General features: G+C 36.3%; 2 protein-coding genes and 1 pseudogene across 2 annotated transcripts; all 3 read right to left on the bottom strand.

The window, feature by feature from the left end:
• Positions 1 to 1538: 1538 nt before the first annotated feature.
• On the bottom strand, positions 1539 to 5899 carry LOC149788440 (uncharacterized; annotated as a pseudogene).
• A 6745-nt stretch (positions 5900 to 12644) lies between these two features.
• Positions 12645 to 30459, bottom strand: LOC149788439 (uncharacterized). The gene is made up of 3 exons (XM_089975715.1): positions 30321 to 30459; positions 13884 to 14010; positions 12645 to 13150 (listed from the first exon to the last, which is right to left on the bottom strand). The coding sequence occupies exons 2-3, from the start codon at positions 13997 to 13999 to the stop codon at positions 12946 to 12948; spliced, it is 321 nt and encodes a 106-aa protein (XP_089831841.1). The 5' UTR covers positions 14000 to 14010; positions 30321 to 30459; the 3' UTR covers positions 12645 to 12945.
• A 10974-nt stretch (positions 30460 to 41433) lies between these two features.
• Positions 41434 to 93512, bottom strand: LOC149788438 (low-density lipoprotein receptor-related protein 2-like). Its single transcript, XM_089973514.1, has 11 exons — positions 93149 to 93512; positions 89038 to 89205; positions 64034 to 64144; positions 62010 to 62160; positions 61437 to 61574; positions 58796 to 58919; positions 58250 to 58406; positions 43734 to 43853; positions 42899 to 43123; positions 42018 to 42222; positions 41434 to 41620 (listed from the first exon to the last, which is right to left on the bottom strand). The coding sequence occupies exons 1-11, from the start codon at positions 93510 to 93512 to the stop codon at positions 41434 to 41436; spliced, it is 1950 nt and encodes a 649-aa protein (XP_089829640.1).
• Between the last annotated feature and the right edge of the window lie 32953 nt (positions 93513 to 126465).

The raw sequence follows: 126465 nt of genomic DNA, 5'->3' as shown, positions 1-126465 counted from the left end.
TTGTTAGCTCTTCACCTGAGAAAGCATGAATAGTCCATACATTGATGTTGCTAAGAACAGTTAAGTGTCACAGCCAATTGGTTGAAAGTGGCTGAAAGCATTTTGTTATTTAAGTAAATTGTTTATTATGGTTACATATACATGGTAACAAAATATCACTATTTCCACCATAGGACTTTGGGGACTTTTAATATGTAAACAAATAGTCTTCCAACTTCAATGCAACTGGTTTCATTTCATTCGCAATTTGTCCTGGGTCAGAGCACAATTCTGACTTTAGTGAAATAAATGGTTTTCATTTTGATAAAGTTATGTATTCATACATTATCACATATCTGAATAATGAAATAGCATTTGTGATTGAGATTATGAATTTACTGTTTGGGTAAAAGTGATAATGTTTACATTACCTGCACTCCAAGTAAAAAAATATTTGCATTACTTGCAAGAATAATAAAATATGTTGGTGTTCATAGAATAGTGCTTTAATTCTTTATATGCCTCTTTGCCACTTTATTCTTGAAAACAAAATATTTGAGATTTATTCCATCTTAATAATAACTTTTTTTAAATACTTTTACTGTAATGAGCAATGACCATTTTTGTTGAAGTAATACAGCATTTGCATAACAGAGAAAAGGAATATATGAGTATTCCAAACTAAAGATTTAATTACAATTGCATAAATGCTTGCAAATTTATGCTAATACATATTTAAATAATGTGTTGCACATATGTAATATAAAATTAAAGTACGCCTTAATGTGTTCAACAACTCTTCTTGATACTAGTGAATGAGGAACTGTAACATTTTAACTGATGACATTTGTGTGAATTTCTGAATACAAAGAGAAATAACTCCTACAAATTAACTCCATGTACCAGGAAGGTGGCCATTTCTCTCAGATGGAAGAAGTTTCAACTTGAACTTGCAGCAGTGAACAGTGCCTCCAAAGAATTTCATATTTATTTTTAACATCGATCAATAATTTTTTAGCTGTCAAAATCAATTTTTTTTATATATCTGATGCATCCTATTACTTAACAATATTTCCATTTTTTTCAGTGAATTTATTTATATTAATGCAGTATTATATACATCATGCAGTATTATATACATCATGCAGTATTATATACATTATGATTGTCCATGTGATATCAAGTGGATAACATTCAAGTGTATTATGCTTTGATTTAAATTTGGTTGTTTCTCATCCAGGTTGTCTCTGCAACGTGAGTTCACCAATTTGGAAAATTTTTGTATTGTATGCTGCAAGAAGTGCAGACTCTTTAGAGTTGTGGAGAACCACGAGACATCCTAACCTGCACAAAAATGTTCTTCTTACACTAAATGTACAGCACAATGCATAGATACAATTGGGGGAAAAAAGCAAACAAATTATGCATAACTTGAAACCTGAGCAGGCAAAGCATTTTAAGAGACAGTGATTATTTGTTCATGGAGGGCTGAATCCGGAGGTAGCAGAAGTATAATTTATAAATGTTAATGTGATCAGGAAAGTATTTTTGGAGATATATTATTTGCTGAAGAATTTACTTTCACTTATGTATCAACCAGTCTCTATTCGCAGTTGTAAAATGCCAATTTGAAATAAGTGAGAAGTGACTTTACAATTTTCTGAAGGTTCATATTTGCATAATAGTCATCCTGTTTAATTAGCAAACAAGTTCTAAGCTTTGAAATATTTAAGTCATGAGACCAAATGTCTGAGCAATAACCCTGAATCCTTTCTTTGGCATTTAGAAGGTATATAGCGGCTTTACTTTTATATTGCTGCAATATATTCAGTCTGTTATTTCTTTAAGTTTATTGCTGCAATTATTTACACACTTGCCGAATATGAAGACCTATTTGAATGGCCTACTGTCATCTAGTTTAATCATCTTGTTCAGTACTGTAATATCGAACTCCATTATATGTATATACTCAGCATCCACTTATTGTTCATGCGAATCTGTGGACTCGAAGGAAATATCTCGGAGCATGGTTTTGATATACTACACAGTTTATATTCTTAGACTGATGAACAGGTGTCAAGAATGAGTATGATACAGGAGTTGTAATATTTCTAATTTTTGAAAAGGAAACTGAATATTTCCGGTGGTTATTTAATGTATCAAACTTTTCAAGTGTCTTACCAGGGGCATTAGTTAATGCTTTCAAGTTTGCACTGAAGTTATTATGTTTGTGGAATTTAACAGCCAGGTACATCCATTGTTCAACAGGTTTGAAAATATCTACAAGTTGATTTTTCCCCACATTTGTGGGTTCGAGTTCTTCTGAAGATACAAGTGCAAACACATTGATTTGTTTGTGATAATGAGCAGTATCCAATGTTTGCACCAATCGAGCAAAGTGTTTAACATCAGTTGAAGGTTGTCTTATAAATTGGAAACCAATATTATCAGATTATGTAAGCAGTGATATCTTAAGATCGCCCTTTTTATGACAATGTCAAGGCCATTGATCTATGGCACTAGGTTATTAAAAAAACGGAAAAGGTTGTCGTAGATAGATTACAGACTTGCTTTACACTGGTTTTTACAGTCAAACCAGTATGTAGTTTTATCATTTAGCCAAATTCATAAAAATATAACATGATTGAGATGTATATTTTACCTGCAGTATAGTTCAATAATAGTATCATGTCATGGTCTTGATAGTTAAAGACATTCTTAATCAATAAATGGCAAATACAGAATTATTGTAACATATTATGCAATTTATAGTAAAACTATGGTCTCCACAAAATCAGTTTGTTCTAGACCCATTACTTTCATTGGCAAAGAATAGTTATTTTCTTGAAACACTGACAAACGTTTGTTGGTGAAAACTGTATAATTTACTGATGCATGACAACAAGCTTTATAATTCTATAATTCAAAGGTATACATGAGGCTGAGTTAATATCCTTCAGTATTGGGCATATAATTTATTTTTCTCCAGGTAGCATCATTTGTGCTGGTATCGAGCACGTTCAGAATGTCATACAATATATTTACTGCAGCTACACGTGGAACCAGAGCTTGCACACATTACCTCAGAATCATCATTATCTTCACCATACTAAAACTTTTGAAAGTCATATTTCCACTTATCAGACACCAAAATTGTGTGCAACATGTATTGGTATGTATTATTTCTTCATATGCCACAGGCACTGTATCATCCTCATATAACAAATACACGTCTTAGCACTGTCTTGCGGTATCTTGATACAATTTTGAATTTACGTAAATAATAAGCAAATATGATCTTTTCTGTAATGAATGTGATCCCAGTGTAGTTTGCACAATTTTACAGCCTTATAAACTGTTTCGTTGTGTATCTCCATAATTAAGCTAAATTTTCATTATTTACTATATAGTTTAACCTAATTGTTTTGTTTAACTTTCTTTTCGTCTATTTTAATTTAATGTTCCGGGATTTGTTTTCTAATGTCCACTAAAACTAGGGACAGTTTAAGTCGCTTCCATTATAGTGTCGTTATGAGTTGGTTCCCTTGATTCTGGTTGTGTTTAACAACAGTACAGTATATGCAAATTTACTGACATGCTTTTTAAATATAAAGCTCGGAACACCTGGATATGGTCATTAGGCAGCAGGTCTCAGTAAAAGAGAATTGACCGTATAATGTCGGGTGTTGGATAGTAGATGACTGGGTTTGTGGATAGTATTGGTGTGGGTATTTCAGTCACTACACACAGCGTTCCAATGACATTATGGAATATTTGTTACTACACGCGGCGTGCGGATGGTACAGTGTTGGGTGATATATAGTAGATGACTTAAGTATTTATCATTTTACACAGCGTGTTGGATAGTATATGTGATGTCTTTGTCACTAAAGACCTTAGGTATCCGCCACATATAAAATTCTTGTAAAGTCCACATGTTAAATTCCTGTTTGAGGCCATAGTGCCAAACCACCCAATGTAACAATGTAGCCCCATTTCAGATCAACTACTTCAAAATACTTCAACAATTATCCATTATGTTAAACCGCTGGACAATTTTAGCATAGGATTTACCAAAGGTATCCAAAGTATTTCCAACATTTTAGCCTATGGTGCAGTGTTAAGTGCTTCATATAACAACTAGTGTGTGGAAGTCAATTCAATTGGTACACACATTGTCTGGTTCATTCCATCCAGTGCCTATTAGAGCTAATGACGAGGAGATAACACAATGGGCTTTAAGGTCTGGCAGATCCATGTAGAAGTGGAAACAATTATTGTTGAATTTTATATACATCTTTTAAAACAATTATTTTTGCTACGAATTTACATGGTGGACATTTTATGTAGTATTACATCTGGATCCTTTGATCATAATGTAATGTATACTAGTTTTCTTCTAAAAATGGTTTTTTGTTACGGTCTAAATTTTACACTTTGCATAATACAGTTATATCAGGTAGGATAAAATAATTGATCCGGAGCCCACATTTGTGTCTATATTACTGTAGAGTTTCCATTTTGACACCCGAAACAAAGGCGATATATATATATATATATATATATATATATATATATATATATATATATATATATATATATATATATATATATATATATATATATATTTGTGTTAGGTTGAAAAGAGAAGACGAGATACGGTAATTTCAACGATATTGTAGATAATTTATTAAAAAGAATTTGTCGAATCTGACGGACAAATTTTGTTTTGTATACCTGGTATTAATAGATTTTGATATTGTTAGAAAGCAAGGATAAACAAAATTCACGATTAGTAATACTGTGAGGCGACCTAACTTCAGAATGGGCTTCTCTGGTCTCTAACGGATATTAAAATTAGGAATCTGTCTGGTCTCTAAAAGGTATTGTAATGTTAAAAATGTCCATACATTTATCATTATGGATATGTCTGGTCTAAAGGGAAAAGATTTGTTAAACCTACATTTACTAATGGATTATTAGCCGTTTTGATTGACAAATACTCAGTTAGCTACTATCTAATACCCCTCACATACTCTCACAGAAGAAGAAGAGAAAGTAGATATAATGTTAATATAGCAAGAACAACATTTCCATTGCTAGTAGCATATATGGTATCGTGTTCACCGTACTGACATCCTAGTAAACGAAAACAAACTGTCAACCAATGCAAGTGGGGAAGTTTAACAAGGCCAATTAGTTGCTATAATCTAGTTAAAGTACCTCATACACCTTACCTAATGAGGGAAGGGACAGACTTTATAAAAAAAAAAAAAACTTATAATAATGGATGAGTACATGAAAAAGACCAGACTTATACTCCGTCGACTGTGATTGTATATAAGTTATATTTAAAGGTTTAGTGTGTAAACACTTGTACCATTGTGTTTGATACTATCCTTGTATGTTTGTATGCATAGTATATGTGTTAGCATTTCTATTCTTTTGTGGGTGATAGTGTGTTAGTTCATTTATATCCGTGTACATCCTACTGTTTCCGTTGATTGGTTTGTATAAGTGATTGAGAACTCCAACGGCATATTGGTTATTATACATGGGGTATTGGTCAGTACAGAGTTTTGGAAATGAAGTGTGTGATGTTTTATAACATATGACTCAGTGTTCATAAATCCAAAGGACGTATTGGTTAGTAGATATAGCTTTAACATTACCTATTCTCTCCATGCTCAGATAGATATATAATGTTAAACCTATGGACATTTTGAAAATTATATTTCCCATTATAGGGCAGACAGAAACATAATGGTAATCCTAGGGACATTTTTAACAATAAATTTCCCGTTAGAGACCCGAAAGATGAATAAGGTTATCCCTGCGGACATTTTTAACATTTCATTTACACTTCCATGCCCTGCAGACTCATACTGTTAAATTCCTGTGAGAGATCAAAGAGTCCCATTTTGGAACTATATCGCCCCACATATATTGCTATTTTTATCCATTCAGAAACGAAAATGCATTAATTATGTCTTTATGCTTTATTTCTTTTTGAAAGGTATGTTCAATTTGGAAAGACAATTGTATTAATGCCAATGACGCTCTTCAAACCCGCTTGCTTGATGACATTTTGCTTACCTATGATTCCATTATCCAAATGATCAACATATTCAATTGAACGTCACTCAGATGTTACAAATCGTTGATTATTTTCTAACTTTCGAATGAGAATCGTTTTTCCTCGAATACCTCATCAAGTTTGTTTCTCGACGAGTGAAAGTTACGTAACTATCGTTATGTCATTGTGTATTAATACAATATGCGGTAACAGTAACAATAGTAATAAACTAAGATACTGACCTTTGGCATTTCTAGTACTATTACAATATGTCCATAACACTAGTTTGTAACTTAAGACAAAGTACGGATACCTGAGTGATAAAACTAATGATACATTTACATTGGAAGGTTAAATACCTACGAATGTTAATTATACCGCTGGAGATCATATTATATAGTATGTTAAAGTAAAAAACATGAAGTGATTGTTATTTAATTCAGTACCTCCACAGTAAGATTAGAAGTCCTTTATGAACTTTATTCACTACAGAAGTGCATTATCTTTCGCGATGTTTACAGAATACTATAGGTGTAAATAATACAACCGTATCTTGCCGGTTATTGGTCCTACTTTTATTGTAATCCCTTTCTGCTTAATTCAAAGTATAGTTCTTACACTTAATATGTATGTTTGACTCAAATATACATACTACTAAACTATGAAGTATGCGGATAGGTAGAAAATACATATGTGAGGAAAGAATTCCGGTTCTGATTCCAACATCTGACCCAATAACATTAATTTACTTTAAGTTCTAAACTTTTGTCAGGAAATCTAGTAGAAGAAAAACAAATCGACAATAATAACAGCAACGTCAATATTAAACCGCGAATAATCGTTTGCCTGATACAGTGGACTAGACCTTCCAGTCGTATCAGCAGAATGAATATTTTGTTTCATTTTATATGATAATATCTGGACCTGTAATTAATACCGGCTAAATTGGTCTTATAACTTCACTTTAATACTTGGTGGACGTGTCGTCGATAAAACTACTAGTACGCTTAGCCTTCAGACAATACGGATTAAGCAGTTTGGGGAAATCAGATCATCATAACGCTGACTATTCTGTTCGACAACGGTCAATTTGTTTGAATCATACATTTATAAATTTATTAGGACCCCCAAAAATACACGAGTTGAAAGGTACATAATTTTTGGCCCTCGAAATACTCGTGTAATCTTTGCATAACACATTTTAACAACAAAAGCAACATTGATCAGTATAATGAATGTGCGATCTGCTTTACTGCATTGGTAGCGATTCCCTTGATATTTTACTTCGCGGTAAAAAGGATGTGTTCTTGCATACAAAATTAATTATTTTCTCCTCTTACCTTAATTTTTAGTGCAATGTGTGACTAATAGAATTAGAGCGAAACGTTTGACGAGCTTTTCAGTACCTTCCATTTTTCACTTTCTAAGGAACTTGTGAAAGTCTACATACCTATCACTTAATATAAATACAAAGTTCCATGAATTTAGAAATAAAATATAATTGTACGTGTTTAGGCTCGAAAAAAACATTAACACAAGAAAGATTGAAAACAACAAGCTTAGAAAAATATAATAATTTATTTCCCCGGAAAAATTATGTAGAATTGGAGAAATATGAACATACGGTTTTAAGAATCAAATCCGCAAATAATCCACGAATAAAATTGTTAAGTCCTAATAATAAAATGTTCTAATGATTTCAAGTTCGAGTCCCGACGAAGAAACCAAGATGGAAGACGATGACGTATGCTGTTACATGTAGAGTATTCAAGTCTACAGTTCCTTGTAGAAGCAAGAAATATCACTCCTGTTTTGGAAATCCGAATAATTTTTTTTTAAGAGCTGTCTTTGTTCAAGAATTTCGTATGAGCACAAGTAGATCTCCAGGAAAACGAATTAATTTATTTGAATCCAAAAAAATAATTTGAAATAATTCCAAACGATACAAGTAATAATTAAAGTTCTTGCATTAGGAACTCGAGCGATACTACGATGATGGTAAAACAATTTCAATCATCAAAAGAAAGAAATTTACATTACGAGGATCATTCTTGTCCACGCAAATATTTGTGATGGAAAACATAAATTATTATATCAGAGAATGTTACTTTTCCAGCCATTCCATTTATGAGTTTAAAGGATGTCATGTGATTATTCTAATGTCAAAAACACATCTCACCAACATCTTGGAGAATCCAATATAGGATCGTCGTATCATAAAACACTTTGTAGCATATATTTATTATCGGTAAGAACAAGTTACACACCTTGAATTTCATCGAATTCAATCATTGTTATTCTAGTGCATTTTACATCCTCATTTGCCACTTACAACTATTTCGGCCGCAATCTATTTTTGCCCTTAGTAAGTGCCATCAACAGGGAGATGCAAATTTAAGATCAAAGGTAGGCCGCTCCTTCAACAAATTTATAACCATTTAATAGCTGCTATGTTATTTAAAATTCAACGTCACTCCAGACAGACCTGTATTATGTTTTAAAAAAAGATCATTTGAATAACTATCCATGTACTGAAAATATCGGTGAGTATAGTATACTTGAACATAAAGAATGGAAATTATGATTGGCAGGCCAAACTGTTGTTTGTATTATGTCTTACTTATCACGTCAAGCTTGAAACATGCCTTTACTTGATAGGCATGTGCTAATAAGTAATATAATGAATTGTACGAAAACACTAGCTTCAGATCTTTCCCTAAATCTGGATTGTATATGTTCTTGTATTGGTTCTTGACCAGCGACTGTACATAAACTATTATTTCAAGTGCTAGAGTTATGTTGAAACTCAAAACTGAAATGCAATTTCAGCTCAAGAATCAGAACCGAATTATTAATGATAAGATTTTCAGATTCATTGACATAAAACGGTTTAGCGCTTGTGTGCCTTTTAAGCTATATGTCGTAGGATATGTTTTATACAAGTTTGCCATTGAATGTTTGTTGAGAGTGTACAAATTGTTTTGCGAAACATTGCTAATTAGCTGTCTAGTCTTGTGTGTACGTTAGAACCCGAATTAGATTCATTATCGTCTAACTTGATCAACAAAGCAGTTGAATCGAACTTTAGTGTACAGTTAAATTTAGGTTGTCGCAAAGGGCACGGTCAATATCTTATGAAAACTGTAGAGAACATATATTAAAATTAATTGTATTCTATGTCCATCGTATGAAAACTGGAATGCATTCAGAGTCATGACCTATAGTTTGCTCTGTTCTTAATAGGCATTAATGAAAGTACTTTTCTCATCAAGTTTCAGTCTTTTCCACGGCGATACGTTCTCTGTTTTCAATCTGCGAATGTTTCCATTGAATGTTTACTTGGTAGTGAAAAGTCGATGACTAAGTCTAGGATACATGTTTAAAATTAAAAGCTTTGCAGCTGCTTAAAACTTATTGATTTTTATCACATACGAATAATAAACCTAGAATCATTTTAGTATCTGAACAAGATCCTCGAATGATTCCCTTTGTGCATTTACATTAAATTTATTTAAAAACATCGTAAGATTTGGTAATTGGAATAGGTAGGGATTGATAAAGGCTTTGATAGTTCAGCGATTGCAAAAGCCATATGACAGACAGGAAATAAAATGATTCACCATTTTGACATATATGTTTGAATATTGCATCACTCTTTGTGTACCAACCAAGATTTAGGACCAGCACTATAAGTTGATTGTGATGTGGTTTTCTATACTTATTGAGATTTTGCTTTAGAAAAGCTTACATTTGAATGTTGGCTAAATTCGACACTACGAATTTGTTAAAAAGGTAAGAAATCAGTGTATTGAATCCCTAGATCATATCGGCAGCCATGCAGTTGGCTACCAAATTATGCCAGTGTTTCATCATATCTCTCACAAAAAGATTTTTGGTAAACTTGTCAAAACCTATTCTATAATTATGATTTGAAATATAACAAATAGTAAGTAGAACAGGATATAGACGAATAATTTGCCAAGATGAATATGCAAAGATAACTTTTGTAATGATAGAAAAATGTCACAAAATTATATACTGGTCTATGTATTTATTTAAACTGCATGCAGTTTCCACTTTTGTACGCATGTTTGGAGAAGGAAACGATTAAGTCTTCGCAGGCAATGTTGAGTAAAGTTTATGTTTGAGCTTTTACCTTACCTACACTACGTTATTTTTGTCTTTCTGAGCAAGTCCAAAGCATGAATAAAACAAGTATAAATTAAATTTAGGACACTGAATTTGGGATATGAGAGAGAGAGAGAGAGAGAGAGAGATGACAAGGTAAACTTTCAATCACTTTGAGATGACCCATCCCATTCTAAATTACTTTCTTTATTGCTTTAAAGCTGCCTATAAAACTGCTTTACTTCAAGGATAGTACATGATTATGTATTAAAACTATTTCCTCCCATCGACGACTGCATTATATATCTTTTTAATATCAAATGTAATAATCCGAAGCATCAACATATACTCTTACATCTGTTACGCATTATGTAAATATTTTAACTAATCACTAGATCATATTAGCATAATCAATCTATATTTTAAGACGAGAAAAGCCCTACGTACTCGAAGTTTGGCTGTCTTTAAATGTGAATTTCAGCCTTCTTAGCTTCAACAAACGCTGAATTTGTTTTCGACATATCTATCAAACAGGGGAAAATGAAAGCAAAGTATAATTATAAAGTAAAGCCATTTTAATTCCCGTTTGACCCCTAGTCATTGCATATTATGAGAAATACTACTCTTTTGAAGTGATCTTTTTATCTTCATCAGGATTAAACGAACGGCCGTCATAATATTACAAGGGTTACGCCAGCAGAAACCTTTGTTATTTCTCATTAGGATATTACTGTCCAACCTATTTTACAAGTGTATCAGACCTCTCCGGTAGCTTTATGGTTAGAGTGATACCAAAGATTTCTAAAAATGGTAATAACAGCTGCCTCGCTAGGCGCTCCGCATTAAGGGGTTAGTGTTAGAACTGGTCGGCCTGGTGTCAGGATAATGTGACCGGGTGGGACATTATGCTACATGCCTGCGGCATGATGCCCCGTGCTAGACATCACTATGAACTGCCACACTGTAGACATCGTAGCGAGATGACTGAATATTTTAAAAAGCTACGTTAAAAATCCAAAACACACACACACACACACACACACACACACACACGCATCATATTCAGTAGCAAGTTAGTAAATTATATGCCCTTTTGTGCCAGGGGGATTTCATCTCAGTTGAAAAGTTCCTACAAGTTTATTGATATTTATAGTTGTGACTGTTATCATATCTTAGTTTGGAACATCTTTTAATGTGTACAATGGGTTTTGTCTTCTGGAGTAACTTTACGGTTTATCTGTTCTTTTTTTATCGAGATAGTATAAAAACAAATACTGTAAAATTACGTAGAGAATGTCAGACTGTAGCAGGAAGCGACGTGGGCAGTAAACTTATATTTCCTGTCGTCTTTCAGAGATCACTCCGTCTGACATTTTCATCTGTTCACTAGCTGCAAAATATGATCCTGGTATAACTTAATGTACTGTTTGAAGAGAAGACAGGAGAGGCTAATGAGGGAAAGAGGACGAAGTACCAGGAGTTGGTAGAGTCTTGCAGGGAGAAATGATGGAAAACATGACTATTCCCTGTGGAAGTTGGTTGTAGAGGTTTGGTTGAGGTTGTGTGCACTGAGAATACAAAGAATGGCACCCAAGACAGCACTGGACAGGGCCGCAGAGAATGCGTCTAGTTGCTCTGTCTCAGACGTGAAGACAAAATATGGCAGCCATCACAGTCGATCAGTACTTATTGCCGCCTCGCCATCTGGATGGTGTTCAGAGATAACGTGCGAAACATCCGTCGAGCGATGGTTACCAGGCTAATGACGTCTGTGGAAAGCACTTTCACCAACGGTATATCTATACTAACTACATATTTGTATGATTGCATGTATTGAGATGGTTTTTTTTTTGTCAGTACCTTAGCTGACACAGTACTGTACTTTTATGTTTGTCACTTTGATTCTCTGTTGTGTTTCATGATCTTGTATAACCCTGATTTTCATTAATCTGATGTTATCTCTGTTAAATAGGAAATAAAGTCGTACATACATACATACATATTAGTTTTATACAGTGATGTAGAATTTAAATTAAGCACAAAATTTCAAATCACGAAAAGAGAAATAAAAAATCTAAACGTATTACTGACAATAGAACAAAGTAAACAACAATTCATATGTGGTTGTCAACATGTTCAATTCTATTTACTTTCAAGATTATACAGTTAAAAACTGTGTTTGGAGATTCAGTATTAATTAATTAAATCTGAATGATGAGGGTATACGAATTTTATTCATGTAGCTTTATTTGATCGGAAAATAAGTGACTATTGAAGCCTGCTAATAGATACTAAATTCTGTCATATATATATATATATATATATATATATATATATATATATATATATATATATATATATATATATATATATATATATATATATATAAACTGTTAAAGAAATCGACCGAAGGCATAATTTAAAGTTTGATATATTTGTTTCTATTGTGCTTTTTCTGTAGTTAAAACAAGCTCATTAAAACGATGCCAGATATGTAAACTCAAGACAACATACTTCTTTTGAAATAATCAACCTTGAAATACAAGCATTAAGCTAAACTTCAACATGTTTCCGTTAATCTGGAAGCCTTTAGTCGAGACACATAACAGACTGATATCAATCTTATACATTCCTATATGAGATATATTTCTCAAATTAACTACTGAATAATAAATGTTTTAGGGTATATTGTTTTATAGTCTCCTGGAAACTTGGTCTAGAAATATCCAAGGCTTCATCATATTTGAGTGAATGATCTCATTTTAATGTGTATTTTCACGTGGCAGCGATGATTTGACTGTTTCTTCTATTTTGCTGTGACTGTCAATATGAACAGCGCCATTTTCATATGTAACCTGAGAGTCCGCTTTGTTTACTTCGGGACCAAAGTTAGTATTTACTACCATATCCGGTCTTGACGTCACTTCCTCCACCAGTCTCTTAGGGGCAAAGTTCAAGATGCGGATTCTATTGTAGGGCAAGAAACATGATTTAGTCTCATTAGCGTGTATGATTTATATGAAAAGTAGTTCTTGAAGAAAAAATGTTGTGTCTAGTTTTCTATGGCAATCAATGATTAAGTCGAAATTAAAAAAGCCCAGATCGGATACATTTTAAACTATAACATCCTACTTCAGTAAAGATTATCTGTATTAAAACAAGCCACACTAGAATGATTGTTTCTATAACACTAGGGAAATACAAATCGCATGAAATATAAGATGCTAATAACTCGATTAGAAAAAGTAAAATCAATAAACAAAATCAATAGACAATAATAAACTTAAATCACAGATGCCAGTTTGCCGAAGCTAATATTCATACTCTATATCTACTGTATTTTTCTTTAATATATTCTTTATTTACCAGTTTATCTTAAAGACAGAGTAAAGTAAGATTCTTAAAGCTTTTAAAATAATTAATTGAAAACATGAATTGATTTCGTTTACACTATAATGATCAACCGGTTAAATGCATCTTTGATCACGTTGTACTATGTTCAATAACTGTGTAATGTAAGTACGAAAAAGTTACAAAAGTGTTTTATGACATACATTATGACATACATTTTCAGTCAATGCAGTTTCATTCAACAAATACCACTGCATGTGAATATAATTTTGGTATGATATTTTGTTTCCATAATAGAAATAACAATCGAAATGGTTAAATATTATAATGATCAGGTGACCGCTCTTACCTTCTACGAATAAAGAATATGATTATTAAAATGATGACAATGAAGACTATAACAGTGACAATGATTGCAGCAGCTATGGCGACTGGGCTAGCTTCACTTTTTGGTACAGTGGACATTACCGTTTGTACTGAAAGAAAAATACTTGGGTTGAAATATATTGTTGTCGTTTTATAAAATGCAGCAGTTTTATTTGCACCAGTATCAACATAAAAATTAATCGCGTCTGATGATGGCATGCCTTCGTCATACAATAATACTTTGTTGTGGGTTTTCAAACATTTATAAATATGTAAATAGTATTATCCATCATACATAAGTTCATAGTTTGATAAGAAACCGAATTAACCATGGGTACCTAGTTTCAAAATGGATGAGTCTTAGTGAATAATTACTTATGAAGGATACAGTTTGGTTTCATGACGACACAGTTTAAGATGCCAGAATATGGTTGGGATGTGGGTAACACTGAGGAATATTCACTGTAAACCACATATAGATTCGAACACCAGAAATAAAGCTACTGTAAAATGCTATCTGTGCACATAGCATGAAGATCCCCAGTCCCCCCTTCAAGTAGACAGTGTCTATCAGCAGCCCTTCACATCGCGCGCCACCCTTAAACCGTAATAGGTAGTCCTTTTGAAAATATGCATTGTAACTAATACTTATTCCATGTTTCTGCATTACTTTCTGATGATGTTGTATGTATCTACTACAATATGTAACTTATTTAACAATTTTAGTATAGCCATGTAATATGAATGTTATGAGTGTCATGTAACAATAATGCAGAACTTTCATATAGAATAATTAAACTGTTCTAGTTCATGCGTCCTGCGTTCTCAAGGAGCCCCCAACCAATAAAGGTTGGACGCCCTTGCTTAAGACTGTACTATGTGTGTTCATTGATAAACCCACTGTTACATTCAAAGTTAGATCAAATCCTGCCTGCCATGGAAAATATATCCATTAGACACGTTAGGTAAAGCTCCTTTGCATAATGTATCTATACTAATCTACGTCATTTTATTCACGGAATTATACAGTGCATGTACTACAGGAAGAGGGTCTCATGTTGATATATATTCCGTCAGTTACACACACACACACACACACACACACATATATATATATATATATATATATATATATATATATATATATATATATATATATATATATATATATATATATATATGAGTTCGTTACCCCCATATTCAGGAAGAAAGCATAACAACCACGTCATTATGAGTCCATGGTATATATTTTGTAATCTTAGAACTAATGAGAAAGAAAGAGGCATACCTGAAATGCCAAACTGAAAATGGTACGTGGAGCATAACGTGAAATATAAGCAATTTACATAAATACATAACAAGACACATTATATTCATTATATGCTGCTGCTTGTGACACTAGGCAAACCATTTGATGGCAACATTTAATAAACCCGTGACGACGGCAGTGAAAAAAAAAGGCAAATCAATTAGAAAGGTGATTCTGACAATACTATGGTAATGACATCCACAAAGTACCTTTATCACTGGGATAAACTTTCCTAAGCCGTTTTCAAGTCTATGAAGTAAAGACCATAGCTGAGATGTACAAACACATCAGGACGTTTGGTATTGTTGGTTACAAATGTTCAAAGTCTGGTCGTGTTCTAGCTGAGGCAATATTCAGTGATGAATCATTTAAGCTCATTTGCACCAAGACTGACTTAATGGAAAAGTCTATCCAGGCTTGAAAGGAACATAACAGAAATTCACAAAGCATAACTTGTTTATTTGCAAAAGCCTGGTCTTTTTTTTACCATAACGCAAAAATATGGACTTGAAATTCTAGTTAGATGTTGACCTCAAGATTCTGATACCACAATATGCACATAAGATAAAATAAAGTCGACATGAAAATAAATCAACCAGCTGAATAACGTATGTTTATATCAAGTACAAAGGCAGTGAGGCGTAATCAATGCATTTCAAAACAGAGCTATTAGGTCGAACATGCCATTAAAAATATTGTAAATCACACTTGTTCTTGTTACGGATTCGGCCAATGTGGGTATGTGAGAAAGCTTGCCAGTAGCTTCTCGAGGGTCGGTGGTTCTTTCCGGGGATTTCCTGGGTTCTTCCTCCACCATTAATACTGGCCGCCATGTATAGCCTATCTTGTGCTGAAAAATGGCGTTAAAACATACAACAACAACAACAACTTGTTCTTGTTACGTCTTGGCTCAAGTACTTGACTGACTGTGGTATTTAGAGTTAAGTTACGTAAAACATGCGGATCTGCAGTTGAACATTGTCATGCACGGCGGCGAGGAGCTAAATTTAGCAGCGAGGAAAAACCTAACGATGCAGTTGAGGAGAAACACATTGAAGTCGATATCCAGGTAATAAAAAAATAGTACAAAAGCAGCTAGACTATATGTTTTCCATTATATCACTCAACTTAGGCAATGAGCATGAGAACGCTGAGTGAGAATTCGAAGTTGTATGCAAAAAACGCATACATACTTATATTATAAGGACTCACGGATGAACCAAGACAGGTTGTGAGACAGCTTGCCCCCATATAAACCATTGTTGGTTGCAGCAGTAACTGTAAACCAACTGCAACAATCAGCACGAGAACGTGGAATTAATATACCGTGAAGGGCATGAAAAGCAAAATCATACCGTGTGACAGACTTCTGCGTTAGCAGCACAGTGACATATTTAGATTCCTCCACGGGCAAAGTGAGTTGATATTGCACCCATGGTCGCTGACCAACATGACAGTCATATTGAAGGCACTGTTGCAAAATAAGCTATTGAGGATGGTCCTCATATAATCAGAGTCCCAGAAGTTAAGTTACACAAGCGATCTCGTCAACCTTAAGATTACAGGGCAATTGTTCCATGCGTGTACAAACCGGGCAACAACACTGTGAAGCTGGTATCAGATACGAGTCCGACAATCGTATCAACATCGGAACACGTAGGGGAAATGACACAACAGTTCACATTCAAGGTTGACATAATTCTAAAGGTAGAATTTATCTTTGAGTTAAATTTTGTTTTGCCATATATGTAACATAACTGCCATGTTTTCATTGAATGTGATACCTTGAATCACAAAGATGATAAAGGTTATGCAAAGGCCCTAAGAAGTTTGAACCATACACCAGATAAGGTTCAGGATGGATGCTTTCTAGATGCTTAGAAGTTTATCTTCATATATCACCATACAAGCTTTCTTTTTGGTCAAGTTATATTGCAATGTCAGCATGTGTCCCGACGTGTGCAGTTGTAAACATAGAAAACAATGATAAAAACGGTTTCGAAGGAGCATTCAGATTCGTTCTTTTCCATGTATGCGATAACCTAAATCAGCCTAAAAATACCAACAGTACATTGGTGATCTCAAGTCTGACAATACAGACTTCATTTTGAAATGTTACTTGACATCGGCAAGTTTGCAAGACTCATTCCTGATAAAGCCGTTAATGAGTTTACTTGGAAGATAGGCCTTCAACCAATTTGATTACCCACACATTCATGCAAATGGTTTAATACTGACGTTTTATTGTTGCATTGTTTAGAGACATGGTACCTGTACATGTGAATAAAATATTTTTTTGCTTGGTATACCGGAACAGCAAGTACGCGCAAGGAAACTTTCACGCAGACGTTGGATGCATGCACTTAGCACCCAACAATTGATTGATGTCCATGACTTCTACTAAGGGTCAGAGAGAAGCCGCAGAGTACTATCATGCCATAGCATGGTAAGAATGTATGAAAATTTACAGTGATTCAAAGGCATATGACTATAAATGTCTCTACTTTTCCGTGAGAACAGAAGGTTCCCACGACATAGAAGTAACATCAGATACAATCCATGTTGCCGAAGAAGTCTTATGTGAAATTCGTTGTTCTGTTTTCCTATGTAATGGAGCGACTGAGCCACCGATGTTGGCAGGCTTCATTGGATATGTTTATCATATCGTTCGAAGTTAAAGCAACATGGATTCGCCAAACTCTCGTCTCCCATATAAACGAGTATGCATAATGAAGATATTAATAGGTTTACTACTCCAAGTTGATGCTAGATATGGGAAGGAGTTTTTTGCTTCACTGCAACTGGAAGTTCCAAACGCTCTTAATCATTGTCACAACGCTAGTGATTAAAAGGGAGCCGCACATTGCGCATGGAATAAACAGATACGAATTTACCGAACAAAAACACGAATTCCTGCAGTGTTTCATAACCTTAATATGTATGATTACCATGTCATAATGCATGGAGTCGCAAAGGTATGGAATGCAAAATAAAGTGTCATTCCTAGCAACATGTTAAAATACATGACAATACAATACCTACCTAGACAAACGCGTTAGTAACCTTACGGCGTAAGGTCACTAGCACTTTACGCTTGTTGATACGTCCGCGCCAAAGATTGGATGTTTTATTTGCTTACTCGCTAATGAGTTTACCCTTATGAGTAGATGAGTGTCCGGTATAAGTTTGCTTAATTTTAATTGCGACCGACGGATGCCTTCCAATCGGCTATGTCTCAGGAAGGTATTTCCGCCAACGAATACACGAACTCGTAAACAATGTATGGTCTTTATTCGGTTGTTACAATCTTGCCGACTATCATGATCCGTATCTGCATACTGATTTATTGCTCGATATCACACTGCTTCTCATCACCAGGACCGGTCCAGGACGTATTGTTGTAGATAACCGAGGTTGAGTTGTAACGGTTCACTGATACTGATGAGCATCTGTTTATTGGTATTTGTGGCTTTATATTGGTATCAAGTCACGTACAGGTTCACAAAAACAACACTTATAAATGGGTACGACCACATATTATACTTGGAAGTTACCGATAACCTGTATGAAACGGCAATGATGCAACACTTTTCCATGGGTGAGTTTAGACGTATCTTTCTAGCGGATGCATATATACATGAATACGTTCATGAGTCAGTGTATCCCCCAGGGGTGTAAAATTGAGGGTACAAAAAACCCCTTGGTGTCAAAACTGGGGTCAAATAAAAAATGTGGGGGTCAAAAAAATACTGACAATTTTTCATACGACTCGTACTTTTTCAGCTTGAAATAGGATATTGCAACTTGTACAACATACTCTCTCTCTCTCTCTCTAAACATACAAATATACCAACATGCACAAATAACAAACAAATGCATTGTCCATTTAAAGAATAATTGTATTAGTTCATTTTTCTTTTAAAGTCGTACTTTTAACAGTCTCCTCAAGCAATATTGTAGCCCAACACATTACATATAAGCTAATACAAAAAGCCAAATAAATCTTTTTAATGAAATGGGAGTTAATTTACTGCCTTTCATAGATGATAAAAACGTTTTTTCGTTTTTTATTTTACATCGAAAAACGCGTTTTTTTACGTTTTTTATTTTTTTGCGTTTTTTATATGACTTCATTCACACGAAAAAGCGAAACCGTATGCAGTGCAAGAGAGTGCGAGATGTAGTGTTTGTGCATGCAAATCTTCGCCTAAAGGAAAAGCTGGACAATATAAATTATATGGAGGAAACCATAGAGTGGTCAGATCAGTCAGATGGTGATAACGACATTGAGTGAAAAAAAAATTCAATGTTATCTGGACTACGGTTTAAAACTTTTGACATTTTCTCATATTTGTATCATTGAAACTTTAAAACTGGTATGTAGCGTGTAAATAAGTAAAATATGAATTTTTGTGTTGCCTAAAAACTATTGGAACGTTTTTTTTTCGTTTTTTATTTATTACGTTTTTTATTTTAATTTTAACGTTTGTAACATCTATGCTGCCTTTCATAAAATGTATACTATCATAGGTTTCATTGTACTTCGTCCTACAACACATTTATTCAAATATCCAGGAGGATAATGATTCATCTTCTTTCTAATAAGTTACACTTGAACTTTAAGATCTTTCTTTTATTGCAGCAAAAGTTAAAAACAAACAAAATCTGCAATGACCCACTGACTTTGTAATCCAAAAAACGCATTTGTCTCTGCAAGTTTACTGATTTCATTGTTGTGAAATAATGTCTTAGGTTATAATGTGTTCTCCAGATATCTTATGGCGAACGAGGGCAGATTTTTGAAAATTCTAAAATCCTGTCACGAAAAGATTATTCACTTTTGCAGTCTTTGCAATCACTCAATCAGAAGTCGCACCGGTAATCATAATGAATGTGCCGTATTCCAGTCAAGGGAATTATTTTCTCCAGTTTTCATTAAAGTTAGTTCCACGGTTACTCTTTTATGCTCTTCTTCTTTCACTTTCTTCGCTAATGCATTTTAGTGCATGACGTTTTAATCTGGTGATCACTTTCTAGTGCAACAAGCCTTGAGATTAAACATCTAGATGACAGCTTGCTGAGCTCGATGGAAATCGCGAGAAGCTTGCGAGATTAGGGGAAGCTACTCCGTCATAACATTGCCTATGCTAGTCTGGTTCATTGTTTTGTATGTTCCCTGCGTTGCACTTTGTTATACGAATAGAGGAACGCAGGGCAGGGAGCAAACAAAGCGGGGAACCAGTCAATGCCTATACTCGAAGTATATACGATGCCATACATCCTCCAATGCATTGGGTATTAAATAAATCCTGATAATATTATGAAAATCCTTTGCGTCAAAAAAAAAAAAAAAACGCAAGGCAACAAAATGTGTGCGTCAATTTTCTCCAGCGTACGTCCCTGACGCACAACTGTGCGTAAAGGGAAGCACTGTGAGTACAGTCATGATAGCTCTTATGGATACTTCGTTTAAGTTGACAAGGAGAATCCAGACTAGATGCACAACATCAAAAATGATTGTTCACTGACCCCGAAAGTGCTGACGGTGCCCCGATACTGTCCGTCTCCATATCAGTAACAAATCGTGGATGATTCAGGGCGCATTTTCACACAAGCCTTAAGGTTGTATCCAACTTGCGGATGAAGCTTACTTATGTAGTCCACATGTGCAATTAGCAGTTATATCTGCAGTTGGGGAATGCGTGTGCCGAGAATCTACTGGGTACCAGGGTTTCGGCAGCGTGGGTAGATAGCTGAATGCATGCAAATGAACATGGATTTGCGCAAGGTCGCAAACGATGCGTTTCAGAAAGACGTTTTTGAGCTCATGAACATGGCTCTTTTGGGTAAAACAATGGAAAACATGCAGAAGAGAATCCACCTGGATCATGTTTGCGATACCTAACAAGCCTAACTCAGCAGGCTGAATGCGAACCCAGGTGATCTACGATGGTGGACTCATTACTTTTCACAGCAAAAACTCTAAACTGAAGCTGACGACACCTATCTATTTTGATGCGTTTGTACTGGAGGTGTTCTTAGTACTAATGTGTAAATTGTATCATAACAAGGTTCAGTCATGCAACTGTAACAACGTCAAGATGCCTACAGGATACGTACTTATTGCTGATACATATTATTTTACCGATGACGTCTATATGATCATGATCGAGAGACACCCCTGGTTAACAAGTTTGACACCAGCGAGTATCCGAACTAACACCCATTTTGTTTTGAACACCAAAAAGAAATCAGTATGTTAATTCAAAAAACAAGTTTATGGGTAAGTCTTTCAAAGAATACGTGGGACTGTGACCAAAATGTTTGGTTGTGGTTGCCCATGGTCACCCAGCTAGAGCAAAAGGCTCTGGCGAAAACATCAAGAAAGTTAAAGAAGTCTCTCACATAGTTGTGCAACAGGATTTCTGGTTCAAATTTATACACCTGGCAAATCGTATTCTGTCAAGGAGACACAGAATACGTGTGTATTGTTCAACCAAGGTAAGTTGGTCCCTGTTAGGTAGCAAGTGATGTATTTTCTCTGATAAAAGCTCTACATCTGCATACAGGAATTGTGCGATCGTTTTAAATAAAGTTTGGTGGTATTAATTTCAAAAACAGTCGTACAAATGCTCTATTCAGCGGACGCGCCATAGTTTCTTGGCGATGGTTATAAGGCCCAATGTCAGCATGTTGGTTTCCCCAGAATATTCGTTCGGCATGAGATCGTAAATACAGTAACAAACCACATCAAGTCAGTAGTACAACGCTTAACGTTGTGCGCCTTCTAATTCACCTGGGGCACACCATTACTGGAGTCAGAGTTTCTCGCAACGATAATCTGATGGATCAAGTCAGCGGGTCTCAACCTTATCGTACCAGTGGTTTCATTTTTTGATGGTGGTATGACCTAGAGAGGACGTGTCACTAACTTGCGAGACCGCTTAAGATTAATAATCAATTCTGGAACGTATTAATGCAATTGCGGTGTTGAATTGTTCTACAATGGCCTGATCACGATGTATGCTGCCATGTCAACGGCGAATCAGCAGATGGTGTTTTGTTAACAACGAAACAACAACTTATAACTAGAAAGCGTTTGTCTAGGTCCATCAGCACGTCCATGTTAGCGGTGAACGTGCATAAATGCGCTTGAATGAGTCTGCAGAACCTGTTGAATCGCTGGATGTCAGTGGCTTGGCTTTCTGGTATCTCCTGGCAACATAAACAACAGCTAACATGTATTGCAAGTGCATACAAGTACGCAAACATGTGGAAGAAACAAATATTTGACTGGTAACTTCGTTGGGCGTTTCCACATAAAACCATCCACGGAAAGGTTTAATTGGAGAGGGTAGGTAAATTTGCGATAACGCTTGTCTGGCCAACCACACTTGAACGATCTTGTGGGTGACATTTGCACCGCTCTCTAACTTTTCAGAGTGTTTCATCCTCCTGATATCCTCGGAGACTGTAGTAAATCGTAGTCAGTTTCTCGTCCATGTTTGTTATATAGTGTGGTTGGTCTCCAACGTTTGGAGTGCCAGCAATCATAAAGCTGAACTTGACAACTGAGTACAATCTTAGCTTGTATATTTCCTTTGATAATCCATCTGCCGAAACTTTCTCTGAGTGTAGGATGGATCTCGTTTACGTCATGGATAAGATCAACATCTACTCGTTGACGCGCACGGATATACGTTTTATGTTGTATAAGCAAGATTTTCTCGGCAATACGCAATAGCGATGCGAATTACCAGTTATTTTTATGCAGCTTGACTGTTATCACGAAGTCGTATATCGATCAGGCATGCAGGGATTATTTTCATGGAAATGTTTTTCACCTTGATATTTACTCTACGTTGTCTCGATATTACCTCAGCCGTTTTTAAACCCCGTGTGCATCCATGAATAGAACCGGCGGCAAAGATGAATATAAACTTCTTAGCAAAACAACTGACGCAACTGACAGCGTTTCCGTTTTCATCATTGTGTTACAACCTTTGTGGGATTTGTGGTAGGATTTTCATGCAGCATGGCTCACGAAAGCAGGGCGTGATTGAGTTAAACAGCAAATGACATTTCAGATCGACGCAAAAAAGAAAAAGTGTCAACGTCATTAATGTCTCTGCGTAGGCAAAGACGCAACGACCCATGTTTCGGTACATGGTTCTAATCTGAGCTCTCTGTGGAAAAACACAGTAATTATTAAATTGGATCAATAAATGGTTGATGTAAAATCGATTGTATGTGATTACATCTTGCGCGAACAGTCAACCATGTTATAATGTACTCAAGTATTTCAAAGAAGCCCTTGCGTTGTCATAGTCAAATTCGTACACTATTGAGTACTTTTCCATGATCGACGAAGACCCAGTCATTGACTATCTCCTCAATCTGGGCGCAGAAGATCTTTTGTTGGGTATGACCATGTGATGCTTGTCCGGCGAGGCAACCTCGTGAATCTATTTTTTCGTGACCGGCATAAAACAATTTAACCTATTGACAACGACACGCACACGTACATAAAATTATAAACAACTACTGCAACATGTTAATGATAATGCATGGGACTCGCACACACAGCCTTGCACACATTCACTGGGCCTGGTGTGCCATCGACATTTCGTGGGATAAATTTCAGAATATGTTCGCATGGGTCAACCATGCTCCATATGGTTTTCACACCATCGACCTAACTGTGGGAAAAGTATTGCACCGGTAAAGGCAAATCAATTGATCAACCGCGTGATGTATATAATGGGGAAAGATGAGAAAAAATGCAGCATTTCGTAGCAACATATAGCGCCCAGTATTACTTGAAACGCCATCGCAGTCACATAGGTGTCAATGAACGTATCAAAGATATATTCGCAGCACAACAGCCCGCACTTAAAATCATTGCAGCTTTTGAAAAAACGTTATTCATCGCAGATCAAACCAACAAAAATATTGCAACCATGACTATACAAACCATGGATCTGGTGACAGCAATGATGCGAATAAACAATGAACAGTATCATATCGTCAAACGGCTCAAGGACATAAAGAAAACCATAACAGAAACCGCCGAGACTATAGACAGCTTGACGCAGGCAATTGCGGGTGTCCAACAAGTTTGAGATGCAAACAGACATTGAGTTGCTAGAACAAGACGTCAGAGGAGGAGACCCAGCTTCAATATTTTACCGAACAAGTACACCAGCGGAAAGAATAAAGCAGCCGGAAAAAGAGGAACGCCGTTGTTTCGGTCATTAATTATGCAATGCAGCGTGTCGTTGCAAATACAATCCAGCATTATCTCAATGATCACGATCTCATCAAAACCGGAATTCTACCCAGTGTTCCCTATGTAAATCGCTATGGATTAATCCTGCACACTTGATATCGCACTGGTGTCTTAATATTTGGTCATAGCTGTTTGCGATATTTGATGTAAATACTTAGCGTTTGTTCTTGGCAAAGGGTGATCGAGAAGTACATGAATTTTATTGGACTTCCCATGAACAAGTACGAGATTGAATCTATCAATGATATTACTGGTGACTTGAAAAGACTAAGCGTTTTATCTGCCTGCACGAAATCACACTCACCTCTGTCTTAGGGATTGAATTCACACAGTACGAGATTGATATCAGATTGATATATGCATGGGATACAATATTAAGCCAGATATTTTCAGGATTTCCTTGATGATGTATCCCGGACATCATCAACATCAGTTAAAAGTCTTAGTATCGACAGCACAAGCATCGCATGGTTACATATCGTTGGCTCCCCTCTTGCATGTGGCTTCAGTGGATATCGAATACTGCCCTGGTGCCCTTGTATCGTCCATGCCCTAATCTCAGGTTGATGCACCTTCGTTTCATCTGCGAGGAACAGAACAGGCATGAACTGGTCCTTCACAGGAAAACTCTGATAAGACTATTGTACATTAGAATCAATCTAATCATACATAATGTCAAACACATTTAGACGCATTACTCCCGTGTGTGTTTTCACAGTGAGTAAGTCAACCATATTAGATCACTGGCAATTCAAAATAGACCATGACGATTAGTGACTCGACTTCCAACGACCACATCAATGCCAGATTTGATTATTAAGAATATACATGAAGCGACTTAATCACATCTGTTTGATTATCGCAAGCCTGGCATTGTGATGTGATGTGATGTGAATTTAATTTTTAACGTAGCTTTAACAATTTTGCAGTCATATCGCTACGATGCCTGCAGTGTGGCAGTTTATAGTGATGTATAGCACTGGGGCATCATGCCACATACATATAGCATGATGTCCTACTCAGTCACATTATCATGACACCAGGCCGACAAGTCCTAACACTAATCTCTTAATGCAGAACTCCCAGCAAGGCAGCTCTTAGTACCATTTTTGTAAGTCTTTGCTATGACTCGGCCGGGGATGGAACTCGCGACATCCGCATTCCGGGGGCGGCGCGCAAGTTGAAAGTTTCTCCTAGAGCACACAATACCTGGCACCGGCTCAGCCCACGTGGGACATAAACACTAATATTATGCAAAGCAGAAGCGTTGAAGATGACCAATATTACGGATCGAGGCTAAGGTGCCAGACTCAGAATGGCCAGTTGAATTTAAGGTTCATAACACATTTCGATAGTGTCTTTCATGTGGGGGTTGTTGTAAGTACAATGAAAGCTTGTGCGTGCTAAAATCATTGCATACATCGCGAACGAGGTTTAATTTGTCAACAAAGGCATCACGGCTTCATTCAGCAGCGCATGCTATTTCATAGATAGAAAGGAAATCAAAACAATTCTCAACAATACTGACGTTAGCACGACTATTCTCAGACTCGTGTGATACAGCAACATTTATGAAAAAATCCACTAGCCATATATGTTGTTCGTTAAGGACACAAGGTAACATGCAGATCATGCCAAATATATCATAGGTCAACTTGGCTCGGATGCTCTCCCTATACGCAACCTGCTGGCGTACCTGCATCACCTGGTAGTGACGACAGTCCTATGGTGTTTGGAACCAATCCAAATTTCAACGGTTGATTTAAGAAAAAGATCTGCGATAATCACATCTGCATTATATGCCATCTTGAAGTATCAGTCCCTAACCCTCCACCTTTCTCTGCTACTAAGAGAAACCTCTGTGTGATAAATAGAACCAAACTAATGCACGACATCCAAGCTAACCTAACAACTTGCTTACCTCCTACCGCAGAACAACTCGATAACTGTCTGCGTTCATTACTTGACAAACATGCCCCAGCTACCAAGTGCAGAGTATCAATTCAAAAGTGTTCTCCATGGTATAGCAGTGTTAGGGACCAGCTTCGCGCTGCTAAAAGAGACCGCCGTAAAGCTGAGAGGCTCTAGCTTTCCACCAGACTCACTATTCATAAGCAAATCTATGAAGTCGCTAAGAAGAATATCACAAATTTAGTCCATACAGCGAAATCAGCCCACTACACTACTAAGATCATGGAAAGTCCCAGCTGCAAAGAGCTCTTCGAGATTACTAACAAGCTAATGTCAAGGAACGAATCAACACCACTTCCAACTACCTTCTCTCCAGTCGACCTTCCGGACATGTTTGCAAATTTCTTCCTTGACAAAGTACAAACCATTAGAGATAAGCTTGACACCACAATTTTAATTGACTCGTCGTCGCCATACAGTTGGGATACAGAATTTGAGCGGCAACAAGTAGCAGCATTTGAACCTGTCTCTATGGATTTTGTACGTACAATCGTGATGAAGAGTGCAACAAAGTCATTTCAAAAATCTTAGAAAAGGTTGTTCTATCCCAGCTTGTATCTCATCTAAATTCAAAAAGTCTTTTTTAGCAATGTACAATCTGCATATCGCCCTTGCCACAGTACTGAAACTACTCTTCTAAAAGTAGTTAATGACATTCTCTCTGCGTTGGATAGCGGAAAGATTACAGTCCTCACTCCCTTGATCTGTCTGCAGCATTTGACACAATAGACCGTGATATATTACTTCACCGTCTCCAGCATGTATTTGGCATTCATGATACAGCCTTACTGTGGTTCAAGTCCTACTCGGTCAACAGGACACAAATTGTATCTGCAAATGGAATACACTCCAGCCCAGTTGATCTATGTTGTGGTGTCCACAGGGTCCTGTTCTTGGACCTGCTCTCTTCATTCTGTACACTCAGTCGCTCTCAAGTGTCATAGATCATCATCCAGTGTCTCACCAATTGTACGCTGATGACATCCAAATATACAAATCTAGCCACCCAACTGAAGTTGATGCTACCATCCAAGGTGTAGAGAGGTGCATTTCTGATGTGAAATCATGGATGACTTGTAACAAGCTGCAGATGAATGATGACAAAACTGAGGCCATTCTGATCACAACACAAATACTTTCTCATTCACATCCTTTACCTCAAACAATAAATATCAGCAACGCCAACATTAAATTCACACAATCAGTAAGAAACCTCGGTGTTACACTGGACAGTACTCTCACATTGCACCAACATGTCATGAACATATGCAAGGTTGTGTATCTTGAGCTGAGACGCATCAGCTCAATTCGCAAATATCTTTCAGTTGATGCCACTAAAACACTTGTGTGTTCATTAGTACTTTCAAGACTGGACTATTGTAACCCAATTTTGTTTGATTCATCTCAATATCTACTAACTTCAAAAAGTTCAAAATACAGCTGCTCAGATCATATTTAGAGTACCACGATCAGAGCACACCTCCCCGCTGCTCTGTACCCTACACTGGCTATCCATTCGATGCAGAATCAAACACAAAATTTGTTCTCTGTGCTACATTTCACTGTCGGACTCTAGTCCAACATACCTATCTGACCTCACCCATGTGTACACACCAGCAAGATACTTATGCTCCTCTTCTGACAATCGTATACTCATTATTCCTACTATGAAAACAAAGTCATATGGACAGCGTTCTTTTGCATACCAAGGCCCAGCAACGTGGAATGAATTGCCCACTGAACTTAGACACAAAGACACAGTGATCACATTCAAGAGGGCTCTCAAAACTCACTTATTTCGACTGCAAGAACAAACTTAAAGACATAATAATGTTTCCTACCTGAAATATTCTCAGCATGTTTTTTATTTTTTAATGTTTTTCTAATTTCATGTTGTTTGTTTTTGAAATAGTATTATTATGTTTCTTATCTTATTAGCGTTGTCTAATGTTGTAAAGCGCTTAGAGCTTCTAAATATTAGGTGCTATACAAAGTCCTCATTATTATTATTATTATTATTATTATTGTCACAAAGGGCTGTTTCAATCTGAGTGGGGTTCCCCGTGAGAAACTGCACTTCATGGCTCTCTCAGTTACAAACACATTCACAAGCGTATGCAATACTCCTGAGTCAGAAAAAGTCATGGAGAATATGAAAGGGGTTCATGGATCGGCCTGCAAATCTCAAATTGCTATAATGATACAACTTGAGAAAACAGGCCCTTGAGAATGTTTCACACTCCTTAAGTACACACTGATATATATTGTGTTGATGTGTTCTTCGCGTTTTGGGTGGATTCATCTTGTTATTGTTGTTATTATAATTGTTGTTTGGTTTAGCGCCATTTTCAGTGCAAGATGGGCTATAGAGCATAGGAAGAATTCAGGGAAAGCCCAGTAAGAACCATCGACCCACGGGAAGCTATTGACAAGCTTTCTCACATTACCATTTTGACAGAACCTGAAATTTGAACCCTCACAGACAGAGGCGATTTGGCAGTGATCAGTAAACGTGAGCATTTTAGATCACTCGACCACCTAGGATTTCCATCGTGTCTTTTTCGGTAAAATAAAATTAATATTGGTTGTTCACATTATTTGCTTTATCTGCTGGTATAGGTGTGCAACCTGCCAAGGACTTTTAATATTTCTTCGATTTTACAATTCCCAAAGGATGCAGACGATTTGACACTCAAGGGAAAGTTTTGATCTTCGCGTGACAAATGGTACATTATTATATAGACTAAAATATCATTTGATTGGTATGCAACATAAACCAGTAATATAACTGAATATTAAACGGTTAGGTAATTCTATGGATGGGTGTGTTTCCAAACGCTTCTGACATGACTGTTCAACATTTATTGCTATAAGAATTTAAAGCTATGCATACTTATTGTCATAATACACTTGTTCCGATTCTGTGACAAATTGGGAGATGTGGGGGGTGATCCACATAACATCATAATGTATTTCTAGTCATTCGGATTGCAGTGATACGGAATCGATGAACGGTAGGTAGAGTTGTAGGTAATCATGTCTGATTATCAAAATATTACTGATATAAACTATGTATCATTTACTGGTAGCTACTATAAATGGGGCCTCGAGTGGCCGAGTGGTCTAAAGCACTCACCGTTACGGATCACTGCCATCTTACCTCTGTCTGCGTGGGTTCGAGTCTCGGGTTCGGCCTATGTGGGTTTGTGAAAAAGCTTGCCAGTAGCTTCTCGTGGGTCGGTGGTTCTTTCTGGGGTTTTCCCCGAGTTCTTCCTCCACCATTAATACTGGCCGCCGCGTATAGCCTATCTTGTGCTGAAAAATGGCGTTAAACCCCACAACAACAACAACAACAAAAACAAGCTACTATAAATACAATCTTTCGGTCTGCTAAAAATGTACAATAGATTAAGATGGGATAATTAAAGTTTAAAATTCAGACCTTCAGTTCTGAGATATATTTAAAGATATATGTTCGTTCGAATCATGATGGCAATCTTCATCAAATAAAATTTAATGGGCATAATGAGAAAAAGAAAATTAAAATAAAAATGATGAGAGACAAAAACACAAAATGTTACTAAGTATTCATTGATAGTTGTTTGGTTAAGTGTTTCGACTTTAGAACCTCTCTTATATATTAATGAACGGCACAGAATTTCCTTAGTTATAGAAGAATATTGAATGAATCTACAAGCAAATTTAAGCAATGGAAAGTAAATGTTCCACAATAAATAATGTTAAATATCGTATGCAAACAAATATATATGCTTCATATTATCGGATGGAAAGATCTGTTTTGAAAATAAAGTTCTTAGTAATTCAGCTAAAAATAAGTAATGTAAACATACACTGACAAAGAATGCCGGTATCTATGTTCCACGTGCCTGACTCCGTGCACTCTATTGTTGAGATATTTTCATTTTTCTTGTACCCATATCCCGTACACTGGTAGTCACATGTCTGGCCGACTCTGTTGTTGCATGCTCTTGAAATCATGCCTTGACTGAATTTCTTGGGACAGGTAACAACTGTAACGAACAGGATGAAACAAAAAAAAAAACGATAAAGTCTTTTATTAATTTGAGGTATTGTTGTTTCAGTAGCTTAAATTTTACATCTTGAACTATTTAAATATGTACACTTTCCTGTAAACATTGCAGAATTATGGTTTAATGAAAATCAGAAGTTATAGTTCATTATGAATGGTATGTGCGTCTGTACCTGAGTCAGATCAGCGTCTTTAACTGCAGCTAAATGTATCTAATTCGTCTTGCTCACGAGCTATTTCAACATCATTCGAATCGACATACAGCGTACCACATCTGATTCAAAACGATATATTTTGAATGTTACCCATAATACATTTGCAGTTGCAATAAGTAGCAAGAAATATTAACCATGTTTTAGCGAAATTATTGAAAATATTATGGGGAAAACATTGTAATTCATGCAGATGCTGACAATTAATTGTCTTAACAAGCTCGATTCATCAAAATGTTTTGATATATTTAAAGTTTTCTAACATGATTCTATAGTTTACTTCGTACACTAAATGAAAAAGTTTAATCTCCATTTACTCTGCATTGTCCATGCTACGTTAGTACAAGATGGCTGACAGGTCTTGACATTTGCAGTACGTAGTATATAATTCAAAAATGCTAGGCTTTACTTCTACTGAGGGACTGCGTTGGTAATATAGGTGGTTATAGTGTCCGCCTCGAATACGGGAGGTTGCGGGTTCGAACCCCAGCTGAATCCAGGGCTGTAGAGAGCGATATGAACCCTGGAGTAAGAAACATCCCGGCCTCTCAAAGTTCTTGTTCAAATAAAAGAATTCTTGTACTAGCAGCTGCCTCGCTTGGTGCTAAGCATTGAAAGGCTAGTGCTAGGACTGGTTCTTGATGGTATCAGGATAATATGACTGGGTGAGACATGATGCCATATGTGTGCGGCATGGTGTCCCAATGCTAGATGTCACTACAGACATCGTATTAATATGACTAAAATTGTTAAAGCTAAGTTAAAAAAATTTAAATCACAAATTTTAATGAGGTCATTCTGGCTAGTATTTTACTTTGCAAAAAAAGGAATGAGACTGAACTGGCGAACCCGCGATAACTTAGATTAACTTTTACATATCAATACTTTTGTATAGAACTATCACATTTTTGCCTTAGTCAGTTTGGACTTTCAGGATGCTGGAAATCTTGAAACAGTAACTAAAATTCATTGGTAGTCAATATTGCCATAGGCTTTATATGGATACACCGTAATAATTGTTTATTGTCCAAAGATCGGTCTATATGTGACTGCGTATAGAAGGCAACATTTAAATCTTCGAATAAGCGCATTTGGTGAATACTGTGATGCAAGGTAAAATTTCTTAATGATGAAACAAGGAATATAAATACAAAGAATGAAGTTAGTTGTTTAATTAGGTTATTATTATTATTATTATTTTGTATTGTGAAACAAAATTTGTCAATCCCTCACAACATGCAGAAATGGGGAAATTACCATCCTGCAGACTAATAATGTAACAGTACATGGCATGGTATTGAAAGAATAGGTCAATAATTATTGCTGTCAGTTTATAGGGTGAGTCAAGGTTTGTTATATCAAAGTTTATATACAATATGTGTAAAATTAGTATATTGAAATTGTGATCCGTGGTCCAATAATGGCGTGGTCCATGGGAAAGGATTTAGTCACACTCACACACAATATATATATATATATATATATATATATATATATATATATATATATATATATATATATATATATATATATATATATATATATATATAAACCCTTCCTATAGGATGGAATTTTGTCCGTGCCAGAACCAAATTCATAATCTGCATAGTCAGACTTAGAAAAGTATGCTAACTTTAAACTGGAAACAATGTAGTACACTAGTGAGTGAAATTGTTATCAAAAACTTGGTGGTTGGGGGAGGTATATTTTTCTTCTCCATTTACTAATAAGTCTTTTCATGATTGAAACAGAGGCACACTTTTTATATTTCATTTTTAAAAAAAAATAAACCTTTACGTCCCTTAAAAAGAATGAATTTATTATAAGATTATACCAATGTCTATAAAGGAACCAACTGATAACGATAGACCTTTGTAATAACAAATGGTGACTGTATGACAGCTGTAATGTTGTTGGGCACTTAAATGTATGTGTTGAAAATAAATTTATGATCAAGTAAATAACTTAATAAATATAAATTGGTTTATATACATGATTTACCATTAAAAAGTTAAACATACTTCAATGAAGTCAATATATTCATCAGTAATTTAAAATATTAAGATTTTATTTGGAACAAGTGCAGTGGCGTCGCTAGGGGGGTGCGGGGGGTGCGGACCGCACCGGGTGACACCATCTCAGAGGGGTGACACCAAAAATGAAAAATTGCTAATTTTACAAAGCACACACTGCTCGGTCTAGTCGGATTTCATAAGCGGATAACCGATTATAGTTAAATACATGACTAGCAGGCACAGCAGTGGCGTCTCTAGGGGGATGCGGGGGTTGCGGACTGCACCGGGTGACACCATCAGAGGGGGTGACACCAAAATGACATTACTAAGGATTCTGTATGGTCTGTTACGGAAGGAGGACCATGGGGGTGACACCATGAGCTACCGCACTGGGTGACACCAACCCGAGTGACGCCACTGAACAAGTGAAATCGATCATTAGGAAAATCTCCTTTTAATTACTATTATCCGAAACAACTTTATTGTCCGTTTCGATATATTCCAAGGTTGCTTACATTAAGTTTTAGGCATTTGTTTTTCATTAGTTGTTTTTTGTTGTTGTTTACATTGACATTTTAAGTTCTGTCTGCGTGGGATCGAGTCTCAGGGTCGGCTAACGTGGTTATGTGAGAAAGCTTTCCAGTGGCTTCTCGTGGGTCGGTGGTTCTTCCTGGGGCTTTCCAGAGTTCTTCCTCCACCAGTTATACTGGCCGCCATGTATAGCCTATCTTGTGCTGAAAAATGGCGTTAAACCCTACAACAACAACATCATCAACAATAACAACAACAACAACATTTTAAGTGAAAGTAGAATACTAAGAAACTATAGCCGATACATATAATAGCTATGCTCAAGCTTCCTTAAAATATGCGCTTTTAAAGAGAACTATAACACTTTGGGATATATTGGGGTCTCACTAGTGCATATTTATATTTACTTTCCCCATAAACCCAATATATCATGCCAGGAGCTAATTAAAATTGTGAACCATTACGATAGTGTGCATTCAAAGTTCCCATAATTTGGAGATAAGCAGTTTATGAGTCAACAAAAGGGAATTTGCAACCATGTCAAATTCAGAAACATTTAAAAAAAATACCTTAAACTAAATACGTGTGTCATATCCCTATAATGGCTTCAAGTGAATTAAAAATACTGCAAAAATATGTATTCCCATGGTATTCATATCTAGAATAATTTGTCAGTAAATTGTCCCAGATTGTACATTAGAATTCACCTTGCATTAATTTGCTCTCAAATGGAAACATAATCCATGTGAATCATATAAGATAAATTCATATTACTATTTATTACTCTGACTGCATCCTTCTTGCACAAGACAGATGGGTAGTAAATTAAAAGTCAAGACAATACCTAATAAAAATCTTGAATAATATGAATGGGTTAATAAGTATTTATAAGTAAATAGGTTGGCGCTAACAATCACCACACGGACAGTTCAGACTTTGATATCTCTTAACCTGGTGGTCAGATCTATTAAATTACAGTATCGTCTTTGAAAAATTATTAAGTTTGTTATATGGTGTCCCGATTTTGGTAAAAAGGTTGACGTAAATTTACAGTTGAACATATTTTCAAGTCTTTAGAATGACACACTAACTATAAACAGGGCTGACAGGGTGTGCATGTGGCAGCCTGGGATATATCCCCGGGGCCCAGGCACGTAATGGTGCCCGGGCCGAACAACACTTTACAATTGTATAAAAAAAAACTTTTGATTGAACAAGAACTGGGGGAGGCCATACTATTTCTTACCCCAGGGCCCGTGATTGCTCTCTACGGTCCAGCATATATGTACTACTTTCGTTATGCTAGCGATACATCTTCCAGTTTAGATTACATCCTTGACCCACTTAATTTAAAAGTCAACTGCAGGCAATGCACATGAGCTAAAATTTTCAAAATATATCTGAAAAACTATTAAAATTGTAGCTTTTTCTAATAACGTACATGCTAGCACACATTTGGCCGAATAAGAACATACAATACAATTTTAAACATTTTGTCGTACCTTTGCTAACCTAGAAGTTCGCGATAAAATTAAATTAAGGTAAGATACGCAAGATGTGTATTTGTTTTAACTTTAACGTAAAAACCATTAATTTCGTGGAAAACGTTATCACGTATGGTGCAAAAAGTACATGGTTTCATATCCAGGTCTAACGTTAATTTCCAAACGCTGCTTAGAGTTATCCCCCTTGCTGGAGCATATCTATATATAATGTCTGTTTACCTATGTGACGTAATAATTTATGTACGGTTCAGTGCTGCATCAAGAATGGACTCTTCCATTACTTTAGGACGAACTTGGCGGATTATATTTACACAGACCATTCTTCTTAGTGAATGGCATTGGGGTGTGTGTCAATGTGATTATGCCTGAATCAATTTAGAACGACACCTATTCTTTTTTTTAGGTACATGTTAAGACTCTGATCAAAAAGCTCATTGAGAAGCAAATACGTACATCCACAGAGTCTGACGTTTTATTAATAAAGTACGATGAAACCTCTGACATCATCAATTCATCTTATCAGTACTATACATTAACACAAGGAGTGCAAGCGTGACCCAAGCCTCTGCTCAATTCGACTTTTGTTACACGTCTTTTATGGATTCATAATAGCCAAGAGACTGCAAAGCTCCAAATATCCATTCAAAGTAACGTACCAACGCATAACTCTCGGACGATCATCGCGGGAATCTAATCCGGCAAATTAACCTATATTTTCACCATCACAGTCACAAAGTCTTTGTAATGATACTATCAGGCAGAAGTAGCCTATTGTAGAAGATTTTACCCTGTAGTAAATACACAAAAGGGTCTAATACTCATGTTAATCATGGAGCAGTGTATGCGGTATCTTTTAATACAACCGAAGCCAGCATCCGTCTTGGCTTTAATAATGGAAGTGTGACGATGTCATCAACCGCCATTTCTACTATCCTAACTTTAACATGATATTTCTGTTCAGGAAATTTATATAAAATTATCATACAGATACAATCTGAAACAAAAGACCAGTTAAACATTTTATTTTGTGAAATTAGTTTCAAAGTGGCATTAATTCCGTGGCAGAATTGGCTACTTCCACCTGATGGAGTCCCGTAGAAAGACTTTGTGAACGTTATGGTGAAAATAAAGCTTAATTTGCCCAGATTAGAATCATGCGATGGCCGTCTAAGTGTTCGTATGTTGCTGTATTTTGCATTCCTTGTGTTAATTTTAGGACCGGTAAGGAGATTTCGTGTTGTTAGAGATTTCATCGTGCTTTATAGATAAAACGTCAGATTCCTGTGGTACATCATTCGCAATGTAGTGCGGAACAAATTATTGTGCCTAGTACTCCCGAAACAGTGTACGTTTAATCAAAGACATAGGCCTAAATAAGTTGTCAAACGTACTGAAACTTGGACGATTTCTTTTTATTCTGGCTTTACCTTATTTATTTGCCGCTATAGAACTCATTATTGAAAAATTTGTACCCAGTTTATAACAGTCATGTACAACTATTTATGATTCTAATTATTTTCTGTGGTAAATAATTTTTAATTTCCGTTCGTTTCAGGTACTGCATCGTTTAACCGTAGTTTCGTGTCTTCTTAAGGGTAACATTAGAATGTGCTCATGTTTCATTCGCAAATACAGCAAGATGTTTAATCTCTTTACAAGTAAAGTATGTGTGTTTTCAAATTTAGTTCAGTTTCAAAAGATGTTTCCTACAAAATTAATGTTTTTCAAAGCAAGGCCTAACACTTGTGTAGAACATAACTGTAACGAATGATATTAAAGAAAAAGTCAACGTACAATAGGAAATGTAAAAATACTTTACTTGTAAATAGACTGATAAGGACTAAATGATTTTTGAATTAGTACTTGAATTAATATTTTTCCAAAGTCAATGTGTAAAGTCCTCAATGGACCAAGAAAGGTTTCGATGTAGCAAGTCTGTTAAAAGACGAATACACGTGCCAGAAAGACAGATAGACGGATATACCTACCTTCACAAGCATCTGCTGGTATGTATATCTCACCGTTACAGAGCACTCTGTCTACACTTTGTTGTTTCACATAGCCTTGCTTGCACGTAAAAGTACATTTGCTTCCAGTCACACGCTGACAATCGGTAGACACGATAATTTGATTGAATATCTTCGGACATTGAGGAACTAAAATGACGCATATAAAATCTCGATGCAAAGTAATATTTGAAGAATTGCAGATCTTTGTTATGTCACGATGTATTATCATCACCATTTATGTCTTTGATGTACAAATGAGCCATAATTAAATATGTGAAATGAGACACTGATTCTCCTTTTAGCAACACATATCAAGTTTTAATCTATACATTTTACTTTTTTTGTTGAAAAATGATCACAGTAAAATATTACGTAAAATTATACTATTTCATGAATAATAATAAGCACAATCTAAAGAAAATGTAGTACAAATCGTACGTTGAGAACTCACAAACTTCAGAACATGAAGGTTTAGTAGCTACTGGGATATTTTTTAAAATTTCTGTCAATTGCTACATTGTTCGCAAACACAATCATATTATTAATCTACATTTATTGATGTTTCTTTCCATAAAAAATAAGTTTTTATAAATCATTTAGCTCGCATATAAGTCAATTTTATATTGCGTTAGAAATTCTAAGCTTGTTCAAGCAACACATTTGCTTACTGTTTGAGCAAAGTTTGTCACTCCCTTCCATCAGGTCTACGTCATCTTCACAATCGCATATACCACCACCCGGTATTGGAAAGCAAAATGTGGAACAACCTCCATTACCCACAGAACAGAATGTATTTTCTGGAAAACATATCACATTTAGTTTGACATGATCAGTCGTCACAGATGAAACTTATTCAATTGGAGGAAAATAGTTCTAATTTTATGCTGGCAATATCTTTCCTCGACGTGTGCATTTTATTACACTGAAATGTTAATTTGTGTAAACTGGCCACGTAATTATTATGCATGATAATTTATTTCTACAGGAAAGTCCTTAATAATTACTGTGTTTTGTTTATTTGTATGTTTCTTTGTTGTTATTGTGACATTTAATCTTTATTTCTAATGCAACGTGGTGTTTGTTACTTACAATAAGTAAAACAAAACAATTAATACTTAAACAAAACTTAATTTGTGACAGGGAAACAAAAACAAATATTATCAAATATGCAAATACAAAACAGCTACTCCTTAAGTTCATTTTGCAAATGGCTAATTAATTGCATAAGTACTATCTAAACAAGTGCTGCAAAACACCATAGATCATATGCTTTATATATTTAAGGCATATATAGATCACATGCTTTATATATTTAAGGCATATATAGATCACATGCTTTATATATTTTAGGTATAGGTAGATCACATGCTTTATATATTTTAGGCATAGATAGATCACATGCTTTATATATTTTAGGCATAGGTAGATAATATGCTTTATATATTTTAGGCATAGATAGATCACATGCTTTATATATTTAAGGCATATATAGATCACATGCTTTATATATTTTAGGTATAGGTAGATCACATGCTTTATATATTTTAGGCATAGATAGATCACATGCTTTATATATTTTAGGTATAGGTAGATCACATGCTTTATATATTTTAGGCATATATAGATCACATGCTTTATATATTTTAGGTATAGGTAGATCACATGCTTTATATATTTTAGGCATAGATAGATCACATGCTTTATATATTTTAGGCATATATAGATCACATGCTTTATATATTTTAGGCATAGGTAGATCACCTTGCTTTATATATTTTAGGCATAGATAGATCACATGCTTTATATATTTTAGGCATATATAGATCACATGCTTTATATATTTTAGGCATAGGTGGTTCCACGTTTCATTAGTGTTTCTGTCTTATGCTCACTATTTTGGTACATGGATGAAAAAATGTTGATGGAATGAATTCTTCCGAGTTCTCCATGAGTGGCAAACTCCATCGTGTCATTAGGGTTGAATCTATTCACTTTCCTCATACTTCTGAAAATCAAAATATAATGTATAATTCATCGCAGATAAAACATTCTGATCATATTATCAATTTTGGTTCATCTTCTGACATCAAAGATACTGCATGGAGTATGGCAGTTATTTCAAAACAAACAATTTGAGAGGGATACAAAACAAAATAGACCAATACTTTGTTTAATAATTTTAAGATTTTTTGCGGTCCTTATCATTAATTTATTTAGGATACACTGGGCTAATTTATTATAACATCAAAATGAAACAGATGAACACTCTAATATTAGCGCATGAAATTCATAGGACATGCTCCACTAGCTATTCCAGAAGGTGTGCTATTTCTAGTATAAAGAAATTCATACCATCTTATTTGCTTATATGGTGAACTAACCGTCAAACATCTAACATCATTAATACACTACCAAAGGTAACAAAATGCATCGATGAACATGAAACGTAGGGATGGATTGGAAGAAAGACTTTATTACATTTACATAATACATACGAATGTTCTTTAGCGGAGATGTATAAATAGTCCTGGTAGAGAGCGAGCCCTTGCAGACCTGCCCCAGGATACACGATCAGTTTGTTTTGGCTTGTCCCGTCTAACTTGCAATACCTTATGCTGTCGTCGAAATGGTCAATCCAGTACAAATACTCACCTGAAACATATTCCATCAACCATCATAAAATGACTCGACATCAAAGATTTGCTTCGAGATACAACAAAAAAAGGAGGCTTGGAGTATTGCCGAAAGGATCTGCTATAGTGTAGAATATCATAAGAAGCTCACTAGTTAAAATTGACACGCTTGAGAAAAGTCTTGTTATAGTTCTATTGATTCTATTATTGGTAAGTTCTGTCATGTTTTAGCAAAATCCATTTCTTTTAGGAAATCTTTAAAAAATGCTCATACTGATTGCTGTAGGCAGTGTAACATACTGAAATCTGATAGGATTAGATTACTGTATGAATTTAGCACATATTTGATCAATATATCATTCTACTGAAGTAGGATGTTGGATAGATTGTCAGACATATAACTGCACGGAATTTTATGTGCAGAAATGATACCGTTGATCAACATATATCTTTCTGTAATCTCAAGGCATCATGGCCAGAACTCGAAATACCCCCAATACACCCCACACGACGAAGTGTTGAGGAATGATCTTGTGTCGTCCGTTCTTCTCGAGTTGCTGAAGGATCTCATGGGAACCACCCTATCATGATGATCCGTTGGTCCATAACCATTGGACCCTAACTCTTGTATCAAACCATCCGCCAAACCAGCGTCAACAAATTCACCATTAGCTGCAGTAGCAGAACTAAACAACCCCACAGTGTTCAATGCCTCCCCGAAACAGCTCTACAGGTGAAGATTAATATTTGCAAAATTTACAGCTGCCTAACTAGGCTCATACATTGTGACGAAATATAGCAAAACAGCACTAAAAGTACTCTGAACGTGATCACATCCATGGTCAGAGTACAACGGATAAATGTCCATCCTCTCCACCACCGTCGACGTTTTGTGCGTGAATCATTAAGCGAACAGATATAAATATTTTGAAATCGCCCAGGCTATACCCATAAAACAATGCATAGGACGTTTTGTGCAGATAACTGTGTGCCAGGCATAAGCAAACATCAAGATGCATTGGATTTTTCTATTATTTGCTTAAAATATTGTTTGCCTTGTTAGATCAATTATGCTGAGTGAATTCTACCTTAAGAATAGGTAGGTCTACTTCTTTCAACAGCTCGTTATGATCTGATATAAGCAAGTACATGGTTATTTGAGTAGGTGAATACATACTACATCTGTTCTGATACAGTGAAAGAAACACCCTTTTATGTTTTAGATGTAATGCGGTGTATGCAAATCAATATATATATATATATATATATATATATATATATATATATATATATATATATAATAAGATTATGACATTGGTTGTTGTGTCATGTCCTCTTTGCAGGTCAGCACCAGATGAAGATTATTAACTAATTGTGTGTGTGTGTACATCTGTATAGGTAATTATCCTGCATATCAAATGAGTTTATTAAATGAAAATAGTGCCTGAAAATATTTAAAATTTGGTGTGTATTTACGTAAAAGCGTTCGAGCATCTTTTGTGTATTTACACTTTCCTCAGGTTATTGAAATTTTAGTAACAGTGAACATCAAATAAGAAAACAGAAAAAGACAATAAAAAAAATAATAAAAAAACTCGAGTATATTGTCGGAATCAAACAAACCACACACTGGCGTGTCTTTAATGAAATTGTTTTATTGATTTATACACGTGATGCTTTATTTTGGGAGGATGGTCCTTTCACGACTAGAGTGATTAAGATTGATGCATAAGAGACTGGAATATCAGACTTGCAGTTTGGGCATAATTTTGGTTTGACTTTTGCTATCACATGACCGAACAATGGTCCCTTTGACGAGTTGTTTTCCTGTCCTAGAATGTGGTTAGTGTTTGAAATTATTCTATTATCTGAGTGTCTCACATCATCGCTGTGATATCTGTTGATCTATTATATAACTAGCATACATCCGGGAAAAATGTGATACATATGCTTGGCTAACAAAGTCTATCCTTAAATGAAGTCTTTAGGAATTTATTCAGGGCATGTATCATTGTGACATAATGGGAATGTATTGCTTTACAACATGACAAATGAAAAATGATTTACTCTTGTAGTCGATGACGAGTTCTGTAGGCCACTCCATATGAATATCCAAGAGAACTGCTGGTTCACTGCCATCCATATTAGACTTGCCAATATGCGCTCTGAAGCCACCATCTGTGTAAAACAACAATCTGAAATACAAGCGGGCTCAGATTGTACATGTTGGTAAATATCAGAAGATGCACATATGTTGCAAAACATGATCATAACATATTGGCCCGCTATCTCCTAAGAACTGCATGTAACATCTATCTTGTAATTCTTTACAATGAAACAATTGACAACTTCATCTCTTTCAGCAATCATATGGGGATCAAAATGGACTTATACACGGTTTTCAATATAAAAGAGCTAACATCTGTTCGACATGTATAGCAAAAAAGAACATTCTGACTAACGCTGGATGCCAACCGACGGCTTCAAATGGTTCGTCACCTACATTTAGCTATCGTTGTGGTTGGAACCAATGTTTTCTCTGATGTATCAGGAAACACACATAATTTAAATAACTAAAAACCATTTACCTACCCTTTTGATGGATAGACGACAAGCCCATGGGGATAACTCAGCCCCGTAACAAGAACTCTGTGTTTTCCATTCGTCGATAAAACTCCGATGTAGTTCTGGCGTCTAACCAAATTCTTCACTTTGTTGACTCCCGTGTAGTAAATGTTCCCTGTTGAATAGTCCACAGCAAACCGATAGGGATAATAACGGCTGTTGTGTGTTCTGGCTGAAAAAAATACGCAGAACGATATCAAAAGGTGCTTAATTTGCTAATAGATTTCGTATCATGTGTACAGGCAGGGTGAAGTGCATTCGTAAAAATGGCAGTGCAGCCTAGTACTGTCCTGTGTGGCAGTATCTAATAAGAAAAACAGACACATGCCACGCAGACGCGATAAGTCAAAGAAGCGTCCATTCATCAAAAGATTCTTTGGGGTGTTGTTTAACATAAGACCTAAACAAATACTATGAAGTTAAAATATTCCGGAAGAAAACACACCAAGGCTTTGATAATCGCTTTAATCGTGATTGATTAAAATAATTCCTGTAAACTTAAATGCAGTCAAACATTTATTCCAGTTTCATGAGAAACATATTTTAGCAATTTGGTAAAATAACAACATTTTCTGCGAGAAGACTTATGCAAACTATCCATCAGTAATGAATATTTGATGTGCGTTTGCTACCAGTCATAATAGAATAGGTGCATGCAAACAATTGTGAATAGTCTGAAATAATTCAACTTGCATCCTATTCAAATGACGCTTAATGGCCAAGTTTGGTAATGTAGGACATAACGGTGGAATTGTTGGTGGTATCAGCTATTTATTGTATTAGTTATTTAGCATGGTGTTGAGTATAATTTTTAACATTAGTATTCTAAATTCTATGGTGATACATACATATTGAGAACATTTTCTCCCTTGTGCTGTTAAGGTGGATAATGGACAGTTTAGGCTCCTCTGTGCCCCATATGATCAGTTTGTGAACTGGACTGTATGAAACGCCTGTCAGAGAGTGCGTTCCTATGGCATTGATTCCCTGAACACTCTGGTCTGTCAGATTAATTTGGTAGATTTTGTTATGTGTCCGGTCTCCTACCAGCATGAAGGTGTCATCGATAGGGTCTTTGAAAAAGATAGAATTCAGATGAAATAATGCATTATACTAAGCAAACGAGATACACAATACATTTCTTTCTACGCTATGCTTGGGTTTTGACAGATTAACCCAATCTAAACTAAAGCTAAAGTATACAATCCAGTGATTGACATAAATTTGATTCTGACTGAAATGAATAAGGAATTTTCTAATGCCATGGTGGAGTATACATGAAATACAGCTCTGATATTGCTGGCATATATAATACTTGTATTTGCATGTGAACATTTCGGTAAACATTATTGCACTGGCATCATAGAGAAGCTCCATCCAAATGGAGTGGCTTGGTTATTTGAAGCATATAGCAGATCTGGTTCATATTCCTTCCCATCGATACTTAAAAACTCTATCTGAATGTAATATTAAAGGTATTCTGCTTGGTTTGATTAGTGGTAACTACTCGAGACAAATATATCTAGCAATGACAGTTTTAATTGTTCTTTCATTAGTGCTATGATGATTTGCCTTTTCATCAAAATGCTTTTCAAATTTTGCATTGTTTCTCATGAAGATGGATAATGATCATGCAGACTGTATGTTTCTCGTCTGCTCATTATTTCCTTTTATTTCACCTACCAGCGGTACAATTCTTTCCATTTTGTCCCAGCTTAAAGCCAAATGCACATTCGCATATTCTCGTCTTTCCGCTGGATATACAAATCTGCTCACACTCTCCACGCAAATTGAAACAAGGTCCTGAAATACAAGTTAAAATAAAAATAACAGGAACAAGAGGGGATTAATGTTGTAAAACGTATTTAACAAATGTGGTACCCTGAATCTGGTGCTTCACCTTTTTCGTGTACTGATGTATCCCTTTATCCACGACATGTAACTTCAAAACCCTATAACACATACCTTTAATGTTAGCGATGCCGTAGCCGCTAATGCCTATAGCCTGACATGCTTACTCAGGTGGTATGTAACTGATTTTGTCTACTACTGTAATAAGGTCTGATGCAAACTGATTAAGTGACCTTCCTGCAGTCATATTAATAGAAATGAAAATAACATTAAAGCATCTGTTAATAGCAGCTATTGTACTGGATTCTTGTTGCGCATGTAAATTAAATTAAAAAAGAAATAACTTTCAGTGGATCACGTGTGTGTGTGATGTGGATTTTAACGGAGCTTTAAATTGTTTTGTTATATTGCTTCGACGTCTGCAGTGTGGCAGTTTAAAGTGATGTCTAGCACCTGTGCATCACGCTGCAGACATGTAGCATGTTGTCCCACCCCGTCACGTTATCCTTACACCAGGAAGGCCATCCATAATACTAATTTTTTAATAATTACTCCAAGCGACGCAGCTGCTAGTATCATTTTTATAAGTCTTTGGTATGATTCGATTGGGGTTCGAACCCACGACTTCCTGCATCTGAAGCGGAAGCTCTAACCACTTAGACCTTAGGCGCAGTCAGTGGATCGTAAAATACATTCCTAAATAATTATATTATAAAAGTTTTTCTTTAAGCAGTGGATACATTGAGAGACTTAATCTACGCTGGCATGAATAAATAAATAAATAAATAAATAAAATGAAATACGCTCATTTTTTGCTCAAGCACTGCAAGTCAGTAATCCATTACCAAGATAACACACCAAATGTCTGACGCTATTCGAGTATATACAAAAACATGAAGTCAACACGGAAACAAATAGTTAAACTATAAATACACAGATACATATCTGTACACAATTCAATTTTGAAACGCTCAGGAGCACTAAAAAAAAGACAAGTAATGTTGTTGCTCGTCCTTCGAGTGGAAAGATAATTATGAGATCACTAACTGGTTAGGTTTCTGTGAGCACATGAGTGGCTGATTAGGCCAAATGTCTGAACTGTCTGTGCCACGCTCGAGATGGCTGCTGCTTGGGTTTGTTTGCTCAGTACAAGTATGAAATTCACGCACTTGGGTTACAGTACGGCTTCTGCAGTTCTCCTTAGTTCAAAGTCAATAGCTCCAGATATAAAAGATTTAGTTCTCTTTTCTTTTCTTTGCATCTAAATACGATACATAAACAATTAATATACAAATCAGCTACAAATGTGCACTGCCCCGGCCCAAGAGTTTTAGAGTCATTACGTGGCTTTTCAACGAGAATCTTATTTAGGCTTTCTCGTGAAATGATTTTGCCAGACAAACAGCATGGGACAGCTTAATTTTGACATATTAGTTATTGAAAATCATTCGAAATGTATTTGTAGCGCCGCAATGCTGACTGAGGTAGCGCGTATGCACTCGGCCACTCGTGATTGAAACACGAAATAACACGTGTCAATCTGACTACAGTAGCACTTCACTACTATTTACCTTAAATGTTGTATCAACAGTAAACAGTTTTATTGATATAAATTCGATATCTTTGCGTGTCCTATTCATTCTCTCAACATTTAATTAGATATGTTTAGAATGTTACACAGGACATTTCATGGTCAATACGAATAAAGGAGAGAAAAGTAATTTACCCATTTGCAAATATTTAAATAAGTAAAGAAAATAACGATTAACATATAGACAAACCAAATATTTCCAAGTCCTAATTTTGTATCAGCTGTAAGTATTTTCCAGTATTGTAAATATATAACGTCTCTGTGCCACCTTTGCGCATTTAGTTTTTCTAGTACTTACCATTTATATATATATATATATATATATATATATATATATATATATATACATACATACATACACTCACAAGGAACTTTCTGCAGATGCTTTAAATGACATAATTTTTTAAAAATACAAATAATGATGATATTCCATTGTTTTGACAAATTACTTTACTAAATATTTAACATATTCATTACAATGTTCGGTGCAGATAGGTATTTAAAGAAAACAACGAAGACACTGTTGTCAATTTAACTTTCTGAGCCGGCTTTATCTGTATACGAGTGTTATTCTTGACCTAATTTGCATATTACTAGAGGCCGACCGAAATTCGGTTTCGGTTTTTGGTTTAGGCGCCGAAAGTTGGCAAATGGCCTCTTTCGGCATAGTTTCTGTTTCGGCCGAAGCCAAAAAGTTAGCTTTTGGTTTGCTTTCGGTTTCGGCCGAAACTAATATTGGCTTTCAGTCATCAGCCGAAGATCTATTTTAACTTTCAGAATGCAACGCTAGTGCTGCGTCTATTACTCTGCTTGTCAGCCGGTCAGTCGGCGCTAGACAATTCTAGGCACTGTTGCATTTAAGTCTACTCGCGTGTTGAATACAGAGATTTCGAAGTCTGTCAACATTGATAATTTCAGTTAGTTAAACTGTATTGAATTAATCTGTGTGAAGTAGAAAATTGAAGTTAATAATAAACGGATTAGTTAATCACCGAATGTAGAAAAATGCAGTGTGAGATTACTTCACAAGCAAGGCGCAGTGCAAAGAATGCAACAAACTGTTATCACTTGGCAGCGATAAACCAAGACTTCAGACAGTTTCTGTCTTGAAAGGTCATCTGGCCAGCTGTCACAAGGAGCTCGTTGGTACGTATCTCAAGAGGTCCATGAACGACGGAGCAGAGCGTGCCTCGAAAAAGATGATGATGGAAGAGAAAGCGACTCAACACGCATTACCGAACTTTGTGCAGACGTCCTTGACATCAATGGTCGAGAGCAGAATGGTCTGGCCTGATGACCACGTTGCAGTTCAGCGAATTGATAAGTGCATCATGGACTTGATATCTGTTGACATGTTACCCTACTCAGTTGTTGAAGTGTAGCATTGCATCACGACCCAGACCTATTTAATAAATCTTGTGTTTGGCAACTTCTGTTTATCTTTCGGTTTCGGTTTCGGCCGATGGTGTAGTTAAACATTCAGTTTCGGCTTCGGTTTCGGCCAAAAGTTAATTTATAACTTTCGGTCTGGTTTCGTTTTCGGCCGAAACCAGAAATTTAGTTTCGGTCGGCCTCTACATATTACAAGGCCTCAACAATCCCAAAATCTGCTTTGATTCCAGTATTTATTGACTATTTTAATGCCGTTTTCTTTTCGCTCTAGGCGGCTCCATCAAAGAACATAGAGAAATTAAAGGAGGCGTTTCAGCCAGAGATAATATTGAAAGTAAAATTACAAATTCCAGAAGAGCCAACGTCTTATTTGCCAGATGTTGATCCATTCGCGGCTGAGGTGATGAATAATTACGTCGACAACATAACTGGAAACCCCCTGACGACAAGCGGTGGTGGGGATTGCCTCTTCATTGCCGTCTCTATCCTGATTTGTTGTAACAAGTTAAGGAATATCCAGGAATCAGGTTAATGTAAAATGACGAACTATTTAAAACGCGTTTTAGTGAAGATACGCCAGCAGAAAGTGTTCATTTGAGACACATAATCAATGTTCACATTGTAGTGAGGCATTGACAGAGAAAAGGGGGAAAACGCAACGGCTCTCCCGACAACTGTGTGTCACGGGACTCAAACTCAGGCACCACTGTAAACCAGGTATTCGTCGTAACCAAGAACGACAAAGTAAAAAACATTTTGAAGAAAAATGGTCACTTTTGCCTAAAAAGATTGTGGAAAAAAAGTAACATATGTTTCAATTGATCCCCAACCCATATATTAGGGGCCATGAATCATATATATATGATTCATGGCCAATAAATCAGGTCGCCAACTCCAAGATAAAATCCAAAGTGAAAACAAAAACAAAATACATCAGAGGGTGCATGGAAACAATGCTGCGGGCGATATATTGACAATAATCAGAGAGCTACATGATAACCATTTAGTCCAGTTATAATGACGAAAGGAAAACAACCAATTATAATTTCGTATAATGACGATCAAATATTAGGCTTGAAGAAAAACTGTTTAGGGGAGGCGGGCAGTGTGATCGGCATCGACATAACGTTTAATCTTGGTAAAGTGTCTGTAGAAACAATGGGTTATTAGAACAGAAGTGTGGTTAGCAGAAAATCCAAGCAGTATCCTATTTTTCTAGGACCTCTTTGTCTTCACTGAGATGGTTAGCAGCGTACTTATCATCATTTCTTTTCACATGTAAGACAAAAACTAGACTCACAAAATCTGATATTGGGAACCGATGATGAGAAAGCGAAAATAAATTCTTTAAGAAACAATTTCCCCAAAGCAAATTATCTGCTTTGTACAAAACATCTGAAAGATAACATTAGGCATTTTTTTTAAAAAAAACAACCTGGTTCTGATGATATAGGGAGAAATATAGTCTTCAGTGAAGACAAAGAGGTTTAGTGTTTAGTAAAGACAAGCTCGTGTTTTCAAAGAGAAAAGACAAACTCTCTGTATATTTCGATAAATATCCGAGATTTAAAACGTATTATGAAACACAGTTCAGAGGTAAAATGTTAAAACATATTTACCAACCATTAAAAGCAAATATAATGTCTAAGTTATGGACCAATGACAATGTAAAGTCCATGAACAATCGCTTAAAACAAGCCACTGAGTGGAAACACCTAAAGCTCCCGAAAGTTGTAGACAGAATGTCTTACATTACAAAAACACAGATCATAGACCTACGTCGAGCTTTGTATGGTGCTGGCAACTACAGTTTTTTTGTGTCAGTCTCTTTCATTTCTTTTGGACAAACAAAACTGGCACTCAAAGAGTGTAACAGAGAAGGAAACAAAAATCATAGAAATTTCTTGATGCTCTGATAGCCACAGTCCAGCTATGTCCATTCATCAGATGAAACATACAAGTGTAAGCGACCGAAACAAACTGCCGGACGAAAACCAGGCCAACGGAAAAGACAAAGAGCTGCACGGACAACCGATATAAAGCACCGATAGTTAATAAACATTTTCTAACATGTACATGTACCCAAACAATTAATGTATTGTGAAATAAATTATATAAGGTTGTATCTGCTTTTGTTGTTTGTTGTATGGCAGATACATCTGTATGCGGGAGATAATTGCTATTTTAATGAATTTCGCAAGTTTAATAAAAGATAAAACATAACCACATTTTAATTCTAATTTGACTTTACATTTACACATGTATATGAATATAATCAGCGTCCAAAATTACCAAAAAAAGCGCAGTATTGTGCCTTTCATAATACAATTGTTTATCCATTACGAGAGATAACTCGAAAGAAGCAAGGATGATGTCAGTAATTCAGCCCATGCCTGTCAATTATCAGATAATGACGTTACATGACGATTTGAAAGATTTGAGAATTCCACCATTGATCAATCACGCTAACGAGTTTGTTTTATGTACTAGAAATGGCAAACATTAAAATTTAACACGCAATAACTAGGACGAATTAAAGTTATTTAAATTGTCGGAAATTGCATAAAATAGAACGAAACAAACTGCCGACAAACTCAGCAGCGGAAAATACAACTTGAATATACGCAAATAAAGAAATAAAATACGGAAGCTATGCTATAGAATAGAAAGATCTGAGGGTATTTCGGTATATTTAAATATATTTTAGAGTACTTGGATAGTATCGGCATGTTTTAATAGCGATTAAATATACTTTGTGGGAGGTCTTCGGAAGTAGGTGGGTATATTTGGCTGTATTTTTATATACAAGGATTAAAGGCAATGGTAACGATATATATATATATATATATATATATATATATATATATATATATATATATATATATATAAAGAATACAAACTATCTACAAATCATTGGAATCGCAATGGGTACAAAAATGTCCCCTTCGTATTCAAATATTTTTATGGGAAAACTGGAGGGTCAGCTCTTAGCATCGGTGGAACTTGCACCATACCAGTGGGTACGCTTCATCGATGATACGGAAATGAAGTGGCAACATGGAAGAGAAAATCTGAATGATTTCATATCAAAGTAAAAAAAACTCCATACTTCAATAAAAATTCACGGCAGAAATCTTCAACTCAAGCCACGTTTTCCTGGACACAACAACCAGACTGGTAGAAAAGAAACTCCATATAGGCATATACTCTATACCAGCCGACAAACACCAGTATCTCCTTCCAACCAGCTGCCGTCCGAGAAGACTATAACAAGACAGCCATTCATAAATAAAATTACCTTTTTGCAGCCAGCATGTTATCTTTTCAATAATTCCCTAAATTTGCCTATTAGTCACCCAATAACCTATAATTATTAACAACTATAACCATGCGATATCCGGGATATACTGTGCACATATATAACTTTACATAAACTAACAGATGACGCTATGGCTCGTCGATTTCTAGGTCAATATACAATATCTTTCAGCATCTGCAACAATTCATAGTCATGTAAAGTTTTACAAAGACAACGGTTTGTCTGTTGCTTTGGTTGTTTTGTCAATGTTTTTTATTTGCCTTGGAAAAAGACGCATTAAGAATCGTCAGCGCTTAGGTTAGCTAGATACTGGTTTTGCACTGTACGTAGTCAGTGTATTATATATATATATATATATATATATATATATATATATATATATATATATATATATATATATATATATATATATATATATATATATATATATATATATATGTGTATGTATATACACACTCATCATCACCATCATCATCATCAGAGTCTATCTCTTTTCTAGGAGAAATAAACACCAAATTACCAAAAGAAACAAAATTGACCACACAATGGCCAGTCCAGACACAGAAACTATATAGCAGACAAAACATTATAGCATATATATATATATATATATATATATATATATATATATATATATATATATATATATAGCAAACATGGAAGATCGTTAACCACGATCACTGGAAATAGGTATCATCTTATGTGATAATTCACAGACATATATATCAATGGGTGATAATACAACACATATAACAAATTATTAATTTTACAGAATAAAGCTATCAACTTTTGGGAGAAGAAGAAATAAGGGGCATGCATGTACAGGAACCTCAGAGAACGACTCATCCACGAAAGTAGCAAATTAAGAGAAACCATCGAAATAAAAACGATTATATAATATACATTTTCTTTTCAAACTTTTTTTTGATTTTTGCGGGGAAAAACGACACAGATATCAGAGGGTGGGAACACGAACACATAAAAGCCTTAGAATATTTTGAACAAAGAGCCATGGAGGGGTGGACACACTCGTGGCCAATGGCTAATTATATCAAATGTCGAAGATAATCCCACAAATAAAAATCAACATAATTCTATAACATAGATATATGTAATTCAGTATGCGGTTTAGGGACACGTATGTCGTCCCAGATTCTGTCGATAATTTCTGAACAAATGATAATTGGAGATGTTCTTTACGTTTCGTACAAAGAATGTTTAATTGTTTCAGTAATTTAACGTATCTCGTTTTAACCCAGAATTTAACTTTGCAATGAATTTAAAAATCTCTTTAGCAGTAAATGTATCACATGCTTGTTTCTGGACAGTATTTGGGAGTATTTGGGCAGTAGTTGGGTACCTTTGGGCAATATTTGGGTGTATTTGGGTAAATCGTGCCGCCGGGTCAAGGAATGTCGTAAACCGGTTGGAAGGGTAAAAACATTATTTGATCATGGCTATTACAACTGAAACATTAAATGGGCAACTAATAAATATATAAATTAAAAGAGTTAAAAAATATGGACAAGAATCAAAGCAACACTATATAGAAAATCTTTATCAATGCTAGAGGTCCTAATCTTTCCACAACTTTATTTGATGTTAAGATGTATCACATCATTATTTAGCATTATTATTTTACAGTGGACTACATAGTTTACACAAAAAAGCCGGAGAAGTTCTTACATTGCTTCAAACAAACCTAGATATTTGCATCGACTTTTTATATATAGCACTTATTATTAGTTTAATAACTTTCATACACATCAACTTCAATGAGCCCAATGAAAGTAGAGCGAAATGGTAAACATTGGAAAATACATCATTAATGCATACTGGATTTTTAATTTGTTTTTGTGTTTGTACCTTTAGCTAAAATTGATAAAACAGTTGGTATTACAAGATTGTAGTTATCCTCGATAACAAAGGGGATATGTAATAGTTTTCAAGATTTGAATATTACTGAATTTAACGAGTAAGCCAAAGCTATAACGCAGAATGACACGGCGGACTCAGTGTAAAGCACAACGTCTATGGAGTCAGTGAAAACAGTTACCAATCCGATGTTAATGCAGTACATTTCGTACATCTGCAAAAAGTATTTCATTCGTATCTTTTCAAATTGGAGAACTTTCTGTCAAAAATGTTATTCATTATGACTTTGTATCTGATTTCATTCCTACACAAGATAGCCAAGATAAAATGCTGCATTGTGTTGATCATTAGCTAAGTAATGTGCAATAAGCTAAATGTTATTTATAGATTAATGTGCAAATAAACGTGAATGTACAAAATCTATATTTATCTCACATACTAAGGTCAAAATGAAAAACAACCATTTCGGAATGCTTCTGATATTCCTAAATAAGGCGACGTGTGCATGAGAACAGCCTTTACTTATATGTGTCTTGAAAATTATAATTTTGGGGAGAGACAGATTGTGAATAGACCATGTTTACATTAATTCTGATATAGACTGAATTCAGAAACGGTATTGACTACATCGCTAGCATCTGTTCACCTCTTCTATGCAACAAGATTTGTAATCGAAAATGGTTACTCAAAGATGACAAGATGACCGTGATAGACACTGAGCATTAGTTAGATAAGTGGTCGTAGTTACTGGCTAACACGTACCAAAAAACCAATAATTATATATACTAATGGATTTGCCTAGTTTGATAACATATACAATTATTAAATGTTTATATCATAATAGTTTAGAGCTACAACTGTTTTATACAGCCTTTTAAAGGCAATGTCTACTTTTAGGATTGTTTTGTACAGAAATGATAAAAAAAGAAGGAAAGTTAAAATGAGAGCAAGGATGTTATTACCGGCGTAATGGAAGCCAAAACTGTACATAATGTCAAAGAAAAGATTCCGATAAAAATTTAATCACCTTTAGAATTTATATTGAATATTTAAGTGTTCGTAATCCAAGGTATTTATGTTATCAACCAAATTAAAAAAGAAAATACAAACACTTGTCATCATGTACACACGAAGCCACTTTATTTTGATTTTATGCATCTCATAATTCAATCATCCAATTAATTTACTCATACATATTTTAATTCATTTACCAACTTTATTTTCATCTTCTGAGACATCCTCTAACCATAAGAACTGTTTTATTTACGTTCATTTCTTATCTTATCATCTTTATTTAGTATTCATGGTTAGCTTAGGTGTGCCTAAAAGGTAACGGGCTATTTCCACCTCTTACGCCGCCATCAGCTATCATGAGCATATTGATATCTGTCAAAAGATTTAATTATACACGTCATACATTTAATTACATTCTAGCCACCCCCCACCCCCCGACTGTACTATTGATCTGGGCCTAGTTTATAATTTTTCTTAAGGAAGTTCCTAAATTAGTAATAATAATGAAATCCCATATATATCATCGTGTAGATATCCAAAAGTACTTAAAGGTTACATAATCCAGAACGTAAATAATGCATTTATGCCAGGCACTGAATATAGCTGCATTGTGTAGACTTGAATAACAATTATCCGCTGGTAGTATGGCTGTTTATACAATCTTTCAAAATAATCTATGAATTCGTACATATAAATGTGTTTTATCCAATATTTGTAAACTACTGCATGACCTTGTAAACTTTAACAAAATTTTTGTGAACCTTAATTATTGAAATCTGTATCACACTGTCTATATATTGTTCCATCTATATCATTCTGTTTGATAAGTTATCCCATCTTTAGCACACTGTTTTATATATTGTCCTATCTTTAGCAGACTGTTCATATATTGTCCCATCTTTGGCATACTGGTTGATTTATTGTCTAATAAATCTGAAACTATCTGTAGATAAATCATTATTGTTCCACGTGATCGTTGCACATGCATCTGATACGTTTTTAAGCCATGTCCTGAAAAACAGACGTCATGTCACAATCGCAAAAGGCATAAATGAAAGATGGGATTTATTTTGGGTATTTGCAATAAAATTTGCATTCGTTATGTTCTGGAACCCCATAATTGCCAGTGAAGTTATTGTGACCGTGAATATCGTTACTTCACATATTTTCTTTTTTGAAATTTTGTGTTCAGAAAACAAAAAAACATGCCATATAGAAAGTGATTTGTAACATCTTACAATATTCTTCCTAAATTACTTGATGTTTATCATGTTCTTTATTACAAGTATAGTAACATATTTATGTGTTGAAAACTTATAATTGTCTAGAAATGAACTTTGGATCTACATCCTGGCTCTACGTTTGTGTCTTTTTTAATATGATCTTGTTTACTTGAAAATTATTCATCTTTGCGATAACATCAGAAGCAGAATCATTTGTATTGTTGCGTTCAGTTTTTGATTTTGGTGGAATTATTTATTCAAATTATTATTCTCTTGAAATTACAAAGTACACCATAATATTCTTGGACATAAACATTAATTTGTAATTATAGTGAATTCAGACAGGGACATCGTGGATTGTGTTATTCTGATTAATTGGAAGACTGTTAGCACATCATCGCACTTCAGTGCACTGCTACATTATTACATTCAAAACTACAGGCACATAAAAACCTTCAACGCTGGATCTAATATCGAATAAGACTGGAATTAATTATATTATTACTTTATTCATTAGGACTGGTGCAAGAAAAGTTGGGATTATTTGGGACTTAATTCTCAATATTGTAATTTCTTTTACAAATTTCACGTTGTATTCAATTATAATTTGTTGAAGTTTACAAAATGTTTTGGCTTTCACTCTTTTCTGTTTCTTAGTTTAAGACCACAGAGTAGTAATATAAAATTGGTGGCTCTTCCTTAGCATAAGAATGTCTCTAAATTGGTTTAGAAAGTTTTGTATTTGTATATTTAAAATTCTCTTTGTTTTTATAACTTTTTTCTTAGTCCCTGGTCTTTTGATTTGTGAAACCAGCAAACTTTTACAATGTCGTCAAAGGTGGACAAATTTATTTGAAATCTAACCCCAGACAGGATCTTTTCTGTTACTTAGTTTAAGACCACTGAGTCGTAATACATACATACATACATACATACATACATACATACATACATACATAGAGATAATTTTCTGAGCACTTCATTGTTTAAGTACCTATGTAGCTTTATAAGCTTCTTAAGATGCTGTATTATTATATGCTCATTTTTTCCCCGTTAACTTTACATTATCAGAATCGTTCAGTATTACTCGATACTGAACTCGCGCGATAATACACATATAGCATTCACGTGCATAAAGTAACTACTTTCTATTGTAAACAAACAATGGACGCAGACGCCAGCACTTTTGATTTGTACACAAATCATGTATACTCACGTAAGAGGCTCTTTACGTTGTGGTTGTTTAAATTTGTTTCTGAATGAACTAAAACTGATGTTTCGTGTACTGCCACATACCAGCTGCTTTGGCACATTCCGTGTTGATACAATGTTACGGATTTAGGCTAGCTACATTATATGAGACGCGAGATAAGGTCCTTACAAATGACATACAAGTGACAAGTCATATACTGTCTTCTTTAGCTGGTGATAAGAATGGCAAAATAAAATATACTTACAGTTTTACATCCTGAATTTCCTCAAAATGTATTTTCTTAATTCTGCAAATCCGAATTACGTGAGCCATGTCATAGATTTTCAATCTGGATTACACACTTCGAAATTGTGCTGTAAAATTTCGATGATAAGTGCAATTGCATCCTCCTTATTGCACTCAAAATGAAATAAGCATTAAATTCCATAGCGTCATTTTGATAATTGGAATTGAAAGAATTCATATTTTCCCCACATTATGATTTCAAACATTCAATGACAGAAACAGAAACACATTTGCAGACGTAAATACGCTTCTCCCGCGCCGCTTCAATCCGATGTATTTCATGTATAATTTGCACAGATGAATCCAGTCCAAAATCACAAACTTTCGTCGAATCGAAACAAAATACCAAAATATATTCATTCCAGATCAAATGGAAAAGTTGTTGCAATGCACATTCATTCACAATATGACTGCAAATTTCAATTTTAACTAGACACGCCATTTTCTTTCGAAAGTTATGTCGAGCCGCGACTAAGTTCAAAGTTATCTGGGCGGAGTTATGTGCGCATTAATAATGATGTTATTGTGTAATGACAAATCTGCTCTTGTGTATTTAGTTTGGAATACGGCATTCATTCATTTACGTTGTTTCTTGTAGTGTATTTTGTTTATATAATTAAACCTTAGGTAGAATAAAAAAATGAGCATATAATAAAAAGGTTACTGCATTTGTATGGGAAAATATGAACTCGTTTTTTCAGAAGGATATACTGTACTCCCAAGGTCGTGCAGTAATCCATCCCAAAACTCGTTCATATTTTTCCATACAAATGCATTAACCTATAAATACTGCATCTGTCCTAGGTGGTTTGTAGTTTCCGGAAGAAAGGTTGAATGCTGCCAATGTTAAAGATTTTGAGTTGAATACTTGAACGTAAAAATGTGGACCCGTATTGTGGAAAATTCTGGTTTAAAAGCTTAACACGATACAGATCAGGTGAAAAATCTCTTCAGCTTTGTCGAATGTTTATGAGTATAATTTTTGGGTCTATTTTATTATTTAAAATCATAGCTTTGCAAAAACTGAAATAGATGGCTGTACTATTCTGCATATAGAATATTCCACTGTGCATGTGTCCACTAGAAAAAAAGATTTTTCATCATCTTTCGTTTGATATATTATACAAGTAGGTAGGTACATGCATGACACATTAGTCTGGGACATCGGTTTTTAAAGGGGATCCATTTTTTTTCAAGAATTCAGGTGCACGAGAGGAAATATGACCACCAAACACACACTGCTTGCATATTTTAACACTGGTTACATATCAAATATTTTTATATTTAGAAGAGTTTACTGTTTCAAAGCGTATTTTTACTTTCGTATAAAAGGGAGTTTTGCATAAACTTCTTTTGATAATATGATAGGATCTATATTGAGCTGATCACTAGCAACCAGAACACATGTCCAGACCAAGATAATAATGTGAATCGACAAAAGATTAAAGACCTTCCCTGTAGCCGCCGTAAAATATATAATTAATCATCGTGGTCTTCATGTACGTGTGATGGTAGGTATTAAATCTTTGACCTTTAAGATAAATTTTAGCAAAAATCTATTGACTTTCTCTGCTCTGTTAATCCCTGGATGCAGGTATGTTCGAGAATTGCATGTGCACATCACCGCTCCCAGAGACATCATTCATCGCTTTTCCTATGGAGAACTGGGAGTGGGAAACGCAGGTTTACATCAAGTTGTATATTGCACTATATTGTTGAATCACTGCAATAACGTGGCATGTGAAACTGTTATGAAGAGGTTTTGAGTGCACCGCAGTTTCACAAGTCATGTTACTTGTCCAAGAACTATAAATCCTCCCCCCCCCCATGATGCCATGATAGAAGACCATATCTGGTCTACATACTTGTGTATTAATATTGCAGTGTTGTCAACTTCAGACATGTGCCCCGTGGTTTGCTTTTGATTTCTTATGTCATTGTGCCTAGTAATTAATTTTAACAATTTTGTTCAGTGCTTGTTATCAATCCAAGTGCAGTCGTGAGTATATAGATTGTTCTATCTCACTGTGATCATATATATATATATATATATATATATATATATATATATATATATATATATATATATATATATATATATATATTCTTTATGAGGTTATCAGGTAGCAAACCAAGTCAATTTTCTAATTTCATGGTGTTTGTTTTTGTAATCATGTCATTATATATGTTTTTTTTAATATTTTATAGGTGTTGTCTAATGTTGTAAAGCGCTTTGAGCTTCTAAAGATTAGGCGCTATACAAAGTCCTCATTATTATTATTATTATTATTATATAGATGTGCATGATGGTTTCATACCTAGAATAAGTTGGAACCTCTCCAATGGTAAGGTAAATAATTTAGTTGCTCAGGAAAGTGATAAAAGTGATCCAAAAGTTGGTCAAATGTAGGATAATACAAATATTTGAATACTTACCTGTTTCATTTTGGCGAGCATTTTCATCAAAAACCTTAATAGCTGAAATATCTCCCGTGTCAAGAAATACACCAGAGGTTGTACTTTCCTCCATTTCTATAGAATATGATATTATCAATGTCCCATCTGCGTCTTCGGCAGTCACTAACAAGTGTCCCTGAAACAAATATCAGATTAGCTCAAGCTTAGAACACCGCTTTCTGAACGTAAAACTCAGAACTACGAAGCCCAACTCGACTAATGTTTAAAATAATTCAAGATGGGATACACACTAAGTTTTCTAAGATATATAATCCCAATTATTAGCAACAAACAAACTGATATAGGAAAGAATAAATTTCTCTATTTCGCTTTTAGGTGAGACAGCTTGTTTAGGGCAACAACAAAATGGCTTACGTATTATACACTGCTTGAAAGGTAAATACAAACTGTTGCATACTAAAATATTCGTAAATCAATTAAAGTCAATTCGATTAGAAATACTACTACTACTACTACTACTACTACCACTCAATTCTATTCTTTACATATTCTTTAGACACTTACCCCATATATTTCCATTTTTTCCAGGATTCTCTCTGTGGAAAGGAAAGTATTGAGGTCGGAGCCGTCAAGTTTGCAGGAGTATATATAGTTGATGCCTTCAGGTGTGATGACTAGGAAATAGATCCTGTAATCAAAAGCGAAATGCTGACATAAAAAGGAGTAGTTACTTAAATTTTGCGAAAGGTATCTTTGCGTGGCAGTGTTCAGGTCGTACATGTTAATGATTGACAGTCACACATCGAGAGCTTTCGTTGGATATTTAAAATAAATTTGGCTTAATTAGACCATGTGGTAAATTAAAACAGTCGTGGTTAAACCTTCAATGGACTACATATATGCAGCACGATGAAAAGGAGCAAGTAATTCAATTAAATATATTAAAGTAAAGAGTATGTAAGAATTCTTATTACTCTCTCTCTCTCTCTCTCTCTCTCTCTCTCTCTCTCTATATATATATATATATATATATTCTTCTGTTGTCCGTCGTGTCTGATAATGACGCTAGTTGTGTAGCCCACGGTGAATGCGAATGTGGCTACTGAGTCCAAAGCTGGATGGACACAGAATGTTACAAGTTGGGCATGGGAAGTCTGTAGACGTGATGGTCTGGGATGTTGCGATGTGCCGTTTTTCTCTCGTGGCTATGAGGGATTGGCGGCAGTCATCCTCCACTAGGTCAACAGTCCTTGTAATGAACATGTGCCTGTTAGACCGGCCCTTGGTCAAGCTTCAAGACTGCTGGGTTGGACCTCGTGCCATTTCAAGTTCCTCTATCCGAATGACTGCAGACATCGCAGCGATATGACTGAATACTTCTGCCGTAGCCAGACCATCTGTGCTGGGGTTTCAGCAGCATTGCCTCAGTGCTTAGAACACCGGCCCTGTTGAGGAGGTCTAAGCTGGATACACTGTCTTGCCATGTGTATGATTGACCGTAGCCAGCGCACTTGGAATTGCTCGAGCTGCTTCACAGTTTCACATGCCGGCGGTATACAGGTATACAGTCCAGGTTTCACAGCCGTACAGCAAGTAGTGAGGAGTGTGTGTGTGTGTGTGTGTGTGTGTGTGTGTGATTAGGATTTTTAACGTAGCTTTAACAATTGTTCAGTCATATCGCTACGATGTCTGCAGTGTGGCAGTTTATAGTGATGTCTAGCACCAGGGCATTATGCCACAGACACGTAGCATGATGTCCCACCCAGACACATTATCCTAACACCAGGCCGACCAGTTCTAACACTAACGTCTTAATGCTGAGCGCCAAGCGAGGTAGCTGTCAGTACCATTTTTGTAAGTCTTTGGTATGATTCGGCCGGGGATGGAACCCACGACCTCCCTCTTCCGAGGCGGACGCTCTAACCACTAGGCCACCGGAGCGGTCTCAAGTAGTGAGGACGAAAGCGTGATATATATATATATATATATATATATATATATATATATATATATATATATATATATATATATATATATATATATATATATATATATATATATTGTTCAGTGTTTGAAACAATAGACAGAAAGAAGAGAATGCATTGTTAAAGCTCAGAAAAGTTCATAATTATTTAGAAGCCTGCTCGTGCAACCCTTAATAAAAAAAAATAACGCTAAAACTTGTATTAGTTAATTCGAAATAAAATGACAGCTATGCTTTGCTACACGAAAACTTTTATATATGTGAAACATAGTACACGGAGTACCCATGAGCAATCAGATTTGGGCACTATATAGGCAAAGATATTTAAAACTTCCAATACGTTACACGAAAGGGGGTCAGGATGGAAAATATCAAAAATGATGGACTTATTGGAATTGTTTATAATGATAAAATTAAAATGGGTATTTGAAAAATGGTAGTTAGAACATCTATATCAGTCACTGTTGACAACGTCTCAAGTGCTTCTAAACAGTTTGCTTCTTTTCTCCAGTCTACTTAAATAAGTACAGATTCTAGTCACGAAAACTAAGACTTCGGAAGGGCTTATTAGTAAAATATTCATATCAGTTTTCAATTTACGCAAAAATGAGTTGAACCGGAGTTTACGTTTTTATTGCTTCAATTTTCCTGTCTAATCATCCATATCGCACTAATTGGCTTAATAGTTATTGAGAAAAATGGAAGTTGTCCAAATGTGTTTGCTTTCGAGGAAAAGAAAGACGACTGCGTTAAATATTACGCAAAGCACAATGTTCTCAGAGATGGCATACAATCTTACTTCTAAAGGGATTTATCAAGCTGGTCAATTCATCCTTGGGTGCAAACAACACGAAAGTTTCTGAATAATACTATTCAAAAGTCGATTTGTGGCAAACCCTAATAGAAGTAATAGCCAAGTCATGTGTCTGACGTGCATTTTGGGTAAATATATCAACCAAGCATTTTATATGACAATCGAATTTTTTAGAGGAAGACGTGCAAAATAAGGTATTTTAAATGGCGCTAGAAGTTTATTTCATGAGCTTTCAAGAAAGCGTTTGTGCAAACTTCTTTTTCAAAATATCACAAACAAATCTTTCTTATATATTCACGATAATGACTGGAACCTTGTCTACTGCAAACTAATAAATTAGTACATCAGAAAAGGAGCTTTCTGGAAAATGATGGGGATCGAGGACAAAGTAATATCTGCTTACTCACCTTTTGTTATGCCGATCATATGTGAGCGATTTAGGATCCATTAGGTCTTCAGAGTTGAGGACGACCTTATGGTTACTGCCGTCAAAATTAGAAGATTCGATTGTACTCCCGTTCCTGTCGGATATCCAATACAGCCGTCTGCAGAGTTCAATAAATAAATGCATAATGACATTTTTTTTTCATTTAAAGATATAATTATAGATTATTATTAAAATACTGATGAATTCTTGAACACGTTATGTTTGGAATAATCATAAATAATTATTAACTCATGAAAATACAATGAAAAATAATATGAACGCCGGCATTTGCCAATAAGTGTGGGTTTATCGCAAATTATAAATGATATAGATATTTTTAATGTCCTGTCATGATGCTAGGCAAATTATTAATTGCGGATAAATGACGACGATCACTGGCCTCTTGCGCAAAGCTTTCCACATCGAAACGTTTACTTATAAACAAGGTACACAGTGATTAGGGTTCCCATGGTCTAATAGTTTCAGATATATAAATGACCAGTATATATGCATCTCCAAATTACGATTATAGGAATGTCTAAATAAATACTACCTTTCATGCTGCAGGATCAGGATATCACGTGGTGATTTAAGATTTTCTAGGAAAACATCCGCGGTGTAAGTCTTTAAGCTCAGTCTCCAAATTTTTCCTGTGTTCATCTCACTCCAGTAAACTTTACGGTCGAAACCATCCCAGGCCAGGCCTGACAAAATACAAATGGAAATATGACCATTCTTACTGTTACCTTTTTGGGGAATGCCGTTTTTCCGCAAACATATCAGTCAGTGTTTCATAATCAATTTGAAATTAAGGATATTGGAATAATTTCATCTATTTAGAATTATTTCTTCCATACTTTGAACCTAAACGATAATAACACAAACAACAAAATCATGCGCCCACCGTCTGTCGTAGTGAGAGTTGTAGTTGTCATAATACTACCTTTGATTACTGAATTCATCAGACTACAGGAACGAGCTTGTTGTGAGGTTTGTTGAAGGTATATCTGGTAGAATAGAACTATGTTGCAAAACGCGTATTTCCCTTTTTAGATGATACTGATCTTCAGACTTGACCTTAGATGTAACAGCGATATAGAGGCATTCTTAGCATTACGAGGTGCAACGCATTGTCTCTGAGTGTTAATGAAGTTACATTATATATATATATATATATATATATATATATATATATATATATATATATATATATATATATATATATATATATATATATATATATCCTCACTGCAATAGTCTTGTTTATATATCATACTGCAAGCCATCTGCAAGGCTTGGTATAAGTGTTTAACTTATTGCAATTATTGCTTGAAAATGAGTTTGCTGTGGTCTATCACTGTGAATTTATGTTTAGATCCTAAATCAAAAACAGTTTTTTTTTCGCTCCCTGCTTCGAAACCCACCAGCATCATTTTGATGACGCTATATAAAGAATTGTATCCGTTTTCGCTTTGAAACAAGCTTTCTTTGATTGGCCACAATGAGCTTGATCATGCCCGTAATAAGCTTTGTCTTCGAATCGTCCGTTGTCGTGACACATCTCGTTATAATTGCAAAATAAGAAATATAATATTCAATAGAAGTTAATGCATTTTTCACCAACAGTGTTAATATATTATATCAAAGTTATCATTACCACTTATCATTCCAGATTGTTCAGTCAACCGCTGCAGTTCAAGGTTATTGATCCTTGCACTGTAAATAGCCGTGTCGTTGGCGAATATAACCTGTCTCTGATCAGCATCCAGAATCATGTATTTAGTACCACTGGTTTTCAGTAAACACTTTGGATCGTAGGAAAAATGCGTTAGAACCCGAATGTCCACGATACATATGTTGCTCTTATTACTAAACACCAGTCCACGATGAAAGTACTGGTTATTCACTGAAAATTAATTGAAGCAAAGGATAATGTTCCGTGTAACAAATCCACGATAAAAGTATTCGTTATTCACTAAATATGAAATAATATACAGGATTGAATTATCAATGTAATACGAGTCTACGATGAAATACTACTTATTCACAGGAAATTAACTGATCCACAGCTTTCAGGATCCATACAATATGAGTACTGTGAACATGAAATCCATTGTCATTCAAAATGTGTGGTTCCTTATGTAGTTCTTACAAGACGCATCGAAACGGCAATAGCAAGACTGACAATCCTATTATATCAAACAAAAAGAAAAGATACATATCATTATCACTACACATCACACGAAATTTAATTACGCTAAATCATGTAAAATCAGCAAGAGAGAATTTTCATATAGATACACACATATAGTGGTACATCATTAATTAATGGCATAAAAACATCACGTAGTACAACCTTGTCCCGTTTAATGCTTCCTGTATTCTTTATCTTGAGGAAAGTAGTTTTGTTTCCTTATGGAAATAAATAACTATAATTGAATTAGATGATATCATGAGTACATAAATATATACTTTGTTCTTCGTGCCAAATGTGACAGAAAAGATGAAAATTATATGTTAAGAAAAGAAAATTCATAAAATATGACACAATGCGTCAACACTGCTGAGTCTATTTACCTGAACATGTTTTCATGTCTTTATTTAGGGTGTATCCTTCTTTACAAAGGCATGTGGCGCCATCTTTCTCAGTCACACAGATATGTCCACATCCGTAGTTTTCACAGTGGTCTACATTTATACATAAAAAAGAAATGATACAAGGTTATATCTTGTAACACATATTAACAATTCTCTTTCGCTAAACTATTGAAAAAGTATGGATAGAGAGTGATAGAGGCAGAGAGACAGATATGTCTAGAGCTAGGAAACTAGAGGCAGAGAGACATAGACGGATATATCAAGAAAACTAAAACTATTAAAAGAACAATTAGATAAAACCTAACAAAAACTGAACAGTGTAACCGAATGACATAAAATAGAAACAAACCCGTGGCAGATGTGGGCTGTGCTTCAGGATGAAAGACGGTTATTCCATAGTAGGTTTCGCCTTTTCTGGACAAACTCTCATGTAACTCCTCCCCATTCGTTTTATTGAAGAAATGAAGCTTACCATTATATATGTCGGTTACATACAAATAATCCTGAAAATAAAACGAAGCGTTATTTGCATCCACTGAAATTCACGCAATATCAGTATTGGGTTGAAAAGGAAAAATGAGTGGTATGCCGTGGAAAGATCAAATATTAAGAACATATTTCCTTGTTTAAAGAGTAAACATTCAAATCCGAAAATCCGTGTTCAACGTTACTTGCACAACAAAATGAGACAATACTGAAAAATGTCAAAGTATTTGTGAAGTGAGTGATTTCCATTTCAGTAGACTCCACTAAGTTTGACGTAAGGAATAATAGTGTAGCAGGGTGCATTTCGTTTCTGTTTCATTTTAAAACATGCACATCCAGTTATAAAAATAAATTGTATTGATACTGCAAAATTGTATAGGCTCTCTGATGTGTTTTGGAAGAGACGGTCTCTAGTTTTCTCCGTCTTAATTCATACCAACGCTTTATTGTTGTTGTTTTTGTTGTTGTGGGGTTTAACGCCATTTTCAGCACATGATAGGCTATGCATGGCGGTCAGTGCCAGTATTAATGGTAGAGGAAGAACCCGGGAAAACCCCGGGAAGTACCACCGACCCACGAGAAGCTACTGGCAAGTTTTCTCACATACCCACATTGGCCGAATCCGAGACTCGAACCCACGCAGAGGTGAGATGGCAGTTATCCGTAACCGAGAGCGCTTTAGACCACTCGGCCCCCCTCCAACGTTTTATTACATTACTGGAAGCTATGTTTTATATGAACGATAATAGGCAACGTATCATATTCAAAATTCAAACAAATCATCAAACTAATGAAGGCTTTAAAAACCAGAAACAACATGATTTTATCTAAGTCAGAAACATGAAAAACATATTTCTCGCAAACGTCAATTTTTCAAAGGAGTTTCCGCATTTTCTTATCTGAAACCTATATAATAAAACTGTAAGCTTCAGATTTTATGCAGATGAAACTTTTAATGCAAGTCTGGTAGGTTCGTAAATTATATTATTGATACGGAATTAAAAGGTCTAGTTTTAATCCTGCAGTAGGCAACCAGTAGGTTTCAATACAAGGAGACAATGGATACAGTAAAAAAGAACCGCTAGCTTAAAATGTTTCATACTGAGCTGCTTGCAATTCTTAAGACGTTAAACATGAAGATTCTTTTCTCACATACTTTGAAATGCACGCAGCCATGTAAATTAGCGATGAACGGAAACATTAACAGTTCGCTTACCTTGTAAATAGCAATATCAAAGAAGCTCTTGCTGTTTTTTCTGAGCAAGATTTGTCTGTACCTGCCCTCATAGGTAGCGGATTCCACGGTATCTCGACCAACGTCAAGCCAATAGAGCCGCCGTGATACATGATCTGCAGCCAGGCTGTATGGATACAACAGGTGTGAATATATCAGGGACTTCCGGTTTCTTCCAGATAAACTGGATACCTCGATCTTGGTGAAAATTCCAATATCACTCCAAAAGAGCAGCCTGTTACATAAATAGATTAGTGTCACTTAGACTTAGACTTTGTTAATTTGTGCATGCTTCCTATGAAAGCACAATTTCAGCTCTTTTTTCAAAATTCTTTTCTTGAAAGAAACCGTAAATACTCGAATAGTCAATTAGCAGTAACGGGATTGTGTGTTGTAGTATATAATGATGTTGGTGTTTGCCTTGTGTGCATGTTGCTATTCATCTCTATAATTACACTTTAACGCTATGGTTATAGAGATTATTAGGGCAGTAGAGGGTATTAGTTTTGTTTATAAGGGAAAAGTACAGAGCTTATTGGAGCATAGTGGTAGTATTAGCATTTATATTTCATCTCCCTTATTTTATATCCTGCCATTCTTGTGTAATAGTATTTAAGTGTGTTTCTGTAAATATTCCTACTGTTTTCATTGGTTAGTAGATGAGAGTACTCGTCAGTACATGCCTGGGTATTGGTCAGTACAAGCAGTGTTTTGGTTCGTAAAAGTAGTTTTAACATTAAGTTTCTCTTTAGAAGTCATGCTCTTTTTCTTGAAGCCACACAATTCCACAAAGTGGAATTGTTTAATAGGTGACTAGATGCTGGTCAGACCATACTGCATATTGCTTAGGAGATATAGTTTTAACAACACATATCCCATTAGAGGCCAAAGTTCCTTCCTTGAGGACAAACATTTCCAAAATGTTAAACGTGCCGACCATTTTTAACAGTGTAGTTTGCATTAATAGCTTAGAACCATATTGATTGCGCCATTGATTGGTGTCTGAATAGATCGTTCTCATTTTCGCTCAAGAACTGTTACACGGACAAGTGCTTTCTTGTCGTATATCGGTCAACTAGGTCTTTCTTTTCTTAGTCTGTTCAATGTTAGTAGAGCATACTTAGCGAGGAATGCAATCGGAGTGGATTTATCGGTAAACTCCACAGCTTCATTGTAGAAACAATCTCAGATTTTTTCACACCTGGTGGTGTAGTCAGCGACTGAGCATTTGTTTCACGTTCTAATGCTACAATGGCAAGCTGGCCCCGAGTTGCTATTGATACAGTAGTGCGGTCCCAGCTGTTGATTTCTGTTTGGCCCTTAACAAGATTATATGTCAGTGTATGAGAGGATCTTGAAATGCTATAATTTTCAAGCCCTGGCATCCGCAATAGAAATGTTGACAATTCAAATTTATGAACAGTGGCAGCATTAAAAACGCCAGATGTCGTTGTTTTTACGGAATAAAGTTACTGTACGTTTGGCTGTAAAAATAATTTTGTTGACATCTTTGTAAAACCCAAATATAGGTCGATTGGAATCGTATACCAAAACCTTAATTAGCCTCCACGTAGTTGTATTTGATCCTGCGCGCATCCATCATTGAAAAGTTTGTTAGTACCGATGCTTACATACGGCTTCTTTATCTGCAATGTTAAGAGGGTTGGCGTGTTCTCGTGGTCGTCAAATTGTGTATGGTTAGTTACTAGCTTGATCAGATGTATCCTTGATAAACCTCGTACTTGACCCAGTGGATCGCGCATAATCAACGCTATATTCCACGACTTCGAGAATGTTTGTGGCAATATCAAAATTGTGGAGAAATGATTCGATTTCCTTTCTGTCAATGGAATAACGTTCCTTACTAAAACGACGCCACGTTACTGTTGCTGACATATACAACTTGCCCACTTATGTGCTAATTGTTACCAACGATATCGTTTTTGTAGGCTTTCCTGTAATTTCTAAGAAAGCCTTACATGAAAGTAGAAACTTCAAGGTCTTTGGGTACAAATAATAATGAAAATCGTTTTTGTTTCAATCTACCAACACAGACGCAAGTGTGTCAGACGCAGGATCGGGTATCTCTTTGAAGTGGGTCATTATTTGCACATTATTGTTGTTTTCGTCTAATACCTTTGCGGTTGCTCGCTTCTAGGGCGAGTCCACAATCCTAATTCAGTTTCAATTGCCAGATTTGCAAACAGCGAACCGGACAAATTGGATAGGCGTTATTGACCAGCTTCATTGATGATTTACTGACTGGGGTTGATGTTTTGATGCCGATGGCATAGCAAACGCCTTTGGTTGTCGTACCAAATGTCGTCGTAGTCGATTGAAACACTGGTAAATCCTCATATTTCAATCGATCCGCAGGAACGCTTTTTAATGCTATCTACGACTGCTAGGTAACGTGTTTAGCAATTGGTTTATCGTGTAAAGACAAGGACGCTAGCATCGTTTTGGACCTGTACACTTTACTAGGACAAAATCACCAGGGCCAGTTCCATTAATTTAAATAAACGGGTTTCTAGCGTCAACAACATGAACGGGTATCACACATCCTCGCTTTTCCGAGTCCCTTGCATATTCTGCAATGATAACGTTTATATATTTTGACGTGTTATATGTTTATCATGGTTGTTAAATTGCTTTATCAGACGTGTATGCCTAGACCGTTGGGATACCTTTACGGGAGGTGATTAGCTATAAGAAATACAGCCACGTATACAACGTTCAATAATCAGATGCTGCTCAATATCAGTGATCAGTTCCAACTCCACCTTGGTGTTTGACAGCAGAGCATCCCAGGTCACTCCCCGGTGACTACCAATTATGTGCAGGATCGACATTGCATTCACGTATGGCTATATCACGAAAAGTTTTAAAGAAGACATCCGCGAACAGTCAACGAGGTTTTGATAATGAAAACGCTGATCATATCTCTAGCGCCTTGATTTTCACTAAAGTGTTGAATAAAAAGGCTCTGAAAGTGGCAAGCTAACTTTGTTAAATTTGTTGAAGAATCCTTTTACTCATACGGATAAATTCCGTTACATAACAGCAAGGCGAACCTTTTATCATTACGATTTGGTTCTAAATGGTGACTTAATTCGTTCTTAAAAGCTTCATTAAAGGCGTCACCATATTAATGAGTAATCTTAAAACGATCACTACTAATCGCTGCAAGATATGCTCACGAGTTTTCCTAGGGAGGAGGTTTGAAACTGAAGTGACTCCATGAATGGCACTTGCCTCAGCCGAGACGCCACGTATATTTTTCGCTCGTGATGGGGATGACACTTATGGATGCATTTGATGATGTTGATACTGTCTGCATTATTAAGTGTTCATTATACATGCGAAAGTTATGAAGCACAACAGGAATTCTTGTTTTCGTTGAATAAATTCGTAACTGTAGATTCCATGCATTGTGTGCAGCTATTCTATAAGCGGCAGTTATATCACAGTGATTGTGAACTTTGATATGAGTGGAGTTAAACGCGTCAATACAGAGCCAGGAAAGAATGACTTGAGAACTTATGAATATCATCATTTGTCATAATAATGTTGGCTTAGGAGAGCTGTTGTCGGATCCATTTCGCGATAACCTCGATCGATTTAATAAACACGTCAGTCGAGTCCTGACCATGATACAATACTGTGGATCTCTTGCTCCATGAAATCTGTCTCCAGTGTAGCAAAACCGGTATGGACCTTGTTTAGCAATTGCGTTGTCTTCGACTGAACTTTTGGTGACGACATCTGACCGTTTGTTCTTCTGTTGTGGAAGCAGAGTTTTCGACGGGAATGTTAAAACATTCAAAGTCATAGTAAATAGTATACGAAACTCTTATTTTCCGTTTAATTGCAGGGATTTCAAAATGTTCATGCCGGGTTCTGACATAACTCATGTTTTTCGATTATTCCACCCCTGCATCAAAAGTCATCATTTTCAGCAGCTGTTGCGTGATAACAGATGCATGCAACCTAAACAGGGAAACATTTTCACTTTACACTTGCTATATCGGTTAGGCAACTCGGCAAATTTGACATCCATACGCAAAGAGGCCTCGTTACGGAAGCCTTATTATCACTTAGCAGCAGCAGATCAATCTGTTTTATACATGTGAGGATAGTGCAAGCTGACAAAGACATTTGTTTCAAACGATCACATTGAAAGCCATATCGAAGCTTAGTTTTGCAAATGTTTGAAGTATGACCTTAGTAACCTACACTAGAAATTCTATATTACTAAATTTTACTTCATTCCCAAATTGATGTTATTACCGCTCGCGAGCACCCATTCAAAACATTACTTGTGAATGCCATCGAGCGGGATGTTGTGAAAGATATTCGGGCCTAAGCCAACTTTAGGAAAAATTTCGGTTTACCAAAAAGAGGAGAAAAATGGATTTTAATTAGTTCTTTGTCCGCGTACGTGTTAAGTGCATATAGTTCTTTCTAAGACCGAATATAATCCTCCGATCTTCAGGAGTGAAACTGTTTTATCTTTTGTATTTTACGTAATTTCTGTAGTCCACCAAATATTTTCATGCTTGTGGAGTCATCTGTTACTGCCGCTCTTACCTTTTTCATTATATCGATAGTGTATCTGGTAAATTATAGGATTTTTGGTATGTCTTATTTTGATCAACAAGCCGTTTAATGTCAATAACTTTTACATGGTGTCAGCTAAAGTGTAAACTTAATAATCCCATCTTAGTTACATCTTTCAGATGTCAACTTATTCAACAATTAAGATACATATGGCACATTTGTCTACTGTATTGACTATCTAATACTCGAGGGTGTTGGTGTTGGGAGTGTGTGAGATTTTCTTTCGAGCCGAAATATTTCTTTTCTCTCAAGATAATTAATTTATGCTTCATCAACTAATGTAATGGATATAACATGGTGTTACTTTTCGCTACTTATCCGAGCACGACATGCGTAGTATAGTCACAGTCAGTAACATAGCCATACTACACGCATATATTACTATGCAAAAATCATTTGTCTGAGCAAATAGTATACAGTATGCTTTCGAAGAGTATCATTTGAGAAACTTGTATGGTAACAATACTGACACATTATGCACAATGGCAAAATTGTCTGCCTTGCCAATGACTGCGCTTTGGCAGAGTCGCAGTTGTTTTAATAATTATATTTCTGATATTTAATAATATGATTTTTGAAAATTAATTACATCTTACCCAAGTTGACTTGGCTACGCAAAATAATTCACGCCATTTTTTTAAACTTTTTTGTTGCCCAATAGCGCATGCACTCGCAAGTGAAAAACCGAGTAAAGTAGTAATGTCAAAATGTATAGTGGTAGTTGATGTGTCTCAGCTTTGATAATCGACAACATTTTTGTCAATATAGTAACCAGTTCGATTCTGTCCTGTATTGAAAGTGCAAACACATATATCTTTGGCAAAATCCAGTCGTTGACTTTTCACTCTTTCATGTTCACATGTTTCTATTGTTTTTCATCGAAAATTATGTGTATCATTGCAATCTACTTGCCAATATTCACCTACACAGGCCGTCATAACATCCATGTACATAAAAAAAACTTTTATCTTTAACATTGCTAATTGAAGTGATTCCTTTCTACTTCCCTAATTGAGCATATGCATTATAGTTGCTACGCAATTTAACTATGTTAATGTGTGCCGTGTGGATCACAACAACTTGTGATGAAGGAACAACCCACTATTATATTGTGACATTTGGCTTCACAGTGTTACTTACAAATCGTTTTCATGCTAGTAAGTTAGTCAATAATTGTTATTGGTTGCAATTCAGCTGTGAAACATTTTAATTTCATGATCTTGTAGCCATGTGAATACGTGCATAAACCTGACGAACAAAACTAAATTGGTGAGAAAGTTGCAATCTCTCTCTCTCATATATATATATATATATATATATATATATATATATATATATATATATATATATATATATATATATATATATATATGGGGCCGCCTACAGGACAGGACAAAATTCACAAAATTCAGAAAGCCCACTACTGTCAAGGGGCACAAGTATGAATGTATATATCTATTCTTACCTTTGACCTTGTTCCATTATTTGTGGGTATATATTTATAGGACGTTCTTTCTATGACTACATCTATTCACTTCTAAATTATTTTTAGAATATGAGAAAATGACAATTCTTATCAAGTGGGCAAGAAAAATTTAGAATTAAAATATATTCAAGAATTTAAGGCAACGGTTTGGTAAACGACATCAGTAAAATCCTTACTATTTCGAAAGAAAATGAAAGTTATAACTTGAGAAGATTTTTTTTTTTTACTTACGCTTCCAATGGGTCCACCGCTAAGCCATGAGGCCCCTCCAAATTGTCATGAATGAGAATACGGTACATTGATGTGTCATTGCTTAAAAGCGATTGAACTGCGATCCACTTATATTGTGGGTCGGTCCAGTATATATTATGACCGATCCAATCAACTGCCAATTTGACATGATCTTTTGAAAGTCCTCTATGTAGACTTGTCCATTTATTGTTTTCCGAGATACCAATAGAAAAGTTGGAATTCCTGTATATGGTTTTCCTGTAGTGGTCATACACATAAGCGTGTCCTAAAGCATAATCACCGTCTACGCTGTGAATCTGAACGTTTGTGGGAAAGCGATGTGACAGCATGGAATCCAGGCTGGGCGCGCCGTCATGAATAGTGGGCAATGTATACATATGATTATTCACGACCCCGAATTTCGGACTCAATGTAACAATCAAACCCCGGTTGTGCTCTAGATCAAAATATATTCAAATGTCGATAAAATAAGCGCATTGCTGGTAGGAAATGACAAGAAATCAGTTGGAAATTGACGATACATGCATGATGTCATAAAGGGAAACATTGATTTATGATACAACAGAAAATGAAATGACACAGGCCCTAAATTCCATCAGGAATATATGATTATATAAACTTCAGATTAAGATAGTGCAGAAAACAAAATTGTAGAAATTAGCAAAATGGAGAGAAAGAGAGAAATAACACAAGATTAATACATAGCGACAACATGTTAACTTATTTGAAATCAAAGTAACTTATTAAAGAGAAGCACCAATTAGATAACTGAAAACTTTATAAGAAGTGGCGATGTGACAAGGTATGTGTCAAAGAGATCGGATTGTATAATGTTACTAAGCATTGTTTCTGAACAATAAATCGAACGAGAATTTGCTTTATCTACTCAAAACTATATAGATTGAACGAGGAACAAAGATTATTAAATTAAACATTCTGATCTAAGCAATATCTTTCTTGTGTGAAAGACAATAATCATACAATAACATAAATATCGGTAAGAAGTTAGGTTTCTCAACAGTCTATCTTACCTCGGCAAAGAAAACTCGGGTCTATGTCCCATTCCGCGGATGATGTACATGTAATATTTCTTGTGAAGTTTGGGAGTTTGGAAAAGCCACTCTCACATTCGAATGCACATGTCTCGTTTTGACGAAACTGACAATTTTCTGCCCATCTGCCGTGCTCAAAAAAATTAATGCATAGTCCTTTCCTCTCTGAAATGACGAAAATAAATCCCTTCTTAGTATAGTGACCGTAACAGTCAAGTGTCGTTGTCTGCTTACTGAATTTCTTGTTCGTCTCTGTTTTCCTTTTAAAAACATTTGAGCAAAGTTTCATAATAAGGAGATGAATCTTTTTCAAATGGTTAAGTTCATATTTTTGGTGATTCTAAAATGACTTAAGACATAATACGGACGTCGTTGTTCAATTGATGGTGAAGGAACGTAAATCTGCAGGGTTTGCTAACTCTACTTTCACAGTGATTCCTTTACCGTAACTGATGGATTATTTACACAGATGGATTTACAGCTTATTCGTGGGGAAGAGTGGGTATTCGATTGAACCCCTTTTTACAGAAAATTTATCGACATGAATAGATTAAACAATTTTATATTACTTAAACAGAAGGGATCTGCAGTTTCAATCCAATTTCCATCTATGCCACATGAGACCCTATTGTGTGTAGGATTCGGGTCGAATCCTTGGTTACACGTGAATGGGCACTGAGAGTAAATGCGTCTGTTACAAGCAGTCACACTGACCGTCCCGTTTGGAACTGTGGTCGGACAGAGTACCTCTGAAATAGAAAAAAAGCTAGAAGATATTCTTGAAGTAATTTCTAAAGCAGCATTTATTTTTCTAGAGCAGATTGAGTGCCAAAAGGTTGAAAGAAACGTGCATGATTATGTTGATTTTGCTACAAAATCAAGTAAGATAGTTCACTAACAATGGAAACCCCTTTATCATGACAAGGTAAGCAACTGCTAGGAACAAGGAAATAAATATATGGTTTGATACTTAGAAACATTGCATCTTTACCCCACGGTAATACGTTCAATGCAGGTTTGTATATTATAAGCTAAGCTATCAACATCTGTTCTGCAGCAAGGCTGCACAATTATCTGGTTGGGTATCTTAACGTGGTAAATGGGCATACACCAGGCAATTTCCATTATACCAATCCATGCTGGAAGGTAACGTTTTCTTTGAAACAGATATCTACACACAATAACTGTATAACAGTTTTATTAAAAATGGAAAAACATATTAAACAATATAGTTGTTATAGTAGAATATGATCTGCGTTTGCAGGGCCAGTATGACCTCCGTGAAAGTAGCCTTTTCATTTTTCAATAACCACTGCCCTACCCCCAATGAAACAAAACTAAATTAGTAATAAGGACAAGCACATGATGAATGCCAATCTTGTTGCTAACATCCAGCATTCTGCACGTATTCGCTGAGCGACAATGATGAACCTCAAAGCAGAAATTTCATTTTCAAAGCGAATAACTGATTTCAAGACCAAATCCAAATAACATTATTTCAATTTTTCAAAACACATAACTACACCCGCCTATGCTCAAGAAACAAAAATAAATTAATAACGACTATGTGATGAACGCAATTCTGGTGTTATAATCCCTAATACACAAATCGTTAACCATAGCGACATCTCGTAAGCGAAGCGAGCACCTAGAAAAGTTCATTTGACGGTCATTTACTTTTAAACCCATTCAGCATAACATCTAGATTCCTACAATCAGCAGTCAACACTAATCTATCAGGCGTCAACAACCAACAATAACCTATCAGTCGTCGGCAATCCAACACTAACATATCAGGTGTCAGCAATCAAAGTACTTTAAATACGTGGATCTAATAACCGAAAATCAGCTGTTAATCAGTAATGTAAACAAAACCATACCGCAGACGTGTCGTTGTTACTTCTATAATTGTGTATTGTGCATCTGCTGTCATCGCTGGAACAGTAACGGTCATCGGCGCATTTTCAGCGTCATACTTGATAGCAGCAGCATTAAGGGTATTCTTAATATCATTGCAAAAACAATATCAACGTGCGCGGTTGATAAATTACACGCGTATACAATAAAGTTACAGACAGCGACGCTAGCGTACTCCAAATTATCTTCTTTGATATCATAAAGTCTCAACGATAGAGTAGTATCAGATGAAGAGTTCACAGAAATAATTAAAATGTATCATGAAGCAAAGACAGTGTTATAATCTACGTAAAAAGGATATTAGACCTCCGATTTCGGAAATAATAATAATTTTGTCAAACGATCAAAGATCGTCACAATTACTAAAGCAGATCATCGCTAATACAACTCTGTCAAAAACCGCGATGATATCAGCAAACTCAACCAATACTAAATTTAGCGTTAGCTTTCTAACTGCGATTCCAGCGAAAGAAATAGCACTAGCACAATTACGAGTGTATCATAGTCAGCCAAATATTAGGTCAAATTCATTCGGTGGGTTGCAATAGAATAACTCATTCGTATTTGCGTTAAAAATAAACGCCAGGGAACCTAAGCCTGGCAGGTTGTTGGTATTCCTACAGGTAATTATCAGATCGAACAGATTAACGATGAATTCCAACGCAGAAACAAATCTTTGACAGGAAGAGAATACAAAATTGTTATTGCTGTTCATGAGCCGACGTTATCAGCCGCGATAGAAATAAATTCACCCGACGCCGCCGTAGATATATATCAATCATCGATCATGATCATATTAGGATGCTCTGAAGTTCCGCCGGAATATCGTGGACCACAGCAGTCTCAACGTACCAATTTCTCTGCTGTCAATCGGATACTTTTAAGACTTTCAGAATACCAAAAACTTATCCAAGGATATCTCACGGCGAGGAAAATTATTTTACTGCGTCGGATGGTACAAAACTCCTCAAGTTAAAGAAACAGATATATGATGGAAATAAAGTTAATGAAGAAAATATGAAATCATATTCCGATCCAGTTAATTCTGAACACTTTCGGGTACACAGTGATCTACGAATTTGCTTTCTTCTATATTACAACATTACAATGATGATATAAAACAGCAGATTAATGAAACAATAAAACATCTAAACTAGGTTGCATCAGATCTCGAATTTGTTCATAAAAGTATCGTGACTTCAATACTATAAATGTTAATGTCGGAATTTTTTAAATGAGTAAACAAGTATTTATAACATTTTATAACATAAGAGAAGAACAATTACCATACTTTGTAATACCAGGATTTAAATATGATGAACTAAAAGAAATCAGTCAACGACGTCATCGATGAATATTTACCACAAATTATAGCGTCATGGAGAAAAATAAACCTACCGACAGGCATCCTCAAGCATAACATTAATCCATACGGCGGCGGCAGGCATGCCTCGCCAGGAATTGTTAATATCACGTCAACAATCGCAGTCAATCTTGTATGTGATGCAATTGATGGCAGCTATCAAGTGAATCTTGAAAAATCCAGTCAGGCCCAAGAAGAATATATTTTATATACATTAACGCCTCAAGCACCCACTGGATTTTTTATTGTATTTCAACACGTTAATCCGGTTTCTCTGCGATGTCATAATCCGTTATCATCAGTGATACATTTCAAACTTATTGACCAAACCAGATACTTGCTTGATCCAAGAAAATAAGTTTTAAATATTAATCTGTATATAAGATCACATATATTCACACTAGTGACAGAGTCAAGGAAAGTAAAAAAAATCTGTTTCTGAGTCGAAGTTGGCGTTTTCTATACAATTATTTCTTGATTCAATCAAGGGGCATTATATATGTACGAACACGCCGGAGCTGTTGTATACAACAAAGAGGTACTTAGAAGTGCCGTCAGAACAATCTTGACACTTCGATACACAGAAACATATAGTGCTAATATAAATATTGATGAATACGGCGATGAAAATGTTTGGCTAACGCAATAACAGTTAAATGAACTGCAACGAAAACATATTACGATTGAGTGCGATATAGATCCAATTCTGAATTATGCACATTTTTTGCATTGAATTTGATCAGCTTAAAACATACTCTAATCTGATTCTGAATAAATATTATTATCAGAAAAAATTAATATTATAATCTAATTCGGAATAAATATTATTATCAGAAAAAATTAATATTATAATCTAATTCGGAATAAATATTATTATCAGAATAGAAATAAATAGTATAATTTGGTTCAGAATAAAAAAATAAAGGTTAATTTCTTGAGATTAATGGGTATATTATCCATAATTTTTCAGACTATCAAGCCATTTTATAAAATTTATGGGTATATTGCCCAAATTAAATCAGATTTTAAGCCATATTCATGAATGATTTTTATTTCGGATTTTAGATAGATTTTATCGATATTGATATTATTTCAGATTAATAGTTAATTTCACAGATTTGAAGGGTATATTGCCCATATTTCTTAAGATGATCCAACAATTTCATCAAATCGATGTATATATTACCCAAATTAAATCAGATTATCCAATAATTTCATCAAATCGATGGGTATATTACCCAAATTAAATCAGATTATCCAACACTTTCATCAAGTTGATGGGTATATTATTCGAATTTATTATTTCAGATTCAATTATTTTATCACTTATTAATATTTCTGATTATTGACCCAATGATTGGATGATTGTTATCAGCTCTGATTGGTATATTACCCGTAATTATTAAGCTTATTGGTCAAATTCTTCAGTTTGATGGGTATGTTAATCAAATTTATTATGATTATTAGTCAAATTATTCAGTTTGATGGGTATCTTAATCAAATTTATTATGATTATTGGTCAAATTCTTCAGTTTGATGGGTATGTTAATCAAATTTATTATGATTATTAGTCAAATTATTCAGTTTGATGGGTATGTTAATCAAATTTATTATGATTATTAGTCAAATTCTTCAGTTTGATGGGTATCTTAATCAAATTTATTATGATTATTGGTCAAATTCTTCAGTTTGATGGGTATGTTAATCAAATTTATTATGATTATTAGTCAAATTCTTCAGTTTGATGGGTATGTTAATCAAATTTATTATGATTATTAGTCAAATTCTTCAGTTTGATGGGTATGTTAATCAAATTTATTATGATTATTGGTCAAATTCTTCAGTTTGATAGGTATGTTAATCAAATTTATTATGATTATTAGTCAAATCCTTCAGTTTGATGGGTATGTTAATCAAATTTATTATGATTATTAGTCAAATTATTCAGTTTGATGGGTATGTTAATCAAATTTATTATGATTATTAGTCAAATCCTTCAGTTTGATGGGTATGTTAATCAAATTTATTATGATTATTAGTCAAATTCTTCAGTTTGATGGGTATGTTAATCAAATTTATTATGATTATTAGTCAAATTCTTCAGTTTGATGGGTATGTTAATCAAATTTATTATGATTATTAGTCAAATCCTTCAGTTTGATGGGTATGTTAATCAAATTTATTATGATTATTAGTCAAATCCTTCAGTTTGATGGGTATGTTAATCAAATTTATTATGATTATTAGTCAAATTATTCAGTTTGATGGGTATCTTAATCAAATTTATTATGATTATTGGTCAAATTCTTCAGTTTGATGGGTATGTTAATCAAATTTATTATGATTATTAGTCAAATTATTCAGTTTGATGGGTATGTTAATCAAATTTATTATGATTATTAGTCAAATTCTTCAGTTTGATGGGTATCTTAATCAAATTTATTATGATTATTGGTCAAATTCTTCAGTTTGATGGGTATGTTAATCAAATTTATTATGATTATTAGTCAAATTCTTCAGTTTGATGGGTATGTTAATCAAATTTATTATGATTATTAGTCAAATTCTTCAGTTTGATGGGTATGTTAATCAAATTTATTATGATTATTGGTCAAATTCTTCAGTTTGATAGGTATGTTAATCAAATTTATTATGATTATTAGTCAAATCCTTCAGTTTGATGGGTATGTTAATCAAATTTATTATGATTATTAGTCAAATTATTCAGTTTGATGGGTATGTTAATCAAATTTATTATGATTATTAGTCAAATCCTTCAGTTTGATGGGTATGTTAATCAAATTTATTATGATTATTAGTCAAATTCTTCAGTTTGATGGGTATGTTAATCAAATTTATTATGATTATTAGTCAAATTCTTCAGTTTGATGGGTATGTTAATCAAATTTATTATGATTATTAGTCAAATCCTTCAGTTTGATGGGTATGTTAATCAAATTTATTATGATTATTAGTCAAATCCTTCAGTTTGATGGGTATGTTAATCAAATTTATTATGATTATTAGTCAAATTCTTCAGTTTGATGGGTATGTTAATCAAATTTATTATGATTATTGGTCAAATTCTTCAGTTTGATGGGTATGTTAATCAAATTTATTATGATTATTGGTCAAATTCTTCAGTTTGATGGGTATGTTAATCAAATTTATTATGATTATTAGTCAAATTCTTCAGATTATCGCCCAAAAATACAAATGTAACAATGATAAAATCATTGAATCTGATTCTGAATAAAAATTATTCTCAAAAGTAAAAACTACATATTTCTTTTAACAACAGTCAGAAATGAATTATTCCCCAAAGACTTCCTCATCGACTCTGTCAAGGAGTTCATCCTTTCACTTTGTTTAGATGTTAACGACGTTTTCACTACTTTCACTTTCACAATCACTGGTGACAGCGGTTTCGTTTTCATTTTTACAATGAATCGTTTCACCATCGGACATAATCTTTCTCAACTGCATTAAGCGCGTATTTACAATCTGCTTTGTTTCGTATTCGTGAGACAATTCTGATCTAATTTTCTCACTCGCGCTTGCGAGTGGAACGAATTGTTAAACTTGTGTATCTTAGACTGTCGCCAAGGATCGTAACATGGACTACTGAATCAACTCTGCCGGTAATGCATATATATTTTCTTATCTTCGTTGTTGTAATAATTCAAAATCACAAATAATTTTTTCAGGATCAATTTAATCAGAAACTTTTATACCGTCATGTTGTAATTTCTGAATTGCAGAATTTAATATTATAAAAATATTTTCGAAATTCATTATATGGTAAATATTTAATTAAAATAAATTTTTTTTACAAACCACATATTTACAGTATAAACATCTTAGCTCTAAGGACAGCACAACCCAACGTGAACTTCCAGATTTCCAAACGACATTCTAGCAGGTCCAGAGTGTAATTTGAAATATTTACACACATCACATTATATATATATATATATATATATATATATATATATATATATATATATATATATATAGACACAAACATATGGACAACAAAACATACAATCTTAACTTTAGTAGTATAATTACATTCTTATATCTTATCAAGCTATTTACTGCATTTTATAAAATATTAGCTCTAAGGATGGTAAAATAGATAATCTTAACAATAGTAGCATATTTACAGTATATATAATCTTGATTCTATGGACGGCACAACATACGCAAACGGGGTTCTCCTCTATGTTCAGCATATTTTTGCACACCCTCTCCCATAATTAATCACGGGGTAGTGCAAAAGTGTATCCACCACGTGGTGACATGGTGAGAGGGTGTATTTTTTTCTGTTGAGCTTCGAGCAAATGGGGCGAGCCTCAACGTTTAATTAACAATTACGAAATTTTCTCCACCGTCGCCAATTTGTCAGTCACGAGATTGGAAAGCCAGACCTCGAGTATGAGAATCCACCACCGTAACACTGCCCCACGTACCATCCTTGTGGATATATTTCAGAAATTATTATGAAGTTACCTATACTGGATTCAAACAAGTGATCATTATACTGAATAAATCATATTTGTTGTAAACTGCAGCGTGGATTTATTTCTATTTCCAAGCACACAATATAAAATATATGCATTTAATAATCGCACATATACTACTGCCAGATATCATTGAGAGTTAAAGTACATGCAGGTCTGTATACAGCTATCTTACCTGGAGATCTAAAAATAACTTGCCTGTATTGCAATCGGTTGAGACATGCATCTAACTGATGATCATAGAACGCTTGATCCAGAATTAAGAGATCTTGAGAAATTAATCAGACTACAGCCATATAAGGTTCAGTGTGAAATACTGCGTGGATCATTTCAGAAACTCCTATGAATGATTTTAGGAATATATGTAGACCAGATGATTTGATAGTTGCAAGTAGAAAGATAGGTCGTGATACACTTCAACAATTATTTCTGTTACATAAAGTAAAGTTTTGAAATCTACCTGTATCATTGTGTTATCGGCCAGCCGATACTCGACGTTGAAATACCAGGTAGCGGTAGTAAACAAAATATTGTGTTAATGATATTGTTTTAGTTCCTGTGAGTGTTTTTGAGAGCGCGTTAACGATGGACAAAACTCCTTGGACATTAGAATATGCTTTTACGATTCATTCGTCACAATGATTAACTATTTCGGATACTAATATTTGGATTGTTGATCATCATATTGAATGTCAAATTTAGTTTATCTCGCAGTGTTTCGAGTCAGAAGAATGTCTCAGCTGCGGAGGATTTATCATAGACTTCACAGAAAGTAATAATCAATCTGCTAGCAATGGCGATAATGTAGTAAAAAAAAACATTAGCTAATTATAAGCAGTGTGACAAAAGAAAACTAAGCGCGACTTTATTTTCGATGCTGAATTTAACATGATATTGAAACAACTACATAATAATCATTGTGCGAGCTGTAACACAGTAATGTTGTGGCAATATTCAAATAATATTCCAAGACAGTTTACCGTAGATAGAATTAATAGTAGTCTTGGTCACACACGTGAAAATGTGATGCTAGTCTGGCTTGAAAGTAATTGACGTCGAGACACCAGTTCACAAAAGTGAAGGCGGTGGTAATTGTATGTCTTCATGAATTACTTGTATGTTCACGTACAAATGAACGTTGAGGAGCAGTTGAATCTAGACTGTTAGTCGCAGGTCTACCCATGAGATGTTACCACGCTGGAAAATGTATGTGTCGTCACACTCCTAATTGGATCAGCGGCTCTTTTTTACCACCTTCAAATTCACCAGGTTCCTATAACTATCTCAGAGTCACATTACCTAGTACTGGTTGTTTTGAGGAGTCACGTCGTTGCATTGTTTTTTGTTTTTTTGTGTGATCGCATTAATGGGTTTCATAGAAATTGCATAAGTAATTTCATTATTTAACGCACCTATCACACTTGGTAGTCTTGCAACCCATTCAAGAGATCTCAAGTCTTTTTGAACATGTTCAGGGATATTTCCTGCGCATACTGATAACTAAATAACCGATCAGCAAGTGTTCGATTAAATCGCTCAATTTCGCCTGATCACGATAAATTGTGGTGTGCCCTTGTCTGATTTTGACGTTATGTTCTTTCATTAGAGATGAGATTACACCAAGAAATTCCTTGCCAGGATCAACGTGTAGCAACTTTGGCCATCGAAAACCACCACGTTGATAAAGTTTTTCAAAAGAAGGTGCAACTTCAGTTGCTGTTTTAGTTGATAGTCGTTCTGCTTTTTTATACCTACTTGCAAAGTCAACGACAGTTAACGCGTATTTGTATGTGCGTGATTTACGTCTACGTGTTTTAATTGTATTGTGTGGTAAAACAAAATATCTGCCTGATGAACTTCATTGGGAGCGCTGACATCAAAATGTGCATGCTGAATTTGTTTAGTTGGTACTAGGTAACTTTTTCCATATTGCCTGTCGTACTAGCCATTTTCAGCAACCGAACGTGTGACATTTGCTGCATCATCGAGTTTACTAATCGCTGCTCTACCCCTCCAATATCCTCTTGGGCTATAATAAATCGAGCCCATTATTATCAAAATAATCAGCCGACTAATTACCAGCCCCTAGCACTAGTTTACCTTTCATCGCAGATGTTACCTACCAAATAGCTTATGATTTCTGAGAGATTTATTTTTATGGAATTTAACGAGTGAATCAACTTCACATGTGCAATCGCATTTATTGAATACTCTCCAGGTCTTGATTGATCTCACTCGTCAAGTCGGATATCAAGTCGGGTTCTTGGATCACAATAATTATATACAGAAAGATGTTTTTCTCCTGGATACTTAGCCCATGGAGCTCCTGGTAATTTTCCTAATGAATCAGCCATATCACCACCTGTCTTCGTACGAGACGAAATAAACTGGTATTTTTTGTACCACATTTCACACACTTGCCTGTAAGTGCACACTTTTTTATTATTGTTATTAATCCACTGGAGGGGGCCCCTAGTGGTCGAGTGGTCTAAAGCGCTCTTCGTTACGGATCACTTCTATCTCACCCCTGTTTGCGTATGTTCGAGTCTCGGATTCGGCCAATGTGAGTATGTGAGAAAGCTTGCCAGTAGCTTCTCGTGGGTCGGTGGTTCTTTCCGGGGTTTTCCCGGGTTCTTCCTCCACCATTATTACTGGCCGCCATGTATAGCCTATCGTGTGCTGAAAAATTGCGTTAAACCGTACAGCAACAGCATTAATCCACTGGAGGGAGTGGGTGCTCTGCATCGAACATAATATAAATCCATATTATTTATTATATTTGCACAACATGGAAATCATTGGTTTTTCAGTGACATGAAAGCAAGAACCAGTCAAACATCATCATACACTACCAAATTCTATCAGAACAATTATCACAGGTCCATCTGGGTCTGGTAAGACGCAATTATTACTTAATCTGATAACACTGGACAACAAATTTTTACAAAAGTCATGTTACTGAAATAAAATTAGTCAATTCTTATCAATTTTTATGTGCTGAACACGAATATGACAGTCAAATTGCAAAATTGGCTCTAGTTTTTTTGTAATCTGCAAGAAATTAATGTTTACATAACGAAATGCATTCCAATAGTAAAAGGTCAACTGTAATAGCCTACCTATAAAAAATCAAGTCATTGACTACATCTTAGATTTCTTCGCCTGTCTCTTGTACAGCTGTTCGGGAGCATCTCTGAGGAGTGTCCAGCAGTAGTCAGCCAGCATTGTAGTGGACCATTTTCCCTGGTATCTTTGTTCCATTGTTGCGATATTTTGATGAAAACGTTCGCCGTGTTTATCACTAACAATACCACAGTTGCTAGGAAAGAAATCCAAATGGGAATGAAGGAAGTGAATCTTTAGAGACATATTGCAGCCAAGTTTCTTATACTTCATCAACATGTCTTCTACTAGTTCCTTATAGTTTTCTGCCCTAACATTTCCGAGGAAGTTTGTAGAAACTAGGCGAAAAGCATTCCATGCTTGTTTCGCGTCACCTTCCAGCAAGTTGTTGAACCGGTCATCTTTGAAAAGCTCTCGAATCTGAGGACCCACAAAAACTCCCTCTTTAATCTTTGCTTCGCTGAGTCGAGGGAATTTTTCATGCAGGTATCGGAATGCTGGCAAAGTCCGGTCAATGGCTTTCACGAAGTTCTTCATCAAACCTAGTTTGATGTGAAGGGGTGGTAGCAAGATTTTCTGAGCCTCAACCAGAGCTGGGTGTTGGATATTCTTCTCTCCAATGGCTACATTCTGCCTGTGAGTCCATTCCTTCCTCATGTAGTGCATTTCCCTTGCTCGGCTATCCCACTCGCATAAGAAACACATGTATTTTGTATATCCTTGCTGCAGTCCCATTAAAAGGGCAACTACCTTCAAATCACCACAGAGGTGCCAGCTGTACTTGTTATACTCAATGGAATTCAGTAGCTGCCTTAAGTTATCGTATGTCTCTTTCATGTGGACAGCATACGCTACTGGAATAGATGGAAGAATGTTTCCATTGTGCAAAAGCACAGCCTTGAGACTCAGTTTCGAAGAGTCCACAAATAGTCTCCATTCTTGTGGGTCATGAGTGATTTTTAAAGCATTCATGAGGCCCTCAATATCGGAACAGAATATCAGATTACTTTCCTTTCTGAAGAAAGGCTCCAATCGCTGGTGGCGCTTTCGATATGCAGTAATTGTGACATCTTCTTCTAGAAGATTCCATTGTTGGAGTCTTGATCCTAGCAATTCTGCCTTGTTCTTTGATAAGTCCAAATCACGAATCAGGTCATTTAGTTCTTCCTGTGTTATTCTGTGTGGGGTTGATGATGCACCACAGTGAAAATCTGGATCACTGCATGCTGATGGACCAGGAGAAGAACAGGTCGACTCACCTTTGTCTTCGTCAGATGAATCAAGAGAATATTCTGCTGGAGGTTCTGGAATAGGAAGTCCCTCACCATGTGGAACTGGTCTCAATGCAGACGGAATGTTTGGGTAGACTATTCTCGACTTCTTTCGCTTCGTTATTCCGCTGGAAAGAGGAGGAACCAAGCAGAAGTAACAGTCATTTAGGTGGTTGCTTGGCTCTCTCCACACCATTGGGACTGCAAACGGCATTGATGACCTTTTGCAATTCAACCACTGTGAAAGCTGTGTTGTACATGTAGCACAGCATATATGCGGAGCCCAAGGCTTGTCTTGGTCACCAACCTTGCATCCGAAGTAAAGATGATATGCCTTCTTCACTTGAGAATTGATACTTTTCTTCTGGTTGGCAAATGTCACTTCCCCACAAATATAGCAAAAATTGTCCGCGGTATTAACACACTTTCGAGGCATTACTGTTCTTTATTGTACGTAAATGGATAAAATAATAAGTTTTATGTAACAGTAGCTTGAACTGTCTCGCACAACGTCTAAAATATTTTAAATGCTGAACCTATCTGATTGGGCTTTATATAGTACACTGCTTACGTCAGCTTCAGCAGCCGCCTGGCATTAGTATAATAGGCCTACACATGTATAGTACACTGCTGACGTCAACTTACTTCAGCAGCCGCATGGCATTAGTATTGCATTGCATCAGAAAATGATGCAATCAACTGTGGATGATGTGAGCATGATGGTATTATGCAATGTTACATCATTATTCCGGATGTTGCTGCAGTCCTACTGGAGAAATTTACACAGTGAAACATAGAAAATGAGGTATATGAATATCTTCAAAACGAGAGCCAATACAAATTTTTCACGGTTATATTCGTGTTCGGCACACCAAAATACTACAGATTAGGGCCTTTTCAAGTCAGTAATGATTTCACTGTTGACCAGTGTAATGAGATGACTCAGATATAATAAGTTACATTTGGTGGCAGCATCCGTAGATGATAAGCAATGCTACGATGTGCTTAAAGATTTTAATGAAAATGCAAAATTGTTGGACGAGGATGGTAATTATATTGCTGATTTTATTACCAATATTGATTAAGCCCCTAATGTAGATGACCTCGATGAATTTATTAACACTCTCGTAGTGAAAAAAATGAACTAACCCATATAGGGAAGTCTCGGCCGGTGAGAGGCTTCGATTTGGAGTTATTGACCTTGTATTTTCATTTTCGTAGGAAGCTTTATTTTCGCGAATGGACCCTCCTAACTTTTGTAGGGCTCACATTCCCTGCTGCTGTTTTAATATAGATAACCAAAAATATGGATTTTTTTTTTACCTCACTTGTGTATTTAATTGTTTATGATTTTTTTTTATATACTAGGCCGGTGATTGCGGCATTAAATTTGTGCATGAAAGCTTGCCCCCTTGAAAAATTGAGTAAATCGCGTTTACTTGTTTGACATGCTGATATGATGTGGTAAATGTACTTGACTTTATGAAAAATATCTTTCCAGAAAAGAACCAAAATCATTAAAGCACTGATTTCTGGGTCAACGATGGAAACTTGTCAGAGCATGAGTAGATTGTTGATAAATTATGCGACCTCACCTTTCCGTACAGTGATTTTACCATGTTACATTTTAGTTCTTAGGTTAAGATTTAAACATTTTTTTTGTGTATTAAAAAAGTAAACATTTTTTTGTGTGTTAAAAAAGTTAGACTGTACCACTTTAAAATTTGCTTTATAAATTCACATACGTATGCATAGAAGTTTTCATGTTTTTACACAACTGTGAATTAAATCTCTTTATATTGTGTATATGTATAGTATTGTATGTCTCATGTTGGTATATATTGGTGTGTGGATGCACACTGGCCCAAGTAGGGGCGCATAAATTCAGATGTAACCTGAGGCGTTGTGTATTTGAATGATTGCGTGATGTAGACATCATCTTAGTGCAAAAGACAGAACTGTATTGCTGTAGCAGATGTTCCGTGCGCTAGTTCTGACCAATAAATGGCAAATAGACATATCTGATACAAAATTATTTCTATGTGTAATGACTGTTTATCTTTAGGTGATTTTATTACACCAGAAATATAATATATTGTAACACATATATTTCAAATATTGCATCGCCTTTTCTACTCACGAAGATAAACAGGATATCTAGGATATATAGGTTAATTTACTGTTACTATCAATGTATATAATACGAAGGTATCGAATATTGAATTTCAGTTGACAATTGTGATGGTCTGTTGTTGTTGTTCAGCCTTTAAAAGGAGACGTTGGAAAAGTTAAAACGTATTAAAGCTGTATTTTCAAGAGAAAGAATCTGAAAATATCATCCTCAGGTTTGAGGGCTCGATACTTGCCCAGGCCACCCCGGGTCGGCTGTCTAAGTGTAATTTTGAGAAAGGTACGTAACCGCCATTTTCGCAGCATGATGTTCACAGTTCACAGTAGTGTGTTAAAAGTGCCGATAAAACCAACAAAAACTGCCCACCATTGTATATATAGACATATATATATATATATATATATATATATATATATATATATATATATATATATATATATATATATATATATATATATATATATATATATATATCCGAGTTTGATGAAGGATTTGCGAATTTTTTGCTAAGTATCTTAAAGTTTTTAAAATCTATATTCTTGTTTGTATGATTAAGCAGATACTGGTGTTTTACATTCAAACAACGATTAATCATCACATAATGGTGTGTTGCATTCAGACATCACTTAATCATCAGATAATGGTGTTTTGTATTCAGACATCACTTAATCATCAGATAATGGTGTGTTGCATTCAGACATCACTTAATCATCAGATAATGGTGTGTTGCATTCATACATCACTTAATCATCAGATAATGGTGTTTTGCATTCAGACATCACTTAATCATCAGATAATGGTGCGTTGCATTCAGACACCACTTAAGCATCAGATAATGGTGTTTTGCATTCAGACATCACTTAATCATCAGATAATGGTGTTTTGCATTCAGACATCACTTAATCATCAGATAATGGTGGGTTGCATTCAGACATCACTTAATCATCAGATAATGGAGTGTTGCATTCAGACAACATTATTCGTATCATAAAGTAGTTATGAAACCTGCATATTGATTTTACCAATTCTGGTATGACATCATCTGGTCGATGTTTCATAGCTGCTATTGATTTATTTTAGTTTCATTGAGGGTAGGGTATTGTTTTTTTGTTGAAAATTTGTCTGTTTTTCTGGCGCAGCAAATACATTGTAGGAAGTTGCATTTTAGTAGAGATTAAAGATTTGTCGGTAAACTTCAGTTTATGGTTCTATTCCTTAATGTTTTCAGTAGAACTAAGGCATTCGGTGTTTGAAAACAAAATAATAATACGGCAGTTTCAGTTTTTTTCTGTTATATACCAAAGACTACGATTTATTAAGACAATTATTTCACATCAACTGGAGTAGAATAGGGTCAGATCTCAGTATAGTTAATTAAACTAAAAGAAGTTCGTTTAAAACAGGTGAAAAGTATAAAACAGCCGACTGCATCGTGGATGATATAAACTTTTCCTACAATATTATATAAGGATTAGTCTGGCACTGTAGATTCTGCGTATTCTCATAGCCTGACAACTTGTCTTACCTTTACATATCTGCGCTGGCGCCCATTCGCCATTCTTTTGACATTTGACTTTGTTGACATTAGAAGTCGCCTTAAATCCAAATGCACACTCAAAGTTGCACTCCTCACCGATTTCCAGAGAACATGATGAATTCAAAATCGCTTTTGGGATCCCGATGTCACATTTACCTGTAAAAATAGAGTTTATGATGTTTACAACATAAATCAGAAGATAATATTCATTTATTGTGTTGACATATAATAAAGTAGGTTTATTTTTTTAAATCAAATAACGAGATAAAGAAGATTTTTATACATTCATACGAGCAGTTTGTTTAATGTTATTACAGGCTTCCAATATATATATATATATATATATATATATATATATATATATATATATATATATATATATATATTAAAATGAGTTTTAGTCTAATGACCTCCGCTCTAATCACGATGGCTAATGAGTTATGTAGTCGGGATTGAAACTTGCAGCCTGCAATAAAAAATAAACAAAATCTCGTAAAATTAAACCACCAAAATCCGATTTGGGTCATCTTGTCTCTCTCCTAAGAACATTTAACATTTGAAATCCATGCTGACGCGAATGGACACTACTAAAAATGCTTTTCAATTTCAAACATTTAACAAGAAACCAGGTATTCGAAGGCTGTTAAACAGTTTCTACGTATTTAATATCAAGGACCAATTAAAAAATAATGAGGTGTAATGATCTATTTGCCACCATTTTGTCATTCTCAGTTTGCCGATCTTAGGAGCTGTGCCTCCGTAATTACATTTTCAAAGACTTCCCATATCATTATACATTAATTATCATGATTTCACTTACGTCTACAGAGCTTCTCTGTGTTTCTGTTCCATGCACCATCTGACCCACACGTTGCGTTCTGTATGTGAGAGTCACGGTGAAATCCCGATAAACAATTGAAAGAGCACGTATCGTTCTCTCTGTATTGACATGCTATCCAACTGCCACCTGAGAAACTTATCGGACAGGTCACTGTGGTTTCTGGAACAACAGTAATGTACCGAACAGTAGCCATGTACCATCACACGGTGTGTGTGTGTGTGTGTGTGTGTGTGTGTGTGTGTGACTGTGTGTGTCTTGTAGAAATCGACAAAGTCTAGACTGAAATGATAGCTTTATAACACTTGCAAGCATCTGATAGTACCATCTTTGCAATGAATAATTCGCACACAAATGCTGACACCATCGAGTCAGGGCTGAAGATGCTTAATGCACTGTTCGGCAGATGTGGACCAGTGTTGTGCAAAGTGGGTTGCAACTAATATAGTAGTATGTGCAAAAATTATGCATAAGAGACTAATCAAGTCTTCTACATATGTACCGCTTAAATCTACCACCACAGGGCCTGAAAATTGACCTAAATACAAAACCTAACGGCCTGACGGCCTGACGGATGGACAGATAAGGGCATGTGCTTCAGCAACGTTCTGGTGGGGCATAAAGCTAGTAATAATAAACATCACACAAATCTTCATATATGATTATTTCTTTGCGAGAAAAGGAAGATTAAAGGGGGCGTCAATCGAAATTTTGAAAAAACAATATGAGGCCACGTTTCCCTATTCAACCTATGGTTTGTAATGTGCCGCAGCACTCGGATAAAAATTGTGTTGGACATCTGCTATCGCCCTTCTTTACCCGACGAAGGCCAAAAGAGAGATATAATTCAAGATGCATAAAGCTACTTCACAATGATGGATCAGATCCAAACCCGATTTTCCAGATTTCATCAATCCCGCTTTCAAGTAAAGACCAATATCTGTATTTAATTGAACACATTACATAAGTAAGTTGACCAGGGCAAATTAAATGAGAGAATGGGTAAGAAGAAGGGTCAATACAAAAGTTTCCATCAGCAAGGCCAATAATAGTTATGGGGCAATAGCATAATTATTTTCGGGGTGGGGTGGGGGCAAACGTGTCGTGGTCAGCTATTAAGTTTTCTATACGGCACAATGATCTGAATAATTACTGACAAATATGATGAGTGATAGAGATTATATGTCTCAGATTTCGAAGATTAGGGATTTGAACATACCAACACACACATCCTTTCTGATCCACTGCCCGTCGCTACCACAAAGGATGCTGGTAATGCCTCTGGCTGGTGCGAATCCCGCATCACACGTGAAGTTACATATTTGACCTGGAAGACGAGTGCATGACGTCACCACGCCTCTATCAACTGACACTGGGCACTGCACTGTTTCAGTTAAAATGCAAGAGGAAAAAAATGATAAATTGAGTTAATTCTGTATTGATTTTGTTTTATAGTATTGCATTTTCTTCACACGTCCCGTTGAAGAGGAATGTATTAACTGCTTTTGAGACACACACACACACACACACACACACACACACACACACACACACACACACATATATATATATATATATATATATATATATATATATATATATATATATATATATATGCAACTACGTAACCATGTTAATTTGTATGTAGTAAGAATGATAGGCAATCGTGTATTAATACATACATACATACATACATGCATACATACATACATACATACATACATACATACATACATACTCGTATATGCAATCACGTAGATTCGTTAATTTGTAAGTAGTCAAAATGTTAGGAAATAATGTACATACATAGATATCAACAATTCAGAGTAACTAATTTGCAAATACATTTCAAGGAGAATTTAAAGCTGAAACTTACTGACACATGCATTTTCTGGAGTCCAGCTCCCATCACTTCTACACTTAACGCTGTTCACTCCGCTCGCCAGTGTGTAACCAGCCGAACACGTAAAATTGCATACATCGCCTACATTTCCGGTACACGAAGTCAATTGACCATTATTTATTGATGTTGGACACTGTACTGTTGCTGCTGAAATTTGTATTGAAAATTGCATGTATAGAATATTAAATATATAACAGATATAAGTCTTTGAAAAAGAAAAATATTGTTATGATGTATCTAAGCATGTCATCTTGAAAGAGTTTTTATCTGGACAATGATCTTCAGAAAACAATATCAGTTATGGAAAAATAAATTCATAGCTTGTGTATTATGCCAGAACTTTTATGTACAAATAATTTTTCGTGGAAACACGCGCTTGTGCCAAAGACAGCTGTCAAACTAATTTTAATTAGGGTGGTCAAATATTGTTTTTATGGTGGAGATTATGGACGTAGGATGATATTGACTGAAAGCGTTTACCGTTCAAAGGAGTTGTATCTTCAGTGTATTAAAACGAAAAATATATGTAACGGAACTTGACATTGTGCGGAATGTCAATAAAAAGATTGTTCTTTAAATGCTTTTATTATTATGAACTTATATTTAACGATTGGCTTTTTAACTTGAACGATTGCACAATGATTGATTTCAGCCCATGAAAACTAAAATCATTACATGTTTATACTTGTTTGTAAATCATTTGTCATTGCATCTGTTTATTGATGGATCTATTTGTTTATGGAACAATAACCAAATCTCAATGTTTTACTTTGAAGAGAAAAGATGAAAAGTCATGCATTCGGTCTCGTGCGATTAACATGCACAGCAGAATGGGAAATATTATTACCTTACGCCTAAATGGAGACACGAATTCATAATCCTATGGGAAGAACAATAGTGTTAGGTGCTGGTTTGCGTGGCTAAAAATCAAAATGAAGGATATGGAAGTACACCCGTTTTGTGACCTCACGTGAAAACAACGGATTCAATACTTAAGTACTTATTTTGACCTTTGATTTGATAAACATGATGACATAATTTGGGGATTTTCCTATTTGTTGAGATCCCATAGACCCATTTGAACCACAGGCCAAGGGCCCCTGAGGACATACATAAACAACACGTTCTATGTATGACGAGTAATTAAGTACCTGTACTAAAATGGCAATGAAAAACATAATCACGCAAGAAGGAGGATTATTCTACTGCCTTTAACCTAGCTACATTACCTGAGGGCACCTGGAGTCACAGATAAAGGTGAAATAAACGACGGCGTTCTAATTTTGTACCTTTTGACCCCAACCACATGGCTCCAACATTAACTGTGGGGAATTACACTCTATTCAATACTAAAGTACTCACATAGATCTTTAATGTGATAAACATGATGGCATAATTCACATAGACCTTTAATGTGATAAACATAATGACATAACTCACATAGACCTTTAATGTGATAAACATGATGACATAACTCCCATAGACCTTTAATGTGATAAACATGATGACATAACTCACATAGACCTTTAATGTGATAAACATGATGACATAACTCACATAGACCATTAATGTGATAAACATGATGGCATAACTCACATAGACCATTAATGTGATAAACATGATGACATAACTCACATAGATCTTTAATGTGATAAACATGATGGCATAACTCACAGAGACCATTAATGTGATAAACATGATGGCATAACTCACATAGACCATTAATGTGATAAACATGATGACATAACTCACATAGACCTTTAGCAGCAGGGGGGGGGGCGAATCGGACATGTTGTCCAATCGTTATTTTGCTTAATTATTACTTCTGCACTCAGCGGATCCGGTGTAGTCAGCGCTGGTAAAAAAAAAAACGACGTCGGTCCATCCTACACGATGGTGACGTCATTTGGTTTAATTAATACTTTCTGCGCGCCGATCCCAGCGTCGTCAGCGTCCGGTAAGCACAGCGACGACCGCGTCGATGTCATTGCCCCCCCCTGCTGCTTACAATGATCTTACAAACAGAGTGATTACTAACTCCTCCTCTTGTAGATCAATTAGGTTATTTGACTGATCGGTAAGTCTAAAATTAATTCTTGTTAAAAACCGATTATGGCATCGCATATAGACCTGATTAATCGGGCTCTCAACGATTAAAAATCCGGGAGGGGCTGTTGGCGAAAATGAATAAAGGATATACCCCTGTTGAGCTTGATTTGATTGCTTGGTATCTACCTGGTAACTCCCTTCGATAACATCACACACTAGATTGATTGCTATCACCGATGCGATATTTACGTTGTATGGAGCAATATGCCTACCACCATCTCCGTTATCGTGTTTGAGGATAGTTGATGGACCAAGAAAATCATTAAGAGACTTTCTTAGTTTTGGCGCGTTGTATCCTGGAAACTTGAAATCGGGTAAATCGGCTTCTGTGATATTATACTCGGTTAGGAATTTTTGTTTATTACCATCGCTGCTATCGGATATTATTTTAACGATTCGTTCATTGATATATTCCATGTCTGATATAAGTTGATTTAACACCTCAACGTGTTTTCGTGCTTTTGTTTGCCGTAGCTGTTCTACTTGCAATTGGTAATTATGATTAATCTCGGCAAACACACTAGCGATATCATCTAAACGAACTGTGACCACTGCGGACGATTCAGGAGTTTTCTTATACGGAAAAAACCATTGCATGGTATTCCTGTCTTGAAATATAAACTCGCTGGGTAATAACGTGTTTCTTATAATAGACAAATCATCCAGATAACTGGGATTAATCTCATGATACGATTGCGCATTCGTGTGCAAATACGCGGTGATTTCATTAGGTGGATTCTCGGGCCAACCTAGTATGGTTCTTATTGAACTGTTATAAATATCAACCATATACCCCGGTGTGCTTATTTCAATCGTCGACGATAACGTCGGTTCATGAACCGTAATAGCGATTTTTGATTCTTTTCCTGTGATCGATTTTATCCTGCGTTGAAATTCTTTATTGATTTGTTCTACTTGGTATGACCCAGTTGGTATTGTAACCTCATTCCAGTCTGGGGTCCCATCGGGTTTATTTGTCCATGCAAAAACCAGCGAGTTATTAGGTTGTTGTCCGTTAAATGCTTCCGCTCGGATATTAGGCCAACTGTGATATACTCGCAATTTTGCCAGCGCTATTTCCTTTACTGGAATCGGAGAAGGGAAGTTTACATTGAATTCTGGCTTCGTTGACGTTATCGATATCATACTTGTTTGTACCGGAGTGGTGTTCTCCGCGATCCGTTGAAGCAATTGAAACCCTTCGGGGTTCAGCGACATTATTATTATTTGTCGTTTCTAGTGTTTAATATTAACAACCTGCTTGTTTTAAGCCCATTGAAGTTGTTTCAGCCACGTGGTTTCCAGCTTCCAGTTGAAAAATCCTCGATTTTTGACATCGCGGAGTCATACAACTGGACCATCGTGGAGAATTCAGCATCGGATATAAACGAATTATCTATCGCCAACGAGATCAACCCGGATAATTTCGAGTACGCGTCGGATACTATTTGATGTTTTACTGTATACTCGTTGAGTTTTTTCTGAGCACACGATGATATCTTTCTAGTGATTGCGTTGGCGACTCCAGCAATTGTTGTCGCCGCGGAGATAGCGATTGGAACAGCGATCGGGGCTATCATGGTCACCGTGGATAAAATAACACCGGTACCGGCTACTATACCCGACACCGAGTACACGACCGCGTCGATGGTGGTTATTTTTCGACGGTATTTTTTTATTTTTATACGGTATTGTTCGGAAAGCGTTTTCAAATTCGCGGAGAATTCTTTTACGGTATTGAATCGATATTGATGTGACGTCGGTGATACCTCTGATTCAATTACCTTGGTGGTCATTTTTATTTTAAAAGAGCTAGTGTTTTTAATTACTCACTTAGATCCGCTACAAATTCCACATACCATGTAATGTTTGCCCCGGTTAAATGTCTATCGACGGCATAAATTGTAAACTGTTCGGTTGCATTCTTGTCTATAATTGTTGATATTGTATTGTTAAACTCAGATGAACTCGACGATGATATATTAAACTGCATCGCTGAAATCAATGTCAATCGATAAATACCCCTAACAGTTGCGGTGATACTTATTATATTATTCGTAGGAGTCCAATCGAATGATTCATGATGAATCGTGTATACTACGTTGATGATGTTCCAATGAGGGATTTTTATTTTTGTCATTTTCGGTAGTCTGTCTTTAATCATTTCAACATCAAATTTGATTATTCCTATTTCCCCTGTATGCGTTTCTGTAATCTTTCTGATCGTTATAACATTAGAGTCGATTGTTTCTATTGTCCATTTATGCGTGTCTATATTATTCTTGATCGCTGCAACATCAGTATTGATTGTTTCTATTTTCTGTTCATACGCAGTGATATCATTTATAGTTATTGTAATTTCTTCCGGTTTGGTATTTTTTTTACCAAAGAATTTATTAATGGCGTTATCAGCCCTGTTAAAATTTTTTCGTAACGTGTAAATTTGGCCCGACAGCGTTGTAAACTCCGAAATAGTATTTTTTAACGAATCCGACACGGATATATAATTGTTGCCAAGTGTACTTATTTTTCCATTTATCGTCAAGATGGATTCACCTGATTTAAGTCGTCCATCGCCGGTATACAGCGCGATAGTGTCCTCGGAGGCATCATTATTTCGTGTTAAAACGTCATTCAGCGACACATTACTGGATTTCAGTTTACCCTGGCGGTCTTGAAATACAACTATTTCGCCCGGGTCAACACTGGTTAAATTTAACGTATCAGCGATTTCATCCTCAATTAGTTTTTTTATGTCATCGGTGGCGAGCGTTTCCGTGGGTTTTTTCAGCGCCGAAACCGGTCGTCCCCAGATATCAATCATTATTATTGTAAAAAAAAACAGCGTTTCTAATTAACCCGCCGGGCCTCTTCGACCCCACTAGTGTATTCGTTTACAACCACATGAGGTGGTTTCCGCGATGATGAAATCGCCGCGAGTACGTTCAATACCTCACGGCCGCATATCGGTGGGTCACTTAATTGTTGTGTTGGCAGCGTGGAATAAAAAACCCGGGCTGAACACGCCCGGGCTGTACACGCCCGGATATACCGCATGAACTCGTTTGGCGGGGCTAACCCGTATGAATCAAAATAGACGATCGCACGCGGATCAATTGCGTATGCAACCCAATGAGTTCCCGCTCCGGAGGATCCATCGAGGTTAATTATACCGGTCTCAATATTCCTTGGTTTTGTCGGTAATTGATCCCTCATGAAAACACCTCTGAAGTTTTTTATCGCTAACGCGTTTGCGGCATCTATTAAATCAAAATTAGACATTGGAGTCATTAAACGGTTCCCGGTAGTCTTAGACCCTTCCCCGAGTACCATGAATACGGGGTTCCCGGTAGTCTTAGACCCTTTCCGGCTACGGGTCGTTTTTTTTTATAGCCTTTCCCGGTTGCCTTCTTCAATGCCATTCCCGCCGCGGTACCAACGGCTCCTAACGCCGCCGCCTTCGCCACTGCTGGGGCCGCCGCGGCAATCAACGCTGGAATCGCAGCTAACAGCGGAAATATCCCACCGGTCTTTTCCATGTTTTTAATCGCTGCGGCCGAAAAATCTATTTGAACACCCTTTTTATTCTTCATCGCATTTTTGAAATGTTTTATTTGACGCGCCGTCAACGATATCTTATGATTACCACCTGCCATCTGTGACGGCTTCAGCGTTATTGTGGTTCCACATTGTTTAGCCGACTTTGATCGTAATTTCTTGACTTGACCATCGGTCAACTCTACACTGACGACACTATACGACATTTTATTGTAAACGCGTTTATGTTTTCAATTACATGTTTTCCACTGGTGCATCAACGATTCTCATTCGTCCACCAACGCCTTCCAACAGCATTGATTTATCGCTGAGAATGACAGCAACCGCTCTATAATCAACACCACCCGGGGCTATACGAGCTCTGAAGTGTATATCAACAACGGATTGTCTCGTTAAATCAAGATGTTCCAACGAAAAATAATAAATCGGATACAGGTTTTTAAAATCAAGTTGTGATATTTGCAGACCAGTGTTGACGTTTTGATCACGACCCATATATGACAGCAATCGATGATACACACGTGCGACATGGTTGTCACCGTAATTAAGCTGTATAGCCTCGGATGGTTCCTGTTGTCCGTTTATTCTCAGCGAAACCTCCCTGACTCCTAATCGATCAAATATCATATGGCTGCGTTCTTGATTACCCAATCGTTCCCTATTCTGTAGCGCTATGAATATATGACGCGGGGCTGAAACACCCTGTTTTGATGCCAGGTGCCATGTAAACGTATCGGCGACGTTATCCTCTTTAGCATCAGTTGTTACCGCTAGCCAACTCAACAACGATTTTCCTCCCTGTTCCATAAATGCTAACAATCGTGCTTCCGTGGTAACTGATGGAGTCAACACCGGCATCCACAATGCCATTTTAGTTAAAACGACTTTACCGGCAGCGACGCCAGCAGCATGCCATATTGCATTGTTATCATCGCCCCTTCGCGTCAGCGCGATTGTATGCTTGGCCCCATAGATAACTTTTCTAACATTTCTGCAAAATCCAAATATGTGATGGAGTGGAATCGCGCATGAAAACTGCCGGCGTGGTCTTTGCAACATCCCTACTCGTGTTGCGAATCCTAGATTGTAATCATTGTTGATACTCTTTATAATATTGAAATTAGCGCCTGGTCTTACTCTGCGGTCTGGGTTATTTGCTTCAGCCTGTGGGTCAACTGCGGTATCTCTTTCCACTAGCACGTTAACATACTGAAGATGATCAGCGTTATTAGTGGTGTCCTTTGCGAACATCATAGATGGGCCCGCCGATCTTGTATAATCATCTGAATACCTCGCTAACCCAATTATCGTCGTTGCAACATCAACCTCGCGTTCTATTGATTCAATTTCTCGCCCATCAATAAGATATCTGGCGCTCTCAAATAACGCCATGATACCGTTGTTAACGAAGCCAACTCGAACACGATCGTCATCTGCGTACGGTGTATTATCGGCAGCATTTGTCACGAGTTCTCCCTCGATTTCGATAAACGCTTCCCACGGCAAAAAATATTTACTGGTATCTTGGACTTGAAGTTCAATTCGCGATCGTAGGTCAGGTTGCGCTGCATAATAAGAATAATATTGATAATCACGGACAGAATCATCCCTGCGCACTGGGGCATCCATATCAAACGCGGGATCAGCGGTTCGCGCAAACATTTCTATTATTATTCATGTCGGTGTTTTCAATTGAAATCCATCAACGTCGTTTTCGTCGTAGACCACTCCCCGCTATTGCGTTAATGATCGCGTTGGTTGACGCATCGGCGGATGGCGAAGTCGCCGCCAACGACTCTAATTTTTCTTCCACGGCGTTATTTATTACTTTACTGACATTCGCAGGCATCACTGTCGTTGATGGCATCTGTTTTCTTTTTCGTGAAAATCCTTTGGATTTTACCAACGACATTAATTTGTTCCGCGCGGCTGAAAGCGCCTTTCCGGCAACATCTCCAATAGCGCTGATTCCCTTATCACGAATAACATCAATAGCCTTCATTCCTAATTGTTTGGCTAACGGCGCTACTTTTGGAGCCATTCTTGTAAATAACCCCGCAATGGTGCTACCGAGACCATCTCCATAGTACGCGCGGTAAACAGGCAATCGCGAGTTTACCACGTAGACGAGTACTGGTTTATCGTGGTTGTAGTGTATGATCATCCTTATTAAAAACACCAGTTTTCCAATTAGTGATTGTGATCACCAGTGATTGACCCCCTTCCCACCGCCGTGTGGAAAACCGGAATAAATTTTATCAAAATTTCCTTGGGTTTTTGCCCTCGATAAAAATCTGGTTTTTTTCTGGTTTTTTCTTGATTTTTAGTCATTTTTGGTTGCCTATAGTCGTTTTTTTCTCGATTTTTCAGAAAAACATCGATTTTCTCTAAATGATTTCCTGGGGTTTTTACCCTCAAAAAATGGCAAAAAACAGTCAAAAATTAACAAAAACGATAATTTTAATCATCCACAAGTTCGTCTATGAGCGTTCGATATGCATTAATGTCCATGATACCGCCTGCAAATAACCGCTTGCAAATATCAGCGGCCTCATTGATTATTTCCGTAGAGTTATTTCCAGCTCGTTTTCCTCCGATTAGTACTTCCAGCCGTGATATATCACTGAGAACACTACCAGGACAGGTAACGCCGTAGGATTCTTTACCAACAGAGTATCCTTTTCCTTTTTTTGGTGTTCTACTCTTAACTTCCTTGTGGAATGTGTCGTAATCGGGATCACCACGTGGTAATGCATCTTTATATCTACTTGCTAAATACACTATTCTTGTCCAATCCTTTAACGTCTTTATATTTTTCTCGTAACCGCTATTGATATGCTCATTTCGTATGCTCTTAGCAAAATTAGAGACAATAAAATTAACTAATTCGTCATTGCTGTCGAAGGCTCTAATTTTATCTATTGTGCTCTTCTTGAGTATATTACGGGGTATATTCTCCTTTTTCTCTATTTCTTCCGGTATTTCTTCCGGTATTTCTTCCGGTATTTCTTCTTCTGGTTCTCTTGCGGTGGCGCCTGGTTTTTCCTCGTCGGCCATTGTAACATAAGGTTCTTGTGGGTCCGTTATAGCGAGTGGTGGCGGCCTCCGTGTTGTAGCAGCCGCTATTTTCGCAGGGAGTGTTTCCAGAGACTTTTTTGTTTGTTTTGTCTCTGCCGCTATCTTTTCAAGCGCATCGAGAACGGGTACAGTTGCCGCTGTAACATCCTTAGTCGCTTTAGTTACCGGGGCAAATAACTGTTCACTTCCAACAGCAAAATCAGTTTGCATTTGTTGTCGCGTTTGAAGTTTCTCTCTCACTCTGTCTCGTAACGGTATAAACTTTCTAAGCGCTGCTAGCCGCTCTCTGGCTAGCCGAGTAGTAAGTGATTCACCTACCATTATTGTAAATTGATCCGCAATTTCAAATAAAATTTTCCGCCGGGTCTTTCCATGGTGGCATTGTACATCACATGTATATAATGTTACATTGGTATGCTGACTTCGTCACGCGACGTGGGCACAGGTAACTTCAAGCTGGGGTTTCGTCTATAATCCTCCTAATGTTTTTAATCTTACTAGAGATCTCGCGGCGTTTTTCATAAAGCTGCCCGAGTTTTTTTCGTATTGTTTCAACGGCAGTGAATAACCCAATGAATACGCTTACGTCATTACCATACAGGTTCTCATTAATTGTATGTTGTAATCGTTTTATAAAAGAATACTCGCGGGCTAGCGTAAAACGCCCTCGCTTCGATTGTTCGTTTATAGCCTCATAATCGGATAATATTTCCTCGCTGTTGAGCCTATCAGATAATACAATTCCTTGATTTTTTAATTTTGAAATCTCAGTTAATATATTATTGATGTCTTGGGAATCCATATTCTTATAAACATCTTATTTCTAATAACAAAAATTTTAATAAAATTATTGGGGTCATTTTTGACCCCGTTTTTTGTATGGACAGTACAATGCCGTAAATCTCCACTCGAGTGTTGTGGCAGATTACAGGCATACAGGGACAGTACAATGCCGTAAATCTCCACTCGAGTGTTGTGGCAGATTACAGGCATATACATATACTTAATTAAGGACAAACCCCTTGGGTGCCTTCGCATCCATCTGAGCCCAAGGGAACCCCAAAACATACATCTCCGGGAGGGAGGCCTAGGGTGACAAACGTCATCGTAGACCGCCCAGAAGATATGCTTGGGGGACATCACTACATGTACTTAATTAAGGATAGATATATTTACAATGAAATGATTGATGGATGATGGGACGGCACAAGACAGCACAAACATAAAACGGCGGGGCGGAACTCTACGGCCAATTCAACCAATCAAAAGCAACCCAATTAAATTAACCCGGTTGCATGATTGTGAACAAAAGACAACCACACGCCCGGGTCAAGAGCGTGGGTTAGTTTTGATTAGTTGAATTGGCTTTTGAAAGCCCCAGGCTTATAACGAGTCATCTTATATATAAGGTGACTAGTACAACCGCGTCAGTCACAAGGTGTGTGTTAATTTGAATTCCCTTGAATCGTTGAATCCTTAAATACTTATTAATGGTGTTTCACAGCGTTTAAATGAAACCAAATACTCAAATAAAACACTAAAAAAAAGAATACAGCTGTTAGATAACAGCATGTATTTCATTAGTTTTCATCGTAAAATGATTAATTAATCGTAACATTAATTGGACTTCAAGGGACGTAACTCTTGTCATGCGACGCTATCACAAAACGAGTTATCTCCCTTTGATGTTATATATGAAAATCGAATTCTGTGACCCGTCTTTTTTGAGATCGCTGTTTGATATACTCGTTCTGCAACAAATTGTATTGAGGCTCTACAAATATCAAAATATCTACTGGCTTCATTCATCGACTGAAATATTTTTTCCTCGTGAGTTGTTGTATCAAATGACTTTACGCTTTTTGCTTTTTTTGAGCATTTACCAGTTTGGCCTTTTTTACTATTTTCACTCTGAGAGATGGCTTGCAGGTTTATAAGAGAATTATTTTGAGGACATCCATCAATATGATCAATAACGAGACCGTCCTCGATTAATCCGTTGAACGCTTCAAATACCACCCTATGAACATAATACTTCTTCTTTCCGGCACCAAACATCAAGTATCCGTGATTATTTTTCCATCCAACCGGCTTCTTCAGTCTACAATTTCTAACAACGCCGTCGCGAGATGCCTCGTAATTAACGAGCACAGGATGCGGCAGAAATTCTTGGTTCATTTGTATAATAATACTACTTGTTTAATTCATTATTTGGTTTAATTATAAACCTTGCAACATAGTCTTGGGGGGTTTTGATGACGAAGTCTGCGGTGGGGTCAATGACGGCATTTTTTATTCGTTTATCATAATAACGTTTTAGTTCCCTGTATCGCTTTCCGCCACAATTGATACACAACTGCGATTTTCCTCTTACACCAACGTGGCAAACCAAGCACGGGAGGGGACCAAGAGAACCATTACGAACGCTTTGTAAATGATACCCGCAGAATTCACCTCTACATGATTTATTGCACGGGGTTATCGACCCAATCATCAACCATTTGCATTTATTCATTATACTATATTCTTTCATTTAAATACTTGTTTTAATTATATGGAGGAGTTCGAGAGATTAGCAGCAATTAAGCCCTGGAAAAATATTAGGTTTAATCTCGATAGAGTCCTCAAGGACGCACCAAAAGCGTTAATAAACGATAGAACCCTGTTGAATAAAATACGCGATTGTATTAATGAATTCAAGCGTGATGGTGCATCTCATAGTTGGTCAACATTTCGAATTGATGGTGTTGTTGATGCTACCATGAACGACAACCGCGCAGCAATGATAATATCACAACTTGACGGTAAAAGGTATTTCTTCAGAGTAAAATTCATTGTCCGGGTGGAATCAGGTAATTGGATCATACGTGATAAATTTGAACCGGTTCTCAGCGGTAAGAAAACAGTCATTGTTAGCCGCGACTCCAAGCCAGGGCTGTTAACCGGAGTTGACAGACCATACTATGAACGAGCGTATCCTGAAACAGCAGTTGTCTATGGAATATACCCGTTAAATAAGAAACCTGATATCGGAAAACTAGCGCCGATGAAACAGTCAACGGGGATAAATTGTGTAGCAGAACGAATAATAGAGCATTTTACAAATGCGTGTCGAGGAAACAAATTGACTGATTTACGACGTAGTAAAATAAACCAATGGGAGAAGACAGTGCGCGAGCGAGGAGCAACCATCAGCGACATAGCGAAATTAGAAACGTCGCTGAGATTTCCAATAACCGTTACAACGATAACCGGTGAAGTATTATATGAATCAAAGTATAAATCAAAGGGAGCCCCAATCAAAATTATTGATCATAACGAACACGCGTGGACGCCCGCGGTCACAATATTTCCACGGGATAGAACAGTAAAGTATATCCCGGGGAAATTTATACAGGATGGTTTTCTCGCGGAGAGGAAACTATTTGATGCTATTGCCTGCTTGTGTAAAAACGACCCTGTATCAGTGTGGTTACTTCGCAGCGCTGAAAACGACATGGATACCTTTGATCAGTTTGTAAGACCAAACGGTGAATTATATCGCACTGAAGCGTTTCACAACAAGATGAAAAAAACCGCCATGGAATTTGAAGAGCATGATGAACAACTGCTAACAAATTGTTTTACGATTCCATCGGTTGCGGCTCATGTTGCAGCAAGGAAAAATGCGTGGAGACCAACGCGCAAGGAATTTCTACCGGATGTACAATCCAGTTGTTTGGAATATTATCACGGTGGACTATGGAACACTGAATACAACCGCGACGCTATGATTTCCGTTGATATGGTTGCCTGTTATCCAGCGAGTTTTCTCGGGTATGGATCCGCCGCTGAGTATTTCAAACGATTTGGACACCCCAGACATGAAATGACTCGTGTTGCTATTAATGGACCACTGCCTGATTTTGATTTAACCGGATTCGCTCGCATAGTATCATTTGAATTCGCGGCAGGACTTCATCGCTGTTGTTATATTTGGATCGGTAGACACATGGCTGAAAAGAGATGGCTTCCAATAGCGCTGCTACGGTTTATGATTGATTGTAGCATGCTAGTTTCGTTGATTGTTAGTGACGCGATTATATCATACCGGGCGCAGACTGAAGTCTGGTTACCAGAACCAGAGCGTCTAGATAGCATAATTGATGAATCCAGAAAACACATTGATGCCGACGAGGAATATATCATCGAATGGTCCAAAAAGATATTCAACCAACGAAAACGCGAGGCAAAAGATCTCGGTAGAAGAATAATCGGTAAGTTCACACAAGGTGGAAAAAACCACGACTACAAACGATATTGCTCACGGCTGATTATAGATGACGCAGAATATGATTTCGTAATCAAGGACGCAGTGGCAAAAAATAGATACGTGAACTGCAAAACAGCTTTCTTGTCCAATGGAACAAAGTTGGGTACAGTTGTTACCTACTTTGATGGAGACAGCCCCGCGTATCCACATTTGAGGGCGTCTATGTTGGGTTACGCCGCTATCAATTTATTCTCGATGATAAATAGATTTCCCGACACCGCGGTTAGAGTAGCCGTTGATTCATTTTATATAGACGTAAAGTACAAGGAAAACATAGCCAAGTTTACTAGTCCGGACGAGAGTTGGGGTATATGGAGAATTAAAAATGAAATACGACGCGATTATTCCCCGTCAGCAGATGTCACCGTTGAAAATAATTACTTACGCGGTGATAATTTATCAGAATGGTCTAATGCACCACCGTGTTCTGATCCAATTTGTAGATATAAAACAGTTTATTTAAGCGGCTGTGGCGGGTCAGGAAAGACGACTCGGGCAATTGAATTATTTCGAACGCGGGCAAGTATAATCGTGCTTACACCGACCCATAGACTAGCACGAGAGATAAAACAACGAAATGTTGACGCCGTTACTTATCACAGCTTTTTTCGATACAGCGGCGGTGAGTGGACTCCTGATCGAATGGGTGAAAAATTTATTCCTGAGGTTATCATCTGGGATGAGATATGTACTGTTTCGTTAGATACTTTACAAATGTTTCTTGAGTGGTTGCTGCGCGCGAATACAGCGGTAATCATGTGTGGCGACCATGGCCAACCACCACCATTTGTCGGCGAGGGTCCACATGATTGGTTAAAGGGTTTTGTGGACTATTATGAAGAAACCGATACTGATTACCGAGCACTTGATGAACAACTGCGCGAGGTTAAAAAATTAATCAGATTACAGCCGGATAGAGTTCAATGTGAAATAATCCGCGAGGTGATTCCGGAAACGCCGTTAAATGAATTCTGGGAAACATGGAGACCAAACGATTTGATTGTAGCGAGTAGAAAGATAGTCAGAGACACACTTCAGCGGAAGTTGTTTGCGTTGCATAAGGAAAAGTTTCCAACGCGTCCAGTGCCGTTGTGTTATAGACCCGCTGACACACGGCGGCAGAACATTGAAGTTGACATCCCGGGCCTGACAGAAAAACAAATTCTCGTGCTGAATGATATCGTGCTCGTTGATATCAGCGTCGTCGAGGACGCGCTACGTGCTGATAAATCCCCGTGGACGCTAGGATACGCAACAACAATACATTCCTCGCAAGGATTGACTATCACGGATACAATTGTTTGGATGGTTGATAATCGCATCGAATGGTCGAATCTAGTCTATCTCGCAGTGTCCCGAGTACGGAGGATAAATCAGCTTCGAAGAATTGTTATTGACGAAGCCACCGACGAAGCCGGCGACAACGATGACATTATCGATGCAAGCGTCATTGATAGAAAACTCTCGGGTTACCGCCAACAGGATAAAAAAAACAGCGGCGTTTTGATATTGATGCCGAATTAATAATTGCGTTACGACAACAACAGAATAATCACTGCGCGAGTTGCAATTGTGTAATGCGCTGGCGTTATTCGGATAAAGACGCTCGCCAATTTACCGTGGATAGGATCGATAACAGTCTCGGTCATGTCAAAAACAATGTGAGGTTAACTTGTCTTGAGTGTAATAGACGCAACGGCGCTAGTTAAGACCACGCGGGGGCAATTGAGTATCGTCAGGTATCACTTGTAGTTGCTCGCGAGTAAATCCGCGCTGAGGAGCAGTTGAATCCAGTCTATAGATCGGTGGTCTACCAGTTGATCGTGTTATCGTTGATATGTTATGTGTGGTAACACTCCAAATAGGATCAGTAGCTCTTTTTTTACCGCCTTCAAGCTCTCCTGGTTCATACAGATATCTGACAGTGACATCGCCGAGAATCGGCTTGGAAACGCTATCTATTTTTGATCTTCCGGGTATGTACTCGTATTTAATCGCGTCGCTGGGCTTCATGTTGATTGCTCGGGTAATCTCGTTATTTAACGCTCCAATTACGCCTGGTAACCTTTTAACCCATTCACGAGATCGTTTTTCTTGGATGAATTCCTTCGCGTATTGATACCCAAATAACCGTTCAGCAAGAGTCCGATTGAATCGTTCAACAATTGCCTGATCACGATGTAGCGCAGTATGACCTCGTCGTATCGCGACGCTATGATGTTTCAGCGTTGATAAAACAGCGCCGCGAAATTCACTACCAGGATCAACTTGTAATAGATTTGGCCAGCGCAGAGGACCCCTTCGGTAAATCCGCTCAAACGCATCGGCTACTTCAGTTGCTGACTTTGTTTTCAAGGGCTCCGCTTGTTTGTATCGACTCGCAACATCAACTACAGTTAGCGCGTATTTGTAACCGTTGTCATGCGGCAGAAATAATATATCAGCCTGATGAACTTCATTAGGTACGCTGACATCAAAGTGCGAGAAGTTTATTTGTTTAGGCGGTGGTAGATAAATTTGCCATATAGCCTGTTTGGATAACCAATTAGCCGCAACGGCCTTTGTTACCTTTGCAGCGCTTGCGAGTTTACCAATTGCGGCCTTTCCTTTCCAGTATCCTCTCGGAGAATAATAGATGGATTCCATGTTGTTATTATAAACGCTAGCGTATTCAATTACCAGCGCGAGAAGCTCCGCTTCCAATCATTAATTTACCTTTCATAGCCGATTTTACCAACCATGAGGCCAATTTTTCTTTGACGGATTTATCAGGAATAGCATTTAACGCGTGAATTAATTTTACATCTGCGATATGACGCTGTTGCAGATCACCGCTAGGATAAGCTATATCATGTATCCGACATGCTTCGTCGATAGCGTTTATTGGATACTCACCGGGTCGCGGCTGATTTTGATCATCGAGTCTGATATCTAATCGTGTTCCGGGGCCACAGTAGCTATATCCTGGGAGGTGCTTTTCTCCTGGATACTTTGCCCACGGTGTTCCGGGGAGTTTTGATAACTTGGCTGCAATATCACCTCCTCGCTTTTTTTTAAAGCATCCCCGGGTCTAGCAGAAATAAATCTAAATTTCTTTGTACCGCATTGTACACACTTACCAGTAAGCGCCGATCTATTATTTCTTGTTGTAACGGTTGTCATATCATTTGTGCCAGTACGCACTCTACACTTCACACAATATAGATCCATAATTTATGTATAGATATATGGATATAATTGATTTTTCGGCAACTAAAACGAGAGAACCAGTTAAGCATGTTGCAGCGTTACCAAACTCGATCCGGATGATTATCATCGGACCATCTGGATCCGGCAAGACGCAATTATTACTTAATTTAATAATGAGATGGATGAAGTGGGATAAGTTGTATTTAATCGCCCCTAGCGTGGATGATCAACGATGCTACGAGGTGTTGAAAGATTTTAACGAGAATGCATCAGCGATCGCTGAAAAAAATGTTATTGAGTTTATTACAGATATCAATGATGCACCAGGTATTGATGATATTGATGGCGACGTTAACAATCTAGTCGTGTACGATGATGTTATGTTAGACAATCAAAAAAACCCAGCTAGGATATTTTCCAGAGGCAGGCATAAAAACACCGACGTGATATATGTCACTCAACGATACACTCAGATTCCAAAAGTAATCAGAGACAACTGTAATATTCTTGCTGTATTCAACGGCGTTGATACACACACGCTACGAAATATTTGGCAGACATGGTGTGGCGGTGACATGGACTTTAATGGTTTTCGAAACTTTTTTAGTCATGCTCAGTCGACCCCACATGGATTTGTAACGATAAATTTACATGATCCTCGGACACGATATCGTATCGGACTTGACCAAATATTCGGTTAGTTGTAAATAACCACTTAGCAGCAGGGGGGCAATGACATCGACGCGGTCGTCGCTGTGCTTACCGGACGCTGACGACGCTGGGATCGGCGCGCAGAAAGTATTAATTAAACCAAATGACGTCACCATCGTGTAGGATGGACCGACGTCGTTTTTTTTTTACCAGCGCTGACTACACCGGATCCGCTGAGTGCAGAAGTAATAATTAAGCAAAATAACGATTGGACAAAATGTCCGATTCGCCCCCCCTGCTGCTCCTTTAATGTGATAAACATGATGACATAACTCCCATAGACCTTTAATGTGATAAACATGATGGCATAACTCACATAGACCTTTAATGTGATAAACATGATGACATAACTCACATAGACCATTAATGTGATAAACATGATGGCATAACTCACATAGACCTTTAATGTGATAAACATGATGACATAACTCACATAGACCATTAATGTGATAAACATGATGCCATAACTCACGTCACCCTTTACTGTGATCGTGATGACATAACTTGGGGATTTCCTATTTGTTGAGAACACGAGAAATTAGAATAAGAAAACTGCCAAGTCCGTGCTATTTATATACAATAGGAAGAGCTAAAACACTCATATAATCACTACTACCACTACCATCCATATGGAATTAACTTAATTCTACTAACATACCACATGACCGACTTATCCAATAGGAACAAGGCTGAATCTTGTCAACATATTTACTAATAATGTTATTATTAGTAACTGTTAACATATACATGAACATATATGTATAGATCCTATACGTTCTTTAAAACCTTAAAATAGGAGCTATACACGTACCGAATTTCAATATTAAAGATAACCACTACAATTTACAGCTACGATTAAAACTTACAAACAAACCAAAATAAAATAATCTACCAGGAGTTACACAAATGTATATATACATATTTCTAAATATACCATTTATTCTTTTCGAAAATATATTTTCTGTGTCTGTTTGCAGTATATCTATAAAGCCCGCGAACAGAACAAATATCAATGAAGATGCAACCAAAAGGCAAGGCGCTCCTAAAGTAGGTCAAGCTTCAGTGATACGAAACTATCCCTTTGTGAATTCGGTGAAACTAACGTTCCACATCAACTGCAATCTGAACCAGTTTCCATTCAAGTCTCTTGACATTAGTTTGACCTCATATCGTCAACAAACAGAGGAAGGCGGACAGTTGTTGCCAATTAATAACAAATATTTGCGCGTTCCTGAAGCGATTCAAACTTCAACAGAGAAAATGTTTGAGTTCTAAAGACGATGCTTCTTCCACTAAACTACAGAAAAAAGAAGCTGTTAAACTAAACTATTTTATTTAGTTTCGTATATCTGATGCATACTGTTATCATGACATTATGTAATTGTTTTTTATTTTTAATTTCCAGATGTTAATATATCAGACGAGAAAGTGCTTTAATTGGTTAATCTGTAATGTATTCAGCTATACACCATTCAGATAAGCCAATACTAATAACTAATTTCTATAAAGAAATTTTAAATCTGTTTACCTATAGATTAACATACTTAACTATGTGCTTTATAGTAACAACCATAACATAATCTGAAACGAACAATTTGAAAAACAAATACTCAATAATATTCATCTCCCATTTTCGTAAGCCCTAACCATAACACTGCTGAAATATACTAGCAAACAAACAATATATATTAAATAACAAATTAAAATAAATATTACAGTTTTATGACACTATCTTTAGTGTGCATAACATACGTGTAACTAATACACGTATAATAGTCTGCGACACTATACAACGTACATACATAAACACACGTTCAACACATTTTCTTGACTTTCACGTGTCCTTTAAATCACAGACTACAATGCCATTGCTCTCTTGTTTTTTTCCTCCACTGACTGTTTACGTAATTCTTCACTAGCCTATTTATCTCTACGTTGAATATTTTCAGTCTTGTTGTGTTTAAATTTTCGCTTTTTATGGTATCTCGGTTTTCATCTACATATTTTTGGCATATATTTGCTTTCAGATGTTAGCTAATGTTAAAAACTTAAATTTTCTGGCATTTGTATTAAAACATAGTATTGTCAATGAATTTTGCTATTTTGTAGGATGCAACAGAGAAAATGCGATCAGCTCTTAGTTTATTTGCACAGTCCGGACTGTGTTTTTTCCTTAGTTATTGCTTTTGATGAATCTGTTGTTTTATGTTCCTTTCTTGCAGCTATCACGCATATCCATTTCTTTGACAGCAAATTAAAGTAAGGTTCTTGGAACTAATGTATCCTTGATACTGTTAAAACAGAGTAGTAGAAAAGATGTTGAATCACGATCATTTTCTTTGCTGATTTGCAAAGTACTGTGGGTCCTCCACCTTCTTTCCTTACTATTATTTTAAAGGTAGGGTTGGTTTGGCATGGCAAGAAAATTGCGTCGGCTTTTCCATCCTTTGACCTTACAAGATAAACATTTTACTTGACGGACCGAATGCAGTTTTGTTTAAGCAAGATTGAATATTACATCATTTTAGTCTAAGCACTATGAGTCACATTTGACGATAATGGTGCAAGGTTTGCAGGAAAATGAGAAAAATATAACATGCGAGAAGAAAAGTACTGAATTTAAGCATGGAAGATGATAGAAAAGATGTACTATAGTTTGGCAGGGGTTGTCGAAAGATAATCAGCCAAATACAGTTAATCTCTTGATCTTCATTTCAGTCTATCGACAGAGGCGATATGGGGTCCAGTCACCACCAAATGTACAACAATGATTGGATAGATATGACATCAAAATGGCTGGCCATAATTATTAGGGAAGTTCTCATATAGAAGGTGCCAAGTCGGTTGCCTGAATAACAGTGGCTAGCAGTGTGTTCCACAAGTACAGCTATATCAGAAAGAAACTAAATTAGAAATAATTAGAGAAAGTAGAGAGTTGCATCGATTTCAGTAATACGGTCTAGTTCACCTGAGTTGGATTTGAGATACTCTCAGGAAAATCCTTGAGGCCATTCATTGTTTGTAAAAACATTATACAAGTTGTTACTTTATGCATCTTTAATACATTACACTATTTAGGATTAGAGGTAGCCAAACCCAATTTTGTACTTGATCTGTCTAGTAGAAATCTCCATCTTTTGTGTTATTGAGGTAGTTGCATCATTATAATAATGTGCCCGATTTGCTCTAGCGCTTCACAAAGTTCAATAACCTCTACTAATTTCGTATTCGTGTCTTTCTATTTGAGATAGTCTTTAAGTGAATACAATCTCTCTCCATCACCCTTCTCTTTATCTCTTAAGATTATTCTAGTATGCCCACACTCTTCTATCAACATCATATAATGTAAGGTGATCTAATATTTGATATATGAGGATATTTAAGCGAGGTCAGTATTTACATTAGCTCACTAGTTTGGTAAGCTTTGTTTTCTGCTTATGACCGCTAGATGTTAAATATATGTACATTTACTCTGTTCTATTTGTTAATACCAGTAGTATATACGTTTTTCAAACTCATGAGAGCGCTACGTTTCATAAAGAAGCAATGTATGCTTATCAACGGAGATACATACATGCTATTTGTTAGTATTAGAGAGCACGACCTTCTATAAAGACGCATTGTACGTTAATCAAACCCAGATCTATAATGTTTATTGTTGTCAGAGAACATGACCTTTTATAGAGTAATGCCCACTTTTTCAACCCAGAACACCGAGTCGCGGCATGAGGCCCGGCTACATTGCTTATACTGGCAAGGTTCAAGAGTGTATATCCTTGTTTTTGTGGAATTAAAAATAATTAAATAATACAATATTTTTCAGAGAGAACTGTTTTACCATTACTAACATGAATCATCTAATGACCCTGCCAAGAGAACAAATGTCGTACAAAGTTACCTAAATACATATTATCTATATTGCGTCACATACTTCGATCAAATAGTGCTTTTGTTTTATAATTTATCGTTGTGTTATTTAGACACGTTTTCATCACACATTTATCCTCCTCCATAAACAACTTTTAATTTGCAACTATAAATGCTAAGTTTAACCGCATAGACAAAATTACAATGGTCATTTTGTTTATATTCTTGTTGCAAATATGTATTATTTCAATAAAGACTTTAGTTTCATGTGGGGATCGTAACAACCTGTAACATCCTAATCATTACATAATCATTGCATTGCAAAAACACATTATAATCTTTTCATATATTCTAAGTCAGCGTACCTAGGTTTAGTAACATAGATACAAGGATTGTCTGAGCTGAGATTATTAATTAAAGTACACGTCCTTTATCAAAAAGAACCATTACAACGAAATGTTCTCTGAAGGCGTGTGCAAACCCAGAGAACAGGTATTAGAAATGTTATGAACTCTGAAGCCAGTCGAGGATTGAAAATATGCCGTCAGCGAGTATAAGATGAGCAGAGCATCAACGCGAATGGAAGAGATCTAAAGCAAAAGAAAGGAAAATTATAGGTAGAGAAATATTTGTCTATAAAGGGATATATTATCAATAAATAAGGCAAAGGAGTTTAACACAAGTTTGACCTAACAATTGGAACATCTTATGACGTTTCTTATTTCTCGATTTGACGGGAAAGCAGTGCGGTGTTCTGACTGGGGACAAGAACTATGCCATACAGCAGAAATCGTATTTCATCAGAGACACATATATGAATATTTGGAGGATATCTGCGGTTATAAAGTGCATAAAAGATACATTTCACCCACGAGATGAAGTATATCCGTTGTTCTCTCAGAACAAGTAAATATTATTCTGACTTCATGTCCAGATTATTCGGTTGCTAGATGTATACCGTATTGAAGTAACATATTTGTTGCGGTATCCCGCGTTATATTGACAGCTGTTTACCGTAATGGTCTGTTGTGTTTTGTGTACATTGGCACGATAAAGACCGGCTTTTACAATATAATTGCTTTTTAATTTATGGCAACAAAAACAAAACAAGTCAACACTTTTTTACCTGATACTCTTGAATGATAGACAGCTAATCTTAATACTAGACATAGCAAGTGTTAACATTTTATCAATATCTATTGAGTTAAGAAAAAGTATATCATCATTCACTCAACTTAAGAATCAAACTTATTTCTTTCGAAATATCCACTACGTGCTTGCACAAAATAAAGAAAATGAATAAATATACACCTCTCTGTGTGTGAAGACATTTTGATAATATCACTTGCATTTTAGTCAGAAACTTTAGGACGAAATTTTTCCCTGTTAATTTTAACAATAATAATGACAAAAGTATTAACTTTGTTTAAATTTGTGCTGCTGTTCGGAATTAACTTGTAGTCAGTATGATAATATAATTAGATTTTTTTTTCATTTTGGTTTGAAAAAGAGCATTAAAGAAGATGACGATTTTCGCTGCTTAGACTGTTCCAATCACGTGAAGTCCCTAGGTTTATGATGGAATTATAGTAACTTTCCTTCACTCCGAGGATGTTATTCCTGCAGTAATATCATAAGTACAGGAAATCAAATCCAAAAGCTAATAAAATATTTTGCTCTAAGATGAGGATTACGAACTTTAAATCTTGTTAATTTGATGGATGGAACGTATATAGATTTGTGATCTGAATTTCACCATAAAAAATATGGTTTATTCCCATATTTATGATATGTGATCGCACAAAAAATGCATTTATCCAAAATCGATCGCTTAGTTTAATTTATATTTCCATGTATTAATTTAATTAATTTGCTGTGATTTGTACTGTTCAGTAAGTGTCAACAATAAGTTATTACGACATGATAAAAGCATATACACAAATATGAATTTTGGGAATTTTTTTCTTTCATACTATGTCACTTTTAAAGGGGTTTTCATATGTGCAAAAAAATTGTGTATTTCCATATCTAATACCACACAGAATTTAAAGTCAGAAATGATCGCTGCATTAGATTAAATAAAGTGACTATTGAATTAGTTGCGAGTGAGCAAAGTAAGGTTAATTTATCAATGAAATAAATAGACTCACCGATAGAAGACCTAAGTAAACTCATCCAGGTTACAATTAGAAATATTCCTTGTAATAATATCAGCATTTTGAAAACAAATATTTTCAAACCCAACCATAGACTTGATTGATATCCAAGTATGTATACAATAATGTATATGCCTTTGCCGATTGCGGTCTGAGGGTATGTACTGAAACTATCTGAAGCGAAATATAAAACCCTTTGACACACTCCAATCCCTTTCAGTTAATCCGGGTGAATGATCTCGAGTAATCACATGACTAGATCATGTGCGTTACAATCTGTGTGAGACGACTGGTAATAAACAACTGCGTAAAACAAAATGGCAGACAACTTTCGCTTCATAACTAAAATTAAGATTTCTAATTTTTGAACCAAATATATGAAGTCATTTATCAAACACACACGTGTACACACACACACACACACACACACACACACACACATATATGAGTTGCTCTTTTATCAACACAGGAACGAGTCCATTAACTTGATTGTAAAGCTTCATTAAATAATATCGAGTTATTGGTCTTCATTATTTTGTTTGTTTGAGTGCGCAATTGTCTCCCCATCGCAAACAAAACGTCTGCAGACACTCAGTGGCAGCCAACATGTTTGTTATTCTTTCAACAACTACGTTTTAGTAAGGTTACTAAGATACTAAGTTCATTGCACATGTTTATCAGGATTTCGAGAATGTTATGACTATCGTGAATCCCAAATAAGTTAAGCCCTTCGGTTTGGCATCATAGACCGTCATAACATACCGCACACACCTGTAAACTAACAAGTAGCGTCGGTCAGGGATATCAGATTAGTACCCTTGGCCTGTTGCCTTTAGTGTACCTAAAATATATTATTTCAGTGCTACACGTTTAATTCAATATAAGCATCATACGGCGGGCAGAAGGTATGTATGTGTGGAGCAGCAGGGAAGACGAACAGACCATTTTTTCCAAGCAAAATAAACGTTTCTACGCAAACTTTCTCCGTAGAAGCCTCTATTTTCACTTTTACGGCTTTCCACGAGAGCTAATTTTTATGCATCTCAGACCCGATGCATCGCGTGGTATGCCAAGTGTGTCATAAAGTATATCACCCAAGACAGGAAATAATCGGCGCTGGGAATATTTTTTTGTGTTATTGAATTTGTTGCATGGCGTGGGGCTGCTTTGGTCCATTTTACGTCACATTAAAATAACATAATTAAAAATAATATGAGTCCGAGAACCAGAGCAATTGGAGAACCGCATTCTGCTAGGATAGTGCGAGAACAATTAGCGGCAATAAGGAAACTTATTCCCACGAAGGAATTATTTAAGAAAAAAGTTCGCGAACACGAAGACGCAGAACAGGGATTTACCGAATTATCGTCGAAATTATTAAAACCAGTCACGGAAGTAACCGAGCGAGTTTTACTTGGTGACGTTGGGGATCCGGACATCAGGAAACGCGGAATCCTTCCTGTGTTGAGAGATATTGAGGAACACACACGAATATTGCCGGATCTGCCAGCACAAATACCGCAAATACCACCGCAGGCACAAGGTCCAGTAGTTACCATAAAAAGAATGTTTCTTGAGGAATTTAAGAAAAATTTTACCGATAGCGGTTGGAATGCAATAATGAAAATACCGATCAAAACTTCTAATGACCTTATATTATTGGGTGCGTTTGCTGAAGATTCCTTCAGCGAGAGAAAAACTTTAATTCGCGTGAAATCTGATATAAGACGATATACAAAATTAAATTTGAAAAATCGCGAATAAGTAAAGATGACGCGCTTTATAATATATTTTTAGCAAGTGCGCGTGAAAAATCGGATCGCAACAAGGAACAGGCGAAATTATTAAAACCTAAATCCCGACAGAGAAAAGCAAAATTAAAGGAAGAATTTCAACCACAGGAGTATGAAGAAGGAATTCAACCACAGGAGTATGAAGAAAGAATTCAACCACGGGAATTTGAAGAAGGAATTCAGCCACAGGAATTGGAAGAAGGAATTCAGCCACAGGAATTGGAAGAAGGAATTCAGCCACGGGAATTAGGAGCTAGACCAAAGGAAAAAACTCGATCTCAGAAAAAAGAAAAAAAAAACAAAAAAGAAAAAAGATGAGAGCGACCCCAAAAAACCTGTAAGCGAGGAAGTTCAGGAATTAACTGAGGAAAAAATTGCAGCTCCTTCGAGAGGAACATCTGATCCTAGTGTACTAACTGCCGATCATTATTTGAGAAAGGAATATATCAACAAGCTCAAGGATGATTATTCTAGATTGGATATTGCTTCGGATTATTCCCCATATAACAGAAGAATATTTTTGCGAGATGAATATGTTGATTCAATTGGACCAGGAACATGGCCGGCTGTAATTTATTTCGGTAGTTTAGGAAGGCCGATGAATATATACGATCATGGATTTTTAAATTTTTTAAAGGAGGTCGATGAACACAAAAAACTATTGGGACGATCGCCATATTCGTCACCAACACCTAAAACAGGAAACGGATATACCATTTGTCCCGACAGCGTTATTAACGATGTATCTCGCCTTGAAATATTAATAGGAGGAAAACGAGCCGGAAATAACTCTTCCGAAATAATCAACGAAGCTTCCGATATTTGTCAGCGATTATTTCGCGGCGGTGTTATTAATTCCTACATTTACAAAGAACTCGTCGACGAGCTTATCGATTAAAACAATACACTTAAAATAACAATGATCGTTCACAAACATCAGCGCAGACCTAGACAGGTCCGCGTGGCTAATTCTCGATTGCCATTATACAAATACATCCACGGCAATGGATTTGGCGACATCGTGAAAAGTTTCGTTACAAGAGTAGTCCCTAAAATCGGACCTGCAGCTAAGCAAATTGCATCAAAGGCAATAGGAAAGATTGGTGAGACTGTTATTTCTGGTATTGGTAATTTGGCCAGTAAAGGCTTCGATGTTGTTAAAAGTAAAATATCAAATTTAATGCGTAAAAAAAGTCAGCCTGTCAAATTACCTAGCACCAGCGAAATGCCCACCGATGTCAGTAAGGCTATAAACGACGCAGCAAATAAAAAAATAAATGATCTAGCACAGGAAGTTGCGAACACAAGTTTCATATCGGGCAGCGGTCTTCGTTTTAGATGATAATTCTTAATAATAAATGTTCGCACAAGTGTCAAACGAAGTGTTCGACATGGACGAGCCTGTAGGCAAGGACACCTACCTGCGTGATTTCCAGTATTTCTCGTACGACGCAGTTGAACCAAACACACCTAATCGCTTGGAAATTCAAGTTCACGATACAACAAGATATTTTCTTCCATCTGAGGCATATATCGAAGTTGTCGGGGAAGTTGTTAAAATGGATAATACCGCTTATGCAGCAGATTTTAGGGTCGGATTTGTTAACAACGGTATTATGGCATTATTCAAGAGTGCCACTTACATGATTGACGGAAGAGAAATTGAGTCAATTACCAATGATACTGACTTAGCAACGATGATTATAGGTCTAGCTAGATACTCGGATGATTTTACTAGATCAGCTGGCCCTAGTATGATGTTTGCCAAGGATAATTCTAATCGTCCCGAAAGTAGGCCGTTCCTTATCAGACAACCCAACAATCGCGCCAATCCTGCTGTTCCCAATCCTGATGTCGAAGATATGATCATTAGACCTTATCCTGATTATAATATCGGATTTGCCACGCGAAAGTCTATGCTAGCACCAGATCGCAGAATATTCTCTTGTGCTATTCCGTTATCCCATATATTCGGATTTTGTAGACATTTCAGGAAAATTATCTACGGAGCAAAACACACCGTTACGTTTGTCAGAAAGGAAAATAGCAACGATGCTATCTGGCGAGAAGGTGCTGTCGATTACGCTACTGGCGTGATAGGTGTCAATGATGCCGCGAATAATAACGGTATGGTAAAATTACTTAAATTTACCTTGTGGATGCCAGCGATAACTCCATCAATAATCGAGGAAGAAAAATTATTATCGTTCATGAACCAGGGTGGTAAATCTGTTATGTCTTGGCTGACAACAACAACAGATTCCACAAATACCAATATTAATGGTGATTTTACCTGGCGTATTGCATCGCAGCAGGGTACCTCTGCACCTAGGCATATCTTTATCGCTTTTTTGCGTACCGAAAGATATCATCAATTATACAGTCACATGATATTTGATCACATTGGAGCAACAAATGTGTCGTTGAGAGTAAATGGCCAACAAGAACCATCCGAGGAAATATCAATTAATTTTGAAAATTACTCGACGGCTCGTGCGTATCATCGCTTGTTGTGTTTTATGGGTCGCGATCAAAATATCGATACCGGATTGCAAATATCACAGTTGGATTTTAATACGCTTTATCCTATCTATTACTTTTCCCTGGAACATCTTGATTTAGTAAAACAATCCGTCGTTGATATTCATTTCAAAGCCAGAATTAACACAGGTGGATTAAATCACAAAGCAATCGCGGTAATTCTCAGCGATAGAACAATGATCCTAGAAGGCATCAGCGGCAGAATGAGGGTCATCGACGCACCTGTCGAGAAAATGTAACTTTGAAGATTTCTAAATTTAGATTAAAACGATATTAATATGCCATACGAACACGTCAGCGTAACTCTGACCCCGGGTCAGATGAAAAAACTCCAGTCAGCGATAGCAAAGCGATGCGGCTTGAAATTAACCCTGAAAAATGACCAAATTCAGGGCGGGCCTAACAAATTATCGTTAACTAAGAATCAGCGTGAACGTTTTGCCAAAGCCAAATCAACGAATTCCGGTGTTCATGTGAATCTTAGTATAGGTGCCATCAGAGATATGGTAAAAACAGGCGGATTTGTCCCTCTGCTAGCCGCTATTCCCGGATTATTAGCCGCAATTGCTCCGTCGATAGCAACCGGTCTAGCATCAAGCGCGGCTGGATACGCAGGTAAAAAAATACTAGAAAAAATAGGAGGGCGATACGGTAAAAAAAAAGGAAGCGGCCTTTATCTAAGACGCCCTCCGTACGGATCCGGCCTAAGATTATCACGCCCTATTCAAATTTAGATTTATTCAGCGAAGCAAAGAATAAAAAAATAAAATCTTTTAGAGGTGTATTTATGCGGGATCAACTACCAGAAAAACCAAATTCCACCGAGACAGGAATAATAAATCTCGATTCAGATACTGGCCCTGGCACACACTGGGTCGCCTACGCGATTAATCCTCGCGAAGTTGTTTATTTTGACTCGTACGGACTAGCGCCACCAAAAGAATTCATCAATTACGTGTCAAAGTTAAATATTCCGATTTGGTACTCAACGCTTCCAACGCAGACGCTAATGGATTCACCGATATGTGGTCCTGAATCAATTAATGTTCTCGATGCAATTTCAAAATCATCCGGCCCGTATCACAGGATCGTATTTAAATACGCCGTAGATAAATATCATGGTTGATATTTATGGTAGATTCCTCTACAGGAAGAAGGAAGCAGCAGCGACTGACGTCGATCTATCAAAATTCGCAACCAGGGATGATATTAATAATCTTTTATCGCTGTCAGAGATAGATCCTGGTGAAGTTGCTGTTTTTCAGAGCAGAGAAGGAAGATTACAAACAAGTAATGTCAAAATAACCGATATAATCAAGCGGGACGAATATAACGATCGCATTGATCAGTTTACTCGCTTGTCAGATTCGGTATCAAAATCCATCGCTGATATCGCCGATTTTGTAGCGAAGTTACCCCTGAAGGCTGATATCGCAGATGTGGAACGCAGAGATAACGAGCTATCAGCAACGTTGCTTCTGAAGGCCGATAAAACATTACACGACGATCTTCAGGAAAGATTGACAAAGAGACTTAACAGGCTAAACAACGATCTTAAAAAACTCGACGATGCCTTAGATAAATTTAGTAAAAAAATTGACGGGGACATAAAAACATCCGGCGATAATTCCGCCGCCGCGCACGAGCTAGCAAAGAAAAAAGTCGATCAAGCATCGCACGATGATCTCAGCGAAAAGGTAGGAAAAATCAACAGTGACATCACTAACATCTTCGCTGATATTACCGAGATAAAAACCGTAATGAGTCAGAAAAACGATAAAACATCGCACCATTACTTTGACGAGAAAACAAGAAAAATCAACGAGGATATTATCAAAATTAACGAGGAAATTTCTACGATACGTCAAATTGCGCACCAAAAGACCGATAAGACATTACACGACGATCTCAGCGAGAATGTGAGAAAAATCAACGAGGATATTACTAAAATTAACGAGGAAATTTCCACGACGCGTGATTTGGCGCGTCAAAAGGTCGATGTATCGTCGTATGACGGAGAAATTCGAGATTTGAACACGAAACTTCTCGACGCAACTACAAAAATTAACGATATTAGCGCAAAAATATCGTCAGCGAATCTTGAAAAATTAGCGCGTATTAATATACCATCGGAGGTAGAAACAAAAAATATTCCCTGCCATGTACCATTTGTGTTAAAAACACACAAAGGCACATGGACACCCGAGAATAACACATTTAGCTTTACCGCGCCAATTACTGGTATATATCGAATATATTTTATCTCCGTGATAATATTCAAGATAATAACCAGATATCGAGGTCCCTACGACGAATCTTTAAATATTTTGATACTTGCAAATGACACGGAAACATTTACGCTAGAACCACCAGATAGAACCACGACAGAACCAACCCCTTATTTTGCAGTTTTCGAATATTTATCCGGAACATACCACACAATTGGTTAGATAACCTAACTAATAAATGACCGCGTCGGATTACCGGTATAATCAGGCGCGTTTATGGCAGGATTCGTTAAAAAAGCTCCTTGACGAATATCAAACAAAAATAAAAAAATATCAACGCAGATTAGTTGCCATTGATGTTGCTATGTACGCGGTAAGCGCAATAATCGCCGGTGCAGGAATAATTTTATCCGCTGTGACAACAATTGCGCCGATCGTAGCAACGATAATAATCTCGTCGACAACGACAATTGCGGGTGTTCTTAATATTATTGCAAAAAAAATATCCTCATGCACGAGTGAAAAATTATACCTGTACACGAACAAACTATCCCAGGTCAACGAGGCGTATTCGAAATTATCATCGCTGCTTTCTGAGAGTCTCAATGACGGAGTTATATCTGATCTCGAATTCTCCATGATGGTAAATATCTATTCTGAGATTGAACAAATGAATATCAATAATGTCCGAGCTAACTCAAATCGTGACAAACACAACACCGCCGATAACGACGCTGATATCGGTAAGCTCAACCAGGCCAGAATTTAGTATCGATTTTCCAATACCAATTAGCGTCAAGGAAATTGCGCTGTCACAGTTACGCGTCTATAACAGCTGGCCCAATGTTAGATCGAGATCATTCGGCAGATTTTTATCGAATAATTCGCTTGTTTTTGCCAATAAAAACCGCCCCGATGGAACTCCTGATTGGATCGTCGTTGGCATACCAACAGGCAGTTACGAAATTGAGCAAATCAATAAGGAACTCATCGGTAGGATATCAAATATAACCGGCGATGCTAATCCCGGAAAAAAAATATCCGCACACGAACCAACGTTGTCGTCGATGATCGAGGTAAAATCGCCGTATGTCGTTGATATTTACCAATCATCGATTAGGACAGTGCTAGGTTGGCCCGAAATCGCACCTCTGGAAAAACCAGAAAAACCAGATTTTATTATTCCAGGTTGGCACGAGGAAGCTCCTCCAGAGCTACCGGAACCAAAAAAATCTGATTTTATTACCGATGAAGGATGGTACGGAGATATCAGACATAAACCTATAATCCACAATGCCATCAATCTCATGAACAGCCACAAATTTAACCTGGTAATGTTCGCTTTTACTTTCAGGGACAAAAGAATTCTCTCGTGGTTGCCTCTTCCTAAAATCCCCCCAGATGTCGAAATCTTCGACGCTACCAACATTAACAGGATAATGTCCCCCATAGATGGTATCTTGATAAGAAAAACCATCGACGAATTTAATCAAGAACATAAACTACAATTAAATTTACTGCGGGAATCCTTTCATGAATGTATCTTAAATAGATCAGGCTCATGCAGCGAAATTATCGAACGCGTGAAGATTTTAAATCAACTTGCAAATGATATTGAATATTATCACGATATGTTCATTCGTTCGATAATTGATGATATATCAATTGCCGATTATGTTCTTCCCATTAGCAGCTTCAGATTGATTAGAAATTCGGGAGAGAAACAAAAATTTATGACATTATTCGGATTAACCGAGGAAACGCTACCAAATTTCAAATTTCCTGATTATGACGTTGATAAAATGAGAAAATCCGTCACTGATACCATCGATGATTTATTTCCGAAATTACATGCCGCGTGGACTAAAAAAATACAATCAGAATTAATTCTCAAACGCAATAATGATCCAACCGGGCAGGGACGGCATATCTCGCCAGGTATCGTTAATATAACGGAGGTTATCGCGATTAATCTTCACGCGGATGTTGTTGAAGGTAGTTATAATGTAGATTCATCTACGTCAGAGCAGGCACAGCAGGGATTCATTTTATATTCGTTTTCACCTAGCGCATCTCCGGGATTTTTGATAATAAAAGAACCAGTGAATCCGTTTTACCTGCGATGTCACAATCGATTATTGTCGAGGATAAATTTTAAACTAACGGATTAGAATGGAAATTTGCTTGATATACGCGAGGAGACGCTAAGTATAAATTTACTGGTGAGATCGTAAAATAATCGGAGATACTTTAAGTTCTACCCCGCAGAAAAAATGGCAAAAAAATAAATAAAAATCAGGAAAATTTTCAAAATTAGTAAAATTTCTTAATTTTGATGGGGTAAATGGTAGTCAAAATTAAGTAATTTATATAATTTCGTAAATCTGTTGGGGTAAATACCCCTCAAATTAAGTAATTTATATAATTTCGTAAATCTGTTGGGGTAAATGGTAGTCAGAAATAAGAAAATTGCACAATTTCAGTAAATAAATAAATTAATTCAGTAAAAAAATAATAAAAATCGGGAGAATTAATAAAAAAATTTTAATTTTTGTTTTTTTTTGTGATAGAAATTTTAATTTTTACTCTCATCGACCAGCTTTTTTAACTGCCTGACGCGCGAGCTAGTAATTTTTCTTGACTCATATTCATCCGATAAACTCGACCTTACTTTTTCTACCAGCGTCGATAATTTAAGGAAATCCTCGATTTCATCATCACTGACAGACGCAAGTGATTGATACATCGCAATCTGGATTTTCTTTATGAACTTGTATTCGGATGGCAGCGTGTATCTGTATTCGAGTTTTCCCTGGACAATCGTTTCAAATTCGGACAGGATTTTACCTGCGTCCAAATCTGGAGATAAATTTATATTTTTATTTTTCAAATTCTCGATGGCCTCGATGATATTGTTTACGTTTTCCTCGTTCATTTATATTATACTTGTAATCTTCAATTAATTTTAGAAATTCTTGAGATTTTTAATCGGATATTATCGGAACATAATAAAATTCGATCCACACACCGAATTTATATGAGAATGCTGCGCTGATCATTTTTTCTGCCGCACGTTGCACCGATGATGGATGAATACTAAAATATCTTGCAGCGGCACTCATCGACGTGAATACAATTTCCTCGTTTGTTTCTCGATTTATCGATTTGACTGCCTTAGCTGGTCGATATCCGCAGCCGTTACCAAATTTAGAATTTTCACTCGGAGTTACCGCTCGAAGATTTGATAGTTTATTGTTAGCTTTATTTCCGTCAATGTGGTCGATAACAAGACCGATTTTTATTGGTCCGTGAAAGCATTCGAATACGAACCTATGACAGAAATAACCTGCGCATCTTCGTTTTTTGTTTTTGTTGACGGTAAATCTGAGATAACCAAATTTATCAACGCTGCCGACTTGATTTCTTGTTTTAGTATTCCTAACGATACCATCCGATGACGCCTCGTATTCCGTGATCGTAGGATGATTTTTAAGCTCGTATGTCACTTTCTCCGGAATTGTTGATTCAAGAATCGTTGATTTTGGATTCATATAAGATAATCTATTTGTCTAAATCGTTATTTGCTTTGAATCGATCAATATAATCTTCTTCACAAGTTATCACGGACGAGGATCTTTTTTCATAATATCGCCGCAATTCCCGATAATTTTTTCCTCCACACGCCAGACACAATCGAGTTTTCCCTCGCGTGCCAACTTGACAAACTAAACATCGCTGTGGTCCTTTACTACCACGCCGAATCGCATGTATATGAGCGCCGCAATAATCGCCTCTGCAAGATTTGTCACAGAATTTTGTTGAACCGATTAATAGCCATTTGCAATGCATTATTAATTTAGATATTTGTCTAAAATATAATCATGGATGCATTTGATCTTGATGAGGCAGAATATATTATTCCTGAAGTTGACCGAGCCAAGAAAGAATTCTTCGATGATGGAGCGGTTCATACTTGGTCGACCTGGAAAACGAATTCCATCGATGCCACGATGAACTTGGAGCGAGCTAAGAAAATAATCGAGCATATAAAAATCGAACACAAAGAAGAGCGATTTATCTTTGGAATAAAATTTATCGCACAAATGCCCGACGATACTTGGATTATTCGTGATAAGCGAGATCCAGTGCGTGGCGGCAAGAAAAATGTTATTCTCGATAAAAATTCCAAACCCGGATTGTTATTGGGAATTGATGGTCCTTATTATGCTAGATCTTATCCAGCCAGTGCCGTTGTTTATGGAATTTATCGGCTAAATAACAATCCGGATGTAAAAAACCTACCTGCGATGAAAGAATCACCGATGATAAATTGCGTGGCTGAGCGCGTAATCGAGCATATGAAAAACGCTCGACGTGGATCTGGTTTGACTCAACTGAGGCTAGATAAAATTAATGCGTGGGCTAGGACCGTCGCTGATGGCGCATCGGTAGATGACGTGGCTGCGTTGAGTAAAAAATTAAAATTTCTTATCACAGTGAAAACATTATCGGGGGAGATATTATACTCGTCGCCGTATAGATCCCGAGGAACACCAATCGAGATTATCGATCACAATTCCCATGCGTGGTCGCATTCGGTAATGATATTTCCGCGGGATCGTGTGGTTAAATTTTATCCTGTGGGAAATTCTGCGGAAAATACTTCCGATGACATGTTCAGATTTATCAAAAAATTAAGCGCATCTGATCCAATATCGATATGGTTATTCTCGAGCGAGGAAAGATACGATCAATTTATCCTGCCATGTGGCGATATTTACAGAAACGAAATATTACATGAATCGATGAGAAATCTCGCGGTGAAATATTCGTCAAATCCCGATCAGTTACTGACAAATTGCTTTACAGTATCGTCTGTGGCCGCTCACGCTGCTAGAGAAAAGAACTCATGGAGACCGACAAGAAACGAATTTCTCGTTGATATTCAACGTAGCTGTATCGAATACGGCCATGGTGGATTGTGGAATACCAAGTACAATTTCGAAGATATGATCTCCGTCGACATGAGCGCGTGTTATCCTGGAAGTTTTCTCGGATATGGCGATTGTGCCGAGTATTTTGCTAAATTCGGCCATCCCACCAACGAGATGACAAGAGTAGCAATTAACGGAC

This window comes from Sinohyriopsis cumingii, chromosome 11, assembly GCF_028554795.1.
Source record: "Sinohyriopsis cumingii isolate HCF-2022 chromosome 11, ASM2855479v2, whole genome shotgun sequence".
Lineage (NCBI taxonomy): Eukaryota > Metazoa > Mollusca > Bivalvia > Unionida > Unionidae > Sinohyriopsis > Sinohyriopsis cumingii.
Note: the sequence above shows the minus strand (reverse complement) of the source record. Positions and strands in the feature narration are given on the sequence as shown.

Bases quoted from the DNA above. Each gene is read 5' to 3' on its own strand.
- LOC149788439 (XM_089975715.1), bottom strand. From the start codon at position 13,999: ATGTCCACTGTACCAAAAAGTGAAGCTAGCCCAGTCGCCATAGCTGCT. The intron at 13,151-13,883 runs GTAAGAGCGGTC...GCCCTACAATAG, and splicing joins ATATTCTTTATTCGTAGAAG to AATCCGCATCTTGAACTTTG.
- LOC149788438 (XM_089973514.1), bottom strand. From the start codon at position 93,512: ATGGTCTATGTGAGTTATGCCATCATGTTTATCACATTAATGGTCTCT. The intron at 64,145-89,037 runs GTAAGACAAGTT...GTATAAATGTAG, and splicing joins GCCAGCGCAGATATGTAAAG to ACCACTGTGAAAACTACGGA. The intron at 58,920-61,436 runs GTGAGTAAGCAG...TTTTGATTACAG, and splicing joins TATGATCGGCATAACAAAAG to GATCTATTTCCTAGTCATCA.